General features: G+C 53.8%; 6 protein-coding genes and 1 non-coding gene across 9 annotated transcripts; 6 read left to right on the top strand and 1 right to left on the bottom strand.

The window, feature by feature from the left end:
- Window positions 1-7193: 7193 nt before the first annotated feature.
- Window positions 7194-7298, top strand: LOC150010997 (U6 spliceosomal RNA). The gene has a single exon (XR_016510894.1). It is a non-coding gene; the product is annotated as a U6 spliceosomal RNA (small nuclear RNA).
- Window positions 7299-20645: 13347 nt separating this feature from the next.
- Window positions 20646-41096, top strand: TAB1 (TGF-beta activated kinase 1 (MAP3K7) binding protein 1). Its single transcript, XM_090272407.1, has 11 exons — window positions 20646-20726; window positions 29481-29617; window positions 29978-30131; window positions 31115-31201; window positions 31697-31835; window positions 32796-32909; window positions 33511-33622; window positions 35256-35400; window positions 36922-37144; window positions 38151-38313; window positions 39935-41096. Exons 1-11 carry the CDS (start codon window positions 20694-20696, stop codon window positions 40140-40142), a joined length of 1515 nt encoding a protein of 504 aa, XP_090128533.1. The 5' UTR covers window positions 20646-20693; the 3' UTR covers window positions 40143-41096.
- A 21500-nt stretch (window positions 41097-62596) lies between these two features.
- On the top strand, window positions 62597-92281 carry MGAT3 (beta-1,4-mannosyl-glycoprotein 4-beta-N-acetylglucosaminyltransferase). 2 transcript variants are annotated; one of them, XM_090272402.1, is made up of 2 exons: window positions 62597-62729; window positions 87657-92281. In XM_090272402.1, the coding sequence occupies exon 2, from the start codon at window positions 87658-87660 to the stop codon at window positions 89257-89259; it is 1602 nt and encodes a 533-aa protein (XP_090128528.1). In that variant the 5' UTR covers window positions 62597-62729; window position 87657; the 3' UTR covers window positions 89260-92281. The 2 variants fall into 2 exon arrangements, with proteins under 2 accessions (XP_090128528.1, XP_090128529.1); XM_090272403.1 differs by lacking the exon at window positions 62597-62729 and adding an exon at window positions 73012-73073.
- An 8426-nt stretch (window positions 92282-100707) lies between these two features.
- On the top strand, window positions 100708-103113 carry MIURF (mitochondrial elongation factor 1 upstream open reading frame). Its single transcript, XM_090272401.1, has 2 exons — window positions 100708-100829; window positions 102857-103113. The coding sequence occupies exon 2, from the start codon at window positions 102886-102888 to the stop codon at window positions 103096-103098; it is 213 nt and encodes a 70-aa protein (XP_090128527.1). The 5' UTR covers window positions 100708-100829; window positions 102857-102885; the 3' UTR covers window positions 103099-103113.
- Window positions 103114-103147: 34 nt separating this feature from the next.
- MIEF1 (mitochondrial elongation factor 1) lies at window positions 103148-113153 on the top strand. Of its 2 annotated transcripts, none has more exons than XM_090272398.1 (5): window positions 103148-103213; window positions 108824-108974; window positions 110054-110231; window positions 110437-110699; window positions 111692-113153. In XM_090272398.1, exons 2-5 carry the CDS (start codon window positions 108831-108833, stop codon window positions 112496-112498), a joined length of 1392 nt encoding a protein of 463 aa, XP_090128524.1. In that variant the 5' UTR covers window positions 103148-103213; window positions 108824-108830; the 3' UTR covers window positions 112499-113153. The 2 variants fall into 2 exon arrangements, with proteins under 2 accessions (XP_090128524.1, XP_090128523.1); XM_090272397.1 differs by lacking the exon at window positions 103148-103213 and adding an exon at window positions 105425-105490.
- Window positions 113154-118844: 5691 nt separating this feature from the next.
- ATF4 (activating transcription factor 4) lies at window positions 118845-120149 on the top strand. The gene is made up of 2 exons (XM_090272399.1): window positions 118845-119162; window positions 119263-120149. The coding sequence occupies exons 1-2, from the start codon at window positions 118937-118939 to the stop codon at window positions 120072-120074; spliced, it is 1038 nt and encodes a 345-aa protein (XP_090128525.1). The 5' UTR covers window positions 118845-118936; the 3' UTR covers window positions 120075-120149.
- A 2358-nt stretch (window positions 120150-122507) lies between these two features.
- RPS19BP1 (ribosomal protein S19 binding protein 1) lies at window positions 122508-125696 on the bottom strand. Its single transcript, XM_090275325.1, has 4 exons — window positions 125585-125696; window positions 125316-125444; window positions 123187-123284; window positions 122508-122956 (listed from the first exon to the last, which is right to left on the bottom strand). Exons 1-4 carry the CDS (start codon window positions 125634-125636, stop codon window positions 122825-122827), a joined length of 411 nt encoding a protein of 136 aa, XP_090131451.1. The 5' UTR covers window positions 125637-125696; the 3' UTR covers window positions 122508-122824.
- Between the last annotated feature and the right edge of the window lie 1342 nt (window positions 125697-127038).

The following is a 127038-nucleotide window of genomic DNA, read 5'->3' as shown; positions in this document are numbered from 1 at the left end:
TGGGTATGGATGTGTTTCTGGCGGAAGTTTAGTGCCCATGCAGGAAGCTGTGAGGAGTGCTTCCCCTCACCCACTCCCCACCAAAAACCTCCCCTGCTGATGGACACTAAGAGACCCTAGGGTGACACCCCTCTGTTCTCTCTGAGCACCAACCAGCTCTGAAGATGCTGGGCCGGAGGGCAGGGTACATTTAAGCTTCACCCACTCCCTGGATGTTTAATGCAGTCTGCCACCCCAGACTGGGAAAGTTTACAAGACCCCTACCAGGAGTCAGGGTTGCTCAATCATCTCACTCCGCATTCCTCACTCTTCCTGGGGTACAGCCCAAACATCCTGCCATCAGCAGAGGCCAGCCGTGATGTAATTGAGAAACAGGGCAAGAGATGCTGGAGGGCAGGGTATGGACGAGACCCAAGGCTCCTGATTCCCCTATTGGGAAGTTGATGGGGAAGACCTGCTCCCTCTGTTGGCTGAGGACACCCTGGAGGGTCCCAAGCTGAAGGCTTGTGCTCTTAGGCCACAGAATACCCTTTTCCCTCCTTGCTGCCCCCTCTGCCTCTCCCTTGCTTCTAAGCCTTTCCTTGGAGAAGTGCCCCAGCATCCTGATCTTGCAGTCTGAGTCTCCTCCCATCAAGCACAAGAGGCAGCTCAGGAGAACTGAGTTTCACACAAGTGTAGAGCTGCAAAGACCCTTAGACACAGAAGAGTCTGGGCCAGGAAGACACTGACTTGTCCAAAGTCAAGCACAGAGCTAAAGGTTCGGGATCCCGGTCTCCTGCCTGAGTTGACACTCATCCTACATTGTCACAGGCCACCTGCCTGGGTCTGGCTCTAGGTCTACCCTGGGTGTAACAATTGAGGGACTAATTCCCAGGAGATTGGTATTTGCTCCCCCTCCAACCTTCCCTGGTCATTCTTGATCTTCAGAGACTCTTTTGGGGTCCCATGCTTCCCCCACGTAATCAAGAGTCACCCCTTGTTACCCTTTGGGGGCCCCCAACCTTGGCCCAAGATCCCCTCTGATTCTCTAAGGAGCACGAAGGGGGAGCACCCCTCCCAAGAGTTTGTGGGAGGATGGGCTGGTCCAGCCATCTCCAGTGCTGCCCCTCAATGTGACATTCCCACCCTCTGGTGCCCACAGCCCTGTACGGGTGCCCCCGCCCCTCCCGCAGCGTTACTGCCTGTGTATAGTATAAATATATATATTTTCTATATATAAGATGTATAATATAAGGCTACACAAATATATCTGTGTGTGCGTGTGTGCGGTGAATGGTGGTCCCCATCCTGGGCCCCAATTCTGGACTCCCCCACCACCTGGTTAAGTCTCTCAAGAGTGAATCCAGTCGCCCCGTAGCAACCCCCTTTATGACATCCGTCCATTTGTGGTGAACCAAGTGAAGGTGGTGACTTCTGGTGACAGTAATAAAGTGAAGACTCAAAACCCACCAGCGGATTGCAGTGTGTGATGGTGTTTTTATTCTTTGAGAGTGTGGCTTGGGATTGCCCACCTGCCGCCATCTCTGCTGACCTGGGACGTGCTTTGTTCATCTTTGTTTAGTGAAAAGTAAAATCATTACAGTTGAAGCTAGTGCCCCCCACCCCACCACAACTGTACGTGTGTGCATGCACACAGCATACACGCATGCACACACATCACCATTCCCTATCCTGGTCCCTTCCCCAAGCCCCAGAAGCCACCAAGACTCGGATCCGCACCTCATTCCTTCCAGACCATTCCTGTGCTTCCAAGTGTGCCTGTCTGCAGGACACTTTTTAAAGTTAGCGGCCCCCACCTGGCACAATATCCAGACCCTATGAAGTGCCAGACACTGCGCTGGGTCCTAGGAGTTCAACGCCGAACGAGGCAGACAGCTCTGTCCGCGCAGGGATGCTTTTAGCAGCGGAGACGGGCAGTGAACCCACATTCAAGCCGCGAATGTAAACCGTGCGCAGTGCTGTGAGGACGCCGGCAGATGCGGTTGCCACCGAGCAGGCGACCCAGGACCTGAGCACTCTCGCAAGGAGGTGGGCTGGCGGGTGTGCTGGAGAGAGGGGCAAGCACAGGGCCCTGCCCCGGGGAGAGCTTGGCGGAGGGCGATGATAAGGGGTTGGCCAGAGGGTAGGTACTTGGCTGCCCCCGCCAGGGCCTTGAGGCCTCTGAAGAAGGAGGTCTGGCTGGTACTCAGGGATGTGGAACCCACAGAGGGGTGCATGGACCGTCTGGGTGGGAGCTTTTGGAAGACTACCACGCCGGTGGGCAGGTGGCAGTCAAGGTCAAGAGGCTGCTGCCCGTTGTTTAGACAGAAAGACAATGTGGCGATGGGGTGAGTAGAGGCCAAGGTATATTTGAGGAAGTGCCCATCAGTAACCGATGGAGTGAGGAGAGCGGGTGAGGGAGGTGTGAGAAGAACGCCCACATAGCGAGGGTGGGGGGAGCAGGGGGGCTCCGGCATCCGCGTGGGTCTGCCAGCCATGGTGCTGGATGTGTCCATGTGCCTGTTCACCTGCAAGTCCCACCTTCAGCCCTGTATGGGAAGTGCCCCCAGGCGTCTGATTGGACAGAAGTGAGCACGTGATCCACAGGCCGCCCTTCATAGGCTGATAAGTCCTAGGGTCTTGGTCATTATGCCAATCAGATTGCTTTCCGCCACGATGGGCAGCGGGATTGGTCAATTAGGAAGGAGGGAGGAGACTCCAGAAGCGGTGAGGGTTCAGAGAGAAAGGGGTGAGTGGCAGGTGCCAGTCCCCCCAGGTTCTCCTGCTTTGATTTAAAGTGGCCCTCAGGGCTGCCGCGGCTGGCAATCAAGAGCCCTACCACCCTTGGACGGCCCACCCTGAGGCTGCTGCCCACCTGAGGAAGAAGACTCCTGGGGCGCAGTGGGGCTGGGATCCCACACCCGGTCGGGCCTCCCACCCTGCGGGACCCCGGCCTCACCTGCGGCAGCCCTTCCCCGCAGTCTGCAAGAAGAGGAACGGAATGCGTCTTAACACTTGCGGGTAATCACTTAACAGTCGCACCCGGTTCCATGCGCGCTTTCTGTCTGCCTCCACTCGTTACCGTCACCAAAGCTCTTGTCACATACATTGGCTCCAAAAAAGGACTTCAGAATTTGACATCCACATCTGAAGGAGTAGGACCTGCCCCGGGTCGGGGTGGGGGTCGGGGGGGGCAATTCAGAAGACTGAGTCTCAGAAAAGGATGAGGACACCCCAGTGGAGAGTGGCAGCCTCCCAAGAGGACCAGCCACCCACGCGGGGAGGTGGGTTTTATAAAGTTATAACGCGATTACCACTCAGTGGACTAGAGGGAAGGCAGTAAAAACTGAAAAGGGTTTTGACAGAATCAGGAAAATTTGAGGAAATATGGAAATCCTTTCAAAGAAATACTGGTTTTCAGAATCAGAGACCCTACATAATTTGCAGGGCCTGGTTCAAAAGGAAAATGCACGGCCTGTTCAAAAAGCTGTGAAAAACAGTGCAGTTAAAGGTACTAAAGTATAAAGGGTTTTCCTTTCCAAATCTCTTATTACTTATAAAACCTAATGAGGAAATAGTGACACATGAATAATATCATAAACTTAAAATGGCATCAATATATTTTGTCATAATTTTCTATAATACAGTAACTTAATATATTTTAAAGATTTTATTTATTTTTAGAAAGAGGGGAAGAGAGGGAGAAAGAGGAGATAAACATCGATGTGCAAAAGAAACACGGATTGGTTGTCTCTTGCATGCCCCCCACCAGGGACCTGGCCCGCAACCCAGGCATGTGCCCCGACCATGACCATGAATGGAACCAGCGACCTTTTGGTTTGCAGGATGACACCCAACACACTGAGCCGCACTAGTCGGGGCTATTAATATGATATCTAATCAATCATTAGATTTTCCTGCAAATCCATTTATTTGGTCATCAAAATGCATACAGGTAACCCCAGCATAACACGGTCATTATGTTCCTAACAAATGCCGTATTATGCGAATCCGTGTTACACAAAACAAAGAACTAGTACAAAAAGGGGGGTTAGGTTCCAAAAATTTAAAAAATATACTATTATATTTTTATAATTAAGAGAAATATCTTTATTAAAGCAATTTCCTTCAAAAGTATAACATATTAATATGAATTAAGTAATGTTTTCTTCACTACTATGCTCCACTAACTGAATGCGTTTTCTTTTGACAAGATATCCTCATCATCTGAACCTTCTTCAGCATTATCTTGATTTCTATGCTCTACTTTTTGCAAAAAAATCTGTTATTTTAGATTGCTAGCTTTTAGCTGAGAGATCTTTATGAATTTCCTTATATGGTGCTAAGCACTTTTGAAGTTCTCTCTCAAACTTTATGCTCCTTTCAATACAAGGATCTTCATTTAAGAAATACGACTCTAACTGTTGGGCTAAGTCTAGGCCTTTCTTTACGCTTTTCAGAGTGAACTGTTTAACTTCTTCATTTTCATCAGTGCTATTGTCCCCTAAGTTATCTTGGCACATTCCAGATGTCATTTCCACCAAAATTACTTCATCAGTTTCTTCTTCTACCAGCAATTCTTGGGAATCTTCTACAATTATATCATGTTAGAGAGAAACCGCGTTATAGAAGTACCATGTTATATGGGGGGGGGGGGCTTCCCCAATTCTCTAACTGTGTTAGAGCGAAACTGTGTAATAGAGGTACTATGTTATACGGGGGATACCTGTACCTCTGCCAACTTCATTTCAACCGACATACAAGCACACCTTGTTTCGTTGCACTTTGCTTTACTGAGTTTCACAGGGGTGTTTTTTTTACAAACTGGAGGCAAGACCTTCTGCCAGTGAAAAGATTATGACTCGCTTTATTGCAATAGTCACTTTATTACAGCAGTCTGAAACCGAGCCCACTCTTAAGTAGGCCTGTTATTGAAATCTGTGATAGGCATTCCTGGCAAATGCAAGATCACAAATAATTTTTTATAATTTCTAATTTGGGGAAGGGTGTTTCTGCGAATGCAACTGTTACTGGAGTTGTTAAGGATATTTCATAGGTTGTCACATTAGGAGAAATTTCTGATAAATTATTTCAAAATATAAATTTTCATACATCAAAAACTGATGATTCTTGTGGAACAATTTTTCTTTAAAAAAACTTAAAATTTTTAAAAATTTTATTTTATTTATTTTTAGAGAGCGAGGGAAAGGAGGGAGAAAGAGAGGGAGAGAAACATCAATTGGTTGCCTCTTATATGCTCCCTGACCAGGGACTGAGCCCCAAACCCAGCCATGTGTCCTGACTGGGAATCGAACCTGCAGCCTTTCGCTTTGCGTTATGACAGACCAACCAAATGAGCCATGCCAGTCAGGGGTTTGCTAAAAAAATTTAACTCTCCATATAAGTCAATTTCATATAAGTCTGAATTTAATTTTATGTGTAAATGTACATGGTGACATTTTAATGTTTCCTCTAACATTTTCTGTAACTTGTGGAGGTGGTACAAGAAACTAAAAGGGAATTCATGATTTATATGTCATTTTAATAACCTCTTTATGCATTTGACTACTAAATCTTTGATTGTAAGGAAAACTTAATTTTAAAATTGCCTCCCTCATTAATAACGAAACTTCACATAAAATAGAATTATTTTATATAGAATTATTCTCTAGAATGTAATCTTTACATTTAATTTTTATTTCGAAGCCTGTGACTATTTGCTTTGCAATATCGCAGCAGTTTTCAAAATCAGAGATGCTGAAGAATTCTAACGTTCTGATATGCTCTATTGCAACGTCCACGTGCATGCTCTGGTTTTTAAATAATTTACTCATACTTTACTGCGTGAGTGCGGGCAGTGTCTGCCCCAGACTTAGGCTGCAGAGCTTATCTTTGTGTAGATGCTGCAGCACAGACTCTTTCACGTGGGGTCCCTTCTCTCACTATGGACTGCAGCCCATCTTCTCCTGCTGCCTATCTGGGCACAGATCCTGGCCCGGCTGCCCCCTTGCAGCCCCACAGTGTCCCAGACTGCCCAGCCATGTGGGTGCACGCCGGGTGGCCAGGCCAGCTGCTCAGCACCCATGCTACCCACTGCCCCGTCGTTCCTGCCGGCTGGAGCCTGCCTGCTGCCACCTGGTGTGTCTTCTCTGCTCACACACGTGCTTCATTGCCGAATTTGACTTCTCTTACAAAGTACAAGTCTGAAGACAAAAATATTAAGACTTTCAAGATGGTGAAGGCAGAGCATTAAACCCTGAGCTGAGTCTGTTTTGAGAGCAGTGTCCTGTGAGGCTGCACAGGTCACATGCCCATGAGTTCAGCTTTGCCCAGAACACTAACCCCAGCCCCTCCATTTCCCCTTTATCCCGCTGTGTGTCTTTTTTCTCTTCTGCTTTTAGTCTCCTTGTCAATTAGACAGCCACACTTGGTTTTGGGCCTATAATATTGTGCTATAATAAGAAATTTATATTTGGTCTTCTTCCTGGGGTTCCTGGCACAGAGCTCTTAAAATCTTCGGAATTTCTGCCTAGGCTGGTGTGGCTCAGTGGACAGAGTGCCGGCCTGTGAACCGAAACATCGCTGGTTGGATTCCCAGCCGGGGCACGTGCCTGGGTTGCAGGCCAGGTCCCCAGCTGGGGGCTGGTGAGAGGCAACCGATGGATCTCTCACACAAATCGATGTTTCTCTCTCTCTCTTTCTCCCTCCCTTCCTCTCTCTCTAAAAATAAGTAAATAAAATCTTTTTTAGAATTTGGAATTTCTGAGTGACGGGAGTTAAGAGGAGCATCATTTGTTATTTATAAAAGGCCCTTTCAACTATATCTGAGTGCGTTTTCCTTAGGTACTTTCAGAAAGCCCCTAAAGATGGGGAGCGGGGGCAGGGTTGGTTGCCAGGGGACCCAACCTTGTGATTAGGGAGTCTGAAGTTTTAGCCCTACCCCCTGACCTCTGGAGAGGGGAGAGGGGCTGGCAATTGAGTTCAAGCGCCAATGGCCAATGATTTAATCAATTATGCCCATGTAATGAAGCCTTTATAAAAATCCGAACCAAAAGGGCTCATAGAGCCGCTAGGGTGAACACATCAAGGTGCTGGGAGGGTGGCGTGCCCAGAGACGACAGAGAAGCTCCGCAACCCCCTCCACATACCTTGCCCTGTGCATTTTTCCATCTGGCTGTTCCAGAGTCAAATCCTTTCAAAATAAACAGGTAATAGTGCTTGCTTCGGCAGCACATATACTAAAATCGGAACGATAGCGAAGATTAGCATGGCCCCTGTGCAAGGATGACATGCCAGTTCATGAAGCCTTCCCTATTTTTGAACCTAATAACAAAACAAAGGAGTAAAATAGAACCGGAGGCAGGGAGACAAGGAACAGACTGACAGTGACCAGAGGGGCGGGGGGCGGGGGAGGAGGGGGGAAAGAAGGGGAAGGGTCTAGTCAAGGAACCAGTGTAAATGACCCATGGACATGGACAACAGGGTGGGGACTGACTGTGGGGAGGGGGGCAAGGGAGAGCAATGGGGGGAAAATGGGACAACTGTAATAGAACAACAATAAAAAATGGAAAAAAAGAAAAGAATCGGGTAATAGTAAGCAAAGCACTTTCCTGAGTTCGGTGACCCATTCTAGCACATTATGGAGCCTGGGGAGGGGCGTGGGTCTGCAGCTGGTACGTCACTGAGGACTCAGGATTAGCGTCTGAAGTGGGGACTCCAGCGGCACCGTGCCCTTACCCTGCGGGATCTGACCCCGACTCCGGGCAGACAGTGTTAGGACAGACTTGAACTGGAGACTGGAGGACACCCAGCTGATATCAGAGAATGGGCTGGTGTGGGGAAGAAACCCACACATTGGGCGTCAGGAGTGTTGATGTGAGCAGCAGTAAAGAGAAGTGTGTGCTTTTCTTTTCGGGCCAGAGCTCTGCTAAGCACTTGGTTAGTATTTTCTGTTGTATTTTACTTCTTTCAAGGCCTGTGACAGAGGCACTAAGCTGGGCCCTTCCTGCAGATGAGGAGCTGGGCTGGAGAGGGGTGATACAGCCAGGGTCACACTGGGCCCAGCCTGAAGAACCAGAGTGCCTCCACCCTCAAAACGCGTCGTGGTCTTAGCCACTTTGCTGCCTTTTGTTAAATTGTCTTTATACCCTTTTGGTAACGCACACGCCCTTAAAGCCTGCTTGATGCAGACATTCCCTGGCTTTGCCTGTTTGGGGACCAGCGGACTTCAGCTCCGGTTACTCATCCGTCCTCCTCTGTGCTTACCCACCTCTGTGTCTTCCCAAGCCTGTCCCTCCTACGTGTCCTAGAAACGCTACTTCAGTGTTTGAGAGGGCTCCAACAAGACCAAAAGCCCTTTGCCTCAAGCTTTTTCAAAGTCTGCAGGTTTGTCAAAAGTGACATCAGTTGGGCGGTGGCATTGGTCGAGCCCTTGCTGTCAACATGGCAGACGCCCAGGCCCATCCTTGCTGAGTCCATCTGGTCTCACAGCTCTAAATATTCACTACGTACTGACCCATCCCAACTGTGCATCCCAGGCTTGGTCACTTATATACCCAGCTGCCTTCCCGCTGAGATAGCTAGCTGACATCTCTCATTTAACATGCTCAAAGCCAAACCCCTCATGTTCCTCCCCCAAACTGCTCCTCCCGGCCTCCCCATCTCAGCAGATGGCAACTTCACCTTCCAAGTGCTCAGGGAAAAATCCTTGGAGCCACTGTGGCCAATCTAGTCCACGCCACTGTCATCGTTCTTCTGGACTGCTTGCAGGAGCTGCCCAAATGACATCCTGCTTCCACCCTGGCCCCTGTGTCTGTCCTAGGTACCGGCAGCCATTATAATTATCATCATCATAACTGCTTCTGCCATGGCTGGTGTGGCTCAGTTGGTTGGGTGTTGGTTGTCCTGCATACCAAAAAGTAACTAGTTCGATTCCTAGTCAGAGCACTTGTCTAGGTTATAGGTTTGATCCCCAGACAGGGTGCATGCAAGAGGCAACAGACTGATGTTTCTCCCTCACAGCAATGTTTCTCTCCCTCTCTTTCTCCCTCTCTCCCCCTCTCTAGAATCTAGAAAATAAAAAATATATATATTAAAAATTAATAGTAATAAAAAATTATAATAATAACTGCTCCCACTATACAGTGCTTAGAATGTGCCAGATACTGTTCTAAGTGCTTTCTTTACATTAACTTTAATCCTCACAAGAGCCAAACCAAGTATTATTATTACCCCCATTTTACAGGTAATGAAACTGAGGTACAGAGAAATTAAATAACTTGTCCAAGGTCACACAGCTACAAAGCTGTGGAACTGGGATCTAAAGATCAAGGAATCCCTAGCCACTGAGGTTTTAAAGTATGAGTCAGCTCATGGTTCTCCTCTGCTCAAAACTCTTCAGAAAGTTCTCCTGTCTTTCTCAGCATAAAATCCAGTCTTCACAATGGCCTGCATGGCCCCACAGGATGTGCCCCAGCCGTAGTACTTCTGCCATGCCATGTTCTGCCGGCCCCCCCTTTGCTCCAGCCACACTGGCCTCCCTGCTTGTTCCTGGAACACACCTAGTATGTCCCCACCGCAGGGCCTTTGCACTAGCTGTTTCCTCTGCCTGGAATGTTCTTCCCACCGTCGAGTCTCTGCCCACATGACACCTTCTCCATGGGATCAGCCCTGGTCATGCCTTTGAAAAAAGAGCCCCCACCCCCACTTCATTTTCCTCCTCCACACCACCTTTTACCACGTGCCGTGGGTTTATTTCTTTATTGTCTAGCTCTCCTCACTGAGGACAGGGATTCTGTCATTGCTCTATACCAACCACAAAAGTCCTGAGCATCTGAGCATATAGTCAATACATAGTAAGCACTTAACTGAGAATCTCTGAGTTAATGAGTTACTCTTCCCACCAGACCTCCTGCTTTCTCTGTGTCCCTCATCTCAGAAAAAGCTACCTCATCCCCAAGATCCCCCATGGGCGTATTGGACAAGATTCGTCCCTCTCTTCAAAAACCAAGCGTCCACCAGATCTTGTTGACTCGACTTCCTACATCTTTTTCAAACCACCCGCTTCCCACCATGGCTTCGGCCTCTCCCTTGGTTCTGCCCTTCTGTGTCGGATGTGCAGAATGCATACGTACAATAATACCCCGAGTTTTCACCTTTGAGTTTTCCAGCGTCCTCTCTATCCTCACCCTACTCCATTGATGCCCAAGTCCTCGCAGCCCAGGTCCAAACCTGCCCCTCCTCCAGTGGCCCTTTCTCGGCAACTCCGCCTCCATCCGCCTGGCTGCCCAAGCCAGGCACCGAAGTGGTCCTCAACTCCCCTCTCTCCCACTTCCAATCCACCGCCAGTCTTTCTGTTCCCCCCATCTGGGTATTTCTGACAGCTGCCCACTTGCTTTCATCCTCAGAGCCTGTGGCCACTGCCCTCGGCCAGGCCATCACCCACCTCACCTGGGTATCTCAGCAACCTGCGGGTACTGATCTCTGCCTGCTGCCAGGCTCCAGGTGATCTTCCTAAAACCGGTAAGTATGATCACGTGCCTCTCCCACTTCAACAAATCTCTGCCCTTTCCTATGCACCTACACACACCCTGATATGTCACCCACGCCTCGGGCCATACCACTACCCCTCCCACCCCCATCGGACACACACACTCTGCCCTTTCTCCCTGTTCTGCCTGCTCAATTCCTCTCCCTCCTTAGACCCAGCTTCAAGGTTACATCCCCTGTGAAGTCTCTCCTGACCACCCACTTCCCCAACACTCAGTAATTACCATCTGGGGGTGGGCCCCTTCAGCAAGGTCACCTTGGCTGAGGCACTAACGAGCCAAAAAGCAGTTTGGGCCCAACAGTAAGGCCTTAGTAAGCACCTTCTGTGTATCTGGATCTGTTCCCAGAATCCCAAGATCAAATCAAATGGTGGAAGCATATGGCAGAGGAGTGGGAAACGGGTCTGGAAAAGAGAAAGAGAAGGGAGGAGAATCAGCATGTCTGGAGTAGATTCTGTTCCCGTGCTAAAGGCTTTGAAAATACTACTGCATTTAATTGTCAGAACATCCCTGGGAGCTAGGGATTTTAAAAACAAAGAAACTGGTGTATAAGATTTACAAAACTAATAAAGGTAGCATTTCAAAGCAGTGGAGGAAAGAAGAGATTATTCAATAAAAGGCTTTAATACAAAATTGGCCATGTATATGGAAACAGCTGAGTTAGATCCCTTACAGTGTATTAGAACTCCAAATGGAGTAAACACGATCATTTAAGAGAATATTTACATAAATTTGGGGTCGGGAAGGTCTTTCTCTGCATAACACAGAAAGTAGAGACCCTAGTGGAAAATACTGAGAGATTTGTCTATGTAAAAACATAAATGTTTAGCATGTCAAAAGTAAATGAATAAAGTTAAAATGAAAATGGAAAACTGGGAAAAACATTTCTCACATGTTAGCAGACAGAAAGATAGGTTCCCTATCTAAATAGACAATTCACACAGAAGAAAGTTCAAGTTTCCTAGTAATCCTAACAAACAACAATTAAACCAAATTGAAGTACCATTTTTAATCTGCCAAATTATTAGACATTCATTTTAATAAAATGATAGTGTCAGGGAAGCCATGGGAGAATGTATCTTAAAACTGCTGATGCTAAAAAAACTGCCGTTTTAAAGGTTATAAGCAGCTTTTGCACTCTAGGGCAGAAGAGGGAATCTGTGGAGAAGACCTTCCCTTTGTTCTAGATTATTCTGGAAAGACTGTCCCTCTTGGTCAGGCAGCTGTCAGGCAAGAGTCTCCTGTCGCTCTTGGGGAAGCCCAAAGCCAGCTGCTCTAGACTAAGATGGTAGGTGTTCCACTCAGTTATATAAACTGGATCTGCTAGTTAAATAACTTTTTCTCTGATCTGGATTTTATGCCGCTCTATGCAGGAAAATCGTGTTTGCAAACAGGGATGGCTGAGGGGGGCAGGCCACAGGAGCGAGGCTGCCCAGGTTTAACGAAGAGCCACTGGCCTGGGCTGTCAGGCTGTAGGCGGTGAAGCCAGCCTGACCTTGGGATACACAGCCATGTGTTGTGATGGTCTGGCCTGAACAGGCTCCAGGATGAGGGTGGGGGTTCCCCTAAGAGAAGGAATATTTCCAGTCAATGCTGCAGGAGCAGGAGCTGAAGCTGGCTGTGGACAGGCAGCCCTGATTTCTCCTCCCCTGGGATGGGGGGCTCTGGAGGTCTGCACTCTGGGCGATAGGGACCCAGACAGCGGCATTCACACTATGGGAGGTCAGCCAATCCGGGCCCTGAGGCCATGGGGTGGGGGTGGGGGGCAGGAAGCAGCCAGGACAGCCCAATGGAGAATCTCAGACTGCAGACTCTGTTGGAGGCAGTGCTCTCCGGTTTAATCTACCCTCTGTTCTCCCCCAACCTGTGTGAGGTTTCCCTGGGATGGGGGGTAGTCGTGATTTAGGGAATTCAGGGACGACTGAGCCCAGCGAAGCCATCCTGGGAGCTGAAGCCTGGAGATGTCACCAGAGGGCAGGACTGGACTCGTTCCTGGGGAGCAGGGCAGTTGTCCAGGGGAAGGGAAGTGGCTGAAGTGACAAGCCCCAGCCTGGTCAGAACAAGGAACAGGCAGCTTTGCTGGGAAGTCTCCTGAGGAAGCGAACCAGCGAAGGCTTGGTTTCCGGGCCGACACCCAGGATGCTTTAATTTCCGTATTAAAGAAACGGCAGAGTGGTGGTGGTGGGGGGGCGGAATAGAGAATTTGAGGACTCCTGGATGCAGATAGGAGGCAGGAAAACACACCCTTCAGACACTAGGTGAGTGGAAATGGCAACTCAAGAACCTTCCAACTGCTAACAAAACACTTAAAAATGCTCACACTCTATGACCCAGTAAAACCATTTCTAAGAGTATATCCTAAGATCAAAGAAAGGTTACTGCATAACAAGGATCTGTGAAGCTGGATGGGGAACAAAAACATTACGGCTTTATTTGCAGGGGCCTCTACATGAAATCTAGCACTTCCTTCACCTGATGAATGTAGGCAGCAAACCTCAGTCGAATTAGCCATCCCTGTGGTGCAGCAGAGGCCTGGAGCACCGGTCACCGCTTCCAAGTGCTGTCCTGCGGGCCCCGCTACGAGATCTTGCTATTAAATGCATTAATAAGAAGCACATCTATAACTATAGCCCTTTTTTTGTTTGTTTCAAAGTACTTTATTTTTTAGAGCAGTTATAGGTTTACATAAAAACTGAGCAGAAATAAAAAACAATTCCCATATAATTCCTGTCTCCCTGCCCCCCAGAGTTTACCCTATTAACACCCTGCATTATTAGTGTGCTATATTCCTTCCTGTTGATAAACCAATCATGATACATTATTAACTAAAGTCCAGAATCTACATTAGGGTTCACTCTTCAGGTGTCCAGTTCTGTGGGTTCTGACAAAGGCATGTTACGTGTTCATGCTGCTCTAAGAATGCCTTCACCTGCTCACTTCTTCCTCTGCCTTCCTGAACCCCTGGAGCCACTGATATTTTTGCTGTCTCTAGTTTTGCCTTTTCAGGGATCATACAGTATTTAGCCTTTTCAGGTTGTTTTCTTTCATTAAGCAATATGCATTTAAGGTTCCTCCATGTCCTTTCATGGCTCGATGGCTCACTTCTTCTCATCTTTGATACTCCTCCAATGTCTAGCTGTACCCCAGTTGTTTATCCATCCTCCTGCTGAAGGACATCTTAGCCGCTTCAGTTTTGGCAATTATAAATAAAGCCGCTATACACATCTGTGTGCATGTTTTGTGTGGATGTTACTTTCAACTCATCTGGATCAATGCTGAGGAGCACAGTTGCTGGGTTATATGGTCAGACTATGTTTAGCTTTTTAAGAAACCAGCAAACTGTCTTCCAAATGGGCTGTACTATTTGGCATTCCCACCGGCAATGAAGGAAAATTCCCGTTGCTCCACATCCTCGCCCGCATTTGGTGGTGTCAGTGTTTGGGATTTTAGCCATTCTGATACGTGTGTAGTAAGTAGTGTCTCGTTTTTGTGAAATTGGCAGTTCCCTAAGGACATAGGATGTGGACCATCTTTTCATATTCTTATGTGCCATTTCTGCTTCAGGTTTAATTGTAAGCTTAGGTGATGCCTTCTGTTGGAAGATACCCTCCCCCATTGTATCAGACAGCCTTTGCTGTGCAACACACTATTGCAAAACTCAGTAGCTTTAAAGCAGTGCTCATGCACCTATGGGTGTTGTGGGGTTCAGCTGATTGTGACTGGGCGGGGCTGGGTGCTCTGGGCCCCATGGGTGGAGCTGCTCTGCTCTACGTCTCACACCTTCTTTGGACCATTATAGTCCAATTTAAATACCGTATTTTTCGCACTATAAGATGCACCTGACCATAAGATGCACCTAGGTTTAGAGGAGGAAAACAAGAAAAAAAAATTCTGAACCAAATGGTGTACTAAAATATTTAATAAAATATAACAGAATAATATTTCTACCATGTGACGTGAACAGCAGTCAACAGCGGTATTAAGAACCATCATCACTGTCATTAGCAAATGAGGAGAGATTTTAAGGTTCAGGGACTCTTCTAGTTTTCTGGGAACCCCAAGAACTCATCATCGCTAGTGTCAGTTTATGAAGCTCAGTTGCTCACAATCACTGATATCACTTTCTTCACTACCTTCATACTGACCAGACACCCTGAGATTCAGCAGTGAAGTGGGACATTTAAGCGTCCCCAGGGGTTTCGCGTGGGCCCACCACTTCCTCTCCTAACAGCTGTCGCCACCGCTGACAGGTCAGGTAATACACATCACCGTCTGTGATGCAATATTCACTCCATGAGACGCATAGACATTTCCTCAACTTTGGGGGGGAAAAGTGCATCTTATAGAGCGAAATACGGTATATATTTTGACAAATGTGTTTCAGTACAACTGGTTTCTTCTGCAATCCTATGTATATTATTTTATGAATTTAGCTCCATCCCAGCACTCGTCACTCTGCTCTGCCAGGGCTCGGCTCCTTGTCTGCATCCCCCTGGACTGTGAGCTCCCTAAGGGCAGGGACTGTGTTTATATTTCTATTTTTATCTTTTTATTATGAAAATTTTCAAACATATATGTAAAGGGAGAGAACAGCACCATGAACCCCATACACCCGCCACCCCAGATTACACAGACTGTCCCACTGGTTCAATCTCTCCCCTTTTGATTTTTCTCTTTGCTAAACTACTGGAGAGCAAGTCATTTCCCCTACGTATTTCATTGTGCCTCTCTAAGAAATTCAATAAGTAGTTTTTAAAGCCACGAATCACTGTTGGTTGCAGAGCTGTTTACAACAGCCCCAAGTGGAAACAAGCTTGTTAGCTAACATTTGAAAGTGAGCGTGTATCCAAAGGATGCACCCATTAAGACGATCAATGCGAAGACCACACAACAACGTGGCCAAATGCTTGTGACCAAGAAAAATCCAGAAAGGCAAAGAGCCAGGTCCTAGATGGTCTCCGCACTCTCGTTTGGCAATCAAGCCAAAAGACCTGCCTGGGTTCCTAGACAGAATGGAGAAGGCAAAAAAGGAAGGTGAGGACGAGGATGGTGAGATGACGGGCAAATGTGTTATTCTCCCTTCAGAATATTCTTCAGTGTCCTTGACGTCTTTCCAAACTGTTATCTTCCAATCAGAGTTGCTGTGGCAGCCAGCTGTGAGGCCGAACAAGGGACTGATGGAATCTGCGGGCTGCATGGGGGAGGTGGCTGGAGGCACAGAAAGCCTGCTGCAGACCTTATGACAGGGGTGGTCCTCCCTCCCCACAGCCCTTCTCAGTTCCCCGGTTGCTGACGGGCTGCAATGCTGTTTGCTCTCCTGGGGTCTGGGGCTTGGAAAGGTCGCTGCTCAACGGCAGGAAGTTATCTGATGTTCCGGGCCACGCGTGCGCTTCACAGTGCATCTGTGTGCTTCACTGTGCGTCGGGGCCCTCATCTCCCTGGGCGGCCCACCCATCTGGGTGCCGGTGATAGGCCTGGAGCTCACTCAGACCGTTTAAACTGTTTGCAAGGCCAGTAGTTGCGGTACCTTCGTTCCCCTGGCAGAAGCCTATCTTGGATTGATTGCAAACCCGTGTGACCCCGTAGGGTGTCCTGGGAAAAACAGGAACCACTTCACAGCTTGTTTCCCAGGCGTGTTATCCCCAGAGGAGAAGGGGCCTGTCCAAAGCAGTTCCTTTGCGGGGCGCTGGGAGCTCAGTGCCTTGCCAACAGGAGGCGCCAACTTAATGCTTATTCTCCCCAGTGCCCTGCTGAGCCCAGTGTCTTCTTGCTACCTTGAAAATGAGACCTGAGAAATTTTGGAAGGAGGACCCACCATAGTGTACTGTTTAGGGAGTCCAGGTGTGGAAAGATGGGTGAGAGGATCTGGAAGCCCCAAGTTGTAGACTCAGGTCCCCTCTAGTTCACTTGGGGACCTTGGGATTGCCTGTCCCCCAGCTGCCTCGTCTACCAATGGTGTCCACTCACTTCTGTCTGACTCATCAACTAATTTGACGCCACAGGTTTGCTGAGTGGCTTCCCTGGGTCTATGAGGAGAACCAGAACTGACTGCCACATTCCTGCCCCTGGGGAGGACATTGCAAACAATAACCACGTTTTTAAATGATCATAAATGACTGTGGGTGTGGGAATCATGAGGAATTTCCAGGAAGGGCTTTTGTTTTTCTAAGAGCCTTGAAAATGGAGTAGAAATTTACTAGGTAGTCACATGTGGGAACAACAGGTGCAAAGAGAGAGGCAGAAAACTGTGTGCTTGTTTGGGACACTTCCGGGCTGAGCCGTGAAGTGCCTCAGAGGGTCTGCTTCCCTCACAGGGTTGCCTTCAGCTCAGGGGTTTTTTGCCTACAACGCAGAAAACACTTCTGACACCAAACATGCAGGTTTCCCACAGCAAGCCATTCTCCAGTTCTCTGCAGACACCAGCTGGGTGCCCTGTAATTGAAACTATTTTAACACTAACTGGTGGTGGTGGCAACCAGGCTCTTCCATGGGATGGCAGGGAAAGCATTCCAGGGACCCGTATGGGAGGTGTGGTCTTTATTTGGGGGGACAGATGTCCCTGTGTCCCCTGTCCATCCATCCTGCCGTGGAAAAAGTCCAACCATGTCTTCAGCAAGGCCAAAAAAAAAAAAAAAAAAAGGCCAGTGTCTGGATCTGTTTCATATTAAAGCTTAGTCCTTTGGAGCCCATAGGCTGCCGTGGCCCCCAGCAGGACAGCACTCGAAAGAACGGGTCACAAAGGGAGAGGGAGAGGGAGAGGGAGCTGCTTTATTCGTTTGTTCTCCTGGGGTTATAATCAGGGGCTTTTTCAAAATAAACCAAACAAGTTCCCAAGCTTTCTCTGGCTTTTGATGGCTCCACCCCCTGGTTAGACTGACAGGCCTCTATGGTCAAGCACCCGCCCCTGCACCATTTTGACTTCTATTGCATGTGTGTTTTCACCCCCCTGTTCCCCCCCCCCACACACACACACAACAATCCACTACCTGAGGGTGGACAGTGCTCCTGAAGAGATTTCCTGTACTCCTAGGATTAAGTCTCCTTGGTGGCAGTCCCCTGGAGTGTGTGAATGAGTCTGTAACTGTTATAGCTTCCTGGCTAAGCAAGCAGGCTTCTGCTCCCCAATGTATTAAGCTCAATATCAATTCCCTTTGATTCCTTCCTTATTAATAATTAGCTAACTATCTACATAACATAACTACCCAGAGTCAGTACAGATCCCACAGGTTAAGGGCAGATGCCTCCCTCTTCAGACACCAGTTGCAAGTAGTAGATTCCCAGGTTACCAATACGCTGTTCAATTTGGCTACAAATCAGGGGTTCCCACGACCCTCTCCTCAGATTCCATAATATGCTATAACAGCTCAAAGAACTCAGGGAAACACTTTACTTATTATTGCCAGTTTGTTATAAAGGATACAAACAACCAGATGAAGAAGTAATAGGGTACTATCTGGAAGGGTCCACAGAGTGCAGGAGCTTCTGTCCCCACAGAGTTTGGGGTGTGCCACCCTCCCGATATGTGGATGCATTCAGTAATGTGGAAACTCTCTAAACCCCTTCATTGGGTTTTTATGGAGGTCCCATTACATAGGCACGATTAATTAAATCACTGGCCACTGGTGATTAATTCCTTCCCAGTTCCTCTCTTCTTCCCAGAGGTGGGAGTAGGGAGTGGGGGACGGAAAATGCCAACCCTCTAATCACATAGTTGGTTCCTCTGGCAAACAGCTCTCTCTCCAAAACCTGAAGTCATTTAGGGGCTTCTAGCCACCAGTAATCTCAATATAAACTGCAGGATGATGAAAGGCACTTGTGATGAATAACAAATGGTGTTCCTATCCATCTCTATAACTAGAGGAAGATAGTGAGTCAATTTCCCCTTCACCCTTCTAAGTCATCAGCTCTTCTCTAAATCAGCATTTGAACCAGGGGTTCTCAACCTGTGGATCGCGACCCCTTTGGGGGTTGAACGACCCTTTCACAGAGGTTGCCTAAGACCATCGGAAAACACACATATAATTACATACTGTTTTTGTGATTAATAACTATGCTTTAATTATGTTCAATTTGTAACAATGAAAATACATCCTGCGTATCAGATACTTACATTACGATTCATAACAGTAGCAAAATTACAGTTATGAAGTAGCAACAAAAATCATTTTATGGTTGGGGGTCCCCACAACATGAGGTACTGTATTAAAGGGTCGCGGCATCAGGAAGGTTGAGAACCACTGGTTTAAATATACTCTAGTTTTTCCCAGCCTTAAAGAAAAAAACCCTTCCTCAATCCCACGTTCCCTCCTTTTCCTCTTCCCAGTCCACCCGTTGGGAGGACCCGCCTATTCTCAAGGTCTCCATGCCCCCATTTCCCAGTTGTTCCCTGGCTCACTGCATCTGGATTTTGATCCTACCATTCTACCTGAATTGCTTGGGCAATTAGCTAAAGACAGCTACACCTAATGGACTTTCGTCAGGGATCCTCTAACTGGATCTCTCAAAAGCATCCCACAGTGTTGCCTACACCCGCCTGAGACGCTCCTCACCTTGGGTTCTGTGCTGCCTCAGCTCCACCTGCCTGTACGGCTGCGTGTTCTCTGTCACCTTTGCCAGGTTAGCCTCTGCTCTGAGCTCTAGTCCTCTCCACAAGGACTGACTTGACGTCTTTTCTTGCATATCTCAACAGCACCGCAAACTCAACCTGTCCAAACGGAACTCATAGTCATTCTCTCCTCCCTTCCCCCAAATCTAGCTGTTGTGCCAAAAATCTGAAAGAATCTTTGACACACCTCCTCCCATCACCACCCACAACCAATCCTCACTCAAGCCTTGACGATTTCATCTTCTGAATAAAGTCCATTCAGTGCCATCAGCCGGCTCAAACTATCATCTTTCACACAGAACTAGTATAACAGTCCTCGTATTAGTCTTCCTGTCCCTACTCCAATCCCCCTAAAAATCTTTTTTGTACACAGTAGTCAAAGGGATCTTTCTGCCAATGGGATCATGTCAATTGCTTGCTCAGAAGCCCACAACTTCCCTCTGTCCTCCAAACGGATAGCTCAACTCCTGCCTGGGATCCACAGGGTCACAGGCTACCCTCCCCCCTCCCTCCCCCCTCCCCTCTCCCTCCCTTCCCCTCCCCTCCCCCCTCCCCTCTCCCTCCCTTCCCCTCCCCCTCCCTCTCTTCCCCTCCCCTCTCCTTCCCTTCCCCTCCCCTCTCCTTCCCTTCCCCTCCCCCCTCCCTCCTCCCTCCCTTCCCCTCCCCTCTCCCTCCCTTCCCCTCCCCCCTCCCTCCCTCCCCTCCCCCTCCCTCCCCTCTTCCCCTCCCCTCTCCCTCCCTTCCCCTCCCCTCTCCCTCCCTTCCCCTCCCCTCTCCCTCCCTTCCCCTCCCCTCCTCCTCCTTCTCCTCCACCTCCCCTCTCCCTCCCTTCCCCTCCCCTCCCTTCCCCTCCCCTTTCTCCTACCCCTCCCCTCCCTCCCCTCCACCTCTCCTCCCCCCTCCCCCTCACTCCCCCTCCACCTCTCTTCCAGGCACAGCAGCCTTCTGTAACATGCATGCTTCTAAAACCCACAGCTCCCCTTCCTTAGGCCTCCTGCACTCGCTGTCCCCTCCACCCAGTCTGGCCTTCCCTTCTCTTCCCTGTCGCCAGTTTACACCGCACTCCCACGCCACATCCATAAACTTCTCCTAGCATTTAGTACCACTTGAAATATTTATGTATGGAAATGTCCTCCCCAGTTAAAATGTTTGCTTTTTGAGGGCCTGTCTTGCTTGCTGCTTCACCGCTAAAGGGCCAGACAAGTCACCCAATGACTACTTATTGAGTGAATGAATAATCACCCTCTGCCACGCCTGTCGTATTCATAAAGATCCCTAATCCGGAGCGTTGGGAGCCCCACTTGAAAGGCACCCAGGAGAAAGTATGCAAATAGAGACGGGCGAGGAGCCATCGCACAAGGAAGCCTGTACGTCCCGTCCAGGCGGAAGAGCGCGCCTGCGCACACGCTCCGCTACGGCCGTGTCCCACTTCGGCCGCGGGGGGGCGCTGGGTGAATGCTCCGTGGCCGCGCGGTCCTCCGGGCCGGCTTCGGGCCGCTCTAGCCGTCCCTCTTCTCGCCTGCTCCGTCGGGAGGCGGGAGCGCCTGCAGGGTCCCTCCAAGATGGCGGCGCAGAGGAGGAGCCTGCTGCAGAGTGTGAGGAACCGACCCGCTCTCCGGGCCGGGGGTTGGGAGCCCGGGGGTGGGGGGGTGCTGTCTGGTGCAGGTGCGGCTCCCTCTTCTCCTTGGGCCGCCTACCTCTCCCTGGCGGGGTGCGACCGCCGCCGGCTCCCCGCCCATTTCCCCGGACGGGGGCGCGTGCGCGCTGCCGGCCCGGCCGTCGAGGGCTCGGCTTCCAGGTCCCAGGCTCCCCGAGCGTCAGGGGCACGTCGAGGGAGAAAGAGCTCTGGAGCCGGAAGGGAGCGTGGCGCCGGGCAGCGGGGAGCGCAGGGGCGGTGAGCCCCACATGGGATGATGATAATCATAGCAGCCCTTGTGTACCGCTTACCACGCCCCAGGCTCTGTGCCGATTGCTTTATATCTGTAGCTTTAATTTTCATAACAGCCCCGTGAGATAGGCACTGTGTACAGATGAGGAAACTGAGGCACAGAGGAGCATCATTTGCCCAAGGCCACACAGCTGGCAAGCGGCCGGCAGAGTTAAAATCAGGCAGCCGCTCCTCTTAACCTCTGGCCGGCACCGAAGGAAGGACCGGAGCCCGGCAGCCTGGCTTCTGGTCCGGGCTGTGAGTCACTCGCTGGGCCTCTGTGCGCCTCGGTTTCAGTGGGAGGACTGTCCAGAGGTTCATCGCCGCCCTCAGTCTGGACCCTCATTGGTTTGTCGCTGGTGTCTTCCAGCCCCTCCGTCCTCCGGACACTCGGGCGTGTGGACGCGCACACACGTCCGCACCGGGGGCCCGTTCTGACCTGCCCGGCGAGGGTGCTCACCCCTGGGGTCCCCCCCAGGCATAGCAGTCTGTTGTCACTGGCTGCGGACTTGTCTGCCTCCTGTACTGAGCGTGAACTCTTTGAAGACGCAGACTTTCATTTCCCATGAACAATGTCACCAGCCCCTGCCACCACTAGGGGCCAGGCATTCCATGAGTGTTTGTAAAATAACGAGTAAGGCATTCGTAGCCAGGTCCAATGCTCATCACCGGCCCTCCTGCCCTTGAGGGTCTTGAAGCATCAGAATGAGGAGGTGGGGGATGACCTTGACTGCCGCCCGCTAATGGCAGGCTTGGGCTAGACTCTGAAATTATTCTTCCAGGACAGCAGCTCCCGGTTGGGGGCGCGGGTGGGAATAGATCTCTTCCCCTCCACACTTTTGGCTGCCCTCCGCCCCGTTTTTTTTTTTACACTGCTTGGCCTTTTTTTACAGCCTTGTCATTGAGCGAGCTGGGTAGCCTGGCCCTCTGCTTTGTAAGCTCCCAGAGGGCGGGCCCCTGTGTAAAAGTCCCCATTCCAGAAACACGGGCTGGGTTGCAGCCAGTGCTGGAAGCGGTGGCTGCTGTAGGCTGGCCTGGCCTGCTGAAGCCCGCGGCACTCGGGTTAGACAGAAGGCGAGCTTCGCGGCCCCGCAGTGTGCGCCCGGGTGGTGGTAGGGGCTTTGAAGGACAGGACAGGGAGCTCTAAGCACATGCGCCTTGACGCAAGGCAGAGGGATGCCGAACATGTCACAAGGCCCCTCCCACCCTAACAGTGATGAAGGCATTACAGCGCCGTGAGCGGAGCTTGTGGCCCTGCCCTCCACGGTCCTCAAGGACCAACGAGGCTTTTGCCCACGCGCGCTACATTTGCACACCGGCTTGAGAGGAGCCACGCGCCGCTTACACAATGTGTGAGGCACTTGAGTGTCAGGGTGTGGAGGGGCTGCGATGGCCTTCCTGGACCAGGCCAGTGGAGCCTTGCAGGAGGGGCTGGGGAGTCACGTGGTGCTGGAGGGGTGAGCTGGGGCCAGGGGGCGCAGCCCTTAGTGGAATGACATCCCAAGGAGTTTTCCCTTTCATCCCCAAGCTGTGTGGTACCTTCAGAGGTCTTTTGGAGCAAGGAAGAGCTTTGGAAGATAGCTTGAGGTGTTCAAAGGAGGCCCTTTGCACCGGATAAAACAGTATGAATCTTGTATGGCCTGGGGCAAGTCACCCACCTTCCTGAACCTTGGCTTCCCAAGCTGAGAGGACATCCAGAAGTGGTGTTAGTATTAACCCTTTGAGTGCCATGCGTAATTCAAAATTTAGATCAACATGAGAAAAAATTATATCGTTCTATAACCTGAGGTACAAAAACCAGAACAAAACATAAAATACGAATTATTCCATTGTTATTTACATTTATAGCCATTGAAAAAAGAGTCACTGGGAGCGACGCTGGCACTTTTGGGGAAAGTTGTTAGTGTCGCTCACAGCGACGCTGGCACTCAAAGGGTTAAGTGAGCTAACATGTTGCACTCCCAGCCTGGCATGGTCACATGGCAGCCAGGAAACTCCACTTTGAGTTCTGCTGCCAGTAAGTGCCTGGGGCTCATTCTCTCAAACATCACTGAGCACTCACGAAGTGGCAAGCACCATAGGGCACACTGTCTTCATGAAGCTTGTGTTCTAGGAAAGGAGACAGTAAATAATGAACAAATACATATGCTATGTGATATAATAATGTCTCGAACATAACATCAGGTAGTAACGTGAAGATGAGTAGTCTGGATTCACACACAGGATGGTGGAGGGGCCGTTTTAGACCAAGTGGTATGGGAAGACCTCTCAATATCTGATAAGATGAGCCCCAGGCAGGCAGCTCAGTTGATTAGAGCATCGCCCCCATATGCCAAGGTTGTGGGTTCGATCCCCAGTTAGGGCACATGTAAGAAGCAACCAAGGAATGCATAAATAAGTGGAAGAACAAAGCAATGTTTCTCTCTTTTCTCTGTAAAATCAATCAGTAAATTTAAAAAATAAAATATTTGATGAAATGAAGTGGGGGATATGGGAGGGAGTATTCCTTCCTGAGGGAACAGGTGCAAAGGCGGGAGTATCAAGGAGGCCAGTGCGGCTGGAGTGGAGGTGTTGGGGAGTGCTGGTAGCCAAGGTCCAAGGTAGCCTGCATCTTCATGTGGACTTCAGGTTCTGTTCTAAGTGTGATGTGAAACTCATTTGGTTTGGAGTAGGGGCATGATGTGATCTGATTTGTGATTGGAGAAAGCCCTTCGTTGAGAAGCGCTCGAGTGTCAAGAGTAGAAGCCTGGGACCTGCTGAGTGGTACTCAGTTGTCCAGATGTGAGATGCCAGGGGCTTGGCCAGAGCGGTGGCAAAGGAACGGTGAGAGGTGCTGGGCTCTGGCTGTATTCTGGAGGAAGAGCTGATAAGGTTTGCTGACAGATCGGATGTGGGTGCATGACGGAGGAAGAAGAGTCAAGAAAGACTGCAAGGTTTTGGCCGGAGCAAGAGCGATACCCTTTACTGAGATGGGGAGTCCCGGAGCACATTGCGGGCAGGGAGGATGAAGAGTTTGATTTTGCCTATCCTATTATTTACTAAATTGTTCTTAAAAATCAATTTGAAATAAAAAAAATTTTTAACTGAGACATATCCCGAGCAATTATAGCTATATAATCGCAGGTGCTAGCTATATATTTTTCTAACATAAAATAATTGTATACTCATGAAAATAAAAACACCCATTAGGCCGTCGTCTGCGACTGTCTCTCACGCTGGCAGGATGTGGTCCAGCTGCTCTCACACAGTCAGTGCTCCACATTATTATTTAGGAGCCTGTTAGACAGTATTTGTGATGAAAACATAGAGAACCTTTGATGAAAACCCTGGTGAGAGAGGTGGGAGCTCTAGTGTGGAGTTGGTCCCAGAGAAGTAGGGAAGGAAAAGGGGGTCATTCAGAAAGATAAAGATGGCAGCAGGCAGCGGAGTTCTAAGTGTTGTGGAGAGAAAGGGCTGCTGCCCCCAGCCTGAGTCATCTTCCTGGGGGCATTATTCTCCCTCTCTGAGCTTCCTTTTTGCCTCTAAGGAATTCGGTGCTTTCACCACAAAAACACTCGGCCTTTTCATGCTATAATTTGATATTCAAGCTGTGGCCTGAACTTGGAACTGTGCTTTGTCTACTTCTGCTTCCCAGGAGTTTGAGATGAGTCTCGTGGGGACTAGAATAAACCATTTTTATGTGATGTGCTCACATACGTATATGCAGATCTAATGCTTAAGCATATGTACGCAAGGTGATTATAATGCCCTTAACAGGTTAAATACAGTTGGATCGCTGTAGAAGCTTTTCATTCCAAAATAGGAATCTTGGAAACTCCTTCACACAATCAAGTTAAAATTAGGCTATTTGAAACAGCATTTTTTTCTTACCGTATTTTCTGTTACACTTCTTGTGAGAAATTAATTTGTTAAGCCACAAAGAGTTAAAGTGGTCCCTGCTCACGGTCGTGGGTGTTTCCTCGGCCCTGTGACAAGGCTGTGTGAGCGGGAGACGCCCCCTTCTGAGCTTCCCGGCCGGTTCCCCTCCCAGGGAGAAGCACCCCTTGCTGCTGGTGGCGGCGGGCCTGGCATTTGGGGCGTGGGAGGAAGTATGCACCAGTGCGTGCTGGGGTGGAGAGCTGGGTGGTTTGTGTAAATAGAAGATCGATGACCTTTCTGAAACTTGTTCAGAAACATGGAGGAAGGAAGCAAGAGGCTTGGGAGTCCGGTGCGTTGTCATAAGTCAGCCATGGCTGCTTGGTGTGGAAAGTCCCCTGAGGTGGAGAGAAGTGGGAGACCACAGCCTCCAGCAGCCCACTGGGCCGCCGCGGCGTGAGAATGGTATCGGGGCCACCTCTGAAATCAGGAGGGCCACGTACTCTCCCACTCCCACACAGACAGTTGTCACTGAATGTTCGAGGTGCTGGGGGGGGCTGCAGTGTAGGCAGGCCCTTCCACTGAAGGGGTGCTCAGGAGTGTCTGAGAAGTTGCCCACATGTCATGGGATCTAGACACCATCATTATTTTCCATGCTCCTGAGAAAGAAAGCACACTGCTGAGTAACTAACACACCCACTTCAGGGAGATCGAAATGTTGAAAATGTTGAAAATACACATCTTTGAGTCAGTGAGACGAGGTAGCCAATCAACAATACCAGGCTGTGGCATGAGAGGTGCCACAAAGCTAAATGTTTCAGGGCTGCTTGCAGGGCGCCCCATCTGCACCACGAGGCCCAGGGATGGATTTCTCGGGTGAGGGGCTCAGGGCTGTGGGCGGCATTTTCCCGGAGTCTGGGACACACAGTGGGGCGGTTTGATGCGTGCCGGTGTAGAACTCACCATTATACATTGGGGAGCTTTTTTGCTTTTCGGTTCTTTTTCAAACTCTGATGACATATCAAGAGAAAGACTTGGTTTGGTCCTAGCATATGTCCCCAACACCTTTCTGATTCTTGCTAATCTCTCTTTTGTTAACAGAGAGAGCAGGGATCCAGCTCTGAATCTGCTGCAGGCAGTAGGTTCAACTAGAATTCAATAACCTGGTTCTGTTTTAGGTTTTTTTATTATCTTCAAGATATGGCAAATACTGGTTTTCCGCTCGTAATACTGAAAAAGTTTACAGTCACAATGAAATCATTTGAGTAAAAGAAAATGAGGCGATTTAAAGAAAAAATATGGAGTGGATCACTTCTTGAAGATGGCGAGCAGATGGTCGAGGCTTGGGAAACACGGTCTCTGGCCCTGGTTGGGTCTGAGCAGGACCTCTGTGGGCGGGTAGGACTCGGAAAGACAGAGAGGGAGGGAGGCCTCGCCTCCCCATGGAGATAGATATATATGTATATATTTGGCAGGCAGAATTGTTTATCTGTGGTACTCGTATAAAAATAGTCTCGGCTTCTAACATTGGTTGTGTCACAGGTGCCGCTGTCACCATGGGTAATTTTTAATACGCTCTTTGAGTAATTTTTTCTCATTTCTTCTTGATGTTTATAGCAAGCAAAGTCAAATTGGCTAGGAACTTAATGTTTAGAGAGTGCCAACTTGAAATAAGCAGAGCTTTGCTCAGCAGTGCGCGTGTGTATAAATAGCGGGCTTGTTTAAAGCGTGGGCTTGTTTCTGCGGCTGCACCTCTAGACTCAGTAGCCCCTTCATCTGCGGCCCCAGCACGTCTAGGCTTTTCGGGTAGAGCAAACCTTGGGTTGAGGGGTTACTGCCGCGCTCTCTTTGGTGCAGACACCTGCCAGAAGCGGGTTAGCTTTGCACGCTTTTTGTTCTGGTCACCATTTTTCAGAAGTCATTGGCAACATTGTATAGGAGGCCTTACCTGTGCAAGATAGACAGAGGGTGAGATTTAAAACTATGTTAAGGGCGTTAATTTTTGACAAAGGTGGAAAGGTAATTTCATGGTGAAGGGATAGTCTTTTCAGCAAACAGTACTGGAACAATGGACATCCATATGCAAAAACAAAAAACCAAGAAACATCGACCTAAACCCTCTTTATACAGAGATGAACTCAAAATGGATCGCAGGCCTAAATGTGAAACTATAAAACCAAGAAGAAAGCCCAGGCGATCTCGGTGCCTTGCAGCTGGACAGAGTTCATAGACCTGACACCAAAGGCATGAGCCATGAAAGAAGAAAACAGATAAAATGGACTTCATCAAGATTGAAAGCTTCTGCTCTGCAAAAGATACTAGTAACTAAATGAAACAACAACCCACAGACTGGGGAAAACATTTGCAAATCATATGTCCAGCAGAGGACATTTATCCAAATATATACAGAGCTCTGAAAACTCAACAGTTAAGAAAACAAACAACCCAGTTTAAAAATGGACGTAAGACGTAGCTACTTCACCAGAGAAGATATGTGGCTGGCAAATAAGGACAAGAAAAGATGCTCAACCTCAGCCACAGAGAAGTGCAAATTAAAGCCACTGTGAGATACCACATCCCTCTTTCAATGTCTAAATTAAATTGAAAGGAAAAAAAGAAAGAAGACCGTGTGGTGGTGAGGACGTGGAGAGCACCTGGGACTTTTGCATGGCTGGTGGGGATGCAATATCTGGCTGTTCCTCATAAAGGTAAACAGCAGCCTCACTCCTCGTAACGTACCTTAGCGAGATGCAAAGCTGTTCCCACAAAAACCTGCCCATGAATCTTTATAGCAGCTCTTTTCATAATTGTTAAAAATTGTAAACAGCCCCGATGTCCTTCAGTGGATGAGTGGGTAAAATGCGCTCCGTCCAGGGGATGGAATACCGCCCTGCAATAAAAAGGAACAGACCGTTGATGTGGGCGAGGACTGGATGCCTCTCAAAGGCATAGCGCCGAGTGAAAGAAACCAGTCTCAGAAGGTTGTGTAGTTCAAGACCAAGGGTAAAGTGGTAGTTGCCAGGGACGGCGGGGGGAGGGGGGGGTGAGGAGTTAGTATTCAGGGGTACAGAGTCTCAGTTTGGAACGATGAAAAGAGTTACGGGATGGGTGGTGGTCATGGTCACACAACATTTGAATGTATTTAATACCACGGAAGCGTTCTCTTAAGATGGTAAATTTTTATATTATGTGTGTTTTGTCCCAATAAAAAAAAAAAAAAAGAAAGCTTATGTACTGCATAATTCACTTATGGCATTCTTATAAGGACAGTGTAGTAGTGGAGCAATGGTCAGTAGTTACCAGAGGTCTGGGAAGGGTGTGGCCACAAAGGGGCAACACCAGGTTGTGTTTGGGAAGGTGGGGGCCTGTGAAAATTTATGGGCCTGCACACCCCCAAGTTTCCTTTTTATTATATAGTGACTTAAAAATGAAAGCAAACTCCCACACCCTACAGAAATTGCTCCAGGGCGCAAAGCACAATATTGAAGCTCTAGAATATAATGCATCATTAAAACAAAATGAAAAAGAGAGAGAATAAGCCATAGAGTCACACCCTGTCGATATTAAGTAAACAGGAGGTGAAATTTGCCACAAAAGCTAGCCACGGCCTTTTATATGTCTGATTGCAAAAGCCTGTTGAAGTGGTTTTCACATCTTTTTTTCAAGATTTGCTGCTGACTTGTAAGAAGTTCTGCACAGCGCCCGTGCTTATTTAATATTTCACGGAAGCTTTCCATCCGCATCTCCTGGCAGCCGAACTTTGATTCTCCCGATTGTTTTCATTGCTCCAGTTCAACCAGGGGACAGTTGCTAGAGGAGGACAGGAAGGTGTTCAGGGGGAGGGGACGCGTGGGGTATGGGCAGGGTACTGCCGGCATTTCGTACAAGCCGGGGAGGTGGGGCGGGGACCCCGTGGGAGAGGACCCAGTGGAGCGGGGACCAGGGCGGGGACGCCCCAGTGCCAGGGGTAGTGACTGACTAGGGCAGCTTGTAAGTCAGTTTCTCATTTAGAGTCCCTTGGGAGGGGCTGGCTGCACTGCAGATGCCCTGGACCCCAGCAGGAGCAGGAATTCTGGGAGTGGGGCCTGGAAATCTGCAGTTTTGCCCAGTGCCCAAGGGGCTGGAGTCAGAGCCCCTGCAGTGAGAGGGGAGGAGCCACCAAAGAGTTCTCTACCGAGAGTTTGCTTCACTGTGTGTGTGTGTGTGTGTGTCTGTGTCTCATTCATGTTCCGTGACATCACTCACTCCTGGAGCTCACTGCTGGGCCTTGCGATTGGGAACTCTGGTCTTTTTCAGGGAACAGGTTTGTGGGCCAACAATTAAAAAAACAAAAAAAGCCAACCCTCTGCAGATGTCTGCTCATACAAGCGTCATTCTTTTTTTTATGTTACCTTTTAGTCCCCTTATAACCCCCCTCCCCCAAAGCGTCATTATTTTCCAGAAGGAGGTAGAACCCTCTGTGTGGGGCTCTGGGCCTGCCTGGTTTTTGTTGGGGAAGACAAAGAAGGCGAGGTGGGGCCTGCCCTGGAGAAGGCGACACTTCCTCATTTCCTGGTACCCTTCCCAGGAGCAGCAGCCAAGTTGGACAGACGACCTGCCACTCTGCCACCTCTCTGGGGTGGGCTCAGCCTCCAACCGAAGCTACTCTGCTGATGGCAAGGGCACCGAGAGCCACCCGCCGGAGGACAGCTGGCTGAAGTTCAGGTGAGCGCGCCGGGGGCGCTGTCTGGGCGTTGGAGGTGGGTCTGCAAGCGAGAAAAGGCTGCCGCTTTGCAACTGTCTCGCGTGGGGCTGGCCGCTGAGATGCAGCCCGTGGGAGGCGGTGTCTGCTGCTGCCCCTTCCACATCTAGGCCTCAGACCAGCCCACGACTGGCTACACTGGGGAGTGTCCCTGAAAGTCATGGCCAGGGTCAAATGATGGTCACAGTGGTCCAGGTGGGTACCTGAAGCCACAGCAGCTGTGTCTTTGGTCTCCCCGCGTTTTTCTCCCTCCACCCTGGTGCTGGCGTCATTCTTCTGTGAGCCTCTGGTCTCAGGCCGCCTCCCCCCTCTCTGTCTGTCAGGAGCGAGAACAGCTGCTTTCTGTACGGGGTCTTCAACGGCTATGACGGCAACCGGGTGACCAGCTTTGTGGCCCAGCGGCTGTCTGCAGAGCTCCTGCTGGGCCAGCTCAGCGCAGGGCACACGGAGGCCGACGTGCGTCGTGTGCTGCTGCAGGTACGGTGCTCGGGCCGGCTGGTGCCACCGCGTGGGTCAGGTCCCTCGGGAATGTGGCCCTGCAGCCGGGGCTGGTCTGCAGACCCTCCCCGCTCCTCCTCTCGTGCAGAGGACCCAGCTTTGGGAGCCTATCTCAGCAGCAGGGGCTCCCCTGCTTCCGGGGGCCCAGGAGCAGGCAGCTGGCAGCAGTCCTCACGCCTCACTGGCAGGAAAGAGTCCTGGGGAACGGGGAAGGAGGGACGGGACCTTGGACAGAGGGGTGTATGGGGGTTGCTGACTTAGGGTGCTTTAGGATGGCCCCCGTCCTTTGGGCATGGCTCAGGTGCTCCGCGTCTGGTGGCTGCCAGCCCCCGAGGCCTCACCTCCTCACTTCCGGGCGCCTGGTGCACCCTTGCCAGCTCTGCATTTCTGCTTGCTGCTGTTTCGGAGAGTTCTTCCTGGCATCTCGCTTTGGAAGCACATCTGGAGGCACTTAGTTTGGATGCGGAGGATGGATTCCTGTTCCTCGAAAACAGTGTTCTCCGCTGTTTTCCTGCCTCGGCACCTGAGGGCCGGCGCGCCCTCCCCAGCCCCAGGGCCCTATGCCAGGGGTTCTCTGCAGGCCCCCCCCCCGGGAACGGCTGCAGCGCGCTGGTGTTCAGGGGCCAGCGGGATGGAGTGAGGACACCGGCTGTCGTCGATCTGGACTTAGTTCTGAGCCAGGGGCTGAGTGCCTGGTCACCCTCAGAACAGCACTCACCTCCGCATAGAGGAGGGTACGAGGCTGCCAGCTGGCCTCGTCCCGAGCCTGTGCTCTTAGCCTCCGCGTCCTTAGCCTTACCTCCGTGGTCACTGCAGAGCCACGTGTGAGGCCCCCACCACGTGGAGACCTGCTCTTAACACAGTGTGTTGCCATTTGCTGGGGGTGTTGCAGCAACAGGTGCAGTGGTGCTTTGAACCAGCCGCTGCCTTGACCCCTGTCCCTGTCCTCTCTGTGCCTCTAGGCCTTCGACGTGGTGGAGAGGAGCTTCCTGGAGTCCATCGACGATGCTTTGGCTGAGAAGGCGAGCCTGCAGTCCCAGCTGCCAGAGGTAACCTCCTAGCCTGCTCCCCAGGAGGAGTGTGTCCGGGTCGGCTCACTAGGAGCAAGCCCCCATCTGCCATGTCACCCCCAAGCCATTGACACCACTGGGCCAGAGCAGCAGGAGTTAGGGAACAGTTCCTGACCGGGGGGGGGGACGGACGATGCGTTTAGCCTCCAAGGGGCCTCCCTGGCTGCTGCGGGCAGCTTTACCCAGGCTCAGCGTGGGGTGGGCTGAGAAGGGTGTGAGGAAGGGCCCTTTCAGGTCAATCTTCAACTTGAATCTGTCCATGGCCTTGTCACCTGCCCGCTCACTTCGCCACCAGCACTTTCAGAGCCAACAGGACAAGGGAGGTCGCTTCTGGCTTTCCTGGAGAAGCCTGCCTGGAGGTGCAGCGTCCGTCCTGGCCGGGCCCCCAGCCCCTGCTCTTTCAGGGGTGTTACGTGGGTGGTGAGGTGGCCTCCAAGGACCTGGCCTGCTCTGACCGCCAGTGGTGGCTTGTAGGGTGTCGCCCAGCACCAGCTGCCTCCTCAGTACCAGAAGATCCTCGAAAGACTCAAGGTGTTGGAGAGGGAGGTCTCGGGAGGGGCCATGGCCGTCGTGGCCGTCCTCCTCAACAACAAGCTCTACGTGGCCAACGTCGGTGAGCCGCCCGGTGGTCCCGGGGCAGGGAGGGCCGCGGGGGCCGCGGGGCGGGGGAGTCTGCGCGCTCTTCGGGGGGGTCTGCTTTCCAGGCTCGTAGGACTCCGCCTGTGAGTCTGCTGAGGCCGCTGGTGGGTCTCCCTGTTGCTCTACGAGACTGTCTCCGTTTCAGGGGGGAGTTGGAAGTACCAGCTGGGACGTGGGTGGCCTCTGGCTTTAGTCCCCAAGCTGTCCCTAACTGACTTGTGGCCTTGTGGGAGTTGCGTCCCTGTCTGGGTCACCTCAGTGGCTTCCTTTTCTGGAAGTGATTGTTGTCTGTGGAAGACCCCCTGGCATCCCACGGAGGGCGGTAAGGCGGGCTGGGTGTGGGCTGGAGGGTGAGGTCACAGGGATGTTTTGTGGGCAGAGAAGCAGCCATCTGGGACCCTGGGGCCGTACCCCCAGAGTGCCGATAGTGTAGGAGCCCTATAGAGACCACACTGATAATGGCCCTCTTCTCGTCTGCCTTTCCTTAAGATTTCATTATGAAAAAAAAGTTCAAAATGTAAAAAACAAAACAAAACGAGTGACGAGCGTATAAACCCTCGAGTGCCTATTCCCAGTGCTAACAGGCATGTCCCCGCGGCGGGTCTCATTTCGTCTGCAGCCCTTTGTCCCGCGTTGTTTTGGAGCAAACGCCAGACGCCGTGGCCTGATCGCTGTAAATATTGCAGTCCGTCTCCCTAGATAAAAGATCTCTCATTAAAATCATAATCATTTGAGGATGGCGCTGGAAAAGTTTAACCCAATTTCTTAATGTCATTAGCTCTCCCTACTGGTGACTCACCCAAGGGCCTGTTTGCTCTGCCTCTCTCGAGGATTTCCGTGTGCGAGACGCCTGCCTTGTGTCCCTCTCCCTTCTCAGCGTGGCCTTTTCCTCCCCGTGCTCAGTTCTCACTCAGCTGCTCCAACTCCGCTGCAGGTACGAACCGTGCACTCCTGTGCAAATCCACGGTGGACGGGCTGCAGGTGACCCAGCTGAACATGGACCATACCACGGAGAACGAGGATGAGCTCTTCCGCCTCTCCCAGCTGGGTGAGTGGGGACGTGGGCGGGGGGGTCAGTGGCAGGAGGGCGACCCGGGTGGCTCACCGTTGCTCTCTTCTGGTGGCCGTGCAGAGAGGGGCGTGAAGTGAGTGGGCTGTGGCCTTCGGCTTGGGACCAGCCTGCCTAAGTTTGAAGCATGGCTCTGTGGCTTACTAGTTGGTGATGTTTGGAACTTCCTGAAGTTGTCTGTGCCTCAGTTTCCCTGTCTATGTAATGAGATAATGTTAACACCCACCTCAGGGTGTGGTGAGGATTGAGAGTGAATGCATGTAAAATGCTTCTTCCAAGAGTACCTGGCATCTCACTGTTACTGGTGGAGAGAGAGGCCAACGAGGTCCTGAGATTTCGGGCACCACTGCGGCCCCTCCCCCTTCCCAGGCGGGAAGGGCTCTCAGTGAGGGGTGTTCTCATGAGGATGGGGACTGAGGACACTGGGGGCATCGCGTTAGCCGCTCTCCAAGGCACCCGGTATGGCTTCATTTCCTGTTCCGTGGGTCCCCGATGCCTTGTTTTGTGGATGTGTCTGTCCCCCTCTTTTTGTCCTTCATTATGAACAAGGTCTGGCTTGTCATGTGTTCTCCCCTGGTAGGTTTGGATGCAGGAAAGATCAAACAAGTGGGGATCATCTGTGGGCAGGAGAGCACCAGGCGCATTGGGGATTACAAGGTCAAATACGGCTACACTGACATTGAACTACTCAGGTAGGTGGCCAGCCCAGCACCACTCCCCCACACACACACCCAGCAGCTGAGGTAACTCAGAGCCCAAAGCGACTCTTCTCTCCTCCCTCCCAGAGACGTTGGTGTGGGACCAGAAGTCAGGGTCCTGTAAAGCAAGGCTTACCAGGGTCAAAGCCAAGGGGCAGCAACCACAGGGCCTCGCAGGAGAGCCGAGGTTAGCCTGAGATGCCAGTGGGGATAGGGACAGACCAAAGGCCTGTTGGTTGATGCTGTTTACGGCCAGGGCCAGGGCAGAGGTGAGACGAGCTGTAGATTTCCCTCCAAGAACACTTCCCTCTGGCTGCCACCCAGTGTTCATAGCAGCAGACGGGCAGTGAGAGTAACTGAGAGCCTTGGCTGCGCCGCCCCGTGCCGGCTCTGTACACACCTCTCTTATTTGGTCCCCGCTCAGGCCTGGGAGGTAGATACTGTTGTCACCCAAAGGGATTCCCATATGAGGAAACTGACACTGTCCGGTCACAGGGCTGGCCGTCAGCTGAGGCAGCCTGCATTCTGAGCACGTGTCCTTAAATAGGCATGTCGTGTATGTGTGTGTCTCATCGTGGCACTTAACGACACAGCCAGAGTCATGGAGGAACCATGCCAAAGACCCGCCGTCAGAGGCCAGACCTCATCATGTCTCAGAAGCGCGAGTCAGAAGTCCTTACTCACAGGTTTTAGGCAGTTGAGTTTGGAACCCTTTGTCTCTAATTTGTGGGGTTCTTTTGCTTTATTGGAAAGTACATACGTAGTTTAAAACAATTCAAGTAGTGCCAAGGATATACCATGCAAAGTATGTCTTCCTCCTGCCCCAAGCCAGGACTCCTTCCTTCCCCAGGAGCTGCTGCCCTGCCCGAAGTTCCTATGTGCGTGTGCACGTGTGTGTGTGCTCGCGCGCGCACTAATGGTTGTTTGGTGGAAGTCCCAGGGGCAGGCATCCTTTTCAAAACACCCACTAAGTGCTGGCATCCCCTTTCCAGTGTCCTGCACCTCGCTTTTTCCCTTCCGTGCCCCTTCCTCCAGTCCTGCACACCTGCGGTTGAGGCTGGCGGCGTCTGCGTAACAGCTGCTGGGGGTCCAGCGTGTGGCTGTGTCAGCACTCGCCCGCGGGCCCCACTGACGGACCCTCAGGGTGTTTCTAGACTCTTTCAGCTCCTGTTTCCAGGAACATCTTAGTTGCCTGTGTGCAGGTACACATGCAAGAGCTTCCTGACACTTGCTGGCTCTGATAGCCCCTCAGGGATGAACTTTGTGCAACAGTGTTGGTGGGGTCAGAGTCAGCTGGGTGCTTGCTTTGGGGGAGCCTGGGGGGAGTGGGCTCTAAAAAGAGAACCCCACTCTCGTACCCTCTGACCCTCGCCCTGCCACTGCCCAGGTTCTGTGGGCAGGAGATGCCATGTGGGGCGAGGATTGGGCACTTGATCTTTGCCATCCTGACCCCATCTGCCCTCAGAAGACAGGTCTGTTTTTCTGCTTTTCCTTTTTCTCTCTTTCTTTCCCTCCTGTCAGATGGGTGTTTTCTTTTAATCTGGGTAGAGTCTGCGCCTTAGCAGAATAAATGTCCCCTGGGGGCCGTGCCCAGCACAGCTCTCCCCTCCACTTTCTCTTCCCCCAGTGCCGCCAAGTCCAAGCCGATCATCGCAGAGCCCGAAATCCATGGTGCACAGTCCTTGGACGCAGTGACCGGCTTCCTGGTGCTGATTTCCGAGGGGCTGTACAAGGCCCTGGAGGCAGCCCATGGGCCTGGGCAGGCCAACCAGGTGAGCGGGGCCTCAGCGGAGCGCGGCTGGCAGCCTGCAGGGCGGCGTGCTCCCCGGGCACCCGGCCAGCCCTCCTGCTCAGCACCGAAGTGCTGAGGGACCCACGGCTCTGACTCTGAAGTGCCTTTGCCAGACACCTCTGGATTCAAAGCTGGGGAAGAAAAAGCCCAGAGCTTCTAGAACACCCATCCCACCCAAAGCTTTGCTCATTCTGGGCTTGAGGCAGTGTCAGCTCTGGGGGCCCTGAGCAAAGCCTGAAGGGCAGAGGGTGCGGGTGAGATGGCCGTGGGTTTGTGGGGAAGGTCCTGGGCCGAGGAGGAGAGCACAGAGGCGGAGGGACCTGGCGCACAGAGCGCTGGCCCTGCAGGAGCCGTGCTGGCGCGTGCCAGTCCTGCTCCGCCCTTTCTTCTCTCCCCTCTCTGCTGCAGATCATTTACAGTTTGTTCTTATCTCTCCGATGGGGATGATAATACCTGCCTGCGGGCGGCTGTGGGGGGGCGGGCAGGTGTGATTGACGTAGGGCCTCCGCAGGCGGGAGCTGCGTGCTCTTCCTGCGCCTTGGAGTACATGCGTGTCCGACAGTCGTTACCAAAGCCGTCACTTCAAGAATGATTTTGAAGGGAGGCTGCCTTTACCTGACCTCGGATTGCTGGGTTGTTCAGATAAGCTCAGGTCGCATTTCTCCTTCCGTCTGTGAGTTTTGTAGGAAGGTAACCTTTTTTGCTTTGTGTTCTCTCATTAAAAACTATGAGGGAAAATCTTTTGTGCCTAACTCTGTTGATGCCTGTGTTCGGAGTTTTTCACCTATTTTATCTTATTCCTTCTGGCAGCCTTGTCCTTAGAGGAGTAGCAGCTCACATCCAGCAAGGGAAACTGGGGCGCACAGAGTTCAGGGGCTGAGCCCATCCTGACTGGCTGCAGGTCACTTCCTGTTACCTGCCCCGGCCCCTGCCCCACTGCCTCCTACAGACTGGCCAGCCGCCATGTAGGGGGCCAGTGCGATTCTTCTCTTTTCTTTGGTCTTCACAATAGAATTATTCAGTGACTTCTGTTGGCTTCTAGAATACACTGGACTTCTCTGAGGGCAGGGACCCTGTTTTCATTCTGTATCCCTATTTTCTGACACAATTGGCATATCATACCTTTAATAAGTTTGCTCGAGAAAAGAAACCTTAAAAATTACCACAATTTATACAGGACTTCTTAGCAGTCCCCTGAGTCCCCTCATACCCATTTTGTTATTTAAGCCTCATAATCATCCAGTGCGGTGGATATTATCCCCATTTTATTGGTATGGAAGTCAACAAGAGGGATCACAAGGTCACACCTTTTCTAATGAGGAAGTTCCAGAAAGATTATCCTGAATACCTTGAAAAGCTTGGATTGCTGGTGTGGCTGGTGGGGACTTCCTTCACCTGCTTGACCAGTTATCCCTGAGTGTCCTGGTTACGCTCTAGAATCATTGCCCACAGTCCCTGGGCCTCCTTGTTTCTTAACAGATCTTTGCTCCCCTCCCTCCAGGAGATCGCTGCCATGATCGACACTGAGTTTGCCAAGCAGACTTCCCTGGATGCAGTGGCCCAGGCCGTGGTGGACCGGGTGAAGCGTATCCACAGTGACACCTTTGCCAGTGGGGGGGAGCGTGCCAAGTTCTGCTCGAGGCACGAGGACATGACCCTGCTGGTGAGGAACTTCGGCTACCCGCTGGGTGAGCTGAGCCAGCCCACAGCACCCCCTGCCCCAGGTAAGTGTGCGGTGCAGGCAGGAAGCCCCCTTGGGAGGCCATCGGGGCTGGGGGTGTGCAGAGTGGCCGAGGCACTGGGCCTCACTGCCTGGAGCAGAGGAGGGGGTGTGGGAGGCCTGGCTTCGAGCAGCCGTAAGCCGGGCGCTCTGACTCCCAGGCTCTCGGCCCACCTTTGTCTGTCTTTCCCTTTCATCTGTGAAATGAGGAAGGACCGTCTGCCCTGGCTCCCTCCTAATGAGCTGAGTACAGAGTGCTTGCAGAGATGCCAGGCCATGTGATAGGGACAGTAATGCGCACTGACTGCCCCTAGGCTTCGATAACAACCCTCAGGAAGATAGCACCCCGTTTTACAGAGAGGGAAGCTGAGGCTCAGAAGGAAGAGACTTAGGTGAGGGTAGGCGTCTGGACAGAAGGTCCGTGAAGCCGGGCTCTGTCCCTGGGCCAGGTTGGGGTGAGAGCAACGTGCTTCACTTTCTGCTTTTTGGGACCTGGAATCGCGCAGCTCGGGAGCAAGGCAGTTGTTCCTTCTGCACTCCCTCCCGCGCTGCCTAGTTCCTGGGACTGCACTGCTTTTCTCTTTTTCCAAACAAGCCTTAACTCTGAGGCGTGCCCGGGTGGATTTGTTCTCCTGTGGACAGCGGGGTTGCTGAAGTTCCTCTAGCTTGCTGTTATTGCAACCGTATTTTTGTTGGGCCAACCTCAACTAGCAGCCTGCTTATCCCCTCGGATTAAAGCGTCATCGCGGGAAGCCAGGCAGTAACCCTTTCGTCAAGCAGCTCAGCATGTCATTGTCCTCCGCTTTGAGCACCAGCAGCGGTGCTGCTGAGCTCAGGCCCCTGCGTGTCTGGGAAACCTCTGCCGCGGGACACTCTCTCTGTCCCAGGGGGCGCCAGGCTGGGTCCCCGCCTTCCCCTCAGCCCTCAGACTCCGCCCATCAGGCCCTGAAGCGGTCCTCTTCCCACCCCCCAGCCAGTCCCTGTGGCCCACCGCGCTCTTCCTCCCAAAGCCACAGGAGGACGTGTGTACCCTGTATCCGTGCCTTACTCGAGCACCCAGAGCACCAGCAAGACCAGCGTGACCCTCTCCCTCGTCATGCCCTCACAGGGCCAGCTGGTCAACGGGGCCCACAGCGCTTCCACCCTGGACGAAGCCACTCCCACCCTCACCAAGTAAGCCCTCCCCCGACCCTGGCCGGGCTCAGCCTGCCTCCTGGGGACCGCCCGTGGGATCTGGACAGAAGTGCCACGGGGCTGAGTCCTGTGGCTGACTGATCTCGGTGAGAGGCCCTGGGTCCCGTGCCTCTCAGATGCGCCATCTCCTCTCCTGGGAGACCTCCCCAGAAAGTGAGGGGCAGGACGAGGCAGCGCTGCAGGCCCCAACGCTGGCTGGAGCGGGGCCTGGGAGGGGGCAGGTCTCTGGAGGCAGAGCAGCTGAGGCCACCGCGAAGGGACAGGCAGCGGATGTTGACAGCCTGCTGGTCACATTTGCTTGTGGGTCTCCTGTATTTTCATTGAATGGGAAGGTTCCCCTCTTGTTCTCTTCACCCGTCTTGAGGTGTGTGTTGTAGGCTGCTTCCCCAGTGGCATCCGTCCTTAGGGGACATTGTTCGGCCTGTCCTGGCTTGTCAGAGGCCCTGCTCTCTGACTGAAATGTCTGATTTAGCTTCGAAGTGAGCCTCGTAGTTTTAAGCAGGGGGGAGGGGAAGAGGCAGCAGGAGGCCTGGAGCCTGAGGGTTGGAGGGGCCTCTTCCTTCCTGTGGACCTGCCCACAGGTCTGGTGTCCAGCCCACCCCCTTCACTTCTGTGGAATGTGTACCCCCCACATGCACCAGAGACCAGGATCTGGTTTCCACATTCCAGCCCTGCCCAGAATAATGGAGATGCCCCACCCGGCCCACTGGAGGCTGCAGCCAATTGGAGGGGCCACTGGGAAGGGAGTGGCATCGTTTTCCTCCGCCTGGAGGGGTTCTTTCCCTTCTCCCTGCCCCCATTCTGCTGCTGCTGCTGCTGCCACCACCACTGGGCCTGGAGGGACCTGCCATGGAGCTGAGCAAGGCATCCCAAGCACAGTTGGGGTGGCTCTCCCACCCCAGCAGGGCTGCCCAGAGGAAGCCACTAGCTGTGTCCCCAAAGGCAGAGCATGGAAGCAATAGTCCCAGACCAGGTGGCGAACCAGCCATCCTGCACCTCCAGCTCCCTGGGCCCCACACAGCCCCTTTCCTCCGCGTTGCATCTGAGCGTTAGTCAGGCCCTGCTGTGGGCTGGCCCGGGGCTGCGTGCTGGGCAGTGCTGGGAGTGTGCAGGACGGTGGGCTGGCAGGTCATTCCCAGCTGTCTGCTCTGTGACAGCAGGTGGGTGCCCAGGGAGCTCTGAGAACAGGGGGGACCCACCTCTCTAGCCGGTGAGAGGGGAATGAGAAGGAGGGAGGAAGGAAGGTTTTCTGGGAGAAGAGCCTTTGCTGGCCTGTGGTTGGGGAGTTTGGATTGGGATGGGTCCTGGGAAACTGGAATAGGTGACCTCCAGCTCAGAGCTGCTCACAGGGTAGCTACTGGCCACGCATGGTTCTTGAGCACTGGAACTGAGCGAGCCTTTATAATTCTGTTTCATTTAAATAGCCACGTGAGGCAAGAGCTTAGGAAACACATTTGACTTTTCATCTGCTCCTAAGAACATGTGGGGGGGGCGGGGACTGGCTCTTTGTTAGAGAGACCTGTGGCCCAAGGCAGGGGCCCAGCTCTGTCCCTAGGCTGGAAGCTGAGGCCCCTGACTGACTCCCCTGTCATCCTTGCAGCCAGAGCCCGACCCTGACCCTGCAGTCCACCAGCACGCACACGCAGAGCAGCAGCTCCAGCTCGGATGGGGGGCTCTTCCGCGCCCGGCCCGCCCACTCGCTCCCGCCTGGCGAGGACGGCCGTGTTGAGCCCTACGTGGACTTTGCTGAGTTCTTCCGCCTCTGGAGCGTGGACCACGGCGAGCAGAGTGTGATGACGGCCCCATAGCCCTGACCAGGGAGTATAGCCTGAGCGGGTTCTCGCAGGAGGACAAGGGGGCCCGCCGCTGGGGCAGGATGGGCTTTTTCCTGCCAGTTGCCTGTGCCACAGGGCCAGGGGGTGCCTGGTCCTCTGCTGGCACCCCTGAGCTCTCGGTGCTGTGGAGGGTGTCCTCGGAGAGAGCCATTGTGGACTGGCCCCTCCCCTGTGCCTGTGTCTGCGCAGGGAGCAGGAGGCCACTCTCCCGGGCAGCCTCAGCCAGGGCGTTGCCATTTCTCAGAACATGGTGCAAGTACAGGAGCTGGGCTGGCCTACAAGCCCCCCGTGGGGGCAGAATGTGAGGAGGCTCTCCTGTGGCCCGGCAGCTTCCCGCCACCACCCCCTGGAGGAGCCTTTGGCCAGTGCTAATGCCCCCTCACTGCTATGCAGTGGTCCCCCCTTTCGCCTCCAACCTCCAAAGTGAACCCCAGTTGACATCTGCACCTTTGAGGTCTGCACCTGACCCTGGGCTCCTTGCCTCGGCCAGCCCGGTTGTTTTCAGTGGTAAACGTTCAGGAAGACCATGGAGGCTACAGAGGGGGCAGGTCAGGGAGAAAGGAACTGGAGGTAACTGGTCCAAGAGGGTCACTGGTCCTGGAGCCCCCCAAAGAGGGTGCGCTTCCCCAGAGACAGGGGTGCAGGAGAGGCGAGTATGTGCCTGGGCCCAGCGAGGGGCCGCGCCTGCTCTCATCAGGAGGTGGAGGTCCCAGATCAGGGTGCACAGCCTCTGCTTTGCTTTTTCCTTCCTGGGGAAGGCCACAGGCTGCAGAGCCATGAAGACTAGTCATCTTTAGCACTAACGGTGGTCTCTGCCGGCTCCACAGTCGCAAACAGGTCCCCCGTCAGCTGGGCTCATGCGTGGACGAGGGAGCGGTGGAAAGCGGCGCTGAAGGGGAAGAGGCGCTCCGAGACCTGCCGCTCTGGGGTTGCGCTCAGGCTCGACATGTGCCTGCTTTTACTGACGCCTGCGGCATGAGGGAGACCGCCTCACGGTGCCGTCTGCCTTCTGTGGGCAGGGGGTTGCGTTCTGTTTCACAGGAGAAGCAGCCCAGGGGGCTCACGGCTAGCCCAAGTCACACAGTGCGGGGCGGAGCCGAACTCAGACCTTCTGCCAGGTCCTGAGTTCCCTGGGCTCTGCGGGCCCCTCCCCAGCTCCTGGCCGCCTGCCCCACGAGGCCCCAGACACAGCTCACCCCAGGGACTGGCCACCGTGTGTGGCCTCCAGTGTGCTTGGACTCTGGAACGTCAGAGGCCGTTCCCAGGCCCTGCTCGCTCTGTGGTCCCGGAATACAGTTCCCGAGGGAGGCGTGGCAGGAGCAGGAGGTGCGTGTCTCCGCAGAGAGCTCTGCCCCTCCACTGCGAAGCCATCTCTGTTCTTCATGGGAACCGATTTAAAATTAGTCACAAAGGCTTGGAAACAAAGGGAATTCTCTTCCAGGAATGTCTTGGTGATGCCATTTGGTCTCTAGAAATAGAATTACTTTCTTACCACAGCAAAGAATTAATAAGTGGTGGTATTAGACGTCGTTGTAATAAATGGTGGTGATAGTGCTTTTACTCCTGTCTCATGTGACTTGCGTGGGCGCTGGGGCTGGATGCCTCCTGTCCTCCAGCTCCCCGGGCTGGGGCTGGCCCAGGCTGCCGCTTCACACTCAAGGGGAGAGTGCTGGGTTGTGGCACCCCTCCAGGTCCCCGGCACAGCTAGAGGGCGTGACGGTGCCCCCCCACTGCAGGCCAGGTCCTCGGGCCATGGCGGGCTGTAGTGCGGCCCCCTGTTCCCGGCTGCCAGGGCTGTGTGGCTGGCAGGGCTGCAGGTCACCAGGACAGTGGATGTTCAAGGGGTTCCTTTGTGTTATTTTGGTTTTGTTTGGGTGGAGGATATTCTATAAATACCAGTCCATAAAGTGCCTCTTTCTGCTTTGGGGGACTTAAGAACTCGTCCACTCACAAGAGCGGAAGGTCTGCGGCTACAGCTGAAACACCATGGCTTAGGATCAAAGCCAGGCTCAGTGTTTGGGTGGTGGGCTCCCAGACACTTCCTTCCCCGGTGCTGGGAAGCAGCTCCAGGCTAATAGCCTTTCCTGACCCGTCCCCCCTTGGCCTCCCCAGCCATCCCCACGGGCTCCTGACAGCCTGGAGTCACACAGCGGCAGCCCCGCACTCTGAGAGGGAGGCGGTGGGCGTACCGTTCGCAGATGAGTGACTGAGGCACAGACAGGATGGGTGTGGTCCCAGCACAAATGGCCCTGCCAGCAGCTGCTGTGCCCTACGCAGGTGGGGTCGGGCACTGCCCTGCTGGCTCTGTGTCCCCTGTCCCCTGAGCCTGCCTCCTGAGGGCGAGGCGGGCACTGTGTCAGCCTCCGGGTCAGAGGGGGCGCTTAGGAATGTTTTAAGATTTAAGAAGCGGCAAGGGTCAGGACAGGAAGAACCGAGGCAGCCAGGCGAGGCTGCGTGGGCATGGGCCAGTCACACCCCTCAGACACACGGGTGGGCAGGTTGCTGACACTGAGCCAGAAGCCACCTGGAGGCCCCCTCCAGCCTTCGATGCCTTCTCGGTGGGGAGGGTGCCAGTTTCCCTGAGGCTGGGTCAGGCAGAACCAGAGAAGCCCACCACCACCTGCCACCTGTGTGCACTTGTCCCTCGAAGACGTCTGGTTTTCTCACAGCACAGGATTCAGTCACAGGCTTGACCAGATTGGGGCCAGGCCTTCGGGAGCCATTGCTTATCCCGGGCCAGAGGCAGATGGGCAGTGCCAGGAGTCCTGTGGGTGCCGTAGGGTTTGCGCTGGTGTTTCCAGTCCTCGTCTTGTCCTCTGATTCTCGCGACCCAGCCCGTGGGCCTGGTGGGGCATCCCCACCACAGGCGTGTTGGCAGCGAGCCCTGTTAGGAGCCACTTGGGCCTCTGTGACATTGACGCTGTAGGAAAAGGCACCTGCTCGTGCTTTTTCTGTGCCTGGTTCCTTCCTGTCACTCCGGCCTCGGCACAAACTCTGCCTCCTCATAGAGGCTGCCCGGCCTCACCCCAGCCACACCTGCCCCGTCTCCCTGTTTCACACAAACTCACTGTCTTGACATTTCTTGCTCATTTATCTGTTTGTGTCTAAGTCAGTAAGATGCTCACTCATAAGAATGGGTCTTTGTCTACCTTAAGGTCAGTGTCAGCCATGCAGTAGCCCTTCACATATGTTGAATGAATGAATAAGTGAATAGCCATGTGTTCTTGGGCAAGTTACTTGACCCTGCCGAGCCTGGATTCCTTCATCTATAAAAAGAGGATCCAACCCACTTCATAAGGCGGCATGACATGTCTGAGCCATAGCGGTAAGAACTGTCCTGTCCTACAAATGTGAAAACGGACAGGGACACGTTGCAAGAGCACGAACCGAGATTCCTGTCCCTCCGCCACCGCCACCGCACACAGGTGCACAGCATTAAGTCATGTATAGTGAAGGCACCGCCTGGGGCCTCGAGTGTGACGGGTGCTGCTCACAGCTCCCCTGGAACCCAGGTGTTGAGGAGCGGTTGTGGCTCTTGCCTCTTAACCGAAGCCCAGAGGGAGGCTCTCAGATGGGCCCCGAAACATTGTTTTCAACAATGGCATCTTTCATGTTTCTTCCATGGCCCCCTATTTTGAAACTAAACAAAGAAGCAGATCGCTGTGGTTCCCGGCAGGCTGGGCATGAGCACCCACTTTGTTCCCACACAAAGCCCAGAGCAGAGACAGATGGGCCCTTGACATTTCCATGAGCCTGGGCGGTCCCCTCGGGGGCAGACAGTGTCTGGCAGCCGACTTTGAGAAATGTTGACACCAGTTCCCAAACTCCATTCCTGCCTTGAGAGGGATCGGAGGACCCCAAGCTGTGTGGCCCCGTTGCCTAGTGCAACTCCTTTGCCTTGTTGTGCCAGGTCCCAGACTGGGCTGGCAGGGGATGTGTCCTCAGAGCCCACCGTTGCCTCAAGGCTGGAGTCCCCTGGCTGTTTCCTCATCCTCCATGATCAGGCTCCCACATTTGTCACTTCACCCTTCAAGACCCGGCTAATGCAACCTCCCTCTCCAGGGACACCTTCCCCCGCTCAACCTCTCCCCCAGGCTCCGGGGCTCCCGTGAGAACAGGCCATGGCTGCAGAGACCCTGGGGCCCCCGGTGAGGGCCCGTGAACATTTGGTGGCCGGGGCCTGGTGCCAGCACACAGCAGTGTCTGTGGCATTGGATGGAGCTGGACCCAGCTGTCCTGAGGGAAAGAATAGGACCCCACTCAGACCCCGGACAGGGGGCAAGGACACATTGTGACCTTTGTGGCCTATTCATCTACAAAAAGCTATTAAAAACTATATTTTATGACTGCATTGATATAAAGACATTTATTAAAACTTTTTAAAACTAAAAGTTAATATTTTTCTTCTGATTTAAAAGGAAGCGAACTATTTCCGTGGACCCACAGAAGTATGGTGGGCCTGAGGCTCTGTGTCTGCTGTGCCCGCCACGCAGGGACCACTGGAGCCTCTGTCGTCCCCTTAGTGGGGTGCCCCAGGCCGCCCTTCAGCAGCGTTCAAGGGTCTGTCCTCACACACCCTGAGGAACAAGTCGACTGACAGTGTGTATCTCTGACTTTGATAAATAAATAAAGTGAGTGTTAAAAAGACAAGCAGAACCAGCCGTTACCTATGACCCAGCAATTCTCCCAGGAGATGAAAAAATATGTGCACACCCAAATTACATGCAAACGTCCGTAGCAGCAATGCTCATAACAGCTGAAAGGCAGAGACAGCCCAAATACCCATCAGCAGACGAATGGGTCACCTAACGGTGGTCTGTCCATACGACAGAATATTACTCAGCCACCAAAAGGAATGAAGTTCTGACACTTGCTCACAACGTGGATGAACCTGAGGCCGTTCTGTTCAGGGAAAGAAGCCAGGCTCGAAAGGTCACATACTGAGTTATTCCTTTTAAATGAGATGTCTGGGACAGGCAAATCAACAGAGGCAGAGAGCAGATTGGCGGTCGTCAGGGGCCAGCAGAGGTAGGCTGGGGCGTGGTTACTTAGTGGGTCCAGGGTGTTTTTCTGGGGTGATGAACAAGTCTGAAACTAGAGAGAGCTGGTGGTTCTACAACTAAATGCCACTTAGAATTGTGCAGTTCGGTTAATTGTATGTTATGTGCACTTCACCTCCATTCAAAGTAAGTGCATAAAGCACCAGCCGTGGCTTCCGGTTTCAGGGGGCTCCTTTAGACTCGGGAAACACCTGGATTAAACCACCAGGTGAAGCTTCCAACGGAAACGTAATGCGAGCCACAAACTCCGTTTAAGAATCTCCGGTGGTCACATTTTACAAAGTAAAAAGAAATAAGTGCAATTAATTTTAATGCTATAGCCCTGGCTGGTGTGGCTCAGTGCATTGAGTGTCGGCCTGTGGACCGAAAGGCTGCTGGGTTCAGTTCCCATTTGGGGCACCTGCCTGAGTTGCAAGCCAGGTCATACTGATATTTCTCTTCCTCTCTTTCTCCCTCCCCCCTCTCTGAAAATAAATAAAATAGTAAAAAAAATATTTTTAATGCTATAGTTTCTTCAACTCAACATAGCCAAAATATTACAATTTTAACATAGAAGCATTGCTAATTATTAATCCGTATCTAAAAATTGCTAATGAGATCTCTCTTTCGTACTAAGTCTTTGAAGTAGGGGTATATTCGCCCACACCTCCATGTGGGCTGGCTGCGTTCCTGCACTTCAGAGCCGGCTGTCCGCAGCTCTGGGGGGTCTCAGACTGGAGTCTCAGGACATCATCTGCAGTTTATGAGGGTTTTTAAGTGTAGTGGGTTTTGAGTCTATGAATTAAAAACAAATTGGCTATCAGCCCTGGATGGGTTAGAGCGTCATCCCAATACACCAAGGTTGTGGGTTCAATCCCTGGTCAGGGCGCAAAAAGAATCAACCGAGGTATGCATAAATAAGTGGAACAACAAACTGATGTCTCTCTTTCTCTCTCTCTCAAATCAATAAATAAAAATTAGAAAAGCAAGCAAGCAAGAAACACTGCAATAAAAATGACTGGAGACAACCCCAGGGTCCATGAGAAATTTTCGTTTTAAAAAAGCCTTTGTGCATTGTAGGTTTCGAGTGGTGCTGTGGTTTGGCTTCTGGGCCTGTCTCCCTTGAGGCACGGTCATCTCTGTGTCCCCACGGGGTTGGTCCTAGAGCCAGTCTCTGAATTGTCTCCCGAGTAGGCGGGTGAGTGAACACATGAATGCAAGTGGAGAGGAGGGAAGAATCCGTTGCGGGGCTGGGTGTGGAGGGGGAGAATCAGGGGGGCGGGGATGCATCCCGGGTCTGCAAGAGGGAGTTTGAGGAGATGGGGTGTAGGTGGGCCTATTGGGGCAGAGCTTCAGTCCCTTCCCAGGGCCAAGAGACCAAGCTAGATTCTGCCCTGCGATGTCACACCGGGGACCCAGTCTGAGCCCAGCTGTCGGGTGGGCGGCCAAGGGGCCCCCCTTTCACGTCACACACCCCACTGAGGAGCCAGCCTGCACACCTTCTTCCTCCCCGACACCTCGGACAACACCTCTCGGGCTGGTCTTAACTGCCCACTCCAGCCCCACCCCACGGGGCTCAGCCTCCATCACCTCTCCCCTCCATCCCTGTACCTGGCCCGGTCAGACCCACCCTCCAACAGTGAGTATGCACTCAACGCCTGATTAAGCAACAAGCAAAAGCCCTGGACAACAAACAAGGAAATGATACAAATATTATCAGCCAGCGAGCAGGGGAGGAAAACAAAAGGAACCAGAGGGAGGGGCCCTTGGGATACCTTCTCCGGGCTACCCCCGCCAGCCCCAGGGAGGGCTCCAGCGGCAGTGCTGAAGAAGCTGGACTTACTGAGGCCTCAGGAAAAGGGAGGCTCGGGGAGGCCACGCAGCTGGGGATACGGGGCTGCTCCTCGGTCTGGGGCAGTTTCCCAGTCTCTGACCCCACTTGGCCCTCACATTATATGGCATGGCTGTGTGATCTCGGGCAGGCCCGCATCCAGCTCTGAGCCTCAGCTTCTCCACCCTAGGACCGGCTCAGGGTTGGTGGGCAGGAACACGCAGGAATCAGCAGGGCCTGGAATTCTCCTGGGAAGCTCCAGGCAGGGAGGAGTGACTGTCATCCGGACCTGATGCAGAAGCAGCCTGTCTCCTGGCTCCAGGGCTGGACATAGATGTAAGGGGCCTGGCTTGTGAGTCCAGGTAGCAGATGCCCCTCCTGTAGCCTCAGGGTCTGCCATGTGACCATCAGTGCGTCTTCCTGCCCTCAGGGCCCGAGTGCCAGTAGGCCTGGGACAGTGGGTGAACGGGACAGGCAGGGCAGGATATGGGGTTGGGAAGCAGGAGCTCTGAAGCCCCCTGACAGGCCCAGGCTCAGGGCTGGCTCCGCACTTGCCGGCTCTGGGACTTCCAAACCTCTCCCAGCCTCAGTTTCCACGTCTACGGAGCGGAGATGGTCCGCCCTGCGTGGTGGTGGTCCCTCCTGAGCTGGAGGAGCAGATGACGCAGGTAAGGTAAACCGCCCCCTGCTAGGAGTGAGCGTTTGTTTAAGTTGTGATGGTCTTGGTGGCAGAGAAGTGACGGTCACTGGAAACGGGGTGGGGTTCACAGAGGCCACTTCACATCTTCCCTTCAGTCCCAAAGGAGCCATTTCCTGTGAGCTGCTGAGAAGTGATTAGGAAGTCCGGGCGGAGGGGGGCTCTTCCTCCTGCTGTGTGGTGTGAGCAGGTTGCTCCCCATCTCTGGGCCTCTGCTTTCTCTTTGGGGTCTGGTGTTAGAAACAGTTCAGGAACCGGTGCCCCAAGGTCCAGCCCCAGGACCCAGTTGCTTTGAACTAGCTCCCTTCCCAGGGCCCGGAGTGTGGGGACCAGGCTGTCAGGAGGCAGCCAGCACTGGGCGGTGTGTCCCAGACCACGGGAGAGAGGGCTGGAGGATGGGGAGGGCAAAGCTGGGCATGCGGAACTGGGGGACAGACATCTGTGGACCGCACTTGTGGCGGCACCAGGGGGGCTTTCGTCAGGGGCTCTCCACCAGCCCTGAGGAGACACACAATTCAGGTTTTTTAAAAAGGCGTGCTTGCTGTCAAGAGCAGCTCCGGACACCTCTGTTCTTCAAGACTGCCTCTTGCGCAAGCCCCTTCTGTGTAGAAATTTACTCCCATCGTCCCTCTGTGGGGGGTGAACGCCCCTGTCTGGCCTTGGTTTGTGGTTTCTCCAACAGGAAAGCAGAAATGAGCTGGCGGCGTGGGGGAAGGAATGCAGTGAGAGGGGACAGCAGGTGGGCTGGTGGCCTGGGCGGGCTCTGCCTCTCTCGGTTCTGGGACTCAAGACTCTGCCAGGGCCATCTCAGCAGGTCCTTCTGCACCTCCTTGCCGAAAGGGAGTGGCTCCCCTGGGGACACGCTGGCAGGCGGGCTTGATGCGCTGGTGGAGGTATGGCGAGTGCTACCCCTCCTGTTGGCTGGTGGCCACTGGCTCACCTCTAACTTTCCCGGAACAGAAAAGGACTGGGTGGCCAGGTGGGGTTGAAGGTCACGTGAGAAGCTGCCAGTCTGGGTTGAGTCACAAACACCTTGACCTTGGGGAAGTCACTTTGTTGCTTACATTGTACACCTTACAGGAGAGTGGCAGACTCGGAAGTGATGTCGCCCCTGTGCAGACAGGGTGCCTAGTAGGTCCCTGCAGCAAATGCCCTTGGTAGGATCCTGGAATCTCCAGGTCCCTGGACACTTTGGCTGCTGGGGAGGGGGGTCCACCCGACTCAGTCCTGGAGAACTTTTAAATTCCAAAGACCCAAATTCCAGGAGCCTGACGACTTCCCTGAGGTGGGAAAGGGGAATAACCCTCTTTGTCCCTCACCCTCCACTCACCTCAGCAGGTTGGGTGGTCCCAGCAGGTACTCTGTCTGTCAGGAAGAGAGAAAACAGACTGGGTGTTCCAAAAGTTGCCTTCCAGGCCTAAGAGGTATGGCCACGGGGCCATGGCCCAGGGACCCTCTGGGGAGCTGGAGCAGCGGGGCCTCCAGATCGGGCTCACATTCCTCAAACACTACCTCCAGGCCAGCCTGTGCTCCGCCACCCCACTCACCCACAGTGCACCCGCACCCCAAGCCAGCAGCTGCTGTTGCATCTCTTTCTAGGGGGAAATCAAGTCCCAGAGAGTTGAGGTTACTTGCTATTTGCCCAGGCCATGTTGCTATGAGCCTGAGATTTCAAGACTTAAGATTTCAGGACCGGAAGTGTATCAGTTATCCATTGCTGAGTAACAAGCAACCACCCATGCGGATTTGCTCACAGTTCTGCAGTTCAGACAGAGCTGGGCAGGATGGCTGGACCGCTCATCTCTGCTGTGTGCAGTGTAGGCCGGGGAGACGGACTGGCCGCCCTCAGTCTGACACTCTAGTAGGGGTGGCTCCACAGCCAGGGGCTGGGCCTCTCTCCTCCCTCTGTGGTCTCGAGGCTGCTCCGCCACGTGGCCTCTCTCTAGCAGGGTCAGCTGGTTTCCTCACATGGCATCTGGCTTCCCAGCTGGAGAATATGAATGCTGCAAGGCTCCTTAAGGCCTAGGCCTGGAGTCTCTCAGTCACTTCCACCTCATCCTATCGGTGAAAGCCAGTCACACACAGGCCACCCGGACTCCAAGGGAGGGGAGAGAGTGGGTCGTGGGGCCCAGGTTACCGGCTGGGGAGGAATTGTTGGCAGCCATCTTGGTAGCCATTCTTTCACGCAAGCGAGGACCCTGCCCTTAGAGCCCACCGTTCCCTGCTGGCAGGCTCCTGACTGACAAGGGGTGGAGAGTGGACGGTGATCCATGGGAACACGGAGGAGGGGGGGCCCAGGAAGCTCCAGGGCTCAGTGACAGGGGAGGAGAGGAATGGGCTGCCTCTGGCCAAGCCCGGGCGACCAGAGGCCTCAGAGTCCTCTCTCTTCAAGCCTAGGTCTTATCCGCCCCAGGCCCCATGCCCCGTGCCCCCTGCCCTCGGAAGGTGAGATGGCTGAGCCCCAGGGGGAATGAGGCCGAGCCTGCCCATCCTGCTGGTGACAACATTCTATGAGCCCGCTGTGGCTTTGCTGGGGGTGCCACGCTGGCAGGGAGCACAGCTGCGGTTGTTGCCCTCCACCTGCCCTGCCCTGCCCCTCCCGGATCTGAGAAACTCTGCCAACCGTTCCACCTCAGCCCCACCCACATCTCTCAGGTTCTGAGAAAGTGTTGTCCCCAGATAATGATTTTCATGGGTCAATGGGGAGGAAACAGTGCAAATCCTTCTCCCACCTCTACCCACCGAAGACCTTGGGAAGTGCACGGAGGCCGCGAGCACGGGCCCTGGAGCTCGGGGCCCCACGGCCTCTCCTTACATCTTCAGGTTCTAGGGCCCTGACCTCTGCAGCCCTAGTCTTGGCTGCGGCAGGGGTCAAACATTCTGAAGGGGGTCAGTGCAGAACCTTGAGGAGTGATGTGGCCTCAGCCTCAGGGCCACAAGCACTGCTATGGGTTGAAGGCCAAGGTTACAGGGTTTTGTCCTAGTAGCTTCCTATGGCCCTGGGCAGCCCTCAGCCTCTTTCTGAGCCTGGTTTCCTCACTGGTGTAATGAGGATAGGCTGGAACTCAATGACCTTCAAAGTCCCTCCCAACTAGAAGATTCCATGACCCTGACCTTCCAGAAGGAGAGAAGTCACTGAGAAGGACTGAGCAGACGGAGTTTCTGGGCCACAACCACCTAATAGGAGTTGCAGTATTGATACCACTGTGTTCTGAACAGTTAGCATGTCCAAACCTACTTAATCCTTGCAACGAGCCAGTGCAGTAGGTAAAATTCTGATTCTCATTTCATTAAAAGGGAAACTGAGTAACAGAGAGGTGAAATGACGAGGCCAGAGCCTCCATGATGGCAGCATTGGGCTCCTCCTTCTTAGTCCATGTTCCAATCCAAAGTCCTATATTATACTGTCCTGTGGCTGAGATGTTTTGAAACCAGAATTTTTCTGAGCCCCTGAGATTTTCCAAGTACCAAGTTCCTGTCCTTCGTGTAGCAGCTCGCAGGAAGTGGACAAGAGCGGCCAGAACCTTTCGGGTAGCGCAGGCCATGGGAACCAGAGGATGGGCCCCGTGGGGAGCTGAGAGGCCCTCTGGGTGTGTCTGCGCTAGTCAGGCTGTGACTGGGGGAGGGCAGCAGTACAGGGGACAGTGGCTGGGATGGGAAGGTCTGGAAACCCTGTCATAGGAGGAGCCAATAAAGAACCTGGGAGGGACTCTCTTCAGATTTCTGAAGGACCTTCATGCCAATGCAGAAACGGACTTGCTCTGATCGGTTCCAGGTGGCAGGGTCTGGGGTTTGTAGCATCCAAAGCCGTCCCATGATTAAGAGCTGCTATGGGAGACAGTGAGTGTCACTTCAGAGCTGTGTGGGATGGGGGGCCAGAGATTACCTTGAGCACCGCCCCCAAGTGTGCAGGTGTGACGTTCAATCAAGCCACATTTGGGTTAAAGCCTGAGGGTGGGCATGGGTTAAAGGTCAGCGGCTGAGCCTCCTGCTGCCAGCTCAGGCCCCCAGGCAGAGAGCCAGCCCTGTGGCCTTTTCCTGTTGCCTACTCCACACGTTGTGGGTGACTTTATCTTCTAGTTTCACCGATCGGCCTGGCTCCAGCCTGGCCCCGCCCCCTCTCCCTGCGAAGTTTTGTTAATTAAATTTCTGGTCATCAAGAGGGCTGGAGAACCTGCTGACCCAAAGTTGCCTCGAAGACCCCTAATGGGCCACCTCTGCGCCCATGGCTTTCAGGCTCAGACAAGTGAAACAGACGGGGTGTTGCAAAGGTCGCCTTCCAGGTCTAGGATGTGTGGGCAAGGACTTGGCAGCTGGGAGGACGGAATCTCGCTGACGGGCCCCAGGAGCTGAAGTGGCCGTGGGCGAAGAGGCTGTGAGTTGGCGTCACTGGGCTGTGCCCACACCTCTGTTTTTGGCACCTTTGCCAAAGCAGGTGCTGGCTGTGGGATAAAAGGAGAGGGTAGGAGTCAGGAGAGGGGTCTCTGGGTGGGCCGTGTCCAGCCCGGCCCTCCCTGTGGTGGCCCTAGTGTTTCCTTATGAGCTTGTGGGGAGTGTTCATTCCGGCTTTATGGGTGCAGGGAGATATTCCTGTGTGTGTGCGCACATGGGTGTGTCTGTTTGGTGTGAATGTGTGTGTGTGGGCAACACTAGGGTGGGAAGTCTCCCAGTGGGTGCACCTGCAGGCAGATGGGGGGCCCCCTCCATAGGCATACCAGGCAGGGGCACATAGGTCTGGGTGTGTCTCTTCTTCTCTGACCTCTGGTGTGACCCAGCCCGTTCCCCTCGGGGACCCAGCGCCCGCACCTCACTCCAGCTGGCACCTTCCTGGGCTGGCCACGGGCTGCAGTGGGCGTCACCTCGTGACTCGGGCTAGCTCTCCGCATCTGTGGCGTCCTTGGAGCTCGTGCGGCCCTCAGGCTGATTTACTCCCTCTGTGATGCCGCTTACTTTCTGTATGAAAAGTCAGCCATCAAGTGGGCCAGTGTCCTCGTGCTGCGCCTCAGTTCCCCACCTGGGGACTGGGTGTGTGCGGCTGTGGGCTACCTGGGGAAGGCAGAGGGGTGGAGACAGGACAGGCTCTGGGTTTCTAGGGGCGGTCGCCAGGGCCCAGGGAAGTGTGGTTTGCATCTTTGGTCACGTCCATCTGCCGCGACACAGCAGCCCTTTTCTCTCTATGCTCCCACCAGCCCTCACATCCCCCACAGAAGGTTTTACAGATGGGGCGTCCCCCCAAACACACTCACAGAGGCCAACCCAGGGGGTCACTGTGGCTTCCTTCCTGTGCAACAGCATTTACTGAGCAGCTACTGTGTACCGGGCTGTGCCAGGTGCTGAAGGGCCAGGGCAAAGTCAGAACAAAAATCCCTGCTCTGGTAGTCGTTTCGTTCTACGGGGGAGACAGGCAAAGGAACGTGAAATATGGAAATTAGCTAGTGTGCTAGAAGGTGAAAAGACCTATGGAAGGAAGAAGAGCAGGCGGAGGGATCAGGAAGGGGGTGCCCCTGAGCCACGTGACCCCCGGGGGAAGAGTGGTCTAGACAGGGAACGACCAGCACAAAGGAGGCTGATGAGCGCAGGAAGTGAGAAGGGAGGCACCAGGCCAGGCCAGGCCAGGAGGGCCCTTGTGGCCCCTGGAGGACTCTGGCTTCACTGTGGATAAGCTGGGAGTCACAGCAGGCTTTGAGCAGAGGAGGGAGGTGACTTGGCTTGTGCGTTCTGGGGTCATCCTAGCTGCTCTGTGGGCTGGAGCAGGAGCAACAACACCAGTGGGAAATCTCCAGCAAGAATGCAGGTGAGGCCCTGGCTGGTGTGGCTCAGGGGGTTGAGCATCAGCCTGAGAACTGTAAGGTCGCCGGTTCAATTCCTGGTCGGGGTACATGCCTGGGTGGTGGGCCAGGTCTCCACTTGCGAGTGTGCTAGAAGCAGCCAACTGATGTTTCTCTCACACATTGATGTTTCTCTCCCTCCCTTCCCCTCTCTCTGAAAATAAGTAGATAAAATAGTAAAAAAAGAAAACAAAAAAACGAAGGTTGTGGGTTCAAGTCCTACCGGAGTCACCAGGATTAACCCTGGAAGGCAACTGAGTCCAGGGCTCGTGCTGCCTGTCACTCACTAGTCAGCCAAAAACCAGAGACAGGGACTGGATTATAACTGCGCTTTTATTATTATCAGAGGCCAGCGGTCTGAGAGGTGGCATCCCCTTTCCTTACACTTTCAGAAGCAAATTTGTATGGGGGAAAGTGGGAATTTGAGAGGGGATGTTATTAGGGCTAGCACTGACCTGCTGTTTCTCTCGGGAGGGGGAGCTGAAAGGGAGTCCGCAGCTTCTTCCCAAGCTGACCCCTTTGTTCCGGTGTTATCTCTGCATTTGCATTAGAATTCCTCTCTTCCACCGGACGCCCAGGGTTTAGGGCCAGAGAGGTTATGGATTCTCTGGGTAGGGAATATAAAGGCTTGCAATTCACTAGCTGGCTGTCGTCGGCAGCCGTCCGTCTCGAGAGACGATGGTGTAGCTTCTTTTTTTTTTTTTTTTTTTTTTTTTTTTAAAGTATATTTTATTGATTATGTTGTTACAGTAGTTCCAATTTTTTCCCCTTTACTCCCCTCCACCCAGTATCTCCCTCCCCCAGCATCCCCCCCCAAGTCCGTACCCATGGTTCGTAAAAAATAACTATCCCTCCCTCTCAGATATTAAGACCCTTTGTAATGGTGTAGCTTCTTAAGAGTCTATCTGCACCGCCGAGAATGGCTGTGCAGTCCGACTCGGGAGTGACACGGTGGCTGTAAATTGCTGAAATTGGCCTTATTTAATTTTCCCCATTCCACTTACCGCGAAATTTTCCCAGCTTCTTACTATCCTGTCTCATTGTGAGAGTGCACTTCTGGAGCCCCAGATTTCCCTGCGGTGGGAGGAGCCAGGAGGCGTGGGGCAGGGGCCTCTGAAGGGGTGGGAGAACCAGCAGCCCCTCACCTGGCTCCTGAACACTGAAAATCCAAAAATAGCCATGGACCCTCTCCCAGAAAAATGTGCACACATCCACACATCTACACGCAGATAGGCACACACATTTGCACATGTATGCACACACTCATTCACCCAGGAGCATACTCATACCCGTGTTTACACATGGGCATGCACACATTCACGTGCTCATAAACACACCATGCTACAAGGAATTTTAGGAGACTCCTGGACTCCCTGTTCCCCAGGTAATGAACCGCTGTCTAATCCATTCCCTCTACTTGACAAGTGTGGAAACATGCTTGCTGAAAGGGACCTGACCAAGGTCACCCAGGCAGAGTGGGTCTAACCTGCAGGACTTGGCTCAGACACCCTGCAACGTCAGGAGACCCCTGCCTTAGGGCATTTGTCCCCCAACACTGAGCTAGGTGCCAGGGGAAACCCCTTGTGCCCAAAGAGCTCACAAGGAGGCCAGGATGTCAGAAAGGAAGTGCTCAGGGTCCTAAGAGGGTCCCTGAGGCCTGCGGTGGGCCACGAAGGTGAAATTCAGAAGGAGGAAGTCAGAGGAGCCTGTGAGATGAGGCATTTGGGCTGCACCCTGGAGGCTGAGGTGGTGGAATGCATACAGTCAATAAGCAACATTCAAACTGGTAGAGCATTTTTGGTGAGTATTCAAGCCAAAGGGATGACAATTGCCGGAAGTGAGCAATATCTCATCGTATTGAGAGAATGCTCCAGAGAATGGCAGTTCAGCACCTTGTTTTATGCCTTAGAATCAAAGGAGGAGCCGTAAGGGGGTTGGGTTACCTGAAGTCCACTCGCGATAGGTTAGGGAGACATGAGAAAGCAAAGTGGGGAAACCTCTGGGATTGGATAAAAAGTATGTAATGACACATAGGTGGGTAAAGGATAGTTAACAAGCTACAGTGAACAATAACAGCGAGGGGATTTGTGGTCTTAGCTTTTGTCCAAGGGGTTTGGGGAAGAAAAGAGAAGTTACCTTGACATTCCAATGGTGTGTTATCATAGATGCGGAAAGACAATAGACGGCTTAGTTAAGGTAAAGATTGACCTTTGTTAGGGAAAAATGCTGGCCTAGGACATGACTGCTTTTAGTTAATGCATTTTAACTTTAGACCGTCTTTTGTGGTCACTTTAGGTCCCTGAGTTTGTAAGGCCGCCTCACAGGCCTCCCCTGAGCTTGTCAGGATAATATGTGACCCCTTCCGTTCCACAGCACATAGGGATGCGGCAGGGAAAGGCTTTGCAGGCAGAGTCCAGCAGCAACAGAGGCCCCGAGATGGGAACTCCAAATGGGGCAAGGGCTTCTGGGAACCAGAAGTCAGAGCTGCCTCCGAGGGGAGGGAGCACCTGGATTGGATCTTGAAGGGTGCGTAGGAGTTTTTCCAGAGAGGCTCTGAGCAGAATGGCTCAATATATGCCAAGGTGCAGAATGAGGAAAGCTGAAGAAATTGCAAGCATTTCAGAGGGCTGCATGCCATGTGCTTTGGGGAGGGGCTCTCAGGAATGAATGAATGAGAGAATGAATTGAAACTGGAAAAGCCGGTGTCCATGATGCCTGTCACCTACCAGACCCAATAAGCAGAGACAGGGATTGAATCTTTATGGGCACTTTATTCAGATGGTCGGCGATCTGAGAAGACTGTGGATTTGTACCCTAACAGACCGTCTTCAATTCCATTATAAACGAGCCCTTTTTATAAGAAGAAGAAAAGTGTAGGTAAGGGGTTTGGAATTCAGGGGAAAAGTTAATCAGATAGAAGTTGCCCTGGGGGGTGATCTTTGTGCTCTGGGTGGTGGTTGTCTCACCCTGAAGTACAATGGCTCAGTTACCATCTTGATTGCTTACAGTCCTCTTGAGGTACAGAGGTAGAACTGCTGATGGTCTGGAGTCAAGGTGAGTCATACCTCCAGTTCCTGAAACAATAGCTTTTTACATACATTGATTACTAAACTTATTAGCTGTTACCTGAAAGTAAAATTTTTCCCACGTTTGAGTCCCCCTTGAGAATGAATGAATGAAGTGCATGTGGAAGAGGGTAGGAGAGGATGCCAAGTCTAGTGACTTTATCCAGCAGGTGATGAGGAGGCGAGGGAACATTACAGAATTCCCTCACTTATCGCGGGTATTACATTCTAGAACCCCCAGCGATAGGTGAAAATCCGCAAAGTAGGAACCTTACATTTATTTTAGTATTTATATGTATTTTAAGGCTTTATAAACCCTCCCCACACACTTATAAACTGTTCCCAGTCCCTTATTAACCTTTCCCACTCCCTTAACCTTTTCCACTCTTTTATAAATACTACTTATGTTCTTAAACATATTCTACACTCTTAAACCTATGTAACTTTAACAACATACCTATACAGTACTGCAAAATCCCGCGATATACGGGAAAATCCGCGATAAATAATTAAATATAATATTTTTAAAAATCCCGTGATACAGTGAGGCCGCAATAAGCGAACCGCACTATAGAGAGGGACTACTACTGTAATTGAAAACCACTACTGCCAGCCCTCAGGAAGCCACCACCCTCATGCCCGCCTGCAGAAGAAAAAGCCAAAGCTCTGAACCAGCTCACTCTGCCTGCAGAACAGGGTCCCAGGACTTCTCACCTGGAGACCCAGGGCTGGGCATGACTCAGGGAGAGTGGAATGTGAATGTGGTCCCTGGGGCCAGGCAGCAGCTCTTGAAAGAGATAACAGACCTAGCAATTGTTCCCAGAGCCAAAACAGGTCCAGGTGAAAGGGAGCAGCTGAGCTGTAAGGTGACACCACCCGGGCTGGCTAATCTTGTATCTCCTCTGAGCTCCAGGCTCGGCATAGCCTCCAGGTTGCGCAGCTTGGCTCCAGTGGAGGGAGCGGGGAGGGATGACGACCTTCTGAGCCCCAGCTCTCCCCCACACTCCCTTTGAGGATTCGGAGATTGGATGGGAAGGGAGGAAGAGGATGTCGGGCTCCAGGTTTCGCTCACAGCACTGTCATGTCTGAGCAGTGATTATCCCCATTTTCCAGATGAAGAAGCTGAGGCTTAGGGCACAGAAATGACTGGAACATGCAGTGGAGATGGATTCAAACCCAGGTCTTCTTAAAAACTGATTTGAGAGAGAAACATTGGTTTGTTGTTCCACTTACTTATGCGCTCTTTGGTTGATTCTTGTATGTGCCCTGATGGGGTTCAAACCCGCAACCTTAGTGAATGGGGATGACACTAACCAGCTGAACTACCCGGCCAGGGCCTGGAACCCAGGTCTTAATCATGATAATTTCAGCTTCACCACCTGTCAACACCTTCTGTGTACCAGACCTCTATAAATGCTGGAGGGGAAGAGGCTGCGAGGAAAGACAGCTCAGAGGTGGGCTCCCTCCTGGTGCTGCAGGCTGCCTGTGACTGAGCAAGCCACTCGTTATCTCTGTGGGGCCGGGAAAGCAGGCATTTGTCACACACAGCTCCCTCCACGCTGTGAGAGCACAATGGGCAGACAGAGGCTGACTTTGATTATGACCCCCACCAAGGGCTGACTCTCTTGTGGCCTCCCAAGAAGCTTGGGAATCTGGAAAGGTCAGGACAACAAAGGCCAGGGTAGCGGGGAGGATGGCAGGGCAGGGCAATCCACTCTTGTTCCTCCACACAACTGCCCTGGGGTGGGAGGCAGGGAGGGGTGCTTGCCCTTGGCTCCCCGCCCCCACTGCATGGGCCTAAAAGCACCCGCAGGTGGTTGGGGGGGTACCGTGGTGAGGGATGCAGGGTATAGCCCACTGAAGCAGGACTTCTAGACATCGAAATGGACAATCACTGGTTTTTCAGTAATAGGGAGTATGCCCACAGGTGGCATTAATTTATTCATTTTTTTCCAGCAAATACTTATTGAGCATCTCCTGTGTGCCCAGGCCTGTGCTCTGGGTTCTGGAGACAGTGACCCTGCAGTCATAGTGCCAGCCAAGACGAACTGGATGACAGGACCCAGAGAGGGCACCTCATGTATAGGGATCCATTTCACCCCCAAAGCAGCCTTATGAGGGAACCCTCCTTATTCCCATTTCACAGATGAGGAAACTGGGAGTTAAGGAACTTGTACAAAACCCCAGATTGCTACCAGTTATCGCTGTGCGACAGGACCCTCCCAACAAGTCCTTACCTTCCACTCTGCCCCATGGGCAGGGATGGGCGTTCAAGGAGAGGTAAGTATGTCTGTTTATACTTTATTTAAAATAAAAACAACAACAACAACAGGGAGTCAAGCCATAAGTGTCATGGATTGATTTTTAGGTCACATCAAATGGGCTGCATCTAAAATTGTCACGAGGGTGAAATCCTTAACTTACAAGGAAACTGGGTGGCCATGGCTGTGGCCTTGGCCGGGAAGTTTGCATTCCTTCTGGTCTTACTGGACACCCTTCAATAATTTTCATATTTGCACAGCACGGCTGTTATCTAGTCACCCAAATCACTTAACAATTTTCAAAGGACAAAAAGCCAAGCGAAGCAGGGGCTGGGGTGCTTACTTCCTGGTCTTGGACACTCTTCAGTAACTTTTAAATTTGCATGGTGTGGCTATTATCTATTCACCCAAATCAATCAACAATTTGCAAAGACCAAAAATACATATTTGTGGCTCAGGCCTTGCTCCAGACCTACAGGGTTCACAGTTATGGGGGGAGCAGGGGTCCTCATGGGAGAAAGAGAACATACTAGAAGACAGACGAATGTTAGATTGCCCTGACATTCCAGCAAAGAGAGTAAAGAAGAGGAAGCCCCACATACCTAGGATTAAGTCTCAGTTCCAGGGCTCCCCCATTTTGTTCCCCTGAGCTCGTCACTTCACCTCCTCTACTTTGCTGGGAGCTGTGAAAATTAAGGGATATGATCATTTATGCCCAGCTTAGGGCTTGGGGGTGTAGGGGACGAAAATACTTTATTCTGCTCTTTTTGCTTCTTTTGCTGGTCAAATTAACATAAAGTGGATTAACAGAAGAAAAACAAACTTAATTACATACATACTGGGCCCCCATAAGAATATGAGATCCAAGAAGGAGTTGGGCAATTGAGACTTATCTGCCATTCTGAGCTAGGGAATGGAGGCTTCCCAGGGCAGAAGGGTAATTCACAGGATGAGAAGAGCAGATGTTTTGCATTTAGATATTTATCCTTCCATACAGCAAGATCATTCAAATAGAAAATCATCTCTCTTTCTGGGCCAGGCCCCCATTTATATTTTTTTAGGTAATTAAGGGAGAGGTAAACGTTTTTCTTGAGTCTTCTAGGTCCTGATTGCCTTCAGCTCAAAATCATCCACACGCCCAAGTGGCACATTTTGGGGAGGCTCCCTCTGAACCCCTTCTGGAGCCAGCCTGGAGGTTTCTGAAATGCCCAGAACAACCCCCTGTGGGGAGCCAGACCTGAAACAGCGTTTCTCTCATAGTCCCAGGGATGCCCATGCTGCCGCAGGAGGCAGGGGGAGGGACAGCAGACTCTCCTGGGGAAGTCAGGGGCAAGGGAAGTGTCTCTGAGCTGGCCCTTTCCAGCTGGCAAGAATTCCCAGGCAGTCATGGAGAACTGGAGGAGAGCATTTATGAGCAGTAGTGAGGGATCCGTGGGAGGTGGAAAGACAAGGACTGAGAGTCAGCCGGTGGAGTAGGTGGGGGGAAAAGAAGTGGCTATTTTAGGGGTAGAATGGCTGGGACTTGGGGAGGTTCTACCTTCCTGAAGCAGGTGAGTTGTGGGAATGGTACAAAGTGCAGTGATGTGCTTAAGAGCAGAGCCACCTGGGAATGGTTTTATTTTATTTTTTTAAAGATTTTATTAATTTACTCCTTTAGAGAGAAGGGAAGGGAGGGAGAAAGAGGGAGAGAAACATACCAGAGATACATAGATTAGTTGCCTCTCACTCACCCCCAACTGGGGACCTGGTCTACAACCCAGGGATATGCCCTGACTGGGAATCGAACCTGTGACCTTTTGATTTACAGGCCAGCGCTTAAGCCACTGAGCTGCAGCAGCCAGGGTGGGAATAATTTTTACAGTTTCAAATAGTTGGGGGAAAGCAAAACAATGATGTTTTGTGACATGTGAAAATTATATGAAATTCTCACTTTAGTGCCCATAAATAAAGTTTTATTGGAACAGAGCCATGACCATTCCTTTACATATAGTCTTGATTTTGTGCTAAGGTGGCAGAGCTGAGTAACTGAGACAAAACTCTATAGGCAGCAAAACCTAAAATATTTAGTCTGGTTCTTAGAGACAATAGTTTGCCCATTCTTGGCTTAGAGGAAGCCTCCAGGGAAACGGGAGCAGTGGGCGCTGAGGCCGGAGAAGGGGACAGGGCCTTCTCCCCACCTGGGCACAGGGCTTAGCTAAGGAGGTGGGACCCCGCCAGGGTTCGAGGGTTCGGGGAGAATGTGCTGTTAAGAAGAGTGTTGGAGGGTCGCTCTGGCTGCTTGGCAAGGATGGATGGAGGGGGCCGTTGGGCCCCTTAAGCAGGAAGGCCAGCCCCAGCTCCAAAGGCCCAGCAAGGCCCAGCGTGCCCTTGAGGATACTTCCTGCGACGACGGAGCCTTGAGGGGTCTCCCTGCCCCGCCGCACGCACCTTCGCTGACGGCCCCCAGCGGAGCTTGGTGCCTACCCAGGATACCTTGCACACACGGGCGGAAGTCACCGTTGGACGGAGCCCCCAAACCGGAAGGAACGGCGGGAAGGGCGGGAAGCGCGAGGAGCTTGAGGCCACCTTGGAGCTCGCGGCAAGAGCACGAGGGGCCGGAGTGTGAAATGGGGGCGCTCGGAGAACAGCCGCAGGAGTGGACGGAGACGAGGCTCAAGAGGTGAGCAGGACAGGCGGGCTTCCGCTCACCCGAGGGGCGCGGGAGTGGAAAGGTTTGCGACCCGGAGCCCCGTGAGGCCTGAAGGAGAGCAGGCACGCAGCGCGCGGCTTTGGACCTGTGCGTGGATGGAGGGGGTTGGAAGGATCCAGCCAGGCCAAGGGCGTGGGGCCGCAGGCAGGTGTGCAGCGGCCACGCACAAGGGCACACAGACCTGTCTGTACAGGGTAACAGGCCCGGCGCTGTGCCCGAAACGCAGGGTAGGACCGGGCCTCCGCGCGTCCGAGGGGTGTAGCTCTCCTCGGCCTCCCGGGGCCAGGCAGGCACGCGAGACCCAGAGGCCCCTCGGCACACGGTCACAGTTGTGTGCACACAGTCACCGTGCAGGTACAAGCGGATGTACACAGCCGCGCACACCGAAACAGTCTCGGGGACACACTGTAGGTCACACGGTTCCACGCGCGCTGTAAAACACAGGCGCACAAGTCCACGCACACACAGACCCGGACCCGCAGACCCAAGCACACGCCAGCAGCGCACACTCCCTGACCCGCCCCGCCTCCCACCGCACACACACCACCGCACAGGACGCGCCGGGCCGTGGGCCGGCGCACGCACGGTCACGGGCAGGGGCGCGCGCGCGCGCACACACACACATACACACACACACGCACACATTTGATCGCACACGCGGGAGGCGCGGAGCAGCGGCGGCCGAGACTTCGGTCCGAGACGCCCCCGGGCCCGGCGCGGCGAGCAGAGCCCGGCTGGCGGCGGAGGGGAGGGGGCGCAGTGGGGGCGGGGCGGGGGCCGGAGCCGCCGGAACCGGGCGGGAGCAGGCACCTCTGCGCGCCTCGCTCGGGCCTCGCCTCAGCACCCACAGCGCGCCTCCCGCGGAGCCCTCCCCCGCGCCGTCCGCTTGCCGGGTCCCCGCCGCGGCCTCGGGGTGCAGCGAGGCGGCCGCACCGGGCCCGCGGGACGGGGTGGAGGTGGGGGCAAGGGGCGGGGATCGGGGCCGGGCCGGGGCCGCGCAGCCTGCGATGCCGGGCGCCCGCTGCAGCCGCCGCCGCTGGAGCCCGGGATGGGGCGAGAGGCTGCGGTGGACGCCAGCATCTCCCCGCCGGGGGCCCCGGGGGCCGCGGAGCCGCCGCCGCCGCTGCTGCTGAGACCCAGCAGGCGATGGGTGAGTTGACCCTGGTGTCCTGGGGGCCCGCGCCGCAGACCCTTCATCTTGCACTCCCGGCCCTCCGCCTCCATCTCTGCGCCGCCTTCTCCGCGCTTGCGGCGCCCCTGCTCGTGGTTCCCACCGCCCCCTCCCGGAGCGTGACCTCTGGGGCCCGGGCCGGGGGCGGGAGCGGGAGGCTGGGGGGTTGGGTGGGGGGGCTGAGATGGTGGGGGGGATGCAGGGGCGCTCTGGCGCCCCCTCCCCCAACCGGCTGCTCAGAGGAGCTTTCCCTGGCCCCAGAAGGGAGAGCCTCATCCCTTCGACCCCTCTTTCCCCGGCCCAGGCGGGGGGCGTCCCAGAGGCACCGGGCTTGAACCGTGCTTTGTGCCCTGCTCCCCCACAAACCTCCGGCGCAGCGCGGCGCGGGGGGCGGGGAGTGGGAGGCCTTAGCGCCCGCCTTCCCCACCCCCTCCCCCCCACCCGGGGCTGCGGCGGCGGCGTTGGAGGCCCAGGCGCAGTCGGGGTGCTGGGCGGGAGCGGGACTGTGGCTGCCGTCGGGGACCTAGCCGGGGGTGGGGGTGGGGGGTGGCGGGGGGGTTGGGAGAGAACCGCATCCGTTGGGGGGAGGCTCTCGCTTTTTCCGCTGCACTGCCCAGGGCAGGGGAGGGAACCTGGCTGGGGGAGGGCGCTATAAATATCTGCCGGCAGTGAGCTCTGGGACCTGAGGTGGGGAGGAGAGCGAGTCTGGGTGTACGAGGGGTACGGGGTGCCTGAGCTCTGGTTCCAGGAGAAGCAGAGATGGGTCTCAGCCAGCCTTGGCGGTCTGAGGTCGGGTGACTCTCCTTGCCCTGCAAGATGCTCCAGAAGGAGTGTGGGTGTGGGCAGGAACGCCACCCCAGGGAGACCCCGCGATGGTCCCCCAGGACTGGCACTCTCCGCATCCCCATAGCTTTCCTGTTCTCTCCTGGGACACCACTCAGGGTCTGCCTTGATAGGGGAGTTATGGCCACTGGTGTGTCACCTCCCCCGGCAGTTACTAAAGATCTAGGCGTGGGGCCAAGCCTAAGGATGGAGGGAAGAGCAAGACAACCCACCCCACCCCCCACCCAGGAGCTGGAGATTCTGTGGAGTCATTAATGCTCCCAAAGGCTAGGGAGAGCCGCACAGGGTCCTAGGAAAGTTTGAAAGAGGGGCTGCCAGCCCAAGGGCGGGCGGGGGGAGAACTTGCTGGAAGAGTTTGTTCACTTGGTAGAAAACGTGGGAAGGGCATTTGGTCGAGGGAATGCCACGAGCCAGAGCTTAGAGATGTGAGTGCCTGGTTTGTGTTGAGAGATGGAGGTGGGGGATGGTCAAGCACTGCAAGTGGCCTCAGTGAGAAGCCAAATGAAGAGAGGGCAGGGAGCCAAGGCCCAAGGGGGGAGGGCAGGACCAGGTGGAGAGGAGATGGTGGGCCACACCTGCAGGGAGCTGGCACTCTGTCCTGACCGGGCTGGAGTGACGCTGGCTGGCTCAGCCGTCCACCTTCCAAGGGTGTGTTCAGTGCCCCTGATGTGGTCAAAGCTGCTTGACCCACACTGCTGATCCCTTTTCTGTGGTAGCTGGACCCCCCTCAAGCAGTCAGCTTTCTGAGCCTCAGTTTCCACATCTGTCAGTGGGGGACTCTTCCCCACCGTTGGGGAGAGGACTGCACAAACTGATGCCGTAGGGGGCCTGGCACCTGAGAAGTACTGGCTGCTGCGTTGGTATTTTTACCTGTAAAACGGGGACATCGATGCCAGCTGGCAGGCCAGGCTCACTTCACAGGGTGATGGTGAGGATCATGTGCGGGCTGGATGTGACTGGGAGGGAGCCAAAGGCTGGGGGAACTGAGTGTCCACGTCCTCCTTCTAGGAGGAGAGGAGAGAAGCAATCAGGAGTGGCTGGGGGCAGGACTGTCCTTGCAGACAGCCTCTTCTTGCCCCTCTGGGGCCCCACCACTTTCTGGCCCCAAGCCATGGCATTCAAGGGACCCTGCTATGCACTCCAAGGCCAAAGCCTCTTTGTTCCCCATACTGCATGGTGCACCCCCTCCCGGCCAGCTCTAATCCACCCCATGGGGACCAGGCTCTTTTCCAGAAGTTTCTTCAGACACTCAGGTCAACAAACACAATGTCCTCCTGTGAGGGGCACTGCGCCAGGCAGCCAGGTGGAGAGGATGCAGGCCTTGCCCTCAGGAGATTAGAATTTAGTTGGGCAGCAGGTACCACTGAGCACCCAAGGTCTACCCAGCCCTGAGTTTAGGGAAGGAAGGAGAGTTGCAATAATTGCGCCGCGAGGCAGTCAGATGCAGAAGTTAAAACGGAAGGATTCCAGATCGATGGCTCAGGCTCAAGTCCTAGCCTTACCACTTCTTACTCTGTGACTGTGGACTGTGCTTCAGTTTCCTAAAATGGGAACAGTGTGCACTATTGCTATTTGAACAGTTTGGTTCAGTTTCTGGTGGGTGTTCGCTACCCTCCTTCCAGGAGGAATCTCCCTATTCCCACCCCTGCCCCCTCAGAGACTACACAGCCTGCCATGCGCACGTGTGTTCCACATCCCTGTTATCCTCCTCTGTCTGTGAGTCCCCATGGTCAGGGGCCTGTCTCTGTGTGTCCATTGCTAGGGCAGCGGGCAGTGTGTGCTGGCGCCTGGCCGTTGATGAGCAGGGTTGGCCTGTTTCCGTGGTGTAAATCTTCCCTTGCAAGCTGCCAACAGCTCCATTTCATAATGGAAGCAGCTACACACCAGCTTAAGCACCCAGGCATTTAGTAGGTGCTTAATAAATGATGTTCGCACAAGAAGGAAAGGCCCCAGAGACTGTCGGTCAGATGGATTTGGGGAGCTGCCAGGCCACACTGTACCGGAGAGGGGCTCACAGGGGCAGGCGTTGGACAGGCTGAGGATGGGGCCAGAGACCACCCTGAATAAGCACCCGCAAGAGGGAATGGAGGGCTGGGGTCTTCCTTTCCTGGGGCTTCACACCTCTGACCCTGCCTCTCTCTTACTTTAGCCTCTTCTCCCAGGGGCTCCCCTTGATCTTGGCCTGGCCTTGGGCCTCTGCACACAATGGCCTTGCTGGACCCCAAGCTTTAGCTTAACAAAGCTCTCAGATGTGACCCAGAGAGGTCCCAAGCCCAGATTCTGTTCCTTTGTTTTTGTTGTTCCCTCAGCCTCAATGTTTCCTCTGCACACCGCTTCTTCTGTCCCCTGAAACTGTCACCCACTAAAAGCCTCCTCCACGGTGCCAGCCATCCACCCCAAATCACACAGAGCCTCTCGCCTTTCTACTGTTGTCTTCAGCCTTACAGCCCCTCGCGTGTGCCTACCCATAAAAGTATTAATAGCTGACATTTATTGAATCTCTACAGTAGCCTGCGACAGAAAGTACCGTGATAATCCCCTTAGCAGATGGGGAAGTTGTGGCACAGTGTCTTGTTAGCACTGACCCATCCTGCACGTCTTCGCTTGAGCATCACCTCTGTAGGGAAGCCTGTGTGAGTCCTGGTCTCCTTGATGGGGGTCCGAAGAGCACCATCCCTGTCTCTTTATCAGAGGTTCCCACTAGACTGTGAGCTCCACAGACCCGCAGGAGCTCCAGTGGATGAAGGAATATGAATGAATGAATGTATGGTTTTCAGCCCAAGGGAGCAGTCCTGCCCTTCCGTCCATCCCGCCCCTTTCTTTATCTCTGATCGGGGAGACTGGCCCTCCAGAACGGAGCCTCAGGCCATGGCGGCATGTTTACAGGGTCCCTGCCTGTCCCCATCTCCCAGAAGGGGAAGTGAGGCTTCAGGAGGGGCTGAGAGCCTCCTAGTGGCTAGAAGCAGGCCAGATGGCAGGGTGGTGCAACACCCTTCTGTGGTCTCGAATGGGGCCCACAAGGGAGCCCCAGGCCTGGCCCATAAAACGGGAGGTTAACAGGGTCCCTGGAGTGAAAATTCCTCACCTGTTTTCACTTTTTTTCTCTTAAGAATAAAATTGGAACAATAGGAATTGTGTACATGCCTAATTACTTTGTTGTTTTAGGGGTTTAGAGCTTATTTGGCTAAACACTGGTTCCCACTGAAGTGGAGTCCCTGGGGGTGTGGGTGGGGCAGGGTGCGGGCACTGGCTGCTGGCGCTGAGGCCTCCTCAGGGCCTGCCCTTCGACTGCTCTCCTCGGCCAGCTCCCTGTCCGGAAGTCCCCAAAGGAGCAGCGCAGACCTGGTCCGAGCAGTGTGGGTGGGGCACAGAGGCAGAGGCAGGCGTCTGGGTTCTGGTTGACGGAGACCCCGTGACAGGTGACTTTCTGGGCTCTTCTCCCCACCTCAGCCTCCCAGTCATAATGATTTGCTGCTATTTATTGAGCACTTACTGTGTGCTAGGCGCTGGGCCAAGCACTTTGTCTGCATTATCCCATGAAGGCCTCCTAACTTCCCAAGAGGTAGGTACTCTTGTTTCTCCCTGTTCAGTAGCTTGAGGGAGCCTGGGGCCCAGGGCTTGGGACTTGGGTAGGACTGGGATTGTCACCAGCCTGTAGGATCCCAGACAGGGCTGCCTATCTCGGTCCCCTTGGTCACCCAGAGGGGACCACTCTCTGAGACTTGGATGCCCAAAACAACTACCTCACCTGTGCCCTGGCAGCCTGCAGGTCACCTTCCTCTGGGCCCTGGTGTCCCTCCAGTCTCCCCCATAGTTGTGGGGCCTCCAGAAACCTCGCTCAGCCTCACCTGTGCAGCTTGAGGAAAGTACCTATTTCCCAGGCCCCTCCCACCCTGCTGAGTTAGAATTCCAACATGGGAGGGAGGGTGGAAACCCAATTTTTAAAATTTTTGCCTTGGGAATTTAGAGGCCTGTGGACTCCAAGAACCTCTGTCTGGCCCCATGGGGTCCAGGCTGCCTTAGGAGACCCACTGCTCCCTGGGATCCCCATCCCTGTCACTCAGTCCTGCCTGTGTTTTGGACCTCTGCCCCATGCTCCCCCCACCCTGTACCCCCATTGCTTTTTTCCAGGAGCACCTGCTGCTGTGGTCTCCTGTGGGAAATACATCCCGGCTGGCTGTGGACCCCCACCCTTGCCCAGAGGTTGCTCAGTGCTCTGGATCAGTCCCTAGTGGCTGCCCTCCGTGCTGCCTGGGTGAATCGGGACCAGTGGGAGATGGGGGCTGGGGAAGGGAAACAGAAAGGGCTGCCGAAGACAAGGGAAGGGCTGGGCTCCTGGGCTGGGCACACTGGCCGCGCTGGGTGCTGGCACCGTGCCTGACTCAGAGGAAGCATTCGGTAAATATTTCTTAACTATTTGTTGAATGGTGCTAGCAAGAGTGGCAGGTGGGGGCCTCTTCTGGAAACATGGCAGTGTGGCTGGTGCAGGTGGAAGCTCGGGAAGGCGCCTTCCTGACGAGGCGCTGGTGCTTTTTTGTGTGATTTCATGTCCGTGTTTCAGGAGCCATCGGCAGTGGTGCCCAAGTAATTCCTATCCCACCGGAAATAGTCTCAGGCAGGAGAGGTGACTTGCCAGGGTCATACGGCTAGGAGGTGGTTCTTCGAGGCAGAGTCTGCCTGGCTGGCAAAGGCACAAATGAGCCCACGTGGCGCCTGCAGCTCGCAAAGCACTTCCACACCCACCAGCTCACTCGGCTCTCACGTGGCTCGGCGGTGTCGCTCTTCACCCTTGCCCATAGTCTGGGTCAGAAGACCTGCACCGGAGGGTGCCCCACGTCTGTAGGACAGAGCGGTGTTAGGAGAGCGCCTACCCAGGCTGGTGGGAGACCTAACCGAAGCAGTCAGTGTTGGGGAGCCCACGTGGCCAGTGGGGGCAGAGCTAGGCCCAAGCTCAGGCTGGCACACAGTTTGGCCCCATCTGGTCCTCGGAACAGCCCAGGACAGTCTTCGGTCTCTAAGCCAAGGCCCACAGAGTGTGGGTGACTGGGTCAAGGTCACAGCCTGCTTCCCCAAGGTGAAGAGCAGAGAGCATGAAGCTCTGCCACGGCTAGGAGGGTCAGGGGAGCCTGGCAGGTAGGTTTTGGCCACGTAGAATGACCACCATTAGAGTCATTAAATGACAGGGCCTGGCCCTAAAGGGCATCCAGGCAGACCCCCTCCTAGGGGTGTTCAGGGACCAGGCCTCCTCAGGCGTGTCACTGTTGCCAGAGTGTTTGGGGCCACATGTGAGCACAGGCCATGGCCCTGTCCCCACCATGGTGGGGAATGTGACAGAAACCCCAGTTGCCGCCTCTAGACACTGGCATGTGGGAAGGGTGACGCACCAGCACCCCCACCCAGACTAGAAATCTGGGCACTGTATTTCCCCTTGGGCCTTGGCAGGTGCTGTCCCTCTGTCCAGAATGCCCTTCCCCTCCTCTCTTGGGCATCCTTTAAGACCCCTCTAGGAAGCCCTCCCTGATGCCCACCCCAAGGGGATCTCTGTCTGTCCCCACAGGATGTGAGAACCTTGTGGGCAGGGCAGGTCTGTTGAGGGCCTGGTAGGACATGCCAGTGGAGTGAAGAGAGAGGACTGGGTTGGGAGGACTCGGGGGAGATCATCTGGGCCATCAGTGGAGCTTACTGTGCCAGTCCTGTCTGGATGACAGAGCCCTGGAGTTCTGGGAAAGACCAAGGGGCTTCCTGGTGTGGCTCTTGGAAGCAACTGTAAGGTGCAGTGCAGCCCAGGTGACTGTCATGTCTGCCCAGAGAAGGGGCCAGGCTGGGAGCCTTGAGGCCAAGTGGCCAGCTGGAGCTACCCATTTCACAAAGAAAACGTTGAAGCCTGTGCCCTTGGGACAGACCCAGAGTGCCACGGAGGGTGGCTGTGGATCCCCTTCATGGTGTGCAGGAGGAGAGCCCAGGGCTGTGGGGCTGCACTCCACCCCCCACCCCCCACCTGCACACACCCCTCTCCCTGCCCTGTCCTGTCCCAGGTTGAAGCCTTTCTCAGTGGGATCTGGTTCAGGTCTGTGGGGGGTGGGGGTGGGGATGAGAAGGAACCGAAAAGGGCAAAGTCCCCAGGACTCAAGTTGGCACTTTGGTCCTCCAGTGTGGAGGACAACACTCCTTAGAGAGAGTGCACGTTGCCCAAAAGTGGGCAGGAAACCCGTGTTGATAATTAATTCCAGCCGTAAGGTGCACTGGGAAAAACGTCTGTGAGCACTTAGGCCAGAATGTCGGCGCGAGAGGTGGCGGGACGGTGCGTACCATTCTGTTTCTTTCACTGTGATTTCTAGATCTTCTAGGATGTATAATAAACTTTTATAACCAAAAGGGTAGTTACATTCTAAAGGAGAGAGGTAAGGAAACGGGCCCTGAGAACAGCCAGCTCACCACCTGGGCTGGGTCTCCAGAGGCCCCAGCTGGGGGTGTCTTCAGTGGGAGTTGTCTGGCCCCCAGCACATCCCCCAGAACAGGCGCATCTGTGGCAAACAGCTTGCGTGTCAGTTGCATGTGTCTCATTCCCAGGAATTGGGTCAGTGAGTGGCCAGGCCCGGGGCTACTGGGATGCAGTTCTGCTTGAATTCAGTTCAAACCTCTGACCTCCTTCCTGTGGTGCCCATCTGGCCTTCGCTCCGCCCCGCATGCACCCTACGCTCCACCTTGCTGTTCTCTGCACACGGTCCTCTTCTGCCCACCTCCAGCCCTCGTGGTGCCAGGCCCTGTGTCTGCCTGGAAAGCCAGCCTCCCGCCACACAGGTGGTGCCCTCCTCCCGAAGCCATTCCTGCCCCTCCTCCCAGCCAGCAGTGGCGCCAGGGCTGTGGGTGACACCATCACCCCCAGTGCCCATGGGGGTGCTGCATCTCCTTGACTGCCTTCCTTACCGCCTCTGCCTTGAAGCGGCCCTCCCGCAACGTGGTCAAGTTCTCCCCTGTGGTAATGATGTTTGTAATCCCAGCTGAGCCCTGATCCTGGGTAGAGACTCAACTTCTGTCTCTCCCACGGCCCCTGACTCTACCTGCTACAGAGCCTTCGTTCATTCATTCAGCAGTTACTCACTGAGGGCCTACTGTGTGCCAGGGGCTGAGCTAGGTGCCAGGGGCGTGGACAGTACTGCCCACTTGAGGGTGAGCTGTGTCTGTGTTTCCCTGTGAGCATTTTGTGCACAACACCCGTGCGTGCACACAGCTGAGCATCCCTGTCGTGTATGAATGCATGTCCCTTAGGCTGAGCCCGTGTGCAATCTGGCTAGAACCTCGGGCATGCCTGGTTAATTCATTCAGCAAGTGTTAATCGAGTGCCCACCAAGGGGGTGCCAGGCCCTGGCCCTGAGGGAGGTGCCCTCTGCCCTTGGGAAATGCCCGTCTCTGAGGCTGTTGCAGTGCAGAGACAGGGGAGAAGGGTGCGGAAGAGCATTCTGTCTGCTCTGCCACCTGCTGGGACCCCACATGGACATTGGCCCTCCTTGCTGCCCGGAAGTGCCCCTGATGGCTGGTGGGGCGGTGGCTGTGAGCCCCGCGGCAGGAGGCTGGGCGGAGAACGCAGTGCCCTGCTGAGCAAGCGTGTTGGCTGGAGAACACGGAGCACGGAACCCGGGGGCAGGCTGCGGACTCCAGGCTGCAGAACTTTCTGTGAGAGGGGAACCTGGGGCCCAGACACTGCAACACGGTGCTTAGAAAGAAGGAGGCCTTGATTCAGAGCAGACAAGCTGCAATGTGGAACTTCAAGGGGGAAGTGGAGCAGCAAATCTCGACTGGGGGCCTTCCGGAACATGGAACACTGATGTCCGCCACAGGCCCAGAGGGAGGGGGTGGTTCTTGAGTCCTGGTGAGCAGGAGGTGCTCTCGTGGTCTCGGCCGAACCAGGCCAGGCTGACAGCCCCCTCCCTGCAGCCCACTGGGGCTTGGCCGTGCACATCATGTCCCTTCTCCAAGCCTCAGTTTCCTCGTCTGTGAAGTGGGACTATGCGGATGGGCTCAGGTGGAGCACAGCACTTGGGAAGGAGTGTGGCTCTGGGTGCCCAGGGCCTCCCAGGAGGTCAGTGGGAGCCTGGCCACCTGCCTCCTGGGATGAGGTCACCTTGTGGGGATGGGTTTGTTGCCGCCGCCTTGTTTTCTGTCCCCTTCCCCACAGTCAGTGGGACGTTTGCGCACCCAGGGCCTGTTTTGGAACACTGGGTGCAGCAGGTGGGAAGGACTAAGTAATTAATGGGGCCATAACAGACTGGTGACTCCCATGATATTAAGGAGTAGGGTCCCAGCACCTGTAGCCCTGTGTGGTGTTCCCTGCCTCTTGGTGGGGGCCTCCTGAATGTCCCCAGTGGGGACAATCGGGTCCTGACCCAAGAGCCTCTGTCCTCGAAGGCGGGGCTGGACAGAGAGTAACTGGGGAGGGAAAGAGAAAGGGGTGATTGTTTCAGCTCCACAGAGGCTCGCCAGGTGCCCAAAGTGGCAGAGCCAACCAGCTGTGCACCTGCCCCACCCAGACCACTCCCAGCACGACATTAATTGTGGCGCTCAGGTTCCCAGGTCCAGGAGCTGCAGGCTCTGGGCCAGGGGCAGCCTCGTCACCTCCCCAAATCCCTCTGAAGACCAGCCTCTCCTTTTATGTCCCAGCAAACAGCCTGGGAGAGGGTCAAGTTCTTGCCTTGGGCCCCAGAGCTGGGGTGGCAGAGCCAGAGTTCAGACTCATTCCTGCACTCGGCAGTGACTTGGGTGAGCACCTACTGTGTGCCAGGCACATAGCCATGAGCTGCTGTGGAGAGGACCCTAACACTGGGAGTCATTGCTTCATTTCCCACCCCTTCCTTCCCATACGCCCTCCCGGCCATCTGCTATCATGTGGCTCGGAGGACTCAGAAGGCTGACGTCATTTCCGGTCTCCCCTCCCCACCTCCACTGGAAGAGACCCTGGGGGTTCATGGACATGAACCAGCTCATTGCGGGGTGTGAGCCCAGGTTGCACTACAGGCGGGACTAGGACCTGAGGCCACTTCTCCAAGCCCCAGACCGGGCCTGAGAGCCCAGCAGCATTTACTGAAGGGTACAGGTGTATGGATTTGGTGAAGGGTCATTTATTCATTCAACAAACTGAGGCTGACACCTTCTTTGTGTTAGGCTGGGGCTGGGGAAACCCAGGGGACATGGCAGCACAGCCACCATGTAGAGTAAGGGATAGTCGGGGAGCAGGTGGTGGCTGAGGGTCAGGGAGCCCTGAGGAAGTGCAGTTTGGCGGACCCCACCAGAGACAGGCACGGGGACAGGGCTGTAAGATTATACACCAACGTGGAGCTTCCTGGAGGATTTGGACTTTATCCTGGGGTCAGCAGTTCCAAGGTGGGAGGGGCAGGCAGTGTCAGATGTGGCTTTTATTTGGCTCTTGGGGATCATAGAGAACCTGCCTGGGAGCCCTTCAGAGAGGCTGCTGCTGTTGTCCAGGTGATCACTGATGGTGGGGCAGCGGGCACGGGACAGTGGCGCCGGGAGGTGGCTGGAATATGAGAAGCACGGGACGTGGAATAGACGGGGCTTGGTGTAGTGGGCGGCTGAGTGGATGGCCCATCACTGACGGGCCCGAAAGGAGGAATGCTGGGAGGGCCCAAGAGGGGGACTACTGGGAATCCCCGAAGTTGTCCAAGCGTCCCTGAGTATCAAGCGCAGGTCACAGGCTATGGACTCAGCTGGTTGGAATGACTATTTGCACCTCGTTTTGCAGCGGAGGGTCCCAGGCAGGATTGAAACTGACCAGAGCACAGGCCCCGGCGCTCCCGTGGCCTGGCCCAGATCCCACTGGGACTGCTGCTCCCCCTCCCTTACCCCAGCTGACACTCAGGCCTCTCAGTGCCCAGGTGTATCCACCCCTGCTACCCTATGTACGTGGGGTGTGCCTGCAGGGGTGCCGCCAGGTACGTGGGGACCAATTTTGCCTCCACTCTGTATGGGGGCACCCCCCACCCTACGCCCCAGGGTGCAATGCATGGGACAAAGCCTCTCCAGCTTAGCTTGATTCTGTGGCCCTGTGCTGGGGAAGGCCCCGTGAGGACAGAGGAGGGGTGGGCGTGCCTTAGGGGTTGGTGATGGAGCTGAGGCTCTGCACTGAAGTGGCCCTTTGTATATTGTCCCTGGAGGACCGGCAAGCCTGGAGGGAGGGGCTGGCACTGCCGGGGCTGCCTGCGCAGGACGGTGCTGATCTCAGCAGGGCTGAGAGAGTGGGGCTTTCTCTGGGCCTCCGGGGCAGGCGAGAGCGCCTGCTTAGTGTGGGCCCACAGTGGCCCGGCCTACTGCCGCGGGCACCCCCAAACCAGACAGTACTTTTCACTCAGAATCCATTATCAGCTCTCATAAGAGTTCCGCTGTCATTCAGCAGCTGTTTATGGAGCTCTGTATCCAGGCCAGGCTTTGTCCGGGGGTGGGGAGCAGCAGTGACCAGTAACCAAGGCCCACAGTGACCCTGCTCTCCTGTTGTTGACATTCCGAGTGAGCGGGGTGTGGGTGGGGGAGACAGACCACTAACACATAAACAAGGAGACAGACAGCTTCCGCAGTGAGGAGTGCTGTGGGGCAGATGCCCTGGGGAGGGGACAGCCACTTTAGCTGGCTGGTTCGCAAGGGAGGAGGTGGCTGGCATGTGGAGGTCCGAGGGAAGGGCATTCTAGGTGGAGGGAACAGCCAGTGCGAGGGCCCTGAGCCCGGTGGACCTGGGGTGTGGGAGGGACAGAAAGGCAGGGACTGGCTGGAGCTGAGTGGACAAGGGGGTGAGGTCAGCAAAGAGGCAGGGACCAACCTGACAGGGCCTGTGGACAGAGAGGAGAGGAGACTGGGTTTCATTCTGAGTGTGTGAGGTTGGGGGTGGGGGGGGATTCTAGGGAATGCTGAGCAGGGGACACGTGGCCCGCTGGGAACGTTGTAGGGAGAATTCGTGGGGCCCAGCGCCAAGTGAAAATGCAGGGCCTCATAATTGTTCAACAATTAAGAATTTCAAGTCAGAGTTTTTAAAAAGGGGGAGGCAGGAGGGAGGCCAGTGAGGAGGAGGATGGAGGTTCGGTCCTGGGAACATTTTGGAGGGAGGTGCCCACAGGCCTTGCACGAGCGCCCCCAACCAGGCACATGGTGAGGCGTGTGCACAGGGGCGCACAGGCCGCAGCTCAGGAGCCCAGGTGACTGGTGTAGGTCAGGGCTTTTTGGATGTCACCCTGTTTAGTCTCCCTGGAGTGAGGGGCCGGGGATATGAAGTGACCTGGTCACACATCGGGTTGAGGAGAGGCTACAGCAGGATTTGAATCCGGCTCTCCTGCCTCCTCTGCCTCCTGAGGGATTGAGCTGGGGCGGGGTGGGGGGCGGGGGGGCAGCTTGCACAGCCGGGCCCAGGAATGAGTTTCTGCTCTTGCTCTTGTCAAGGCAGGAAGCACCCAGCCCCCACCTCACTGCTCACTGGCCTTGCTTTTCCTCACAGTGAGCCCGGGAGGTGGGCATCCTGACCCCCAGCCCACAGATGCGGAAACCGAGGCAGGACAGAGTTGGTCCCAGCCTCCAGCCCCCTGGACTCACCTGCTCACTGCCTTCTCTTCTGTGGACAGGGAAGGGTGGGTTATTTGGTCTGGAGGGCGTGTGGCTGGGAGGTACAAGTGCCTCCGGGTTCCATAGCGTGTGAGCGATAAGCCTGCATGGGCTGGGCTGGGCCCCGCCTCCTCTGCTCCCCACCCAGTTTTACAGGTAAAAATACCAACACAGCAGCCAGTACTTCTCAGGTGCCAGGCCCCCTACGGCATCAGTTTGTGCAGTCCTCTCCCCAACGGTGGGGAAGAGTCCCCCACTGACAGATGTGGAAACTGAGGCTCAGAAAGCTGACTGCTTGAGGGGGGTCCAGCTACCACAGAAAAGGGATCAGCAGTGTGGGTCAAGCAGCTTTGACCACATCAGGGGCACTGAACACACCCTTGGAAGGTGGACGGCTGAGCCAGCCAGCGTCACTCCAGCCCGGTCAGGACAGAGTGCCAGCTCCCTGCAGGTGTGGCCCACCATCTCCTCTCCACCTGGTCCTGCCCTCCCCCCTTGGGCCTTGGCTCCCTGCCCTCTCTTCATTTGGCTTCTCACTGAGGCCACTTGCAGTGCTTGACCATCCCCCACCTCCATCTCTCAACACAAACCAGGCACTCACATCTCTAAGCTCTGGCTCGTGGCATTCCCTCGACCAAATGCCCTTCCCACGTTTTCTACCAAGTGAACAAACTCTTCCAGCAAGTTCTCCCCCCGCCTGCCCTTGGGCTGGCAGCCCCTCTTTCAAACTTTCCTAGGACCCTGTGCGGCTCTCCCTAGCCTTTGGGAGCATTAATGACTCCACAGAATCTCCAGCTCCTGGGTGGGGGGGGTGGGGTGGGTTGTCTTGCTCTTCCCTCCATCCTTAGGCTTGGCCCCACGCCTAGATCTTTAGTAACTGCCGGGGGAGGTGACACACCAGTGGCCATAACTCCCCTATCAAGGCAGACCCTGAGTGGTGTCCCAGGAGAGAACAGGAAAGCTATGGGGATGTGGAGAGTGCCAGTCCTGGGGGACCATCGCGGGGACTCCTCCGTCTGTGGGGAAACTGGTCCCTGGTGCCAAAACCATTGGGGACCGCTGCTGTACGGGACAATAATTGTGTTCTCTGAGGACAGAGTCAGGATTCAGACTTGTTAGGTAGCTGAGGAGGCTAAGAAAGGACCAGAGCCAGAAAAGTCCAATTAAGAGCTTTTATTAGAAGGGAGACACTGTGATCAGGCGGGCTGAGTCCAAACAGACTGCAGCGCAAAGGGAAGGCGTAGAAGGATTGTTTTTTTAAAGATTTTATTTATTTTTAGAGAGAGGGGAAAGGAGGGAGAAAGAGAGCGAGAGAAACATCATTGCGTGGTTGCCTCTCACGCGCCCCCCTCTGGGAACCTGGCCCGCAACCCAGGCATGTGCCCTGACTGGGAATCGAACTGGCGACCCTTTGGTCCACAGGCCGGCACTCACTGAGCCACAGCAGCCAGGGCAGGGTAGAGGGATTTTTAAGGGTGTGGAGCAGACCCCCAGGGAGGTTAGTCACCCTGCCCGCTGGTTCCAGTTGTGCAGGGTATAGGTGTTTGCGAAGAACAATGTCCTCTGATTAGGGATGGCTGTCAGGAGATTTATGGTCCTTGTTTCCTGGAAATGATGAAGGGAGAGGGGAAGGGGCGATGGGGATGTAACTAGTTCTCAGCAGGACGTCGGCGGGCTACGCCTCAGTTGCCTCGGACAGTGGGGAACCTTGTGATCAGGTGTGCGGTGGGTGACGCAGACCCTCTTTGTTTCAGCGCAGGTGGTGGCTCAGGTCCTGCGTGACCACTGGCGGTAGCATACTTAGCAAGGCCTGACACAGGTAGCAGGTCACGGCGCAGGCAGCCTGTCGGTCTTTAGCCCTAACAAGACCCAGGCCTCTGGCCCCTTCTGTTTGAGACACTGGGCCCCACCTGTGGGCTTGACCTCAAGCTCTTCCATGTGCACCCCACGCCTGTCTCCCATCTGTGTCCTAGTGAGAGTGTCCAGTAGGCCCTTGAGAGTGAGGGCGCAGTTCAGGGTGACCTGCCCAGAGAGGGAGATGGGGAGGCTTCAAGGGGAGATGGGCACGTGGTTCACCGAGCTCTGGACACTTGAGGGGCTCTCTCACCTGGGCATGGGAACCTCGAGGGCACCCAAATCCCAGGCACCCAGCACTGGGGAGCGCCTCCTGTGGGGCGGGGTACCGCTCACTGCTGCTTGATTACCCTTTTTTTAATCCTCACCTGAATGTATGTTTACTTATTTTAATGAGAGAGACAGACAGACAGACAGACATTGATTGGTTTCCTCCCATACACACCCTGGCTGGCGATCGAACCCTTAACCCTTTGGTATGGCACAATGCTCTAACCAACTGAGCCACCCAGCCAGGGCTGCTTGGTGACCCTTTTGTACAGAGGAGAAAACTGAAGCCCAGAGAGGTTAGGTGACTCAGCTGGGAAGAGGTGGAGCCAGGAAAACAGCCCAGGAAAGGGCAGAGCTGGCACCAGGCCCGGCCAAGATCAGTCCCTCAGAGAGCCACCCAAGTGCTGCCTGCCCTGGGCCTGGGGCACGGGGGACCGCCCCCAGGGAGGAAACAGCTGCCATTGAGCCACAAAGGCCAGGCACAGGGTGTGGAGCTCGTTGGCGCAGCTGGGATGGGACACTGCCTCACCTGTGGCCTGCGACCCTGGGGCCTGAGGCAAGCTCCAGGTCAGGGGAGGGGAGGGGAGAGGAGCCTGGAGGGGCCCAGAGAGGAGCCAGGTGGGACTGAGGCAGGGTGGAGTGGTGGGGAGCAGGAGGCCCTAGGTTCAGGACATACGCACCCTGCCCCTTACAGGGCGGGCCAGGGGCAAGCCAGGCCGGTCACTTCTTAGTGACGGGGACTGGTGCGAGGGTCAGGTTAGAGAAGGGAGCTGAAGGCCTTAGAGCATGCTGCAGAGGGCGGCTCAAGGATGGACCTGCACCAGGGTTGGGGGTCCCAGGCCATGCAGCCAGGATCAAACAGGAGGCCACCGGGAACCTCCAGGGTGGTGGGTGCAGTCAGTGTGGGACCCTCCCTCATTCGTCTCTTCAGTTTCCAGCCAGCAGAGCTGGGAAAAACGTCTTGGAGCAGGAGGCTGTGGACAGGGATCTGCAGTGCAGAGCAGGAGCCCTGGTCCCTGAGGGGCTTCAGCTCCCCAGAGCCTCCTGAAGGCCAGGCCTTACCTCAGGTTTCTCTGCTTTTTAGAGCACCTGATCCCCTTCAAGCTACTGGAGGCCTAACAGGCCCCTGTCCAGGGTGATTTGCTGCCATTGGAGTCCGGGGTTGGGGGTGGGGGGGATGGGAAGGGGCTCTGGGCTCCCTTGGCCTTTCAAGGAGCCCTGGACTTTGGCTTTGGGAGGCGTGGTTGTCAATCCCCGCAGCACAGCCTCATGGAGGGCGGCCCGGGGGGGCGGACGGGGGCGCCTCAGACACGGGGGCTTCTCGGGCGCAGCTCCCCAGGGCCCCTGCAGCCGGGAGGCCCACTGGCTCCTGCTGGGGCCCTGGGCAGAGGTGAGAGGCGAGGCTGAGGCGGCAGCCTAGACCCTGTGCCGACGTCCTGAGGGAGGACGCCCAGCAGTGGCGTGTGGCTGTGAGCTGAGTCTCAGGCGGGTCCCTCAGCGCCCCCTGTTCCCATCTCCCTGGCCGGTCACCGTGAGGATAAGCAGAGGCAGGCAGCAAACGCAGCGTCTGGCATCCGGGGACACTCAGGAGGTGCCAGCTGCCCAGAAGAAGGTAATGATGATCGAGGCACTGTCTCCCGGGAGGAATGTTCCAGGCCCACTGCTCCCAGCCCTGCCCAGCGAGAGGGTTTACCTGCATCGGGGTTGCAGACCCAAGAGGGTGGCCGCTGAGGTGGCGAGGCCGGGCTTGCGCCCAAGCAGCCGCTGAGGTGAGGGGTGTGTCCTTGCCACCCATGTTCTCCTTGCCAGACTCAGGGCCCCCCACTTTGCTACATGGCACTAGGGGTTCCCAACATGGCACTAGGGTTTCCCAACACACAGGCCTCTGTGCCCTCAGCCCACTGTCTGGGGTGCTGTCCCCACTCTCTGCAATGGCTCCTGCTGGACCTTGGACCTTGGCTGAAATGTCCTCTTGGAGGCCCTGCCTGATGCCTGGCATGCTCTGTAGGCCCATTTTCTCATTTGTCCTCTGTCCCTCCGCTGGACTGAGCTCCGTGAGGACCTCATCTGCCATCCTGCTCCCTGCCTCACCCTAGCTCCAAGCCCAGAGCTGATCTGCTCTCTCCGCCCACCCACAGAGCCCGGTCTGTTCCCCACTGTAGCCCATCCTCCTGCTGATCTGGGATGTTACGTGCCCCCCAGGGCTGTGTCCTTTCTCCCGCTCCCTCCGTTGTCCAGGATCTAAGGAGCACCTCAGCAACAGCTCAGCACTGTCCCTCACCCTGCCCCGTGTCCCAGGCTGAGTGCCCTGGGCTGCTTCCTGCCCCCCTGCACCACAGCTGGGCCCCACAGTGCTCCCCGCTCCTCCCACTGTCTCCTCCCACGTGCTGGCCCACCACTCCCGCTGGGCTGGCTTCCTTCACCCTGGTCCAGTCTAAACCTATTCTGTCCAATCCGGTCATCACTAGCTGCATATGGCTGTTAAAACTGACTCTTATTTAAACTGTAAGTGTCTCCGTTGCCCCAGTCAATTTCGAGTGCTCAGTAACCACATGTGGCTAGTGGCTGGTGGGTGGGCCAGCAGAGGCCCAGACCTCTACACCGTCAAAGAGCGCGTCGTCACCGGACAGCTTTGGAAGCTAGCAGATTAGTCCTCCGCAGGCGCAGGCCGACGCTGTTGCCCTACGCAGAGCCTTCAGTGGTCTGAGGCCAAGGTCAGCCTCACCCGCACCCTGCCCCAGTGCCTCTAAGTGGGAGCTGTGTGGGTCTCACGCCCTGGAGAGCAGTGGCTGTGTAGAGGTGATCAGAGGAGGGCTCTACAAGTTGCTTTACCCTCCCAGCCTCAGTTTCCTCATCTGTAAAATGTGGATAATAATAATTCCTACCTCCAGGGGTGGTTGTGAGGGTCAAATATACATAAAACCCAGCCAACAGCTGGCATGTGTTTAAGCATGTGATAAGTGGTGGCCGTCGCATTAACATGAATAAGGCTCTTCCTTTCTCCTCGGGGCCTTAGTTTCCTTAACCGTGGCTGTGACAGCTGCTGCCTTGTGGTGAACAAGGACCATAGTCACCTGGCACAGAGGGAGTCCTTGGCCAGGGCTGGCCCCACGAGCCAACTCTCACTCTGCAGAGTGCCAGGAGAGCAGGGTTCCTGGGGACTGAGGGTCCCGGTACACCAGACCCGGCCTCGCCCAGGCCATTCATGGTTAGCCTGGGGCAGGACCCCAAGTCTGCAGTCCGGCTGGCCCCCAGCCTGTCTGTTAGCAAGTGCAGGGTGCCCGGGGGTAGCGTGTCTCAGTTCCATCTGTTCCGTTCCCGTTAGTGCTGTGTGGCTAAGCAAGTACCTTAACCTCCCGGAACCTCCATTTCCTCACCAACAAGATGGAGACATACATACGTTTGCGCCCCTCCACTGTTGGCTCCCTGAATCGGGCCCTGACTGCTCTCCAGCCCTCTTAGCCGCAGCGCCTGGCATACAGTGAGGTCTCAGTAAATATTCACCAGTAGCCTGGATAACGTGCTGGCCATAGCGCGACCCCTGCATGTAGGCTCGACCTTTAGGATCCTGCCTGATGGGTATGAACCGAAGGAGTGGATGAAACGGTGAGAGGTGAATAAATAACTGCAGCGTCAGTTTTGTGCGTCTTGCCAGAACTCTGGTATCTGTCCTGCTTTTAGCCACGTCCGCTGCCCATCCTCCATGCAGGATCATGAAACCTCATGTGGAAAGGAACCGCATTATCCAAGGGCTTGGAATGGGCAGTTCCATAGGACTGCAAGGGAGAGGGTGACATTGTCCTTCTTCATCTGAAGACTGGGGCTCAGAGAGGCTAAGTAAATTGCTTAAGGACACACAGCTAATAAGTTATAGTGCTGGGATTCAAACCAAATCCTCCTGACTTCCAGTAACACTGGAAGCCAATATTTACTGAGCACCTACTGTATGCTTAGGCCTGGTTACTAGTTCTTGGCATGGATTAAGTAATTTGATTCTCACAATAACCCTATGAGATAGGGAGTGTTTTGTCTCCCTTTTAGACTCACCCCCTGCCTTCCTCACGGAGATGGGCAGAGCCCTCGGGTCATGTGGGACATGGCTGGGGTGGGGTAGAAGGTGAGCACAGCGAGGTGGACTTCAGCTGAAAATCAAGATGCCCTTCTAAGCAGATGGACTCTCAGAGAGGTGTGAGGGCCATTTGAAGGTGCTCTCAGGCTGGGGGGTTTAGATGGGCAGATTTCTGCCCAGGAGTGGAGACAGAGGGAGGGCTGACCTTCGAGATTGACCCCAGTGCCTTGAGCACCTACTAAAGGTTGGACTTGCCCTTGCTGGTGTGGCTTAGTGGATTGAGCGCCAGCCTGCAAACCAAAGGGTCGCCGGTTGGATTCCCAGTCAGGATACATGCCTGGGTTGTGGGACAGGTCCCCAGCAAGAGGCAACCAATTGATGTTTCTTTCACTCATCTGTGTCTCTCTCCCTCTCTTGCTCCCTCCCTTCTCCTCTCTCTAAAATTAAATAAATAAAATCTTTAAAAAAAAGGTTGGACTTGTTCCCTCCCGGACACAGGCCACAGCTGGCCCCTTCTCCCACTTGAGAGTTGGGTGCTCCCAGGCTGTCCTAGAGCTGAGGCGACCAGGAACCAGGGTTGAGAAGCAGGCATGAGGACATGAGCTCTGAACCATGGAGGAGGCTGGCAGGGGCCAGGTTGAGGCCGCCTGGGGGCACACCCAGTGCTGAGCTAGGACCCTGGTCAGCGCAGGCAAGCTCAGGACCACGGAGAGCTCCATGGGCGCCTCCCGTCACCCCCGTGACAGCCATCAGGGTTGTTTGCACCTGGGAGGCTGCTGCCCGCCTGGTCAGCTCCAAGGTCACAGCCTGCAGCCTCCAGGGAGCACCTGTCTCCTCTCTGGCCAGGACCCCCCACTAGACCCAGCCTGACCCCCATCCCTGAGGTCATGGCTGTGTCATGGGGTTTGCACTCATCTAGTTCCACCCTCTATCAGCCTTCCAAGCAGAGCCTAAGGGGAGAAGGGGGAAGAGGGAGGGAGGGAGGGAAGGAAGAAACTGCTCAGCTGAGACCTTCTGGCTATTAGGACAAGGCCCAGGGCTGGCTGATCCTGCAGCCATCCCACATCAGGGCCAGCCTCAGCCTCCCTCGTCCATGATTATGCGGCTACCAGGAAGTATCTGGCCCATCCCCCACCACCTTCACTCAAATGGGAGACCCCAGCCCTTGGGGCTGGGTGCAGCTCACAGAATATGCGGGGGTTCCCGCTAGGGAGGCTCCCAGAGAGCCTCACAGTTCTTCCCTCCTTTCCCAGCCCACGCCTCAGTCAGGCTCAGGCTCTGTCCAGGCTCCACTTGCTAAGACCCTCACTCTGCTCCTTGCGGCACTGAGCCAGGACACTCTGAGCCTTTGCCCTTGCTCCTGCCACAGCCCAGGCGCTCTCTGCTCTCTGCCAGGCTGGGGAGTGGCAGTAGCAGTAAGAAGAGGCCAAGCTAACTGAGCACTTGGTATGTGCTAGGCACTTTACATGGGTTATTACTGAATATGTGTATAGATAAGTAAAGGGAGAGTATTGGAACTGGGCGGTCTGGTTCCAGACTGTGCGCATGGAAGTGATGGGGAATGCTTGGAGGCAGCCCAGGGCACGCAGGGCATTCCTGTTGAGCACCTGCCACCTCCAGGTTCTTTCCTGTGAGCTTGTGGTCTGGCCGCCACGGAGAAAGACAGCAGGGAAGGTGAGGCCACCGTGGCTGGCATCGGGAAGGGGACAGACTGGGGACAGTCCTCCCTGATCCAGTGTCTCACTGAAGGTGGGCTGGGCAGGAATGATCACATTCCATTTTACAGAGGGGGTTGGACTCAGAGAGGACTCAGTGTTCACAGCGGCCCTGTGAACTCAGCAGACGCTGGTCAGTCAGCGCTCCCTGCGGGCAGTCAGGAAGCGGGCTGAGAGCTCGCTGTGCTCTGCCCTTCAAAACAGTCTCTCCTCGACAGAGCGTCCCAAGTGAGCCTGTTCAAACTGAGGGCAGGTCATGTCCCTCTTCTCAGAGCTCTGCTGTGACAGCCACATTTCCAGCCGCAACCCCGGGCCCTTCGTCATCTGGGCCCGTCCATCCCCCTCCGGTCTGCTGTCCTTGCAGTTCCTCCTGAGTACCGGCTGTTCTTCTGCCTGGAACCTTCTTCCCCTGCACCCTTACTGTCAAGTCTTGCTCCTTGGTGAGGACTACTCTAACCCCATTTGTCACGGAACTTGCCCCCTTCCTCCCCTTTACCCTGCTTCATTCTTCAGAGCATGACTCTTCCTAACGTACAGTATCACTTACTCATTTATTTAGTGGATAACCAACCCTTCTCCCGCTCACCCCAAGCACGCTTCATTCTCCTGGGAACGGGGTCTCACTGCCCGGACTCCTGTGCTGGTGGGGCCTTGCACGGGTTGTGGCACCCGGCATGCTCGCCAGGAGCTGCTACTGAATGAATGGATGATACGCTTGTGGGTGAGCACTCTTGTGGGGTGTCATGTGGGTCAAATGTGACAGCGGCTGTTCCATCTACTGGATTATCTTCACTGATCACTGTTTGGGCTGAACTTGGCAGATAGAAGGGGCTCAGAACAACTTTACCACTGGATTAAATCCCACTATTGAGTTGATCCTTCCAAATTATGTGATACTGAACAAGTTACATCATTTCTCTGGCCTCAGTCTCCTCACCTCTGAAATGGGGATAACAGGAGTACCTGGGTTGTGTTGGAAGGATGCAGGGAGTCGTGCATGTACTGTGCTCAGTGACTATCAGCTTTATGGTCACACCTGAAGGTTTTTCCATGAAGCTGTACAGTGGACTCAGAAAGGCTGCTGGCTGGGGCCCAGTTTGGTTCCATGGCTTTAGCCCATAACCAGGCCACCCACACTGGGGAGGGATACGATCTTAGCTCTAAGGAGGGATACAGGGGCTGGCTTGGGGATAGAACTTATGTTTGTTTTGACTTGGCCCCCCTACTTATTGTCACTGGGGAAAGCCTCATCAGCTTTCTGAGTCTCAATGTCCCCATCTGTAAAAACAAAGCCGTTACAAGGACCTTCTAGGATGGTTGAGACTTAAGTGAGACCCCAGCTCCCAAATGCTTATTTATTCCGTTTCCTACTTATATGCCTCTTGGTCAAAAAATGTATTTGAAGCACTTATCAAAATACATGCAGAGAAGATAAAAAGGAATCAGGCCAAGAAGAGTTAAGAGTTGAAAAAATACAGGAAGCTGTGAGTGAAGATGTCCCAAGAAATGTAGTCTATGAGGCACTGATGTGCTCTGGGCTGACCTGGTGCCCTTTAGAGCTTCCTAGCAGCCCAAGTGATGAGAGAAACATGCTCAGTTCCATGATTCTCAGCAGCAAACTAGGCTGGGGCCCAGCGAGTCAGAGGGAGGCAGCAGGCATTGGTGAGTGTCTTCCCCAGGGCAGAGCAGGCCAGGTGTAACCAGATCCTGAGAGCCAGCCTGGCCAGGGGAGGGGAGTGGGGTCATTATGACCTCGGTGGGGTCATAGGGCCCCCTTTGCATAAAGCAGGGTGTTGACTTGCCTCCCTGAGTTTCTTGCCTGCTAAGGCCTTTGTTCACTGCTGCCTGGGAAGTTAGTTCTGGCCTTGCCCTGCCCTGCCCCTCCACAGCCTGCAGGCTAGTGCAGTCCAACCAGGGCAGGGACTGGGGTGTGCCCTACAGAGGCAGGCCCAAGTAGGGGAAAACAGTCTGCCAGAAGGGTCAGGGCTCCCTTGGCAGGTTCTGAAATCCTCAGGTGGGTCACTCTGGAGGCTTCTGCTACTGTGACCTCAGCCTGCCTTATGCCCAGTCCCTGCCATGGCAACAGTCCTCCCTGCCTGCATGTATCGGGCCTCACCCCATTGCCCCTCTGGCTCATCCTGCTGGCTTGCTCTGCCTGCTCTCACTTTGCCAGAGCAGGGCTGGAATCCACTGTGGAGCCCAGAAGACCCACTTGAAAATGCTGCCAAGGGGCAGCCCCTCCCTCCCGCCATCCGAAACACCGAAACACCCAGTCCCACCTCTGTCCTGGGACAGCTGATGTTCAACAGAGATTAGGCCCCCACCCCTAATTGACCTGCCTGCCTGCAAGCAGCTGGGCTAGCCACCCGTGCGCAGGCTCCAGGAAGGTCAAGCATTTAAGCGGAAAGAGGGGCCACCTGACTGTTCTAGACTAGCTTGCTCAGGACTTCTCATCAAGGGGAGGCCAGGAAGGGTGCGTGGCCCAGGAGTCAAGCCACCCAGGTTCACACCCCAGCTTTGTAACTTTAAGCAGGTCCCTGAAGTCTCTTGGTTTCCTCTTTTATACAAAAGAAAAGGTTGGAGGAAATGGTGTTTAAACTTAGTTCTAGATCAAGTATTCATGATTCTGTGCCTTATGACCATGTAACTTAGAGAAAATTATGTTGCCAAGAACTCTGTATCCATCTCACAGATAGAGAAACAGAGATTCAGAATGGTGAGGAACCCCGCATAGCGTCACAGAAGTCTAAAGCCAAGTGCATATCTTTCCACTGTACCATGCCGTCCTCAGCATTAGGAAGTGAAAGGGGGCACATGGCAGGAGGACACCCGGATGGCCCAGAGGAGAAGCCACAGAAAGGGACACTTGAAGGAAAAGTATTCTAGTTGGAAGGGTAGTGCCCCACTCACGGAGATCTATGGAAGGGAAATGAAGGAAATGAAGACACCACAGGCCAAAGGCCAGGTTTCTGCCCCAACCCCTCCTGGGACTTGGTGGGTCACTCCAAGCAAGTCACTGGTCCCGCTCAGCCAAAAGGATGCAAACTCCCAGCATGCCTGCCCACCTCCATGGGCTCAAGGACAGCATGAGCTGGACTGCTATGGTCAGAGTGCTCACTTGCTGCCCAGGCTCATGCATAAGATCGATAGTATTGTACATCCAGAGAAAGTGTGGAGTTCAGCTAATGGTAACATGCCCATTTCAGTTTCCTAGTTGTGACAAATGTGCCATGCTGATAAAGATGGTAACCCTAGGGGAGGCTGGGTGAGGAATGTGAGAAAACTCTCTGTACTATCTTTGCACCTTTTTCGGATAAACTACAAATAATCTAGAATTTAAATTGTTATATTCATAGTCATAATGAATTGATAAATTAGACTGTAAAGAGAATGGTTATATTCATGAGTCACTCATGAATAGAGAGCGATCTATTCAGAATAATCATGGAATATTATGTAGAGTTTAAAAGGAAATGGTAGATTTATTTCTACTGATTTGAAAATTCTTTAATCTATTATTGATTGAGAAAAAATTTGATTAGACTTAGTGTCCAATAGGATATTTGTGAAAACTATTAAACCAAGAACAGAAAAATTGCATCTAAAACCAGTGATACACCTCTAACAGATCAAATTGTTTATGCCTGGAGAGCAATATAGTATAGGATATGGGGTAATGAGGGGAACTTTTACTTAATTTTGTTCTTTTTTAAAAAGATTTTATTTATTTATTTTTAGAGAGATGGGAAGGGAGGGAGACAGAGAGGGGGAGAAACATCATTGTTGTGAGAAATCAGTTGTCTCTCATACACCCTGTCCAGCAACCCAGGCATGTGCCCTGACGGGGAATCGAACTGGCAACCTTCTGGTTAGCAGGCCGGCACTCAATGCACTGAGCCACACCAGCCAGGACTTAATTATATTCTTGAAGCGTGATAGAATTAAATGTCATCCCTTGAAACCTGTGCATTTTTTCAGTGAACAGTTATTCGAAAGACTTGTCAATATTCCACAAAATAGGTAGGTAGGTAGAAAGAAAGAACAAACAGGAACATCACCCTGGGCAGTGCAGAGAAAGGCCCCCATGCCTGCAGTCTGCTCTCCCCCTGCTCTGGGGCCTGTAAGCCCCCTGGGGAAGATTCTGCACAGCAGGGTTGAGTTTTTCCCAGGATGCATTTTGTTCCTGGAGCAATGCAGCGGGTACCGTCAGGGAGGGGTGAGCCAGGTGGAGGAGCCAGCTGCAGAGGCTCCTGCGTGGTGACCTGGTGGTCCCGGGGGGCAGGGTTGTGTGAGCAAGGGGAGGGGATATTTGAACCAGTACGGGAGTTCCCTTGATACTTGGGCTTTCAGGGATACTGGGTACAGCAAGCTGGACTAGCAGGCTTGATTGCCTGGGTGGCAGGTGACTTGGTGCAGGGTCACTGGCAACTGGCCAGGACATTCACAAACACGGTGGCAGCAAGGGCCTCCTCCGTCCAGTTCCGAGGAGGGCCTCAGTCTCCCCTCACCCAGGAATGCAGAGCCCTGACCCGTCTGCTCTCTCCCTCTTTCCTGCAGGATGAAGATGAGACGCTACAAGCTCTTTCTCATGTTCTGTATGGCCGGCCTGTGCCTCATCTCCTTCCTGCACTTCTTTAAGACCCTGTCCTATGTCACCTTTCCCCGAGAACTGGCCTCCCTCAGCCCTAACCTCGTGTCCAGCTTCTTCTGGAACAATGCCCCTGTCACGCCCCAGGCCAGCCCAGAGCCGGGGAGCCCCGACCTGCTGCGTACCCCACTCTATTCCCACTCGCCCCTGCTCCAGCCACTGTCACCAAGCAAGGCCACCGAGGAACTCCACCGGATGGACTTCGTGCTGCCGGAAGACACCACTGAGTATTTCGTCCGCACCAAAGCCGGGGGTGTCTGCTTCAAACCAGGTACCAAGATGCTGGAGAAGGCCCCATCGGGGCGGCCAGAGGAGAAGGCGGAGGGGGGCGATGGCTCATCTGCTCGGGGCCCCGTCCGGCACCTGCTGAGCGCCCAGGAGCGCGCGGGGGGCCGTGGCGCGCGGCGCAAGTGGGTGGAGTGCGTGTGCCTCCCGGGCTGGCACGGGCCCAGCTGCGGCGTGCCCACCGTGGTGCAGTACTCCAACCTGCCCACCAAGGAGCGCCTGGTGCCCAGGGAGGTGCCGCGGCGGGTCATCAACGCCATCAACATCAACCACGAGTTCGACCTGCTGGACGTGCGCTTCCACGAGCTGGGCGACGTGGTGGACGCCTTTGTGGTGTGCGAGTCCAACTTCACGGCTTACGGGGAGCCGCGGCCGCTCAAATTTCGGGAGATGCTGACCAACGGCACGTTCGAGTACATCCGGCACAAGGTGCTCTACGTCTTCCTGGACCACTTCCCGCCGGGGGGGCGGCAGGACGGCTGGATCGCCGACGACTACCTGCGCACCTTCCTGACGCAGGACGGCGTGGCGCGGCTGCGCAACCTGCGTCCCGACGACGTCTTCATCATCGACGACGCCGACGAGATCCCCGCGCGCGATGGCGTGCTCTTCCTCAAGCTCTACGACGGCTGGACCGAGCCCTTCGCCTTCCACATGCGCAAGTCTCTCTACGGCTTCTTCTGGAAGCAGCCGGGCACCCTGGAGGTGGTGTCGGGCTGCACGGTGGACATGCTGCAGTCCGTGTACGGGCTGGACGGCATCCGCCTGCGCCGCCGCCAGTACTACACCATGCCCAGCTTCCGGCAGTACGAGAACCGCACGGGCCACATCCTGGTGCAGTGGTCGCTGGGCAGCCCCCTGCACTTCGCCGGCTGGCACTGCTCCTGGTGCTTCACGCCCGAGGGCATCTACTTCAAGCTTGTGTCGGCCCAGAACGGGGACTTCCCCCGCTGGGGAGACTACGAGGACAAACGGGACCTCAATTACATTCGGAGCTTGATCCGCACCGGGGGCTGGTTTGACGGCACGCAGCAGGAGTACCCGCCGGCCGACCCCAGCGAACACATGTATGCCCCTAAGTACCTGCTCCAGAACTACAACCAGTTCCGCTACCTGCTGGACAACCCCTACCAGGAGCCCAAGAGCACAGCAGAAGGTGGGCCGCGGAGCAGGGCTTCTGAGGGATGGCCACCCGCCAGGGCCAAATCGGAAGCGGTGGAAGGCTAAGGCTGCATGATCTTACAGGGCCGGTGGCAGGGCAGGGGTGGTGACTGCGTCTTCTGTTATCTTCCTGCTCTCTGAGGGGTTCTTGAGAGGACCAGGAGTGGATGGGTGGGGGAATCTCCCCTATTCAAGCCCGTGTGAATCAGGGGTCAGGCTTGTGAGCTCAAAAAACATGCTTCCTTGTCAGGAGAATGGAGCCCAACCCTCCGGCCCTCCAAGAGTGCTATGGCCAGGAGGTGCCCCTGCAGAGTGCATGATGGTTACTGGGTAGCAGGGGAAGGTGGGGAAGGGAACTGGAGGAGCTCCCACCATGCTCCCGTGGGAGCTGCAGCCCTGCTTGGGAGAAGCCCCACCATTTTGCTTCCTGGGGCTTTGGACCTGCAGTGAGAGGAGGGCATGCCAGGAGGTCCCCAGGCTCTGTAAATAATTGCATTTGGGTCCAGGAGGAAGAGGGAACACCAAAAAAGGAGGGGATAAAAAGGAGTATCCAACTGGGAGGAGTACAGCGTCCTCAGAAGTGCCGGGCCAGAAGGAGCCGAGAACTCCACCTGCCTGCGCCACAGGGACACTGCTGTGCTGGAGGCCACCTGTGCTCCCCAGACCCTCCTGAGCTGACATGGGTGTGGGGCCTGGGGAAGCCTGGGAAGTCTGAACCTGGCTTTGATGTTCCTTCTTACTTTTTATATTGCTGTCTTGTGGGCTACCCACTTAGTCCTTGCAAGGCCAGGAGCTCAGTTCTCAGAGTGGGATGGGACATCAGCCAACCTAGTAGATCAGACCCAGGGATCACCCCTTCCCACTGGAATCCACAGCCCCGGCTCTCCACTATCTCAGGTGGAGTTACCCTTGTGCCCTTCCTTGGTGCTGGCGAGGGACCAGGAAGGGGCCATGAGGCTGCCCTGGGCCCAAGAGGGACGTTAAGGCCAGTTGTATGTTATCTCATTTCTCTTAGTATGCCTCATGGGGGCAGGAAATGTGTTCATTAAAGTAGATTCTAAGCTGCTGTAATTAAGAGACCCTGAAATACAGTGAGTGGTTTAAGCAAGACAGAAGCTTGTTTTGAATTTAACTGTCTAGAGGGAAATGGTCTGGATCGAGTAGGGCAGCTCCGCTTTCCTCATACACACCTTCTAATTCTGGATAGAGTGCTTGCTCCAGCTCCCACCACCACATGCGCACACAAGCCTTGGGGGAAGCAGAGAAAGGCAAGGGAAACACATACCCTTTCCTGTTAACGGCATGAGCCAGAGATGGAAAAATCACTTCTGTTAGCATCTTGCTGGCCACAAGTAGCTGCAAGGGAAGCGGGGCTGCCATGTGTCCAGCGTCAACCTAGTTCTTTTATTAAAGGAAGGCAGAGAGAGTGGATACAGGGGAAAAGGAGCATCTCTGGCACGGGGGGTGGGGGATCATCCTCTCTTGCTTGGAGCTCCTGGAACAACCTGGCCCTGACCCCTCACTGCTGGCTCAGGGCTGGGGTGCAGTGAGAGTCTGCAGTTAAGGGAAGGGTGAGCCACTCTCTCTCCAAAGCCCCAGTGGAAGCTCACCCAGTGATGCCAGGATGCAGAGGCTGCTTGTGGAATGGTACGTGTTTGTGTGTGTGTGTGTGTGTATTTATGGGCATGGGTGCATGCATGCTTGTGTGTACTTGTATGTGTCTGTGTCGGTGTGTCCCTATACATAGATACTTGTGTGTGGATGTAGAAGCAGGGCCAGGCTCCCCCTTCCCCAGAGTTGTGGGGCCTGTGACCACACCTCCTGCAGCTCCCGAAAATGACTGAAGCAGAAAGCCCTTGGGGAGCCTGGAAAGCAAGGCTAAAGGGGATGCAGGGTCTGTCCGTCTGTCTTTCAGTCCAAGGGGTGAGGATCCTCCTGACCTGAGGGCTGTACAGCTGAGCGCCCACTACCTCCCAGCCCCTCCTGGCGCCACCCACATCCTTGTATCCCGTTCCCTCCGGCCTCCAGCAAGGACTTTCTCTGGGTGTTTTCTGATGGGCCAGATGCGCAGGGTATCGCCTTTGCCACAGCTCTGTCTGGGGAAGTTCCTGGTGTGGGTGTGGTTTGGGGAGCTGGCTGTGGGACAGTCTCTGGTGGGCAGGAATGAAGAAGGTACCCCGAGGGAACCCCTCCCTTGGAATTATAGCAGCCCCCTCCCCACCCCCGACTACTCTTGGGGCTGAGAAGTGGCTCAGTAGGTCAGCCACCACCCTTACTCACGCCTGCACAGGCAGTCTGGGGGCCCCTGGATCATTCCTGAGCCCCAGCCCAGAAACCTCCCTCCTTGCCAGCTTTCTTACCCCATGCCCCTCCTGCTACTGTGGGGTGCCCCCTCCTGTTACTGCGGGGTGCCCCTCCTGTTACTGCGGGGTGCCCCTTCCCAGGCTGGCCCCCAGTTTGCCAGCTCAGGGGCAGGGGAAGAAGAAGGGAGGAGCTCAGATCTGCCAGGCCCCGCCTTTCCTCTCAGACCCTGAAGGGCATGCTCATGGCCACTGTCAGGTGGAGGGCTAGCCATTGGGTGGAGATGACAGCTGTCAGGGGGGGTGGGAGGCCAAGGCATGGGGTTGAAGAGTTTCACATAAAATCACATCATACACTGGGAATTTGTGGGGCAGGGGAGCCCCGGGCCACTCCCCCAGTATGAAGGGAAACCAAACTGTGAATGTCAATGTGAATGCTGGGGCACCACTGGCCCTGTCAACATGTCCCGATTTCTTCTCCTTGGGAACATCTGCCCTATGACCTGTAGGCTCAAAGAGGCCCAGCCCACCCACAGGCCGCGCTGGTTCCCAGAGTCAGGCATGGGAGAGTTTTGGGGGGCAAAGGTGACAGGGTGGAGAGGTAGGACTTGCCCAAACAGATAGCAGGGCCCTGAGAAATGTATAATTTAAGGACACCATTATCTTTTTTTGGAAGGGAAAATCAATATGTACATTCTGAAATCATTTTCTCTGTAAATGGTTGGATTTCATTTCACCCTTAAAGGGATGCTTAAGGTAATATTAATAATAAAAACAGCTACAAAGTTTGTAGAGTGTGTGTGTGTGTGTGTTGGTTTAGGGGTGCTCTGGGGCAGGGAGGGCTGTGAGTCTTGCTAAAGCCACTGTCGCTGTGGAGTGCTGGGTCTTTGGGGTGAGAGCCTTCCCCCAGACTGGACGGCTGGTGAGGAGGGATGCAGTTACCTCCACCAGCACCAGGGGGCAGCCTTCCCTCCTACTGGTGGAAATGGGCTGAGAAAGGGAAGGCGCCAGCCAGGGGTCCCCAGAAGGAAGAAGTGGGCTGGGACTGGCAACACCCAGCTTCCCAAGGCAGGGGCACCTTTGGGGATCTGGATGAAGACTGGTGCCTCTACCAAGAGGGCAGCAGTTCTCCTGCAGTTGTGTTTTGGGGCATCGAGACCAAGGCGCCCACCTCTGTTGTTTCCTCCCTGTGCCTGTGAGGTCCTAAGGTCATACAGCCACTGGATGGCAGAGCAGGGCTGGACCTGGATTTATAGCACTAGCCCTGCCATCAACCCTCTGGGGCAGGTGCGGATGGCAGCCTCCAGATTAGTCCTCTCTCTCCCATGAAGCTGACCTTCGACTTGTGCCGTGATGGTGCCTGGGGCTATGGAATGTGGGGGGCTTCCTGGAGGCTTCCTCTGGGACCCGTCCTGTGGAGAGGGCCCTCTGGCTGCTTTCTAAGGAGTCTCAGATGCTGAGAGGGGACACACTTTGAACTGCCTTGGTCTCCTGTGGGGTGGCTGTGCAGTCTCCATGTTAGATGGAGAGACCAAGGCCGGAGAGGGGAGGGAGTGACTGCAGTGTTGATCGCCAGAGCAGGGGCTGGTGTCTTCTGGCACTCGCAAGGTGCCAAGTGCTTTACAGGCAGTTGGTGAAGGAAGAAGGCACAACATTCTTGAGGTCTATAGAAGACAGAGAATGTCCTAATTCAGCCGTTCCAGTTCACCAAGGTCACTTCCTGGGGAAGAGGCTCCGTAGGTGAATGCTCAGCTCTACAAAGCTCTTGAAGGGTCCCCTTAATGGCTAGCATTTAAAGCAATCTGATTAGGGTGCTTAGGAAGCAATTTTGTTTTTGCAAATCGAGTTCATCTGTCGGGAAGCCCCCATGCTAGTGACGTTAGGCATGTGACCCTACTCTGTGACAAGTAGTCCTTCCATTCTGACACCCATCGGTCACATCCACCACATCTCTGTCACGCATTTAGCCACTGCGTGCCTTTCAACTCAATCCTACACTCAGTGACTGTCCACTGGTCAGCAGGCCTCGAGCAAGATACAGAAATGGACAAGACACATTTTCTGCCCCCAACTCAGCACTGACTGGGAATAGGCCAGGGTTTCTCGACCTCAGCGCTACTGCCACTGTGGGCCAGATAATTCTTTGTGCAGTGCTGTGCATTATAGGGTGTTTAGCAGCGTCCCTGGTCTCTGTCCACTAAACACCAGTAGCATCCACTCCTCCAAGTATGGCAATCAACCGCGTTTCCAGATATTACTATGAGGTGGGACCCCAAAAAACCGGAATTTATTTTAAAATGTGTATTCTTAAATGTTTAAACTTCAGTCACCTTCAAAGTACTCTCCATCTGATGTAATACACCAATTGAGATTTTTTTCCACTGCTCAAAACAGTTCTTGAACTCCTCAGTTTTGATGCTTTTTAGTGCCTCTGCTGTGTTCTTTGTTTGTTTCACCTCTTCCACATTCGCCAACAGTTCCTTTTGAGGACTTCTTTTCATTCGGGGAAACAAAGTCACTTGGGGTGGGATCAGGTGAATAGAGAGGGTAGGGCATGAGGGTCCTGCCGTTCTTTTGGTCAAACTGCTGAACACAGCGTGGTGTGGGCAGGTGCACTCATAAATGACCCATCATGAAATGGGCAAATGCATTGAAAATCTTCAAAAAAAAAAAAAAAAAAATTTACTGAAGTTGAATTCAGCCTCTCACAACAACGCCAGTTGGAACACTGATACAGACGGGTTTCTAGGACACTCAGCCAGCGGGGAAACCTGTACGACAAGGTGCGGCTACAAGGGGTCTGCCCTCCAGAAGATAGTTCCGGTTCTTTTGAATCCCCCTCGTAAATTGTCTCCTGGGGTGCAACATGGCCCAGGTTAAGAACCACAGGAGCAGGAGTACACAGCTGTTGAGCATCTACTGTGTACATGCCAGGCACTGTGTGCACATTACCGTATGTGATTCTATGAGGCAGATGTTACTGGTCATTGGAGGGTCAGCTCTTCTCTTGCGGAATTTAATGGTACTGGGGGGGGGGTTATCATTTTCCAGCCACGGAGATTGGAGGTGGAGCGGGGCTAGGATTTAGGGTGAGGAAGGGTAGAAACTGCTCCAAGGCAGACAGCTCCCAGGCCGGATTGAGCAGCAGCGGCTCCACCACCCTCTCGCGGGGCGGCACTGCCTCCTAGTGGGAGGGTGAGGTATGTCGGCTCCTGGCGCCGCGGGCTTCCGGCTCGTTCCTTCCTCGTCCTTTCTTCTCGCTGGCTGCCTGCCGCACTGCATGCTGCGAGAATGGAAAGGCAAATACACAAAAATTAGAATCGTGGGACACTGAAGGGAGAAAGGGAAACCAAACCGGGGAAACAACACGAAATGACGAAGACAACGCTAGGGGAACGTGAAAGGGTCGGAGGCGTGCAGAGGGGAGGGATGGCTCCTCTTCGCTTTTACAGACGAGGAGAGGAAGGTTCCAGAACTCGCGCAGGAGGTGGCGGAGCTTTGGGAGGAACACGAACGGTGGGCCCCACTGGAGCATCGGTCTTGTCTAGTGGGCGTGTCTTCCTCACTTTTTCGTCCCCAGCACTCTGCCCAGGGCCCAGCAGTGCTCACTAAATCCTGCTAAATTGTACTGACATCACGTGTGCATAATAATTCACCCTTCCTTGGGCGACCCATCCCCCGGCCTCCAACTTGTGTTATTAGTGCTAGTAGTCGATGTTGGTATTGATGCCACCAGCATGTTCCCAGACCATCAGACCCCAGGACCCCTGCACCCTAGCAAGCCAGAGTAGCTGCCTTTCTAAGTCAGGGGTCACTCACCCCCTCTGCCTCACGGAGGACAGAGGCCCACGTGTAGAAATGGCTTCCCCACTGAGGAGCTATGTTTGGAGAGGGCTCCTCCCATTCTCCAGCCTGCGCCTGGCACCCAGGGAAGAAGGGTTGTTTTGCCAGCAACCGAGCAGGAGGGCATCAGTGGGTCAAGTTCTAAGACTCTGAGGACGGAGAACATGTACAGACATCACAACCCGTCATCTGAACCGCAGCTCGAGTCTTTCCCAGCCCTGCTCATCCTCTGGAACACATCCTGACCTGGAAATGCAGAAATGATCTCTTGCTCTCCTTCTCCCTCTTCTAATCTCCTCCAACCAACCCATTCCCCACACAGGGCTGCTCCAGTCCATAGAGGCCTTTGTGCCAATTGGGAAGACCTGAAGATGAGGCTCTCAAATACACAGAGAACTTGATAAAAGTGGCTTTTTACAGCATCGGGAGAAAGAAGGATTAGCTCACCAATATCTGACAGCCATTTAGAAAAAAGACTAATTATAATCGTTCCCTCAGTCCTTACACCAAAAAGTGAGTCCCAGATGAATTTATCAAAGATATAAAAAGTTTAAAAAGTATAATTTAAAATATTTTCTTTATTTTTTTTTTTAGAGAGAGGGGAAGGAAAGAGAAAGTGAGAGAGAGAAACATCTATATGTGAGAGAAACTTCCATTGGTTGCCTCTCACACGCCTCCAACCAGGGACCTGGACTGCAACCCAGGCATGTGCCCTGACTGGGAATCAAACCGGCGGCCTTCTGGTTCACAGGCCAGCACCCATTCCACTGAGCCACACCAGCCAGGGCTAAAAAAGTACAATCTGACCAGTCTTCTCTCTCTTTGGCCTGGAGGGTGTGTATGCATGTGTATGTGCTGGGTCCGGCAGGGAGGGGTTGAGCTGGATAAACTCCCAGGTCCCTAACAGCTGTGACAGCTGCCATCCATTACACCCAGACCCTAAGCCCAATGACCCTGAGCCCACCATACCTGTCTGCCTCCTGTAACACTTTCTCCTTGACTGGAATATCCTCAGCTCTCACCTCTTCATCGTGGCATTCTCTTCTAATGGAACTCCTAGCGGTTCCTTCGCTGGACTATGGAGGCTTTTACCTTGGACTTGAGTCCAGGTTCAAAATGAGCTATGCCATTTTGGTTTTTTTGTTCTATAAGCTAAGATTGAGTGCTTTGTGATGGGGATTGGAGAGAGCTGGGGAGTCATACTCTGTCCACAGGTGAGGACTATTCTGCAGCATAGGTGGGGACCCTGGTGTTGCCAGATCTTCTAAACATTTGAGCAAGTCTGGAAAGCTGTCTTGTATAATCGTCTGGGACTTACAAAGCCCTTTGTGTAGCAAGGAGAACACTTCTTGGTCCAGTCCGGCATGTAGGCCTCCAGTTGGTCCCTTAAGGATGAAGAGGTGGAGGCAATAATCAGCCTGAATGGTGCTGCCTTGTCTGTAAAGTGGGTACATTGATACCCAGCCCTCACAGGACTGTAGTAGAGATCAGTGGAGATAAAGGATGTAAACGGAAATCAAGTAACATTCTTGAGGAATTGCTCTGGGCTGGGCGCTGTACTCAGTTCTCCTAAGTCCTGCAACTCACAGAGTTTGCACAGGTGGGAAGTGGAGATGCGGGGATCTAGGCTCTGAGCCTGGGCACCTGCCAGCCCCGGCCTCCCCTCCCCTTGCCTGGTAAAGGAAGGCTATTCAGCAAACAAGCTTACATTCCCTTTGTCCTTTTCACCACCACCTGGCACAATGTGGGCAGCAAAGATTTCACTCACTCCTGTCCAGGGATATCAGATTTTCATCTGGTGAATACAAGATCAATGACACCTGTTTATAGCAAACCCCGTTATGAGGGAGCTGGCTCTTTCTGAGAGTGACTTCCAGGTCCCTTGCCGGCTCACAATCCCAGAGCTTTGCTGATCCGGTTACAGCCAACTCCTCCACCAGCTTCGTAATGATAGTGCAGGTGCCTTCACTCCATCCTGGGTCCTCCCCTGGGAGGGCCGGGGAGGTGGAGGTGGGCTGGACTGAGCTTTCTGGCTTGTCATCCAGTAGCAATTTCCCTCCAATTTAGGGCAGTAAGCATTTCCAGAGGGGTTCAATTTTATAAGGCATCCTACTGGGCAAAATGAAGGGAATGGGACTGGTGAGATGCAGGCCTCAGAATCCTCACCCTCTCGGCCTCTGTATGGAAGCCTGGGGCCGCCCTGCCCTGCTCCCCCATAGGGAAAGGGGCTCCCTGCCTGCTCTCTCACTCTCCCCTCGTCTCCTCTGTGCCGCCACTGCAACCCAGTGCAATCCCTCTAACAACCCTCTCCTTGAACTGTCCTCTCCTCCTGCTGTGTGTAAGTGCCGGCACACAGGAAAAGCTCAGTAAGCATGAATCCTTACCGTCTGCTGATGACTCTCTCAAGGGATACTGCAGCGCCTGTGGACTGAGCTCCTGCAGGTCTCAGTCCGCCAGGCTAATCCCCACGAAGTAGCCAGGCTGCTCTTTCCAAGACACAAGCCTGATCTTGGCACAGACTGCCCACTGCAGTTGGATCAGGGCCAAGTTTCCAGCTGTGGCCTGCTGGGCCCTTCCTTCCGCACCAGTCTTATCTCGGACCTCTTTTCCTGCATTCTCTGGGCTCCAGTCTTTTGAGCTCTCCACTGGGCCATGACCTCGTCCTTTGTCCTGACTACTCCCTGTTCTATCACCTGGTGAGCTCCCGAAAACCTCAGCCATAGTTATAATTCTCATAGCAGAAATCTGCTTGACCTACTTATCTCTCCCTTCATTTTAGTTAGCATGAGTCAATTTCAAGGTCTGATTGCTTAAGTACTTATATTAAGTTACAAGTGTACAAACCAAGGCCCAGAGAGGTTGAGAACCTTGTTGAAGGTCACCCAGCCATCAGGAGGAGGAGGATTCAAACTCACAACTGACCCCAGACTGATGGTGTGGTGCGACAGCCGGAAGCACGCCTTGTAGGCCATTGCTTCCTCCCTGGGCTGCCTCAGGATGCTCACTTGCCCAGCCTCATCACCGCCTCGCCGCCCTGCCTTGTGCTCCAGCCAGGTCATGCCCACCCCTCTGCTTCCGCACTGGGTCACAGGCTCTCCTGCTTCCCACAGTGGAGGCGTCTCTTCTAGTTCCTGTCTGTGCACTTGTCTGACTCCTTCCTTGACCCTGGACTTCTTGAGGACAGGGACTGCATGTTTTATTTTACATTCCTGCTTCTAGGCTTGGCTCATCCTGCTTCTAGGCTTGGCTCATACTAGGTGCTCACAAAATGGTGGGTGGGTGCCTACTCGGTTAATACATTGGGAACAATAGTGTTGGTTCTCATGGGTCATTCAGCAAAAATGTTCTGTCCACTTTTGTCCAATTCACAGGTGAGGAAACCAAGGCACGCAAAGCCTAAATCACTTGCCCCACACTCATCACCACCCCATATGCCCCCTTCAAATGAGACTAGACTGTCCTGACTCAGGGGAAATGGCCCATCTCTTCCAAACCCTTTACCTTTCTGGAAAATGTTAGTTAATTGTTTAATTCCACAATTAAATGTCTACTCTGTGTGAGTCACTGTTTTGTTGAATAAGTGTTTCCCTCTCACCCTCGAACCATGATCCCATAAGAGGCTGTTGCCATCATCCAGATGGGAGACCAGAGATTATGTCAAAACTGCAATATCAGTCAGAGAGATGCCAGAAGGCCCCTTGTCCCATGAAACCCAGCAGAGCCCCGAGATTTGGGTCAGTGCCCCTTGCTGCCGTCTCCAGCCTGCAAAGTCCCCACAAATACATGTGGGTGCCAGACGCCTGTCTCACTGCCCTGTCTTCTCCCCTCCCACACATTGCCATGGAAGCTCTGGAAACAGGAGGAGCGTTGTGAGTCTGGAAGGAGAGCGAAAACCATGAAGAACAAGAAGAGTCTGGGGGAACTGATCTGAAGGGCAAGACCCCCAAGGGATGCCCTCCTTCCCTCCTAAAAATAATATCTATAGAACAACAGGGTCAGGAGGGATATGAAAGTTCACCTGATCTTCCAGCTAGAAATGTCACCATTTAGATTTATTTGGGTCACACAATTATTTGTTTAAAGAGCAAAGTAGGGCAGCCTGGAAGAGTGAAAAGAATACGTTTTGGAGTCACACAGACTTGGGTTCCACTGCAAGCTTCTCTGCTGCCTAGCCCAGTGTCTTAGAGAAATTACCGAACCTCCCTGGGTCTTGGTTTTCTCATCTACAAAATCAGCCAGGGGCTCAGATCAGGGAGATGGCAATGAGGAAGGGAGTGGTTAGATTCTGGAAGTATTTGGAGGTTGAGCCACCAGAAAACCAGGACTTGATCTCTCCTTTCCCCGCAATGACTGGTGGTCCTTTGCACATTAGAGACCCTCAACAAGGATTTCTTGCATCAATGAATGGGTGAGCAACTACTTCTTAAATGCCAGATACTTTTTAATCCTCACAGCAGGCCCAGGCAGAGAGAGGCTGGGAGACTTGCCAGAGGGCAGCTGTCCTTAAACGATGGAGCCGGAATTGGGAGCCAGCTGGGCCTGACTCCAGAACCCGACATTCCTTGGCTTCACTCAGAGCCGGTCACCCAGTGAAGCACTGGGGGAGGGGGTTACAGATTCCAGAAGACATGGCTCCTGCCCTCAGATCTGGTGACAGAGAAGCCAGTGCATAAATTAAAAAAGGGCCTGGGCAGATAACGGGCGCTAATAAATAATAAATGAATATGCTTTGTCATTCACCAGCGTAGGAACCCTACCGGTGTGCAGACGTTTCTGTGGGGCCCGAAGGAGGCACTTAAGTGTGCTGCATGAGGGGCAAGGAAGAGGCTGGGAAAGACTTCTGGAGGGGACATCTGAGGTGGACCTTGGTAGGAGTTTGCCAGGAGCCAAGGGGCCTGGGAAGCTGGGACAGCACGAAGCAATGTAAAGATTCAAAATCGCTCCGAGAAAAGAGCCTTGGAAGAGTTCTGAAAGCTACGGCAGGGAATATTATTAGTGTTGAATCCCCGCAGGTACGCCCGTGGTCCCTCCCAGAGGGTGCTAAGGTCTGGCCTGACCCCCTGAGGGGTGACTTCGGGGGTGCTGGCCGCTGGTCCCGGTCGTACCCCACCACCCCTGGCTCTTTCTCTCTCTCTCTCTCTCTCTCTCTGTGGGTGCCCGCCCCGCAACCCTCCAGGGGCGGGGCCTGAGCGCTCTGAGCCGCCCGGCCCGGGTGACGTCACGCAGGAGGCGTGGCTCAGGGTTGTGGGCAGGCCCGATCGTGAGAGCGTGGTCCGGCGGAGCTCCTGGCCCCGCCCCGAGAGTGAGGCCAAAGCAGCAAAGACCGGAAGTCCTCCCGCCTCAGTCCGCCTCCATACTCCCTTCAGTCCCTCCCCTCGGCTCCGCGCACAAGGTCGTGTCCCGGAAGTGAAGGGGCCATGTTGGTGGGTGACCCGGGGAGAGGTACCGGGCGACAGGCGGATCCCGAGGAGTGGGAGCGCGTGCGACTCGCGGGTGAGTGCGGGCCGGCGGCTGGGTTTCGCCGAGCCTCCTCTCAGGGGGATGGCCGGCGCCCCTCACACGGCCAGGGCCGGGGTACGGGCCTGGACGCCGGGGTCTCGCCCCAGCCCGCCCTGAACATTCCCTGCGAAGTCGTTCAGGTGCCCCGAGCCGGCCTACCCCAGCCTCTGGGTCTCCCACCGTGACTCGGCCCGATCTCCCCGGGGTACAGGGAGGATCTGCGGACCTGCCGGGACCCAGCCGTCCGCTCGCCGAGAGACCCTGTGCTGACAGCCCATGCGTGACAGTCGCCTCCTACTTCATAAAGCACTTTTCCTGTTGATTCTCTGGGTTCCTCTGCCCTACTCCGGGAGGCCTTCGGGGCTGAGGGGGGCTCTTCTCCAGCTGAGGGAAAAGGGACAGGGACGGTGGCTGGCTCAGGCTCGCCCAGGGTTGTAAGGCCAGAGACTGATGGCTCGCTGACTTGGGGCCCGAAGTCCAGGTCTTTACCAGTCAGGTGTGTCCCCCACTCGGCCTTATTACTTTGTTTCTGAATCGGGGGTGAGCATTTCTCCCACATAGGGACGTTGTGAGAATTCCCTCTTCTGTTCGGCTTCGGGTTTGAGCCCCTGCTAGGTGCCCGGCGCTGTGCTGGGGAAAGTTTGTAGAGCACCCAGGACTGCTGCACGCATGGTGAGGGCCCGGCAAGTGGCGCCCCCTTAGAGAGGCCGTCGGAATTGGGGGCAGGAGTGCAGCCCGCCTTGACAGCGGTGCACCCGAGCAAGTGACTCCCCCCAAGGGGCTCCAGTCTCCACTGAAAATGGGGGTGGCGATGACTGGGATTGCTGGTAGAGGGAGGTGGGGGCCATGCCTAGGCTGCGCGGGCTGTAGCGGGCAGTAAGTGTTCACCATTCTCGTTAGCAGCCCTGACCGCATCCTGGGTCCTTCGTCTAAATGGGGTGACGGATAACAAAGCGCTTCACAAACGATAACCCTCTGTACTTGGGAAAGGGTTTATCGTTACTGAAGGAGGGCGGGGGCAGTTTATGCGGAACTAAATCTAGTGTTTATTGGGCACTCACAAACCAGGCTCAGCAGCACTAGGATAGCTGCCCCAGTGCGACTGCCTGGCACGTGCCGGGTGCTCTGCTAAACACGTTTACACGCATTAACTCATTTTATCCTCATACAGATCATATGGCAGAATACCTTTTTTTTAAATTTATTTTTTTAAAGTGTATTTTATTGATTATATTGTTACACTAGTTCAAAATACCGTTTTTTAAAGTTTTGTTTATTTATTTTTAGAGCGAGAGGAAGGGAGGGAGGAAGAGGGGAGATTGAGAAACAATGATTGGTTGCCTCTTGCACACCCCCACTGGGGACCTGGCCTGCAACCCAGGCGTGTGCCCTGACTGGGAATTGAACCAGCAACCTTTCGGTTCACAGGCCAGCACTCAATCCACTGGGCCACACCAGCCAGGGGCAGAATACAGTTTTAATCCTCACTTTATAGATGAGAAACCGAAGTAAACACAGAGGGGTTAAGTAGCTTGCCCAAGGTGATCAGCTTATTAGAGGTGATGGCAGGATTCCAGGATGGCTGAGAGTCCTTGTCTTTAACCAGACTAGACCACCTCTGCAGTGAAATTCTGTTACAGGTTCTTTACATGTATTATCTCACACAGTTCTCAAAACTACGTAGTAGGTACTTTTAACGTAACGTCCTCTCCAATTTACAAGTGAGAAAGCCGATGCTTAGAGGGGTGAAGTACTTCACCCATAGTCATGTGGTAAGTGGCAGAGCCAGGATTCAAGCCCAGGCAGTTCAACTTCCAAGCCCTGGCCCTTCAGCATAACCTGTACTTTCCCAGAAGGGGGACTGAGAGGCGGGGGTCTAGTCCTAGCCCTGTCACTAAGTTGTAGCATGTCCTTGGGGGTCTCTGAGACCTAGATTAAGAACTCTTCAATTTTAAATAGTCTCTATTGGCCCTTCTATTATTAATTCTGATGCTATGTTCTGTTTTTTTCCCTTCTTGTAGCTTGACGCCCAGCCCCTGCCAGTCCCCCCATGGCCCCATGGAGCCGAGAGGCCGTGTTGAGTCTCTACCGGGCTCTGCTGCGCCAGGGCCGAGAGCTTCGCTACACTGATCGGGACTTCTACTTTGCCTCCATCCGCCGTGAGTTCCGGAAAAATCAGAAGCTGGAAGATCCTGAGGCCCGGGAGAGGCAGCTGGAAAAGGGCCTGGTCTTCCTTCACAGCAAATTGGGGGGGATTATTTAAAATCCTCTCCTTTCCTCTCCCATCCTAATTCCAAGGAAGAGAGGGCAAAGGTGCCTTCTGTAGACACTCCTGCTCTCTCCCACCCCCACCTCACAGATGCAGTAAGAAGCTTCAGGTAGGTGAACCCTTGTTTCTATAGGTTTCATTTTTTTCTGATACAGGGGACCAGGAGAGGGAGACCTTTTTCTTTTAATTACTGAAGTCCTAGTCATTCAAAATCAATGGAGAAACTACAGATACATTAACAAAAGTATGTTCCCTTATTGAAAAAAAAAACAGGCCCTGAGTTGCAAGCCCCACCAGAATAGGATTGTTACCACCATTTGAAATAGAACAATTTACATATGAAAATGTTAGAAAAGACATTGGTTAAAACTATTAAGGTTCAGTTCCAGGCCAGCTCATTCTTCGGTGCATTCAGTTATCTTGTGGGTCTGATCACATTCCCCAAAACATAACTATATTCTGTTACAACCGTCTGTAATATAAAGCAAAGCATAGTGGACAGACGGCAGAGGACAGCGACTAGGTTCATGTCCTGGCACTGCTGCCAATAGCTATGGGATTTAGGGCAAATCACTAAGCCTTTCCAGGCCTCAGTTTCCTCATTTGTAAAATGGACATAATAGCACCTACCTCTTCAGGTTGTTACGAGAGTTAAACGAGACAGTGCGCACGCAGCATTAGAATTACTTCGCAAGTGGTATTAGCTGCTTACTCCCCATACCGGTGTTATTAAGAAGTCCCACTGAATATAACCTAATGATTATATTTAATTCAGCAACTTTCCCAGAGGGCCTTCTGTGGTGCTGGCATTCTGGTAGGCTCTAGGATAGCGATGAAAGATATGGTCCATTAAGGGACTCGGTCTAATACGGGTCAATAGGAAGTAATTCCAGTGTGAGCAGCTCTCTGTTAGAGCTTAGAGACAAGGATAAGAACATAACTGCCTTGGGTAGGTGGTGGTCCAGGGAATCGCAGGTAGCTGTTGAAAAGAGGACACTTGAGGGCTGTATCAAATGAGCAAGAGAAGGTTGCCGAGTAGATGGGCAAGAATGAGCAAGCGTGGAGGTGGAGACTGCACTTTGTAGTCCGGAAACTTGAGTCCGGCATGGCTAGAATGGTGCACCTGTGAGGCAAGTGGCTGGAGTTGAGGCTGGGCCAGGTCCGGAAGGACACTGAATCCTCTGTTGGGGAGACGGTGACATCTGATAGTAGGGGGACCATCACAGCTTTGTAAGCTGCGGAATGTCGGTATATGTTGTGGGGGAGGGCTCGTGGCAGCGGCAGCCTGGAGAATAAATTGGTGAGAGGTGCTACAGGCAGCAGGTCTGGCCAGGTGAGACCGAGGGGGCCGAGTGGCCGCACGTACGTACAACCCGTCCAGCAGCGGGGCTTGGTGACCAGTTGGCTGAGGCAGGAGGAAGAAGAATGAAGGCTAACTGAGGTGTAAGGCTTGCCAACTGGGTGGAGGGTACTGTTTTCAATTTCGAGAGGGAAAGCAGGAGGTGGAGCTTATGTAATGGCTTTTCATTCTGCTCAAGCCACTAAAGTTGTCTGGCAGACCAGCCTGTGGCAGTGTGGGGCCGAGATGGGTTGATGCCCATGGGGGCCTGCCTGCACATGGAAGGGTGGCGGGTCTGGAATGAACTAGTGAGTTACTGAGTCTTTGTGCTGCTAATCTATTTTGACTGTGAGTTGCTTTATAGATTGCAACCACCCCCTTCTCAAAAAACGAAAACAAAACAAAAAAGAAACCCACCCCCCCGCAGGGTTAATAGCTCATTTGTGCAACAAATACTTACTGTGTGTTAAACACTGCTGGCCCTGGGTAGTAGCAACAAAGGATACAGAATGCCCCCAAGAAGCTTGTGATCCAGTGGTCAATAGAGAGGGCATGGGAGGGAGCAAGCCACCCGAGGTCCCTGTAAATGCTTCTCTCCAGCAGCATGAGCTCTAGGTTCCAATTTTGGCACAACTTACTGACGTGGTGACCCTGGGCCAGTTTCTTAGCCTTTGCCTCGGTTTCTTCATCTGAAAATTGGAGGTAACCATGTGACTGACCTCATGGGATTGTTGTGAAGATTAAGGAAATTGATATGTATAACATGTTCAGCACATGGTACATACTCAGTATATGTTAGCTAACTCAAGTGTACTCAAGCCAGACATGTTTAAGTCATATGACTTTTTCCGGTAAACTAAGTTGGAATTTTCATTGTTCTGTGCTGTCACCCTAGGACGCTGCAGGGCCTCCGTTACTCGTCACCTCCACTATATTGGGGTGATGAGTATTTCTATTCTCATTCTTTGTATCTAGGGAGACCCGTTAAATAACTTCCCTGAAATGTTGGCAGCGCTCAGATTCTCCATCCCCTGCTCTGCCCACCAGGTTAGTGTTCTTCTTTTAAATATTTTAACCATTTTTTAGTGTACAGTTTAGTAGTTTTTTATTTTTATTTATTTTTTATTTTTTTAAGTCTTTGTTTGTTTGTTTTTAGAGAAAGGGGAAGGGAGGGAGAAAGAGGGGGAGAGAAACATCAATGCGTGGTTGTCTCACGCACTCCCAACCAGGGACCCGGCCCACAACCCGGGCATGTGCCGTGACTGGGAATTGAACTGGCGACCCTTTCTTCGCAGGCCGGTGCTCAGTCCACTGAGCCACACCAGCCAGGGCTCAGTAGTATTAAGAATATTTACGTTGTTTATGTCACATGAACAGAATCACAAATTGGGTTTTGGTATTCTTTGGGCTCTTTGTATTCAGTTGTATAGTACTTCCAAATTCAGAATGAGAAGAAAAGCTGTTCTGCATCAAGTCATCTAAGTAATAAATGTTATCTTTTAAAAATGGCAAACAAACAAGAATATTCACAATGTTATGTAACATCTCCAGAACTTTATCTTGCAAAACTGAAACTGCACCCATTAAACAACAGCGCCCCTTCTTGGCTGCACCGAGGAGCCAGGCTGCTCTTCCCTCGCCAGGTGCCCTTCCTGTCCCCAGGGGGCTCCAGGCCAGTGCAGCAGAGCTGAGTGCAGGATGCACAGTGGATAAGCACTTTCAATTGGAACCAGTTAAGTTTTAAAGTAAGAGCTTATGTCTCCCTGTTGGAGCGTGTGGATGCTCTCCTCTTCCAGGTCACCAGGTCCTTGGGTGGGAGGGACATACTGCACTAGAGCAGGAAAGCCGCCCCACAAGCCTGCTCAGTTTAACGGTTTTGATCTCAAGGCCAGGGCAGCATCAGTATGTTTCCGAGCCCATTCGTAACGCCGCCTCGGAAGGTCAGATGGAACTCGGGCCAGTGCGGGTTGCTGACTGCCCCCTGGAAGCCGACCTTTGTCCTGTGGTGGAAATCTTAAAAGGCTTCATGATAAAACCAAATTTCTGGAGTGCGGTTACGGTTTATAAGGGTTCACATACAGTATTTTAGTGGATGCTTTTTCCTTGTTACAGCCCTGTGATTTTGGCCATGCAGGCATCGTTGTCCACTTCTTATAGCTGAGGGGTTAAGTAACTCCTTTGAGGTCACCCAGCTAAATCAGTCAGGGCTCGAAGGTGAGGACTTGAGCTCAGGACCCAGGTTCGTTTCTGTTCTGCCACATCACCGCCTTGCTCTTACCAGTCATCGCAGCAGGTGAGCCAAGGGCTAAATGGCCCAGGGAGGCTCGTTCCGGCTTCCGCTCGGAAGGAGGATGCGCCCTTCTGGTCTTAAGCATCACATCCAGGGACCACTAGGAGGGTGCCTCCGAGCCTCCGCCCAGTGGTTCTCCCTGTTGTAAACAGATCAGTTAAAGTTTTGTTTTTTAAAAAAATAATAAAAGAGTGGTCATTGCCACGTGTGGGAACTGCGTAATGTCCTGCATGGTCCTGATCGGTTGCTCTGCTTCAGCTGAGTCTGCTGTGTCCCATCTCTGTCCCAATGGCCACCAGAAGGAGGGTGACTAGTGCTTTTGCCTGACCGCGCCTGTAATCACAGAGTTGAACTCTTCTCCTTGGCCTTGCCTGCTCTGTTCATTTGAAGTGGGGCTGTATTTCATTTGGCCGGCGGTCTTAGATGTCCCCAATGTGAGGTTTCTGTTGCCTGTAAAAGGTGGAGGAAAGAAAAGTGCCACTAAGGTCATGAATTCTGGTTAGGAAAAAATATTTTTGGACTTGACAGTGACTCTTAGTTAATACAATTGCTGGAGTAGGTAGAGTCAGAAATGTTTCTTTTCCTTTCTGGGGGGTGCAGAGGTGAAGGCCAAGTATGTGCTGTGAACCTAGCAATCCCAGTTGTAACATGGTATTAGAATGTTACTTCACACTCCAGCCTCCCATTCTGGGTGTATTGGGCTCCTGAATGGTATTACAGTCCCTCTCTATATCACGGTTCACTTACCATGGCCTCACTGTATCGCGGGATTTAAAGACTATTATATTTAATTACTTATCGCGGACATTTCACTATATTGTGGGATTTTGCGGTACTGTACAGTAAATACTAAAATAAATGTAAGGTTGCTACTTTGCGGATTTTCACCTGTCGTGGGGGGTCTAGAACGTAATACCCGCAATAAGTGAGGGATCACTGTATTGAGCTGCGTTTTCCCTGGGTAATTCCTGGTCTGTGGGACACAGGAACTAGAAGAGAGTAGCAGTGTTAGGAGCAGTGTTCGGATCTGAACCACTTCACCATCCTTTCTCTGGGTTGGACCCAGGGTTCGCACTCCCCGGGAAATGGGCTTACTTGGGGTCTGGGGGAACTTTCATCAGGATGACTCCATTGTTGCCAGGGAGCAGATGTGTCCTTGCCTCGCTTGAGCTGTGTATGGGAGGCCAGCCTCTGCTGTATTGTGCCCAAGAACTCCTTTTAGGTGCCCACATTTTGAGTTAATTTTCCAAGTGCATTTGAGCAGGTAGGGTTTTTTTGTTTGTTTTTCAGTTAACAGCCAAGTCGAGTTTGTCATTCTCACAGTGCCAGGCTCGCCGGAGGTCCCTGTAGTCGCCCGCACACTCGCCCCAAGAGGCAGCCTTTGTCAAGTGGGAGTGTCCACGGAGGGTTCTTTTCTTCTTTGGCCCTTTCTCACATATGGACTTGTATGTTGTGTGCAGGGTGTTTGGGCCGTGTTATTTTGTGGGTTCTTTGTTTTTGTTTTGCAGGTAGTAAATAGAATAGGAGGAGTGTAATTTGGGTAAGGGTAAATATGATACAGTAGAAAAGGATTGTAGGAGGGGTTGGGAATCCCGAGTTCTGGAGTTAGCTCTGCCATTTCCTTTCCCCGGGTCCTCTAGCAAGTCACCTGCCTATGCGTGAGTGCTGCAGTGGGATACAGTGAGCCTCCTCTAATCTATTAGATTAGACCTTCTCAGATTGAACCTTCATGGAGCAGTGGCCAAAGGATCAAAACACAATCTAATTATAACGTTAGGCAGGGGTAGGGAGAGGTGGTATTGTGTGGTAGGGTACTTTACTCTAATGCAAGAAAGGACTGAAATAAAGCTTAACGCTTTCCAGAATCTCAGTAGATGAGTGGGGAGGTTTTCCCACAGTAAGCGTGATCGATTCCCCTCTTACATCCACATACATCATGGGACGTAGTCTCTCCCTCTCGACCCTAGAGCATGCCATGCTAGATGTAGGAGGATTTGCTGAACTGCCTGGGGACTGGCCTGATGGGGAGACAGCAGGGACAGTTCTTGAGATCCCAGGTGGTGATGGCTGTGTTCTGCCTTTGTCCTCAGGTGAGCAATGGCAGGCGCTGGTGAGCGCAAAGGCAAGAAGGATGACAATGGCATCGGCACAGCCATTGATTTTGTGCTCTCCAACGCCCGGCTGGTGCTGGGGGTGGGTGGAGCAGCCATGCTGGGCATTGCCACACTGGCGGTGAAGCGGGTAAGTGCCCGCAGCCCGGGCCGGGGCGGGAGAACGGGAGGCCACTTCTACAGAGAGGAGCTGACCCGGAACAAGACTTGGTCATTTGGTATTGTTAGATGAGACCTTAAGAAAATTTAGTTCAGTCTACTGCGAGGTCTCTGCCCTGAAGAAATAATTGGAGATACAAATAGAGGTTTATCCCAGGGAGTAAAAAAATTGTAAATAACCAAAATAACCTTCCTTGACTACCTTATTTTAAATAGTGACACCACCACCACATAATACACATCCTATTTCCCTTTCCTATTTTTCTCAACGTTTATCTGCATACTTTTTTTAAAAAAGATTTTTAAAATTTATTTTTAGAGAGAAGGGAGGGGAGGGAGAAAGAGAGGGAGAGAAAAATCAAAGGGTGGTCACCTCTTGCATGCCCCCAAGGGGACCTGGCCTGCAACCCGATTCCCTGACTGGGAATCGAACCGGTGACCCTTTGATTCGCAGGCTGGTGCTCAACCCACTGAGCCACACCAGCCAGGGCTCTGTCTGCCTACTTTGCATTTGATTTGTTTCTGTACTGCTGTGTGCCTCTACTAGACTGAAAGCTCCATGAGGGCAGGGAGGGCTCTCTGTTTAGTGCCCTACTCTGTGTACCTAGAACAGTGCTTGGCACGTAGTAGCCACTTAATAAGCATTTGTTAAATAAATTAGTCAGTGTTCACCATTACAGTCATGTCAGAAAGTGTACCATAATGAACACCGATGCATTTTTAGTCATATGGGGAAATGATAAAATAATAAGTGAAAAAAATAAGGTTTCAAAAGTATATATAGAGTAGGATATTAATTCCATAAATATATTTTTTTCAGAAAGAAATATACCAAAATACTAACACTTATCTCTGAGTTGTGACATTATGAATAAATCTGTTTCTTTCTTACGTCATTCATACTTTCTGAAATTTTCTACATGGAGTAAAGTATTATATAATCTAGACTAAAACAAAGGTATTGAAAAATAGTTTAGTACTCACTAGGGCAAAGGGAAGGAGGGAAACAGGAAGGCAGGTACATGTGTGGGGTCCTCTCTGCTATTGCAGATGTACGATCGGGCAATCAGTGCCCCTACCAGCCCCACTCGCCTGAGCCATTTAGGGAAGAGAAGCTGGGAAGAACCAAACTGGATGGGCTCCCCCCGACTGCTGAACAAGGACATGAAGATGGGCCTGAGCCGGTCCCTGCAGACCCTTCCCACAGACTCCTCGGCCTTTGACACAGGTGAGAAAGCCTGTTGCCCTTTCTGGGACTTTCTGTGGGCTCTCGGTACTACTCCTGCCTTCAGCAAACAGTTCTTGAGCGCATGTGCGCCAGGCACTGTGCTAGCACTTGCCTTTTGTCCCAAGCCCTTCTTTCTGGGGCTGGGCAGCCATGGGCTGAGCAAGCCTGGGAAGAGCTGACATGCTTCTCTCTCTTGCCTTGGCAGATACATTCTGCCCACCCCGGCCCAAGCCATTGGCCAGGAAGGGCCAGGTAGACTTGAAGAAGTCACGACTCCGCATGTCCCTGCAGGAGAAACTTCTTTCTTACTACCGGAACCGCGCCGCCATCCCTGCTGGCGAGCAGGCTCGGGCCAAGCAAGCTGCCGTGGACATATGTGCTGAGCTCCGGGGCTTCCTGCGGGCCAAGCTGCCGGACATGCCACTTCGGGACATGTACCTGAGTGGCAGCCTCTATGATGACCTGCAGGTAACAAGGCAGTTCTCATGAATGGTAGGGTTGGGTCCTGACCGTGATGCTTCTCAGCAGTGCTATTGGTATAAAAGAGCAGAGTCCCAGGCTTGCCAGGAAGACTGAAGTCTTACTGCTTCTGAGTTCTGCTCACTGAGAGCATTTGGAGATCATAGCTGGGGTCTGTGTGTGTGTGTTTGTTTAGATACAGATCTCATTTATTTAGTTTTTTATTGAGTTTATCTTGGTCTTCTTTAATCCTTTCTTGTTTTTTGGTCATACTCACAACTAGGAAACCATAAGTGGCCTCCTCCATGCTATATTCCTGTCCTTGTTTCTCCTTTCTAGTTCTCTCTCTCATTGGGTCTTCAAGGCTTGGGGGATGTCCTGTGTACATCTGTGCCCCAAGACCATACAGAATGGGCTCTGGTGTCTGATGGACCTGGGTTTAAATCCTCACAATACAGCAGTCCCTCTCTATATCGCAGTTCACTTATCGAGGCCTCACTGTATCATGGGATTTTTAAAAATATTATATTCAATTATTTATTGCAGATTTTTCGCTATATCGCGGGATTTTGCGGTACTGTATATGTATGTTGTTAAAGTTACGTAGGTTTAAGAGTGTAGAATATGTTTAAGAGCATAAGTAGTGTTTATAAAAGTGTGGAAAAGGTTAATAAGGGAGTGGGAAAGGTTAATAAGGGACTGGGAACGGTTTATAAGTGTGTGGGAAGGGTTTATAAAGCCTTAAAATATATATAAATACTAAAATAAATGTAAGGTCCTACTTCGCAGATTTTTCACCTATCGCGGGGGGTGGGGGTCTAGAACGTAATACCCACGATAAGTGAGGGAATACTGTATCTCTATCTGAATTGAAGGGTTGACTGGAAGGAATCTTAGTTTCCTTTAATGTTGGGGGAATACAAGGTGGAGAGACCTGTGTTTGGGGAAGCTGCTCCCTTTAGCAGATTAAGTCCCTCAAAACCTTTTTAATTCTTCAACAGGTGGTGACAGCTGACCACATCCAACTCATTGTGCCCCTGGTGCTGGAGCAGAACCTGTGGTCATGTATTCCTGGCGAGGACACCATCATGAATGTCCCTGGCTTCTTCCTGGTTCGTCGTGAGAACCCAGAGTACTTTCCTCGTGGTAGTAGTTACTGGGACCGCTGTGTAGTAGGGGGCTACCTCTCCCCAAAGACAGTGGCAGACACATTTGAGAAGGTAGTAGCTGGTTCCATCAATTGGCCAGCCATAGGGTCCCTCTTGGACTATGTGATCCGACCAGCACCGCCCCCAGAGGCCCTGACTCTGGAAGTGCAGTATGAGCATGACAAACATCTTGTCATTGACTTCCTGCCATCAGTGACCCTTGGTGACACTGTCTTGGTGGCCAGACCACACCGGCTAGCCCAGTATGACAACCTGTGGCGGCTGAGCCTGCGTCCCGCTGAGACGGCACGCCTGCGGGCTTTGGACCAGGCTGACTCGGGCTGCCGATCTCTGTGCCTCAAGATCCTCAAGGCCATATGCAAGTCTACTCCGGCTCTGGGCCACCTCACTGCCAGCCAGCTCACCAACGTCATCCTCCACTTGGCCCAGGAGGAGGCTGACTGGTCTCCCGATATGCTGGCCGATCGATTCCTGCAGGCCTTGAGGGGACTCATCAGGTACCTGGAGGCCGGAGTCCTGCCCAGTGCCCTGAACCCCAAGGTGAACTTATTTGCAGAGCTCACCCCTGAAGAAATAGATGAATTGGGATACACTCTCTATTGCTCATTGTCTGAGCCGGAGGTGCTGCTGCAGACGTAGGGCAGGTGAAGGCCAAGATGGGTGTCGAGCAGTCAGGCCCTCGGTCCGCTGTTAGAAACACGTGGCTACGCAGTTGGAGCCTCACGGGTCCCTCGGTGCCTCCTGTCTTGCTGTTTACCGCCCCGGTCGCTTCGTGCTGATTAGCAGGACATCTCTTAATTTCCTGTTTTCTCACACCTAACCCTTTCTGGTTTTGCTACCAAACACTGTGCTCCCTACTCCTCCGCTCCCCTGCCCCAGGCTAATTTTCGTGGGATGAATTGAGAAAGTGGAGCACTGGCCTGAGGTGCTGAAAGCACTTGGTGTTCTGCATGCGGCCCCCGTTTTCTGCTCCTGTCTGCCCTGCCTTGCCCTTTGGCCTGTTTCTCTTCCGCTCAGCCTTTTCCTTTTCCTCTTGTTGGCACCTTCTGTTTCGTTCTTTCCCTGGAGCACACCTGCCTAGTCAAGATGTTGCCTTTAGTTGAGTGTCACCGAAGTTATACTTGCACATTTCCAAGCTGAACTCTGCAGAGTGCTCACGCAGTATTTAGGGTATCTGGGCGTAAGGTGGTGCAAGAGCTGGCCTCTGACCCAGGCTCCCGGAAAAGAAGCCCATTCCCCCAGTCTCCTTCCTTGCCCAATTGCCAATCAGAATGAGGTTTTCAAGAACACAGCCTTAGCGTAGAGGTTGAAGGGAGCTGGACAGGCGGCAGAACGTCAGCTGGAAGATCCAGGCACCAGTTGGAGCTCAGTGGCCATGTTTCTCCCCCATCAGGCTCTGCCTTTCTAGGACGTCGCCTTAGGGCAAGAGCAAGAACAGGCCCAGCAGTCTGCTGCAGTTATGCACGAGGGCTGTTTGCTGAACTCCCCATGCGCTTCTAGAGCCAAAGGGCAAGCAAACACGCTCAGACCTCTCCCCTCACCCCCAGTCCTGGCTCTCACCCCGCCCCTGGGGGGATCGGTGCTACCTAGAAAGAGTACACATGGAGAAAACACATGAGGAGGAGGTGGGGACTTCCTGTGCTCCTTGTTTCGGGCTGCTAAAATTGCACTATTTATTGCAGTGTAAAAAGTATCCTGAGGGTGGGAGGGAGTGTTTAATACACAATGCAAGTGCATCTTCTTGTTTTGTGTTTTTTTCCCTGTTTGTGGCAAAAGCCTAATAATTCTGTTTCTGATCCACCCATCCAGTATTTTGTTCATCTCCCATTGAGTGTTTTTTTTTTTTTTTTTCCTATTCTTACTACCTCTCTAATCAGTGAGATTCTGGTGGAGCTCTGCAGCTGCCTCATTCCTTCCAGATGACAGCAACATGAAATGGCTCTATAAATAGCACTGAAGCCATGGCTATTCTCTGAATTAGGGTAAAGCTTCCTGTTCCCCTTTTTGTCCTGGGTTAGGGGATTGAGAACTAGGGTTAACCTTGGCTATATTTGGAGAGTCTTCCTGCCTCTTATATGTATGTAAGGGTCCTGTAAAGTGGTTCCGTTGTTTCATTTGTATGAAGCTACTGGGAGGGAATGAAAAGTATAAAGCCCAGAACCCTGAGAAAGATTCTTCAGCCTGGTTGTTCATCAGAATTGAATTGCAGTTTTAGAAAATCCCAAGTGCTGCCCTGGGTGAGTGGTGTAGGGTAATGGGTGGAGCCTGGCACGGCATCCAGGAGATGGGCAGGCTGAGAAAGTTGCCAAAGCGTGGCAACTTCATTGAGATAAAGGATTTGGTTTTCCTAATGTAGTATAAAGCGTTCAATTTTCCCAAGCTCAGAAAAGATTTTAAAGATCAAGTCCCAAGTAACCAAAGCTAAGTGTAATTGTGATTTGAGTTTATCCCCTCTCTTAAAGAGCATCTTTCTGTGGGGATCTCTGCCTCTTAACTATGTTTCACAAAACCAAAAACCACAACTTTGCCATTTCACAAGTAAGAACTTCTTAGAAGTGCTCAGAACTAGAAGCAGTGGCAATTCCCAGCTCTGGTCCTGATGGTTTCGGTGACCAACTCAGCAAGTACTTCCAGATTCTTGGGTGGAAGAGGGACCCTTCTGTCCCCCCGGCCTTTAATCTTTGGGGAAAGATGTGGTGCCTTTCCCGCCATTGTGCATTTCTACTCAGTAACTCCTGCCTTTCCTGAAGTAATAGCATCTGATCCTACTACTCCATCTGACATTTTTACACCATCTAGGTTAGCAAACCACACAATGAGCCTAGCCTGATGCTTAAAAAATATACTCATCATCTTGAGATTCTAATCAATTCTAAAGTATATTTTTCCCCCTGTTGTCCCTTAAAAAAATGAGTTTAGGACAACAGTTTTTTCTTTAGACATTTGGTTATGACTTATTTTTTCAAATAAATAATCGAAGCTCATGTCTGGAAAAGCCGTGTAGAGACCTGCAGTCTTCCTCCCTGGGGCTTGCCCCACGGTGGCCCGCTGGTTGACACTCCAGGTGAGCTGACTTTGCTCCCTTACGCGCCACTGAAGTTGAGAGCACCCGTGGTTTTGATGAGGAATCAGCCTCAGGATCAAAAGGCCCTGGAGAGGCCCCAAAGGGTTTCTGTAAGTAGGGATCCCTGCACTTGTCCTGAGTTCTCTGCTGTGGTACCTTTTCCTTGAGACTGTGACCCTATGACCCTGGCTGAGGATGTCTGCTGTCACAGGATTTGTTAGAACCGACCTTCCTGCTAAAGGTCAAGGTCAAAGAGACACTTAGGACTAGAGCTGTGAGGCTGTAGCCCTTGTAGACACTGCTGATTCTAAGTGGCCAAACTACCAGAGATGTGGGTTCTGGAGTCAACTGTATACAGTGTGTTGTTTACCTTTTCATTTTGATCACCTTGTAGTCTTGAAATTCTTTGTCCGATGCCGAGTCCACAACTTGCCTTCCAGTCACTTGCCTGCCCTTCAGTAGCAGTTGGTGTGTTTGGCTGGTAGATTTGGAATCAGTCACCAGTCTTTCTGTCTTGTCTTGGTTACCTCCATATAGAAACAGCTTAGCCCTGAGAGCCAGAGAACTGCTGTCCTTTTTCTCCTCGAAGGAGAAAATAAAGCTGGGGAATATGTCTTTCCACATCATGGGAAGAATAAAATAAAAGTCTCCTTTCCAACAGCTTTGACTTCTGTGTGTGGTATGAAACATTTTTCCGCAGGAGCGGTACTGGCTCTTCATTTCAGCTACAACATTGAAGTGCTTGATCTGGGTCTCCAGAATGGAGTGGATGGGACAGACTGCCACTGAAGTCATTCTTCCACGACCTCTGCAGTGTCAAAACTGGGGCGGTGTTACTTTCCTTAATTCTCAGCCATCTGCATGGTCATCCCTCAGGAGGCACTGACAAGTCTCTTGATACAGCAAAAAGAGGACACGCCCCGGGGGTCCTTAGTTATGCCTTCAGATGACTGAGTAGTGGCTCAGGGATTCTTAGCACCTTTGCACTGAAAGACTATAGACAACTTCTGCGTATCTCAGTACTTGTGATTCCTCAAGGGGAGGGAGACATCACACATCCCAGCATCCAGTATGCTCTGCATATACCAGTTGTTTATAGTTGTTGGTTTCATCTCAGTAAATAATAGGAGTCCTCTGAGGAAGCAGGATGATGTAATGGAGATGCGGAGGTGGGTACTGGGAGGCCAGGGTCAGGAGACCTGAGTTCTAATAGTAATATTGAGCTTTAGATATCAATGATTTTATTTCATTCTAGGGATAAGGATACTACTCATCAATAGCCTCATTTTACAGATGAGTAAACTGAGGCTCAGCAAGAATAATTTACTTAACCAAAACTTGTCAGCTAACAAGTGGAAGAGCCAGGTTTCTTTTGGGTTTGCCCCTAAAATCTGTCTTTTAACCCCTACCCCATACTGTCTTCACTGGGAGCTATGTGACTAAGCAGTGCACCTCATCCCATTAGACCTCTGCTTACCATTGTAAAGAAATGGAGCTAGATGAATGAAGTCGATGAATGCTCCGCAGTTATCTAGGATAGTGCTTCCCAAATGTTCTGACAGCACAGCCCTCACAAGTATCTGTATGATCAACTGAAATGAATGGAGGAAGAAACTCAAGGTTTCTGCCCTTACAGGGCCTGACTGTGGAGGGGACTGGAGGATAGCAGTCAGCGTTTTCAGCACTTTTTAAAAAATTTATTGATTTTAGGGAGAGGAAGGGAGAGAAACATCGATTTGTTCCACTTACTTGTGCACTCATTGGTTGCTTCTAGTATGTGTTCTGACTGGAGATCGAATCAGTAACCTTGGTGTATTGGGGGGATGCTCCAACCAACTGAGCTAGGGGCTAGGGCTCTCAGCATGCGGAACAGCACCCCAGTAGACACACGTTGCTGGCCCTTACCGACCGGGACAGCTGCTCCCACACACAGCAGCCCCGGCCAGGGGGCCTGGGTTCTCCTCACAGGGCCACTAGCAGGACTTTCTAGGGAAGTAGATGTTACAGAATTGGTAGTTAGTTGAATCTACCCTAAACTGAAAAGGTCCCAGTTGAATAAAATCTCCTTGTTCTTAGAAAAATTGAACTTACATAAACCAAAAGAAGTTCCCCTGTGATAGACTGCATATTTTAATAAACTAGCAAACATTTCAGCAGAATGAATAGGTAAAAATATAATAGGTTGGGTTATGGGATTATGCTTCTTCCTGGTTCAACCGTGGAGTTGAGTAAGAACGCAGACCGGGCGCTTGATGGCAGTGAGCGTGGATGAGGTGATCGTCCCCGAGGTTCTCTGTCTCCCCTTTCTGCTACTGAAGGGCTTCCTTGTGGTGAACTCGCACACGAAACGACGCTTCCTTTTCTCTAATTTCATCTTCCAGCTGCAACCTGGTCCCTAGTATGATAGTAGCTACACTAAAAGCAGGCGACTAGCGACCGCAGGGGTTGGGGCCTAACGCCACTATTTGGGACTCCCTAGGTTAGAACCGAGGTCGTTACCAGCTACCAAGGCCGGACTGCGGAAAGCCGCACCAAGAACAGCCAGATAACACAGGACTCGAGCTGGAAACGCATCAGTAGCTCTCCCCCTTCCTTTCCGGATCCTGGGCTAAATCACCCAACAGCCCACCCAGCTCGGGGCCTGAGCCAATAAAAACTCGAGGTATATGCGACTCACCATGTCTGACCAATCAGCTCGACGCGCGCTCTTCGCCGGCATCTCGCGCGATAATAAGGCGGCCTCGGACTTCACAATGGAAATCTCTCTCAGGATGAAAGACTTCTCTCCCCGCCCTTCAGCTAACACCGGAAACGAGGTTGTCTGATGGATCCTTCCGCGCTCTCTCGCGGCAGAGGAAAGAGTGACTCTTTGATCTTAGAAGCTTTGTAAAGTAGTGCGTCTGTCCTTTCTGGAGGCCTTACAAATAACTCATTTTCCGAAGAGCTACGCCTTAGGCGAAAAAGTCATGGGTTGGAAATGGCAGGGCGCCGACAGATGAAAACAAGTGATGGGGCGGTGAAGTCACGTGATCACGGCGGAAGGATTTTCGCTGTGATGCGTCCCAGAAGGGGAAAACTTATAAAGGACCCGCGGCGAGCCCGCTGCAGCCATTTCTCCTTCTGTCTCCAGATGTAGTCTGTTTGCAAGTGTGTCCTATTCCTCCTCCGCTCCCGCAAGTCCGGGGTCGCCATGGCGCATTAGAGGCAGCAGTGCCAGCGGCAGCTTTGGCCTTTGCAGCGGCAGCAGCAGCACCAGGCTCTGCGGCAGCACCCCCGAACGGCTTAAGCCATGGCGTAAGTACGGGGTCGTACCACGCAGGCCGTGGGCTCCTGGGTCGGAGAGGGCTTGCGACCTGATCAGGCGCGGTCCGCGGTCGCGCGGTGTCGCGGAGGGAGAAGCGGTTTTACGAGCGCTCGGGGACGCGTGGCTGCTGTTTGGGCGTTCGCGAGACGCTGGCTCTCCTGAGCTGGGAGAGCGCGGCCTGCCCTTGGTGGGAGAAGCCTGCGGTGGGCCTGCCGCCCGCCCCCGTCCCGAGCCCGCTTGGAGTCCAGCGTGGCTCCACGCGAAACGTGGCAGGAACAAAGATGGCGGCGGGACAGGGCGGCGGCCGGCGCGGTGTGAGTCACAGGGGCGGGGGGGGGGGTGTGGGGGCGCGAGGCAGCGCGCCCGCGGCCGTATTTGGGCGTGAAGGATGCAGCGCCTTCCTCTTGTGGCCGGCTGAGGAATGGCCAAACTCGGAGGTCGTCCATCTTGTGCCGCCTGACCAGGGCGCAGGGAAGGGCGGCGCAATGGCTCTGGGGCCACGTGTTCCCGATTCTCAACAGGGAAGTAGTGTGTGGCCCTCCTGCCTCAGGAGTAGAAAAATGACGTTCTCAGACCAATTGGTCGTTGATGGGACTTCGTTTCTGATTCCTGTTCAGGTTTTTCACGGCATTCAGCAGCAGCATTGCTGTAACCGACAAAGACGCCTTCGAAATAAACACATTCCTCGACTCCAGCAAAGCCCCACAACATGACCGAGATGAGTTTCCTGAGCAGCGAGGTGTTCGGGGGGGACTTGATGTCCCCCTTCGACCAGACGGGCTTGGGGGCTGAAGAAAGTCTAGGTCTCTTAGACGACTACCTGGAGGTGGCCAAACACTTAAAACCTCATGGGTTCTCCAGCGACAAGGCTAAGGCGGGCTCCTCCGAATGGCTGGCTGTGGATGGGTTGGTCAGTGCCTCAGACAGCGGCAAGGGTGAGTGCCCACCCTTACCTTGCCCCTGAGATCTGGTCGTAGGAACTTGTTGCCTTGTTGCATCTGGTTGAATTTCATTCTTTTTTAAAATCTTTTGCAGAGGATGCCTTCTCCGGGACAGATTGGATGGTGGAGAAAATGGATCTCAACGAGTTTGACTTTGATGCCCTGTTCAGTTTAGATGACCTCGAAATCATGCCGGATGAGCTTCTGGCCACGCTGGAGGACTCGTGTGATCCCGTTGACCCCCTAGACCAGGAGATTAATAAGGAGCCCTCCCAGACAGTGAACCCAATTGGCCATCTTCCAGAAAGTTTACCAAAAACTGACCAGGTTGCCCCCTTCACCCTCCTGCAACCTCGTCCCCTTTCCCCAGCGGCCCTGTCCTCCACTCTGGATCATTCCTTTAGTTTAGAGTTAGGCAGTGAAGTTGATATCTCTGAAGGAGATCGGAAATCGGACTCCACTGCTTACATTATCATAATCCCTCAGTGCGTAAAGGAAGAGGATGCTACTTCAGACAATGATAGTGGCATATGTATGAGCCCCGAGTCTTGTCTGGGTTCTCCACAGCATAGTCCCTCTGCCTCCAGGGCCTCCCCAGATAGCTTCTGTGGCTCTGCCCGCCCCAAACCCTACGACCCCCCTGGTGAGAAGGTGGTAGCAGCAAAAGTAAAGGGTGAAAAGCTAGATAAAAAGCTGAAAAAAATGGAGCAGAACAAGACGGCAGCCACTAGGTACCGTCAAAAGAAGAGGGCAGAGCAGGAGGCCCTCACCGGTGAGTGTAAAGAGCTGGAAAAGAGAAATGAGGCTCTGAAAGAGAAGGCAGATTCCTTGGCCAAGGAGATCCAGTATCTGAAAGATCTGATAGAAGAGGTCCGCAAGGCAAGGGGAAAGAAAAAGGCCCCCTAGTTCGGGTAGTCAGTGTTGCTTGTACATAGGAGGCTTGTGCTGGAGCTGTGTTGTAATAAATTATTTTGTAGTGGATGTACTATGCAGACTGCTGTATCTGGTTTCTCCAGTAAATGATCCTCCTGCAACTAGATTCTTAACCAGAGGGTGGTTTCAACATGCTTAAGATTGGTCCCAGAGTGACATGCTCAGCCTTGTGCCACAGGTCAGCATCAGTGGTGATTTCATTAGAGCCTGTGCTGGAGGGGTCTGGCTAAAGCCCCCACAGCAGATGCCTGAATGGTTTTCCCACATTGGAGAATTGTTGGGCTAGATCTTTGAGTGGCCCTTGGTTAGGTACAAACCTGGGGGTTTCATCCTGTGGGAAGTGGGTGGCTGGGAGGAACAGTCCAGATTCCACTTGTTGCTCAATCTGGATTATGGTCAAATGGTCACAAGCACCTAAGGCTCCATAGTTCTTGAGCTGGGTGCACTGGTGATTAGACTTTCTAAGCCACTGTTATGTAGAGGCCTCTCCCCAGAACAGCTGGTCAGAAAAACAGCTTTGGTTTCTGCTGGAAGAAACCTTAAGAGCTGGGGAATGGAAGTCCTGCAGCTTGTGTGACTTAACGGCTAGAGCTGTGCCATGTAGCCCAGCTCCCTGTCTACCTCGGGCATCCTTGGAGATGTTAGGAGCAGCAAGGGCATTTGCCAGGCACCACGTGGGGAGGAGGGCAGGGAGCTCTGTCCTAGTCAGGACCAGAGACTGGATGGCTCAAGAAACCCACTCTGAATCTGTCAGCTGTCTCAAACTACCTGAGATGCAAGTGCTTCCAGGTGCTTTATATCCAGCACAGTGCCTCGACTGGGGCAGGCTGCCTCTTCCAGGGTCTTTACGGTCCTGGAGTGAATATAAATTGTCCTTTCATTTGGGCCCTGCCCCTTCCTCTCCCAGATCTTCAGTCACCAAGTCCTGGGACTTAACAGCTGCACCCCCTCCCATGTGGACCGACACAACCTTCACAGTCTGCACTAGCCTCCCCTGGGACCCCACCACCTAACCAGCCACACCAGACTTCTATTGGGTGACAAAATACCCCTGAGTTCCCACTCTGACTTATTAGACCATAACCTCAGGTGAACACTTCTAATGTTACGCAAAGGGGACATGGGGACACACCCTGCTACTTGGTGCAGGAGATAGCTGTCGCTACATCTCAGAGGAGCCACCTGCAGTGATGTTCACAGCCGGTGTCCTTGTTAGAAAGGGACCGCAGAGCTCTGGCTGGTCAGCCTGTTCGAGAAGCAAGTGTCAGCAGCTTTGCCACCTTCTTGCTAAGCTGCTTAAAAGTAAGGGGGAGAGTCCAAGGATATCCAAGTATGTAGCTCCCCACCAGGCTCAGTGAAGCTCAGCTCAAGGGAGGGGTGTGGATATGAGGCAGAATATGAGGCGCTCCCTTTTTTGGAGCAAGCACAGCTGAGGAAGGTGGCTGGATGCCAGTTTGGAGTCCCCAGCACCCTCCTTTCTTGCGGCCTTGACCTGGATGGTCTGCTTCCCACTGCTCAGTGGAGGCCACCTGCAGACAGGACCAGCTCCAGCCCTGCCTCGGGCAGTTGTCTGGCCGCTCCTGTCCTCAACTCAGGATGGAAAGCTGGTCAATAACCAGGAAGAGTGTCCAGGCAGTGGATGAGGGTGTGGCACTCTCTCAGGAACACAAGAACCATTACGATGCTGGCAAACTGGCACTCCCCAGCTGCTCCACCTACAGGGGACCCTTCAGAAGTCCTCTTTATCAGAGGACATCACGACCTATGGAGCTCTTGGTGGAGGGCAAAGAAGCAGAAGAGCTTGCTGAAGGAGGCCCCCGACCCCTCCAAGGGGCCCGGGCTCTTAGGGCTTGGCACGTCCTCCGCACTGACTCACTCGTACATTCGATCAACACATACCTGTGCCAGGCTTTGCTGGCTGGAAGGCGTCCAACTCCTGCCCCATCACTTACTGCCTTTCTGCTCGGGCACAGGCCTGAGTGTGAAACCCTGCCCCTTGAAGTCACCTCCTGGGTCACCCCCACTACTCCCCCAACTCGTGAGAGAGAGTAGAACAAAAAAGTGACCTTTGACACATACCCCCCCAACCCTGCTCCCAAGAGCACAAGGCCTGGGACCAAGTGAGGGTCCCTGGAGCAAAGCCCCCCTCCTGCCCCCCCCCCCCCACTTCCCCGCAGCTGTGGCTGCCACCGCCAGGGGAGGAGGGCCCTCTGGGCTGTCAGCAGATGCTGGGTGAACTCAGTGGCCACATGCACTGGGGCTGGACTGCAGGACTTCTGAGCTGGGGCTGTTAAGAACCAAGCTGCGATATGGGGAAGGGAGGGAAAGCCCCTGGTGCCACAGGAAATGAGAGACACCCCACAAATCGATCAACAGCAGACACATTTATTAGAACCTGGACAACAGCACTCCCCCTACTCCTAGAGGCATGGCCCCTGAGGGCCCAGGAACTGGCCTCTCTGCAGCAAACAGCCAAGAGGCCCTACTGGGCCAAAGCAAACAAACCGGTCAGAAATGTTCCCCTCTGGCAGGCAGGTAGCGCCTCCCAAGCCTGTGGGTTTCAGCTCCGGTCTGGGTTTCAATCCTCCCTCCGGCTTCAGCTCCAGGCCGCCTTGAGTCACCCTGGCCCACTCTGCGCACGGCAGGGTCCAAGGGCCAGCAGGGCTGTGAGGCCAGAGGAGGCGGCGGGCCTGGGTGCCTCTCCCATGGTGCCCTCTGGGAGCCTAGCTGCCGAAGTATTCCTGCTGGAACTTCTGGAAATCTTCCTCAGTGAACACAGTGCCCTCAGCTGCCTTCTTCTTCTTTTTGGCCACAGGCCGGTCACAGGCCTTGCGGCCCCGGTTCTGACGCACAATCTGGAGGCGTGTGGGAGTCAAGGCATGGGGGAGCTGCACAACCTGGCACTGTCAGCCAAGGGCTGCCCCCCGCCTCCCCTGCTCCGCTCTCGGCCCTCCAGGGGAGACCCCTGGCAGCACAGCCATGTAGGAGCCTGAGGGGTGGTCCCACCTTCATGCTATGCCCAGGGCTGAGACCCTCAGGGGTCCCCAGGGACATCCTCAGCTCGTCACAGCCATCCCTGACACACCTGCTGGGTGACAGACTCAGGCACGGTGCTCCTTGCACTGGTCATAAACTTTAGGTTCTCTCCGAGGTAGCCTCGACACTCTCGCTTCTGGAACTCGGCTGAGGGTGGCAGGCAAGGTGGCATCATTTCAGTTCACTCCCTGGAAGCCCTCTGAAGTCTCCCAACATATCCCCATTACCTGCACCCCCCTTCCCCTCACCCTCCATGGCCCTGCCAAAAGCCTTGTCGTCCCTTCCCTTGATTATAGCAAGAGCCTGGGCTCTCCCCAAAGATCCTGCGGAAAGCCCCCCGCCCGACTCCTTGTTGCTTAAGTGGCTTATTTAACAAACATGTCCTGTGTGCTTACTGTGTGTCAGGCACTGGTCTAGGTGCAGCGCGCACAGCAGGAAACTGACAGAAACTGCGCTCATGGCACCTACATGCCGGTGGGAAGAGCGGCGGGAAACACTACGTAGAGGGTGACACGTTTCATGGGAAATGGGAACGAGGAATGCCAGGCTTGGAGGGCTGCAATTCTAAAACGGAGGCCCTGAGAAAGCCTCAGTGAGGTGACACCTGGACAGCAGCCATAAGAACTCGGGCTTTCGCAGGAGGGTGCGGGGCAGAGAAGAGTCCACCAGAATTTTATAGGCTCACACCAGCTGTCTGCTGAGAACAAGAGAGGGGGTGCGGGTGGGGGTGGAAGGTGAGGGACCAGCTGGGAGGCTTTCCCGACAATCCTGGCGAGCTGATGTCGTCCATAGAGGTGGCAGCCACCTCTGTTCTTTAGATTGGCCACTGAGGCTTGGGGGTCCCCTCACTTGTCCATTATGTACCCATTAGGGGACAAGGTCTGGGCCGGATGGGGGCACCTCCAGTGTCCTGTATGCTCTCGCACCAACATTTGCTCAAATGGGTCTCACTCTTCTGCCGCCACACTTTTGCTTGGGCTGTTTCCTCCTTGGAGTTCATAGTTCTCTTAAACACGTGAACACCTTTTAGGCATCAGGCCTTGGATGTTCAAAGACTCCCTAGGAGCTCACCAACTCCTGCCACATAGCCTCCCACCATCCCGCCCACATCTGCCCCTCAAACCTACATCTCCTTAGGTGGCCCCGCGGCCCTCTAGACGCTCTTTAGAAGCTGGGCTCGCGCCCTGGCTCGGTGGCTCTGTGGACTGAGTGCCGGCCTGCGAACCAGAGGGTCGCTGGCTCGCCTCTGGGTCAGGGCACATGCCTGGGTGGCCAGCCTGGTCCCCATTTGGGGGCGTGTGAGAGGCAACCGATTGATGTACCTCTTGCATGTTGCTGTTTCTCTCCCTCCCTTCCTCCTCTCTACAAAATAAAATCTTTAGAATAAAAACATGAAAAGGAAACAGAAGCTGGGCTCTGTTCTCCGCGTCCGCCCCTTCCTCCGTCCTCGCAGCCAGTTCACCCCTAAGCCCACCGGTACTCCTTCCTCACCGCATCTTCCGCCTGCATAGTCCTCGCATCTCTGCCCCTACCACCGCCCAGGCCACCGTGCCTCCCACCTGAACGGGACAGGTGAGAGCGGGGCTCTGGAGACACACCGCCTGGTCGCCAGCTGTGCCAGCGGGTCCGCCCTCACAGGGCTGCTGGGAGGGATTAAACGAGTGATCATCTATCTGTACGGGGTTTCGAACAGCCCCGAGCACAGAATGTTACCCGGTGAAGGCTCCATCTCTGACCCTTGTCACTACGTTTGTTTCAGACCGCCAAAGGCAGCCAACGTCTCTCTGACTCCGCAAGCGGCATCCCCTCTAGGATACTGTTCCCCTTGGTTCACGCTACGCTTCCTTCAGATCTGGGCTTGAATGTCGCTCCCTCAGAGGAGTCCCATTTGGCTTTTTATCTGAAGTCTCTCTCTGAGCACAAGTATTCTTCAAAGCCCTCATCACACTTAGCTGATTTTGGAACGTTTAATGCCTGCCTCCCCACCAAGGCTGCAGACCATGAGAACTGGGACGAAGCGTCTCGTTCGCCGCGTATCCGGCTTTGCCCGGCGCATGGCGCACAGCAGGTGTTCTGGAAACGCCCGGCGAACGTTGCAGGCCTGCCTCAGGTGCCCCTTCCTCCAGGGCGCAGACCCCGACCCCCGGGGCCGCATGCCGAGCCCCTTCCCGAGCTTACCCAGCGCCGACTTGGGCACTTTTCCCTTGGCCGAGTTCCGCAGCTTCCCGGCTTGGGTCGCCTTCGCCTTCTGGGCCCGCTTCCCCGAGGCTCCGCTCGGCTTGGCCTGGCCAGGCGCGGCCTGGGGGTCTGTAGGGGAAGAGAGAGAGGGACGGACCCGCGTCCGGAGAGAGCACCGGGTTCCCATCCTACCGGGGATAAGCCCTGCCGCCGTCCCCCGCCCACCGCCCACCGCCCACGCTGGCAGCCTCGGTCCCTGCTCTCCTCACCCTCCGGGGGCCCCAGCAGCTCCAGGCCCCGCCGCAGCAAGGCCGCGGACATTGTGGCACTGAGCCCCGCCCACACGCTCACGCTACTTCCGTCTCGGCGCTCTTGTCGTCTCGGCGGAAACCCGAGCAGGAACGGAAAGTTCCGGAAGTGGGCGGGCGGAAGTGCCCACCTTCCTTAAAACGCAGGCGTTGTGGTTAACTGGTTTACTGCGGAGGGAGAGGGGCGGGAGTAGGAGGCGGGGGCAACGCGCAGAAGGACGCCCTTGTTGTCCAATCCCAGCCCCACTGTCCCTCTGCGTGACAGCCCACGCCTTCTCCCGGAAACCATGCACGACTAGGCTAGCTTGGTTACTCTAACCTCCTGGTCTGGCGCCGCTCCGTCGTAGGTGAAGCCTGCGGCGGGGCCGGGTGTCAGTATTCTCCATTTTTACGAAAAAGAATATTGAGCTGGATTTTTGTGTGTGCAAATAAAAAAAAAAAGGTTTTATTTATTTTTGGAGAGAGGGGAAGGGAGGGAGAAACGTAGATGGGCAAGAGATACATCCTTCGGTTGCCTCTCGCGCGCCCCCAACTGGGAGACTGGTCAGCAACCCAGTTATGTGCCCTGATCGGAATCGAACTGCGACTTCTCGGTTCGCAGGCCAGCACTCAGTCCATTTGAACCACACCAGCCAGGGCTGGATGTTTATTTTTCCATATACGTCAACCAAAGCAACATCGCACAGATCGAGTGAGCATAAGAATTCAGCTGTCTTTCATTAAGCTAGACATTAAAGACATTTGCGAAAATCTAAAAAAATATCTGTTTTCACTCTATTGTTTCGTTTTGGAAAAAACTATTTTCATAAAAACATGTATTGCCCTGGCTGGTGTGGCTCAGTGGATTCAGCGCCAGCCCGCGAACCGAAAGGTCGCGGGTTGGATTCCCGGCCGGGTCCCCAGTTGGGGGCGTGCGCGAGGCAACCGATCAATCTTATCTCTTGCACATCTGTGTTTCTCTCCTTCTCCCTCCCTTGCCCTCTCTCTAAAAGTAAGTAAATAAAATCTTTAAAAAATATGTTGTTTATGTTAACATGCAATGAGGTTTTATTTTAAATGAATAAATATTCAGAAATTTTCTCAGTTTTTGGTTTCTAATATGGCAAATTGAAGTTGATATTTACATATACAGAAGCTCTTGGGGATCCTGATTTTTTTTTAATGTGAAGATGTGCTTAGACCAAAAACAAAACTTCTGGCCTAGAAATTACTCTTCTTGCAGTGGAAAGAAACTGTCTTCACTTCTCAGTACTACATGGCACACAGAAGGCACTCAATAAATGAATGGTGAGAGGAGGAGCCACTGAATCTGCTGAGCAAACATGTTCTGAGAGCCTTCTGTATATCTGACACCGTGGGGAGGGGGACACAGTGCTGACTCAGCTGGTCCTTCCTGGATAAACTCACTGTCTAAC

The sequence above is a fragment of the Furipterus horrens genome, unplaced genomic scaffold (assembly GCF_987537825.1).
Source record: "Furipterus horrens unplaced genomic scaffold, mFurHor1.1.pri manual_scaffold_4, whole genome shotgun sequence".
Classification (NCBI taxonomy): domain Eukaryota; kingdom Metazoa; phylum Chordata; class Mammalia; order Chiroptera; family Furipteridae; genus Furipterus; species Furipterus horrens.
This window is presented reverse-complemented; position numbering and strand designations above follow the sequence as displayed.

Bases quoted from the DNA above. Each gene is read 5' to 3' on its own strand.
- ATF4 (XM_090272399.1), top strand. From the start codon at position 118,937: ATGACCGAGATGAGTTTCCTGAGCAGCGAGGTGTTCGGGGGGGACTTG. The intron at 119,163-119,262 runs GTGAGTGCCCAC...AATCTTTTGCAG, and splicing joins TGCCTCAGACAGCGGCAAGG to AGGATGCCTTCTCCGGGACA.
- MGAT3 (XM_090272402.1), top strand. From the start codon at position 87,658: ATGAAGATGAGACGCTACAAGCTCTTTCTCATGTTCTGTATGGCCGGC.
- MIURF (XM_090272401.1), top strand. From the start codon at position 102,886: ATGGCCCCATGGAGCCGAGAGGCCGTGTTGAGTCTCTACCGGGCTCTG.
- MIEF1 (XM_090272398.1), top strand. From the start codon at position 108,831: ATGGCAGGCGCTGGTGAGCGCAAAGGCAAGAAGGATGACAATGGCATC. The intron at 108,975-110,053 runs GTAAGTGCCCGC...CTGCTATTGCAG, and splicing joins CCACACTGGCGGTGAAGCGG to ATGTACGATCGGGCAATCAG. The intron at 110,700-111,691 runs GTAACAAGGCAG...ATTCTTCAACAG, and splicing joins GCCTCTATGATGACCTGCAG to GTGGTGACAGCTGACCACAT.
- RPS19BP1 (XM_090275325.1), bottom strand. From the start codon at position 125,636: ATGTCCGCGGCCTTGCTGCGGCGGGGCCTGGAGCTGCTGGGGCCCCCG. The intron at 125,445-125,584 runs GTGAGGAGAGCA...CTTCCCCTACAG, and splicing joins GCTGCTGGGGCCCCCGGAGG to ACCCCCAGGCCGCGCCTGGC. The intron at 122,957-123,186 runs GTGTGTCAGGGA...ACACGCCTCCAG, and splicing joins CTGAGTCTGTCACCCAGCAG to ATTGTGCGTCAGAACCGGGG.
- TAB1 (XM_090272407.1), top strand. From the start codon at position 20,694: ATGGCGGCGCAGAGGAGGAGCCTGCTGCAGAGT. The intron at 32,910-33,510 runs GTGAGTGGGGAC...CTCCCCTGGTAG, and splicing joins CTTCCGCCTCTCCCAGCTGG to GTTTGGATGCAGGAAAGATC. The intron at 33,623-35,255 runs GTAGGTGGCCAG...CTCTTCCCCCAG, and splicing joins ACTGACATTGAACTACTCAG to TGCCGCCAAGTCCAAGCCGA.